The following is a 122,026-nucleotide window of genomic DNA, read 5'->3' as shown; positions in this document are numbered from 1 at the left end:
TGCATTGGAAGTCAGAATTTCAGAGTCAAAGTCAGAGGATAGTCTCTCTCTCTCTCTCTCTCTCTCTCTCTCTCTCTCTCTCTCTCTCTCTCTCTCTCTCTCTCTCTCTCTCTCTCCTCTCTCTCTCTCTCTCTCTCTCTCTCTCTCTCTCCTCTCTCTCTCTCTCTCTCTCTCTCTCTCTCTCTCCTCTCTCTCTCTCTCTCTCTCTCGGAGTGCATGCTGGGAGTGAGTGTGCTGGGTGCGAGTGAATGGTGGAGCTGAGAGCGTTTGGTTTTTGTTTCAGATTTCGTAAGTTTGTGAAAAGCCATTTCCTTTTTCGTCGGTGTGAGTGTGTTTATGAGTTGTTTGTTTGTCTTTTTTGGGTGTAAGGGTTGTTTTGTGTTGTGTGTGAACGTGTGTGTGTAATTGTTTGGAGGGGCAGAGTGCTGCCTGAGGCATAATGCCGGCGCTGAGGCTCTGCCTGCGGACTTTGAGAAGCTTACTCGCAGACATGCGATTAAGCTTTTCCCCGCAGTGCAGTGTTCAGTGGAGGAGGGCTGGACTAGCTGTAGGAGAAGTGGTGGGGTACGACAGTGTTAGGTCTGCCTCACGCATGAACGGGGCCATTGTCCTGTTTTTAGATAGTACGGCTAAGGTTGGCGAGGTGGTGGAAAGGGGAGTGGTTATCAGAGACACCTTCACTCCCGTCTCCCCTCTCGTCAACCCGGCCACAAAAATCATGATTTCAAACGCTCCCCCGTTCATCAAAAATGAATTGTTGGGGAGAGAACTGTCAAAATACGGACAGATAGTCTCACCCATCAGAATGGTGTCGCTGGGATGTAAATCCCTTAAATTAAAACATGTTGTTTGTCACAGGAGACAGGTTTATATGGTTTTAAAAGAAAGAAACACCGATCTGAACCTGTCTTTTTCTTTTAAAATTGATGGTTTTAATTATGTCGTCTTTGTTTCATCGGAAACGATGAAATGTTTTGGTTGTGGGGGCGAGGGGCACTTGGTCCGGTCCTGTCCGAAGGACTGCGGAGCGCAGCGGGCTGCTGCGGGGGGAGGTCCGCCCGGTGCTGCTGCTGCGGCTCCGGCGGGCGGTCCGCCCGGTGCTGCTGCTGCGGCTCCGGCGGGCGGTCCGCCCGGTGCTGCGGCTCCGGGTGGGGGTCCGGCCGTTGCTGCTGCTGCGGCTCCGGTGGAGATCCGCCCGTTGCTGCTGCTGCGGCTCCGGGTGGAGGTCCGCCCGTTGCTGCGGCTGCGGCTCCGGGTGGAGGTCCGCCCGTTGCTGCGGCGGCAGCTCCGGGCGGGGGTCCGCCCGTTGCTGCTGGCTGCGGCTCCGGGTGGAGGACCGCCCGTTGCTGCTGCGGCTGCGGCTCCGAGTGGGGATCCGCCCGTTGCTGCTGCGGCTGCGGCTCCGGGGGGAGATCCACCCGCGGATGTCACCCCTGCCCCGGTTACCGTGTGGGGCACCCCCGTTGTTGTCGCAAGGCCGGTTTTTTCTGCTCCGGTGGGACCGTCCGTCGCGGAGAATCCTCCCGCGGCGCCGGTCCCCGTGGTTGCGACTAACGAATCAATAAACAATACGACAAACGATATGTGTGAAGAAATGATGGAGGAGGATCTGTCAGAAGACGATCTCCTCAAAATGTCTCAGAAAAGAAAGAATATTGAAAGTGGAAAAATAAACAGCAAAGTAAAGAAAACGAGTTCACAGAGGTCCACTGAGTCAGAGAGTGATTTCCTCCTGACTCAGCTGGACCCTCAGTCTCACTACTCTCCGAAAAAATTAAAGCCTTCCTGAGCAAACGAAAGGAGCCAGGCTGACTAATGTAGGTGAGTTCTTTCCCGACCTGCACCTTTTTATTAGTTCAGCCAAGCCGCTCACCAGGAAGAGCTATGGAGAGGAAATTTTAACCGAGCAAGAAATATTTAGATTAAAAAAGTTAATACTGAAGGTGAGAGCTCAAATCGTCAATGATGAAGAGGATTGTTAGATGTTTTTTTCTTTTACTGACTGCTCTTTTTACTGTTGTTCTTTTTTTATCCATGTGTGATTTTAACATCAGCACCTTAAACCCGAACCGTGCCAGGTCTGATTTTAAAAGAGCCACCCTTTTTAAACTGATGGAGACTAAAAGAATTGATGTCATGTTTGTTCAGGAAACTCACAGCACTGTAGACAATGAAAGTGACTGGAAGAGGGCTTTTAAAGGGGAGGTGGTTTTAAGTCACAGGTCCAGTCTGAGTGGAGGAGTGGGATTTTATTGCTCAGAGCTTTTTACCTTTTTCTTTTACTATTGATGAAGTCGTTCCAGGTGTTTTATTGAAAGTAAAAGCTGTCTTTGAAAACGTAAAACTTGTGTTTTTAAATGTCTACACTCCCACTAACGCAGTGGACAGGGTAGCGCTTTTAAACATTTTAAGTGACTGTGTTAAAAACTGTGAGGATGATGGTTTTATGTTTTTAGGGGGGATTTTAATTGCACAGTAAATCCAACCCTGGACAGGAACCATCCTGAGCCACACCCTCCCTCATCTCGCACACTCAAACAACTTATGGAGAACCATGAGCTGAGTGATGTGTGGAGGGCTTTTAACAGTCAGCACAGACAGTACACCTGGAGCCACAGTAGGGAGGGGGTTTTATCTCTAGCCAGACTGGACCGCTTTTATTGTTTAAACACCATTTAAATATTTTTAAGAGGTTCTTTATTCAGCCTGTGGGTTTTAGTGATCATTTTTTAGTCTCCTGTCATGTTTTTATCAAAAACATCCGTTTTAAGAGTGCCTATTGGCATTTTAACACGGCCCTTTTAGATGACCAGGCTTTTAGAACTGCTTTTAAGTTTTTTTTGGGAGTCCCACAGAGAGAGCAGGCCTGCCTTCACTAACATACAACAGTGGTGGGACTTTGGTAAGACCCAGATAAAGCAGCTCTGCCAGCAGTTCACTTGTGGTGTCACTACAGACTTAACCCGGTCCATGAAAGATCTGGAGTCGCAGGTGGTGGAGCTGCAGACCTTAGCAGACTCCACAGCAAACCGAGGGCTTTTAGACTCCCTCAAGTCAAAGAAGTCGGCCATAGCCAACCTGCTGGGCGTCTCAGCACAGGGGGCTCTGGTCAGGTCTAGGTTCATGAACATCACACAGATGGACGCCCCATCTCGCTTCTTCTTTGGGCTGGAGCGGAAAAATGGACAAAGGAAGACCATTCACTCTTTATGGCTGCTTTTGGGTTCAACCCTGGTTTCATAGCCATGGTCCGGGTTCTCTATAGTGACATTGCAAGTGTTCTGAAAATTAACGGCGGACTGGGCACACCCGTTTGAGATCCAGAGAGGGGTGAGGCAGGGCTGCTGTCTCTCTGGGATGTTATATTCTATCGCCATCGAGCCTCTGCTCCACAAACTCAGAGCTAAACTGACAGGTGTGTGTTTCCCCCAGTGTCCTGTGTCTTTTAAATTGTCTGTGTACGCGGATGATCTCGTTGTTTTAGTTAAATCACAACAGATATTGACTTTTTAACTAACACTGTAAAAGACTTTGGTTTTATTTCATCTGCTAGGGTGAACTGGGGGAAAAGCGAGGCTCTGATGGCTGGGGGAGAGCTGGGGGGTCGGCTCAGGCTGCCTGGTGGCCTACAGTGGAAAAAAGGAGGCTTCAGATATCTTGGAGTCTTCCTGGGGGATGAGACCAATAAAAATAAAAACTGGACAATGTCCTGGAGAAGGTGAAAGGTCGGCTGGAGAGTGGAGGTGGCTCCTCCCAAAGATGTCATATAGAGGCCGAACCTTAATAGCCAACAACCTGGTCTCATCCTCCTTGTGGCACCGGCTGGCCTGCGTCGATCCTCCAGTTTCTCTCCTGTCAAAAGTTCAGTCGGTTTTAGTTGATTTATTTGGGACAAGTTACACTGGGTCCCACAGAGTGTCCTTTTTTTACCTAAAGAAGAGGGGGGGCAAGGCCTGGTCCATCTGGCCAGCAGGGGAGCGGCTTTCGGCCTCCAGTTTATTCAAAGACTGCTGACCGGGCCAAAGGACACTCTGTGGAGACCCTGTCCCGCTGCATTCTGCAGGGTTTTAAAGCCTTGGTCATGATTTTAATTTGTTTTTAATGAACATACCAAACATGAGCACATCTCCTTTGCCTGCTTTTTATAAAAGTGTTTTTAGAGTGTGGAGCCTGCTGAAGAAGGAGAGGAGGGATAACGCGGACTCCCTTTACTGGATCCTTCAGGAGCCGGTCCTGTGGGGGACCCGTCTGGACCTTCCCAGCTGGGCAGGTACGAATCTAACTACGAGACTGCAGACTGGGGGGGTTGTTACTCTGGGGCAGGTGGTGGCACTGACTGGGCCCCAGATGGATGACCCCTCCAGACTCGCTGCCCAGCTGGGACTGACATCAGTGAGGGTCACACAGAAACTCCTGCAACACTGGAAAGAGAGACTCACGGACACGACCGCCTGCTTTTAAACTCCTCCTTTAATCCAGCAGTGAAAGATGACGATCCCTTTCCTGCCATTTTCCTGGCACCGGATTTTAAAGACTGCTCTGGGTTTTTAATGGATTACACACACCCCGCACCACTGGATGGTACAACAGGAAAAACATTTTACAGAATACTGGTAAAAAGCAATAAACAAGACAAAACTGGACAGAAGACCTGACACTCCATGGAGGAGTTATCTGCAACTGGCTCCTGCAGCCAGACCAGAGTGGAGGTCCTTCTACAAGCCTCCACTCTCCAAAAGACATGCAGACATTCACTGGCGACTCCTCCATGGAGTAATCGCAGTAAACTCCTTTGTGTCCACCATAAACCCTGCAGTAGAGGACAAGTGTCCCTACTGCGACCAAAGAGAGACTGTGTTTCACTGTTTTTATGAGTGTCTTCGTCTTTTACCCTTGTTTCTGTTTTTACAAACTGTTTTTACCAATGTGGGGAGGTTTTTTACCAAGCAGCTTTTTATCCTAGGTTTTAAATACACACGCCAACACAAGAACAAATGCCAGCTTTTAAACTTTGTTTTAGGGCAGGCCAAGATGGCGGTGTATTTTAGCCGGAGGAGAAAGGTGGAGGATGGTTTTATTGTTGAACCTGTGACTGTGTGTATTAATATGATGAAGTCCAGACTCCTCATTGATTTTAAGTATTTTAACGCAGCAGGAGATCTGGACTCCTTTCAGCAGGTTTGGTGTTTTAATCAGGCGTTGTGTTCTGTGGAAAACCACACACTGCAGTTTGGAGATGTGCTCATGTGAATCAAGTATTTATTTATTTATTTATTTATTCTTTCACTAATTTATTTACTCTAAGAGTAAGAGTGTTAAGATTTGAATATAATATATCGTTATGTTTTGAAAAAATGAACGAAAAATAAAGGTTGATTCAAAAATCAAAAAAATCTCCTCTCTCTCTCTCTCTCTCTCTCTTCTCTCCTCTCTCTCTCTCTCTCCTCTCTCTCTCCTCTCCTCTCTCATCTCTCTCTCTCTCTCTCTCTCTCTCCTCTCTCTCTCTCTCTCTCTCTCTCTCTCTCTCTCTCTCTCTCTCTCTCTCTCCTCTCTCTCTCTCTCTCTCTCTCTCTCTCTCTCTCTCTCTCTCTCTCTCTCTCTCTCTCACACACACACACACACCTAAATCTCAAGTGTCAAACTCCTGACTTTCTGCCATAAAGGACAAACAAGTCCTGGCAGACAGTGTGATAGATGTCAACATTTAATCTCTAAAACCACCTGGAGAAGACAGATGATTGGATGATTTAGTCTCTGTCTATCTTGCGCCTTCATCACATTGTTTATAATTTAACAGTGTGAGCCTCACTGCTCACAGGACAGACGGGAAATGAGGGAGAGACAGCGTTGTCGGTGGTTAACCGTTTATTCCAGGCTTTCCCCAAACGTTCCTCAACATAAAACAAACTACACCAACGAGCAGCCGTCCCTCTGACGGCCGTGGTCAGGTGTCCGCTGCCTCTTTCTGGGTCGTCGCCGCTCGGGTCCTCTCACAGGACCCAGCCTACTGCAAGAGGCAGAACCAGGTTACAAACATGCTTATGTAGCTGACTGATTACCTGATTCTGTCCAGCTGTCTGATCACCGCTGAGCCACTCCTCCCTCTCCTCCAGCAGTCGACACCTTAACCACACCCCACTGCCACATACCCCCACCGCCCGACTTAGGCCGGGATCCCACCGGCCGCAAGCCCACTCCCCCCCCCCCTCCGCGGAGCGGGAGAGAAAGTCAGCCACGACCATGCGGTGGAAAGGCTGTAATGCCAGATACCAGCGAGTGATCCGCGCGTTGGCATCTTTCATGCGGTGGAGCCATTGGAGCGGGGCATGGTCCGACCAGAGGGTGAATGAGCGCCCCAGGAGGTAGTAGCGGGTCAGGTCGGTGAGGGGGCTGGTCAGCTCTGAAAAGGCCGGAATGAACCTCCTATAGTAACCGGCCAGCCCCAGAAACCTCCTGACCTCTTTTTTTGTCTTGGGTGTTGGGCAGGCCGCAACTGCTGCGGTCTTTTGCACCTGTGGCCGCACCTGCCCGCCCCCCAAGTGGTACCCCAAATACCGTACCTCCCTCCGTCCAACCGCACACTTCTTCGGGTTGGCCGTGAGCCCCGCCTTCCTCAGAGACTCGAGCACCGCCCCCACCTGCTGCATATGCTGCTCCCAGGACTCACTATGAATGATTACATCATCCAAGTAGGCCGCAGCATATGCAGAGTGAGGCCGCAGTACCCGGTCCATGAGGCGCTGGAAAGTAGCTGGGGCCCCGAACAGCCCGAACGGAAGTGTGACAAACTGGTACAAACCGTACGGAGTGGAGAAGGCCGTCTTTTCCCTGGACTCCAGCGACAGGGGAATCTGCCAGTAGCCCTTGGTCAAATCCAGTGTCGTGAAAAAGCGAGCCGTGCCCAGCCGATCCAGGAGTTCGTCGACCCGGGGCATTGGATAGGCATCGAATTTGGACACCTCATTGACCCTGCGATAGTCCACACAGAACCGTATTGACCCATCAGACTTGCGAACCAGCACAATGGGGCAACACCAGTCACTGTTGGACTCTTCTATTACCCCCATCTCCAACATGGCCTGAAGCTCCGCCAGAACAATTTTCCTCTTGTGTTCTGGCAGCCGATAGGGTCGTGAACGCACGGTCACCCCTGGGGGTGTTTCTATGTGGTGGTGTATGAGGCCTGTGCGTCCTGGCAGGGGCGAGAACACATCAGCAAAACGCTGCTGCAACGAGGCCACATCTGCTATCTGGCTCGGTGAGAGATGGTCATGATCACCGTAGTAGCCAGAGAAACAGCAGTCACCTCCCTCCAGGCTTTAAGGAGGTTGAGGTGGTAAACCTGTGTTGCTCCGCCCCTGTCTGAATGCACAACCTCATAGTCAACATCCCCCACTCGCCGTGTGACCACAAAGGGCCCTTGCCACTTGGCGAGCAATTTGGAGCTAGATGATGGTAGCAATACAAGCACTTTATCTCCCGGTGAAAACGGTCTAAGTTTTGCCCCTCTGTTGTACAGACGCTGCTGACGTTCCTGGGCCTGGAGCAAATTCTCCCGTGATAACTGACCCAGTGAGTGGAGTTTTGCTCGCAGGTCCAGGACGTGCTGCACCTCGTTCTTGCTGGTGCTTGGACCCGCCTCCCAGTTTTCCTTGACCAGGTCCAAGACACCCCGTGGTTTTCGGCCGAACAGGAGTTCGAAGGGAGAAAATCCCGTGGAGGCCTGGGGAACCTCCCGCACTGCAAACAACAGAGGGTCCAACCATTTATCCCAATTACGGCTATCCTCGTGCACGAACTTAGAATTCATGTTCTTTAGCGTTTTGTTAAACCGCTCCACCAGGCCGTCGGTCTGGGGATGGTACACACTAGTCCGGATTGAACGGATGCCCAGTAATTCGTATAGTTCGCGTAGTGTACGTGACATAAAGTATGTGCCCTGATCGGTCAGGATCTCTTTCGGGATCCCAACTCGGGAGATAACTTGAAACAGTGCCTGTGCAACACTCTTTGCAGAGATATTGCGCAGAGGCACCGCCTCGGGATATCGGGTTGCATAGTCCACTAGGACTAACACAAAGCGATATCCCCGTGCACTCCGGTCTAATGGCCCGATGAGGTCCATGGCAATTCTATCAAATGGGACCTCCATTAGTGGTAGTGGGCGCAACGGCGCTTTTGGGGTGGCCGGCGGATTGACTAACTGACATTCGCGGCATGATGCACACCACCGACTTACATCTGCGCGAATGCCCGGCCAATAAAATCGGGCCATGATCCGGTTCAGTGTTTTGTCATAGCCTAGGTGGCCCGCCATGGGGTTATGATGAGCCGCCTGGAAAATTGTTTCCCGACGGCTTTTGGGCACCAACAACTGGGTGAGTTCTTCGCCTGTCCGAGCGTCACGACTCGCTCTGTATAACCTGTTCCTAATGACAATAAAATATGGGTGAGTGAGTGCTGTGTTAGGGTGGACCTGGCAACCATCAATTTTCATCACTTGGTTAAAGGCATGACGGAGGGTCTCATCCCGAGACTGCTCAAGTGGAAAATCTTCCATGGGGGCTATCTGCAGGGCCCCCGGAGCCAGCCGTGCTGGCCCCGCCGGCCCCACGCCCCCCCCCCCCGATGGCGTCGGGATGCGGCACCCCCGTCTCACCACTAAGCACGGCACACCACCCGCATTTCCCTGACGTACGTGACCGCACCCTCATAGTTTCCCCCGCTAGGCTAGCAAACCCCGGCCAATTCGTGCCCAAGATTAGAGGTAGCGTGAGGCGAGTGCCAGCCCTAACTCTATGCTTTTTCCCTCTAAAAAGAATTTCTAGAGCCACCACCGGATAATCGTGAATATCCCCATGCACACACCTCACCTTCACCCACGATGCCTCTAGCAAAGCCCCCGGTCGAACCAAGCGCTGGTGGATCATGGTCTGTTCACAACCAGAGTCTAGCAGAGCTTGGTGTGTACCCCCCTGTATACATACCGGTATACGGTACGTCCCTTCCGAACCGGGGGAGGGAGCTGGCGGTCCCGCAACCCGCACCACTTGCCCCACCTCCATGAGGGGGCACTCCGCCCGGAGATGGCCGGGCTGCCCACACCGCCAGCACCCCTGCCCTGGCGTCTGAGGAACCCCCCGGGGTGCCGGTCGATCAGACACGTAGGCTGGGCCCTGCGGAACAGAAGGCAGTGTGTTATTAGTGGGCCAGAGCGGACCGGGCTCCGGGTGTGTGTGTGTGTGCGGGGCAGGGTGCGGTGCAGCGGCCGCCGGGAATCTCCTCCTCGGGGCCGGGGTGGGACGGCCCGCGGAGATCGCCGCTGGCCTGGCCTCCTCCCTCATGCTCCGCCGGGGAAGGGAGAGATGGTCCTCCACGAGGACGATCGCTGCCTCGATGGTGGGGGGACGGTGGCACTGGACCCAGTTGGCGGTGGACGAGGGTAAGCCGGCGATAAACTGCTCCAGCGCCACCTGTCCAACGACGTCCTCGGCGGAGTGGGTCCCCGGCTGGAGCCAGCGCCTCGCTGCATCGAGGAGCCGCTGCGCGAAGGCGAAGGGGCGGCCGGCTTCCTCAAAAGAGAGCCCCCTGAACCGCCGCCGGTGTCCCTCTGGCGTACTGCCCAGCCGGTCCAGGATGGCTCTCTTCAGGTGGGTAAAGTCGTGGCGAGAGGCCGCCGGCAGGCTGTGCGCGGCCAGCTGCGCCACGCCGGTAAGCAGGGGGAGAAGCCGGACCGCCCTCTCCTCCTCCGGCCACCCGCACGCCTCCGCCGTGCCCTCGAAGATGTCCAGGAACGCCTCCGGATCATCCTCTGCTGTCATCCGTTGAAGGGCAACAGGCGGAGGCCGGCCGCGACTGGGCTCCGGGTCGGGCTGGGTGGCCGGGCGCTGCAGCAGCTCCTGCAGGAGAGCACGATCTTCCCTCTGGGCCGCCACGATGTCGGCCAGGGCACGGGACTGCTGCTGCTGGAGAGCGGTGGTGCTCTCCTGCATCGCGGCGAGGTGCTGGAGGGCCAGCGACAGCGGACTTTGGGCTTCCGTCATGTCCCTGTTCGGGCGCCAGATGTGAGCCTCACTGCTCACAGGACAGACGGGAAATGAGGGAGAGACAGCGTTGTCGGTGGTTAACCGTTTATTCCAGGCTTTCCCCAAACGTTCCTCAACATAAAACAAACTACACCAACGAGCAGCCGTCCCTCTGACGGCCGTGGTCAGGTGTCCGCTGCCTCTTTCTGGGTCGTCGCCGCTCGGGTCCTCTCACAGGACCCAGCCTACTGCAAGAGGCAGAACCAGGTTACAAACATGCTTATGTAGCTGACTGATTACCTGATTCTGTCCAGCTGTCTGATCACCGGCTGAGCCACTCCTCCCTCGACTCCAGCAGTCGACACCTTAACCACACCCCACTGCCACAAACAGTTTGTCAAATAGGTAGTGTCTGAAAATGGGTATGGTGTGTGTCAGAGTTTGACTGACATAGGTTGTAAAGACCAAATAGCCTGCCAGTGTCTGCTGTTGGTACCAAATATAATAGCGTTACATGTGAGCATATTATCAAATTATTATTAAATAATTTCCCCCTGGGATTATTAAAGTATATTCTGATTCTGATCCCACACTGAGCCAAGAGTATTTTTATTTTTTGTACTTGCAGGCAGCGGCGTGGTAACCTGATTCTCGCCTGATGAATTTCGTTCCGCCTCGCTTCACTCATAGATCTGGGATCTCTCCATAAGAAGGTGATTTCAGGAGGCTGGGCCTTATCAAAAATCCTTGCATATGATTGGATAAACCACTTGTCCATTATCTTGATTGACATGCTACTTCAACCACTCAAATCAAAACCAACCTTTAACGCTGATGAGAGCGACGCAGGGAAAAGCCAAACCCAGTCGGGAGAAGGGCGAAAACATAGTTTCCACCAACAAAAGCCTTCAGAGCTGTTCTCTGGTGTTCTTTTAAAGAAAAAATATTCGCTAGATTGGACAACACGGGTGATATAGCAGCATCGATGTTGACACTTGCTTCCTTGTTGCGAGACGCCATTGTTGTCTGAATCACAACAGTCGCTTCTCCGCTAAGTCACATCTATAAAACCCCGCCCGGCGGTCCTGATCGGCTCGACCTTTTCTTGTGGACCCCGAAGTCCCTCTGCAATGGATCGATCCCAGATGGTTGAGTGGATCTAGGCGGAGTCGAGGCAGAATGAAAGTCATCTGGCGATAGTCAGTTTAGTGTTGTGGCTCCAGTCTGAAAGGATGTTTAGAAGATTTCCATGGAATTTTGATTAATTGATGGTCTTGGTCATATTAAAGCAATGCATAACACAAAGGAATGGAAGGAATATCATAAAAAGATATATATGTTTCTAATAAACGACTGATAGGTTAAAGAAATGTGATCTGTAACTGGCTGATTGGTGTTCGAGCAGGAAGCTATCGCAACTTTTAGTGTTCACAACTGATACCAGCAAATAAATCATTACTTGTTCTACTCAAGATGCTGCGCTACCTAGGAGCACAGATATCCACAGACGTGCAAGATACAGAGCAGCTCCCTGGAGTACAGCTGTACAAATACCAAAGTGCAAACAATCTAGGCAGTAAAGGGTCAGAGTTGCAGTTCATAGACAAACCATCAAACCCTCTTATCTGGAGAAGCTAAAATGATATTGTGAAGGAAGGCTGTTAGAGAAAAGCAGGGCTGAGGATAGAGGTGGAGGTGCCATTTAAGATCCAGAGAAGAGTGCAGCGGAGTGTATTGAGGAGAAAGATTAGTAGAGATGACATGAGCTGGTACTTTAAGCCAGGACATTTTCAGTCTTTCATGCAAAATGGAAAATTCAAGTATAATACAACTAGTATGAGGACGAGAAGATCAATCCTTTAATAGTTACTCTATTGTTCTTCAAACAGTGCTTTTTGTGGTTACAATAGAACAGCATTTAAAGACCTACTTGCCTCCTTCATTAGATAACAAAATAAACACATACAGTTATATAGTAGCAGAAGCAGTTTGCTGTGAAAATGTTTTTTTAACACACCCATGGTACACCCAGGTGTTTTCCCCTAATCAGCTTGATTAGGCCCTGTCTCAGTGTGTGGGCGTGTACAAATTGCTATTTGTCTCTTGTTTGTTCTCATGCACCTGCTGGGTCAGGATGATTCATTCCTCTTTCTTATTAGGAAATAAGAAAGAACTTTTGGTGACCTCAGGTAACTCCTATCCCAGCTCCATCCAACTTCAGATTGGATCTTGAAGCTGTGCACAGCTGTTTCCTGTGAACTTACATGTAGGTGTATATTTTGGAAAATCAGTTTCAATTATTTCATCTTTGCTTCGTTTGGTACAGCAGATGTCTGCAGCAGAGCCTCAGCTGTCTTTGTGATGGAGAGGAAACAAGTCAGAAGCTCAGATCAGAGCTGTAGCAAATTTGAAATGCTCTGCTGTTGTAATCGGAAACAAAACACTGCCGCACAGTTGCCAAATACATTCAGAATGAAGAATCTGGATGCGTATTTAAGTCCAGCAGGTCTTTAGTTTATGTCCAGCATTAGCAGTTCATACAGTGACTTTACTCTTGTGTTATTAGCTATGCCAGTAGCATGACATGTCTTTAAAACTTCCAAGGGAAAAGAAAGGACTGGAGCATACTGATTCATTTGCAGCCTTGAGGCTAAGCTAGTAGTCCTCTGTGCCCCAGTACCGGGGAGCGCCACTGCTCATTAATTGTGCAGACTAACAGACTAATGTTTCAACATTGCTGTGTCTTCGTCAAGACAAAAAGGAAAACACATATTTAGTCAACCTACAACAGGTGAGCAATTGGTTGAACAGGATTTAAAATCTATAGGATAGTGGATCCTGCCCTGCGATAGACTGGCGTCCTGTCCAGGGTGTACCCCGCCTCACGCCCGATGTCAGCTGGGATCGGCTCCAGTCCCCCCACGACCCCGATAGGGACAAGCGGTTGAAGATGGATGGATAGATGGATGGATAGTGGGAGTTGCGTTATTTTAGTGCCGCCTGCATCACATCAGAGACAAAACAACACAGAAGTCTGCATCCATCATGTTGTTTAGACCAAAGTGTGTTGAGAGTATGAATCTATTATGCTCCTCTACAGAGTAGTGAGTTGATAATGTCATCACCTCTAGAAACTGAATGATGCTGCAGAGCCACTTAGCCTGTGCAGAGCAATCTTTTATCAAAGAACCAAATATTTTCTAATGCAGACAGTTGCACATCATCAGCACTTATGAAATATTTCCATTGAGGCCTTTGAACTGCTCTATTTTTACATCCAGGATCATGGATGCCTGAGATAACTCCAACTTTACATATGATACAATCTAATCTTCAATGAAACAGGCAAACAGATGACCCTTGTGGCTAGAAACAGCCCACGCAGATGCTGCAGAAACCAAACTGCATCAACCAACACTTTCTTATAGCTGCACTTCTGTATTTCCAAGGCAAACTTCTCTTACTTTGACTTGAGCACTGAACTCCAGCCGCACTGTTTACCATCCAAAAAAGATTTCCCACAATTCACTCCCCTGCTCGCTACTGAATAAAGCAGAGGAAAGTGACTCACTCTTTTACATACAATCCTGGATGAAGCTGTCATTATGGGGCAATTATTTTGGAGAAAAGTTAGTGAAGGAATTAATTCTTTTAGCAGCAACTCCCCGCCTCCAGCTGCCACACAGCTGGGCGTCTATCCTTTCCTAAGCAGCTCTTTGATTGCAGCTCTCCACCGCATTGTGAAAAGGGACTGTTGTATTAAAGAAATCATCTTGAATAAGGTGAAATTGAGACTTGTACAGTGGGTAATCACTATGCTGCGTGGCAATCATGTCCAAAAGCTAGAGGTGCTGATTGGTGGCCTGCTGCACACGCTCAGAGCCAGCAGTGTGAATATGGTTGGACTGGGTGGGAAAAGAGTGACTATACAAATGGCCTGTTATCACATAATAATGCACATTCAATGCACAAAACAGAAGGTTTGCAGGCGCATACAGCTTGATTTGGCCCAAGGCACCCCCGTGAGTTCATCCTGCGTTATGGCACAGTCAGACATGCGCAAATGCAGGTGAGTGAGGTGATAGGAGGTTGAACACAGCAACGATCTAACCATCCTCATACCTAAACAACAGAATAGGTCGATTGTCAATGACTCCAAAATATAAGAATGTTCTGTGTAATGCTGTGAAACATCCACACGGTGATGTGATGGTAGTGATCATGCAACTGTTTAATGTAATGTGAAACTGAACTATTTAAGTCTAGGCAACACAACCAAGGTGTCAGATTTAGTCAACAACACCCAAACCTGTCTCCTCCGGAGTTTGGGAGGTGTTCGAGGCACGTCCAGCTGGGAGGAGGCCTCAGGGAAAACCCAGGACTAGGTGGAGAGATTATATCTCCACACTGGCCTGGGAACGCCTCGGGATCCCCCAGTAAGAGCTGGTTAATGTGGCCCGGGAAAGGGAAGTTTGGGGTCCCCTGCTAAAGCTGCTGCCCCCGCGACCCGACCCCAGATAAGCGGTTGAAGATGAGTGAGTGTGATTGATAATTATGTCACCTTAGGGGCCATACACATGCTGCTCTTTTACCACCTAGGCACACTGGTTCGGCAGAACGGCATTTTTAAAATTAGATCTTTGTTTAACTGACAGGCTTATGCGTGCGGCAACAGCTTAACTGTTAGCGTGAGCACACGTTAGCACGCCTTCCATGCGTTTACATTAACGATGGATTTGTACTTCCTCGTTGCTCCTGCAATAATAACTACAGCCACTTGAGGCTTTCACCTGACAGCAAGCGTAATGTTAAACTATAAACTGCTTGCACAATTTACCTTTAAAGTTGTTTTTTTGGATATGGATGTAAAGTGGCCCTATGTCAGTATCGGCACACACTGCTTCCACTGGGTCGTAACAATGTGTAGTGTCACACGAGTCAATGTCCAAACATTTACCTTTTCGTTTGCTTTATTTTATATCGTCGAGGCACACTAATCTTCTTTACTTCATTCACAATGAACTCACAATGAACTCGCCTGTTACACGCCGCTGAATAACACACATAACTTTATAGAAAACCTGAGGCCCTAACAAACACCGCCATCCATAAGCATAAGTGTGCACAACATATAAACTAAACAGAAAATGAACAATATGGCTCCTACACGATGGTCTGAGCAAGCAACATCTTCCCCATCTTGGATCACTCAGAAAACTACAGCCAATGACAGCCAAACAGGGTCAACGACACATACCGCTTTGCTATTGGTTGACGCCGCAACTTTGCAAGTTAAAGTTAACCAAAGTTTAACTCCTCTCAAATTTGCTACAACATTAAAAGAACCACTTTTGCAGAATGGTGTATTTCATAATAATGACTTCTTGAATTCATCACTTTCATATTGCAGTTGTTAAAGCGGATGCTATATAACCTGCTGGGTACTTTGTGAATTCGCCCCTGGGGATCGATAAAGTCTTATTACCTCCGCCGAGGGGTTACTTTCTGCAAGTATGACATGCGGTGCTGCTGACTTCTTTATCGACAGTCACAACGTTTTTTACCCATGCTTGAATATTTTTAAACATTTTTCTCATTTTCCCAGCAGATTCTTTCCCATTCCCAATGTCATTTGTTCTGTGTGAATAATTCTTTTTTATTTTTATTTTATTACCATCTGTAAACAGGATTTAATTCCTCCACCCTCTCCTTCCGCTGCTCTTCTTCATCTACTTCACCTTTCTTCTGCATCGTCTCCACATTAGAATAATCGTGTTTCCTCTCCTCTTGATGTGATGATTCGTATCAGAAGAAAGAGGGGAACCCAAAGCTCTGTGGGATTTTTAAATGTGCTGTCAATCAATAGACATCATCTTGGAGAAATCTCCTTAATTCGTTTTTCGTCTGATTGTCTTCATCGTGGAACTCAGAGCTCATCAGAGGCACAAACACATAATTCATGTTGAAATAATTCACAGGCCGTGTTTTATAAAATGATGCAGCTCATCGTGCTAACAAACTCAGTTTAAAAAGCAACAAAGATGGTTCAATTTTGATAAACTAACCTAATCAAATCTAACCAATAATATCAATAGAGTGAAGAGTAAAGTAAATGCTGCAAATGCCATAGAGATACGTGTGTGTGAGTGTGTGTGTGTGTGTGTGTGTGTGTGTGTGTGTGTGTGTGTGTGTGTGTGTGTGCGCGTGTGTGTGTGTGTGTGTGTGTGTGTGTTTGTGTAACTGATTGTATCATGCAGCAGTGTTTTAGTGGAACAGGAGATGATGTTCTGTGTTGTTTAACAGGAAATTAGAATGAGTAGCCGAGGATAAAATTAATGAAGATGGAGAAGGAGGAGAAAATGAGCAGAGGCAGAAGGGCAGAAGAGAGAAGGAGGATATTTCCTCGGTTGTGTTTTTGAACTATTTTATTATTTTCTTGTCTGGTTTATTATATTGTATCCACGAGTTCCAAAAGATTGACATATTTTAAAGGTTGAATATGGCGAATGAGCAGAACACCGCCATCTATTGTCTCAAGATCGTAGTAAAATAATTAAAAGCACTCAGGTTGCCAGGTTGGTCAGACCCGGCCCAATAGCCTACAGGAGACCGGAGTCTGTTTGAGCCTGTTTGAACCCGTCCCCTCCGGCAAATCACAAAAACCAGTATTGCAGAGGAGTTTGACTGACAGTTACTGTTAGCATTAGCCGTTGCAGCTAAGAAAAAATGAAAGTTAGCTTACCGAACAAGGAGAAACGTAGCCATTTGGGCGTGCGTTTCAATGCCGTTGAACTCCTTTATCTCAGTCCATGGAGTGAATGCTTTGCCTATATTGACTCTCATTCTTGCCCATCTCCGGTCACTCAGCTCCTGGGACAATAAGCAGCTGCAGGATTGGCAAACTTCAATTCACCCAGCGCCAGCCTATAGTAGCTGCACCCAACAACAGACAACCCTGGCAACCAGCAATGCCGGTCGCTATTGGCTGGTACAATGTAAACAAAATATGATAGAAAGTCATTGTCAAACCCGTCAAAAAAAATTGTAAAATATTAATTTAGACTTAATATTTTTTTATGGAAAAGCAATACTTTAATTCTGTATACCTTTAAAACGTCCCTTGGGTGTATTAAGTTTTTGAAAATATAGCTTTTAATAAATATTCTACATATTCAACCTTTTAATGTCATTAATTAAAAAATAGATATTTTTATATTTTCAAACAAGCTTTTAATTAGGAGCATGCTCTATTATATTAATAGTACTACTACTACAACTATTACTACTACTTCTGCTGCTGCTGCTGCTAATAATAATAATAATAATAATAATAATAATAATAATAATAATAATAATAATAATAAAACAAATAATAATATAACAATAATAAGCTAAAAAATTGAATGGGCTAATTAAAAACCCAACTCGGTATTTTCCTATTTTTCAACAGGCGTAGTTCAGAGGCCTCATTGTCCTCTGAAGGACCCCTCATAACACCAACATGGCGGCGACCATACGGATGTGCTGTGCCCTCCGCATCACAGTCGGAGGTGAATTATTCCTCTTTCTTATCCCCTACAGCTGTGTTAAAACAGTTTAGTGTGTATGCTGGAGTTTATTTACTGTATTTATGTTGATAAATGTGACCAGTTGGTTAAAATAAGGTCAGTTTACCACAGACCCGAGACGAGCATGTCGTTACTGCAGAGCTGTCAACATGTCTAGAACATAATTTACTTTTCTGTACACTCAGAAATATGTATCGCATGTAGTTAAAAACAACATTAGGTCCTTAAATGTTAGTACCGATGATTACTAACATTTTCATCGTGTTTGTTAAATAGAAATTATCCCAAAGTAGCCTTAACAATGATGTTTGTATTTGCCCCACCAAACTTCATTCAAAATTGTGCCAATTTAGTGTCTTCGTGCTTATTAGCAAATGTAAAACGCTTCTGACAGAAAAGGTAAAGACTAGTTAAGCTATGGGTGCGTCCATGCTTTTATTCGGCATACTCACACATAGAAGAACAGCACTTTGTTTCAGTGAAATCTCTCCTTTGTAGTCTATTAATGTTTGGATATATTGAGGCAACCAAAGAAATAACCTGAGAGGTTATCTTATTTATTTATTTATTTAATGGAAAATAGATATATGCATGGTGCAGGATGTCTAATCCAGTCTATTCCATTCATTGATCATTTCTCAAGATGAAGTACCACCAGTAATATTGCTGAGCCTGTGTTGCGGGCGGCAGTAGCTCAGTCCATAGGTGACTCGGCTGGGAACCGGAGAGAAAAGAGGTGCCAGTTCATCTCCTGGGCACTGCCGAGGTGCTGTTGAGCAAGGCACCGAACCCCCAAACTGTTCAGGGTGCTGAGCGATTGGCAGCCCCCTCCCTCTGACATCCCTCCATTAATTGCATGTATATAGGTCCTGTTTGTGTGTAACCTGTATAATAACAGAGTGAAAAAATTGAATTTCCCCTTGCGGGATTAATAAAGTAATTCTTATTATTCTAAGCTTTTTGTATTTTAGATCTGCTTGGGCCCGCGCTTAAAGGAGTTTTGATATATCTTCTCTGTCCCTTTGGTGGATGTTGCTCTCTCTCAGGTGCAGCACAGCTCCGTACCGTAGCGGGAGCAGTTCATGTATCCCAGTTGGCGAGCCGAGCCTCAGCTGCCTCTCTCCAAAGAAACCCTGCACTTCCTCTGTTCCCTGCAACAGCGTGGCAGCAAACCAGACATGGCAGCTTCTTTAACAAGTGTAAGTATTTGAAACACTTATTTCCAAAATCCCTTGTCCCCATGGAGCAACAGTATCATAATGTGTCAATTACAGCCCAAAGTGAGGTGTTATCCTTTAATTGTATTATTTGTCATGTATTTATTAATTGAATTTAAAAAGGCATCTATAAGCTTTGTGCAAAGCTTATTTGGAAATATATTGTTTAGTGCTTCAAGTATCAGTTGCTACAAAATGTTTGTTGGGTGACTGTGGCTCAGTAGTAGAGTGGATCGTCCTCCACTTGAGAGATTGGCTGTTCGATCCCCACCTCCCCCGGTTCACATGTTCAAGTGTCCTTGGGCAGGACACTGAACCCCGAATTGCTCCGCGTGCTGCGCATGGCTGTGTAAATGTGGTGTGAATGGTTAGATTACATGGTATGTAGATGTCCACTGCCATCAGTGTGAATGTCTGTGTGAATGGTTGAATGTGACAAACACTGTGGAAGCACCTTGAGTAGTCAGAAGATTAGAAAGGAGCTGTATAAGTACAAGTCCATTTACCATTTGTTTGATGTTACTTGGATTTTGCTTGCGTAGCGTGGTTGATACCACCAAATGAAGTTGCTCCTCAGCTGAAATACCTTCACTTTGCTTCATAAAGCGGATGCTTTTTAAAGTGATTCTACTGGATGTACTGTCAGAAGTACATAGAATTTAAAAACATGCCGTTCAGCTGTGCAAATTTATAAATGTACACTATGGATGAGTACAACCTCACTTCAGAATAGCTGAGCTATCACTTTAATGCCAGGGTTCCCCTCCCATTCTGCAAATGGTCCTCCTCCAAAAACTAGTCTCCTCTAGAGATTATTGTGCAGAGGCACCACTGCCGTATCCAGAGCTTAGCGTCACCCAAGACGATTGTGATTGGTTCCAAGACATGCAAACTGACCCAAGAGTTTTTTTACCCTTTATCCCAGAATGCCTGTCATGGGTTACTGCTCTACTCCAGCGCTGGAGGAGGGTGTGGCAAAGCGAGACTACTTCCCATTAACTCTGTCTCTGGGCTCATATTTCTTCATGACTGTCTTTAAATATTTACTCTCAGCAGACTTTCGGTTGTGTTAATGAACTTTTACTGTCCGTGGGTCTTAATATAAACTATGGGTTACTTTACTGAACCTGTAATGTGCCTCCACCAGGAGTTTACTGTATTTTAATTACAGTCCCAAGGCTATCTCATATGTCACCTGTTGGACATCTTTATAGCCGACACTTACAGCCGCCAGAGTCCATACGTCCTCAGGACAGCTGGCTTTTATTAAGTTCAGCTGTATTATACCTATGAAATTATTCTCAGAGACTACTCCAGTTGTAGAGTGAGTTGAGGTTAACAGTAGTGTAGCAGCTGAGAAACTGGATCCGTTGGCATCATTTAGGCTCTTCAGTCAGACTCAGGGAAGAAAGAAAGGCACATCAATAGTGTCACAACCGTGCAAGATGCGGTTACGAAACAGTACAGGTGTGTAGTTGAGATCACTACTTTACATCTGATTTGGGGGCACAGCGGATGTGATCCGATCGGTCTGCTCAATTATTCACTTTACAGGAATTTACCAAAATACAGACAGCATATATGCTGCTCTCATGGCATTGATCTCATTTGATTGAAGTTGCGACTCACAACATTTTCCTTAATGAGTTTATCAGGCTATGGTGAACAGATAAAAATGCCAGTTCCGATATTTTAGAGGAGGAAAAAGGATACAGTTAAACACTTCCGCATGACTAAATCTGGTTGTGATCGGGTGCAGGTGGACTTCATAAATCATTATTTTCTGTAGTTTGTGGGTACCTTAATATGTTTTGATTGAATTTTCGAGCGTTTTTTTGAGGGCTCAGCAAAGTTCGGCTCGTCAGATGATTCACCCTAGTTCCCTTTCCTCTTTTCTTTTCTTATACAAATGAAATGGTTAAACAATAGCATTTTTACAGATCTTTAAAGTTGTTGTGATTATGGTTGTCTTTTGTGTGTTTGTGTTTGCAGTGACGGCTGATGAGTTGTGGAAAGGTGTGCTGGCGGAGTCGGGTGCTGGAGCCAAGAAGGGCCGAGGGAAGAGAGCCAAGCGCAAAATGAAGAGAGACCTGAACCGCGGACAGATGATCGGAGAAGGTGATGATGCATAATCTGTCTGTCTCTGTCATCAGCCATCTGCAGGTCTGTCTTTCTTTCTCTGCAGATGTTTTGTCTCGAATTCCCCAGGTGCAGTTAAAAGTTAGAAACTTGCAAAATCTAATTTCTTTTAATCTCTTATGCAGAACAAAGTGTAACTTTTCCTGGATGTCTGCTTCAAGCCTTCCAAACATGAAAAACTGCACTGTTGTCAGTATTTCCTTTGTTCGGAAGGGTTAAAATGTCTCCTCCTTTGTTGATAAGTTGTGTGCTGCTTCTGCTGCTGCTGATGGGCACGACACACTAGAATATTAATAAGTTAAAGTTTATTAATTTATTATACCGCTGTACTGGGGAGAGGAGTTCGCCTTCATCCACTCTGCCTCTCCTCTTTCTCCTGTTTTCACTTTTCTTAAATCAATTCTTTATCAGTCTTCATTTGGCCTCTGTGTCAGTCTACTCGGCATGTCTTATCTTTTCTTCCCTTTCACTTCACTCAATGTCTTGAGTTTATCGCTCCTTTGCAATCTCTACGCATCCGTCTGTCTTGGCGGAAAAGTCTTAAAAAGAAGTTTTCTTTTCAGATGAATTTCCTGAAACCCTCAGACACCATAAACTGAAATATATCTGCGGTAGATTATGTGCTAATTTCTTTATGTACTCAGTTCTCCATTACATGTACAATGATAACAAATACAGACTTGGAAAATGATTGGTACTATATATTTTATGCTGTTGTGTTCTCCCTAACCCTGATGGTTTTTTTTTTCACTTTTTCCCTCATTCATGTGTCTTTAACTGACAGGTCGTGGTGGTTTTCTGTGGCCTGGTCTGAACGCGCCACTGCTGAAGGACAGGACGGTGCAGAGCATGAGTCGAAGAGGCGAGAGTGAGCAGCAGGAGGTGATGGCTGAACTAGGTACAGGGACAGAACGCAGTGAATACATACACCACATACAATACATACACACTTAATAAAAAAATTACACACATCAGAACTTGCCTACCAATGCATTTACTGCTACTGTAACACTACAAACCTTTATGCATTTACTCATTTGACTTTACCCAAGAATGATATCAATGATGTCATGACAGTCATCTCTTTAATGGTAAAACAAGAAGAGGCTGCTGTTTTTTCAGAGAAATGTACCAAATATCTGAACTTTCAATAATGGTAAATGGTTAAAAGACTGGCAGGCAAATGGACAATTACCTACAACATTTTTGTTCTGTTTAGCTAAGCCAAAGAGCAATTATTTTACAGAAAAATAGGCTTCTCAATCACTGCAAGGGAGGAACAGCATGGAAAATTAGGTTTTGAAGGGGCTCTGTGGTTCCTTCTTCAAAACACATTTGCAAAGTATTCTATCGTTTGCAAAGCAAAGTATTTTAAATCCTGCATTTCTTACAGTCTTCTCCTTCAGTACCTTTGCTGGTACATTGCAGCATATCTTGGCTTTTACCGCCACCTGTTGATCAGTGGAATAGTGTGAAACCATTGGCAGGAGTGTGTACCGCACCACTCTTGTGCATGTGCTTCTTCTTGCACGAGACAAACAAAACTGTGACCCACTCGTAGAAAAACAGCTCCATAGCGCTACTAGAGATCTAAAACTCCACAGGGAACCATTAACTCTGAAAAACTGAAGCCCCAGCAGCACCACTGGTGTGAGATAATAGCTGCCAATTTGTCTCCACTGTGATCTCATTCGTTAAAAAGTAATTACACTGTTGATTTGACATCGTTAAATAGCACCTTTTGATGTTTATGGTGTCGTGCTCCATGAAGTCAGCGGTGGCCTCTGTGAGCTCTCGGGGCTTCGGTGCTAAATGTGTCGGTTGTGTCTTTCTGCAGTGCGTCAGAGGGATGAGTTTGACAAGAAGAGGAGGATGAAGGTGAAGAGGGAAAGAGGATGGACGGGAAGATCCTGGGGGGGCACCAGCCTGGGCCCCCCTGACCCTGGACCCAACGGAGGTAAACTAACACGCAAACACTCCCACAGTTTAGAAATATGTAAACGTTGTGTTTGTGCATTTGCAAGACTTAACACACACATATATATATATATATATATATATATACGGCACAGCTGTAGATGACTGTAGTGATGAAAAAAAAAAAGATGGATGAAGCAATAGAGGAATAATAAACCTTCAGTGTGTGTGTGTGTGTGTGTGTGTGTGTGTGTGTGTGTGTGTGTGTGAAAGAGAGAGAGATCAAGATCAAGAGAGTGACAGGCAAGTATGTAGGCCCATTAGTACTGACAAAGATGTGAACAAAGTGTCAAGTGGGACAATTTCCTAATTAGAAAGACATCTCTCTCTCCCTATTTAATTGAATTTCCTTGTTGTCATTTCGGAGTGCCTGCAGATACAAAAAGTAAATAGATGGTGTACTTTATCAAGAGCCAGTCAACCAATCTCTATTTACTTTTAATATACTGTATTTATTGCCTAGTGATTGGGTAAAAGTAGGCTAATCTAACAGTTCAGATTAACTTTAAATTGCAGACAGTGACTAAAAACAGCTGTCTGATGTGGTTTCAGAAGAAAAAACAAGTAGACCTTTCCCACTGTGGACAATTTGACTCATGATAATAGTAGAATATATATAAACCCAGGTGTCATGTGGTGGAAATTTGATGGTACTGAAAGGAAGTGTATCAACACTGTAGACCCAACATCATCAGTTTTCAGAATTGCATCCCGTAACAGGAGGTTTATATCAGGACTTGGGGTGGGAGGTTGATAGTAATATAGTATTATAAAGTCATAAATCCCATAAAGGCGCATCTGCAGCCTAATCAAGTCTTCATTACAAATCCTGAGGAACCCCTGGTCGAGTCCTGATTCACTGACAGAGCTGCTAACCTCCTGCTCCCAGCCTTATTAAATGTTTAAATCTTGGTCTTTGCTGTCGTAAATTGAGTTTAGCCCGTTTACCTCAAAGGGACAGGTGTGCAAAGCATATTTTCTTGCTTCTTGCTCCATTTTCTTAAATTGAGTTTCTCTCTCTCTCTCAGTTGCTTGTTCTTTTGCATCCTCTTCAGTATTCTCCTTCTCTCATTTCATCTTGATGTTTCCTCTCTCTTGTCACCATGCTACCAAGCTCTCACACCGTCATATACCCACTACACACCACTCACTGTCTCGCTCTCCCCTAAAAGTACAAGCCCTTTCTTTTACAGACACACAGACACACACACACACACACACACACACACACACACACACACACACACACACACACACACACACACACACACACACACACACACACTCTGTCACTCTCACTCAAACACAAATACACACGGGGCTTAGTGAATGAGATGTGCAGAGAGCTGTAACTAGGTTGCTTGTCTCTGATCAGGTTTAGCTTCTTAGAGATGGTGGGCTGAGAGGGACGTGCGTCCGTATGCGCGTGCGTGTTTTCTCCTCGGAGCCCTCGAGTCAGCTCTCCTTTGTATTTCGTTAATTGGTTAGAAGTGAACAAGCTGCCGCCGTTGAGAGAGTGACATCCTTCAGAGGTCACTGACAATGAAAAGTGTCAACTCATTTTGCTGCTGCAAGGGCTTCTGGGTATTTGTCACGCTAGCAGGAGCCTGGTTTAATCTGTTTATAGTAGCGTATAGTGAGTGTGTGTGCCTGTGCCAAAATGTGTTTGTATATAAAACCGTTTTTCTCTTTTCCCCCCTCTCCACAGAAACCTATGAGGACTTTGATTCACGTGTCATTGAGGTGAGTGTCTTGATAATTATCTCATCTCATTTCATCTCATCTTCATCCGCTTATCCGAGGTCGGGTCACGGGGGCAGCAGCTTTAGCAGGGGACCCCAAACTTCCCTTTCCCGGGCCACATTAACCAGCTCTAACTGGGGGATCCAGAGGCGTTCTCAGGCCAGTGTGGAGATATAATCTCTCCACCTGGTCCTGGGTCTTCCTCGAGGCCTCCTCCCAGCTGGACGTGCCTGGAACACCTCCCTAATTATACCACACATAAAACTAGACTTGAAAGTTGTTTAGAATATTAAGAAAACCGCACTGAATCTTGAATAAGTACACTATTATGCTGCACAAAATGCCATAAACGATCATAAAATTGTCACATTAGCTCACTTTTAATTGAGATAACTCGTTTTATAGAATCCTTTCCCTTCACTTTGACAGAAATTATATTTAAACCTGCAATAACCGACTATTTTGGCGACTTGAACTGAGCTCTTTCAGCGTTGACATATCATCTATAGCAGCTACACAAGTGCAGTGGATGGATGATCGTTCCTGGTCAGATAACTTCTTTGCGGTAGCCAACACTGTGCAGACCTCTACCAGTTCACAGCCCGGTCACGGAGAATCACTGCTCTGACTAAATGAAACTGTACAGAATAATGACGCAGAGAAAGCCTCGGGGCCGTTTTCAGGGAACTCAAAATGGTGGAAAATCCAGTGTGGCGTGTACACATGGACGGTGTTGGAGGCACATTTGCTGAGCAAGCATAGCTGCAGTTGAGCACTACATTTCATGTCATTTTGCAGCTGTTCGGAGACAAGATGGTCATTAAAATATTCAGTTTTGACCTGGTTTTAGTGCTTCAAGAGGCCGAACAGCTTAATTCCTATTAAGCAAATTAAAAGGTTCATCATCCCTGAAGCTGTGTCGTTCACTCAAGGTGTGGACAGCATTTTGAGTAGGAAGACACGGCACCTCGTTGCTGTTTTACTAATTTAAAAAAATATATTTTTCTACAGTAAGCTGCTCATCCAACTTGTTGAGATCAGAAGAGAAATGGTGCATAATGAGCTTCACATGATAGAAAAGAGACGCTTCACTTTGAGAATCTTGTTTTCGCGGCAGAGAACTCACCTCATTAGATTTTACTCCAATAAAGTAGCGCAGAAAAAAAGTGTCCATGTTTCTCACCGAAGACTTAATCTACAAATGAAACCACTTGTGGCTGAGTACTTGAACCAGCAACTGTCCACATCCCTGAACACACTCAAACCCTCGAGCTGCTGCCCCTAAATGAAGAAGGTTAAATCCTGAGCGGCCGTGTGATAAGATCAGCTGTATGGACGGGCCGTTCATTTAGATTCTCCCTGTGTCCTGCTGTATTTTACCTTAATTCAATTAGCGCTAATGGACCGTCCGTACTAAACTAATGGGGATAATGCCACGAGGTCACACGCACTCGCGCACACACTCAAATAGACATCCTCACACGCACGCACACACACACACACACACACACACACACACACACACACACACACACAGAAACGCTTGTAGGGAATCAATACATTTAAGTATCAACTTTCTTATTTATACCTTTATATTAGAAGATTGTTTTTCAATCAACAGTTTGCATCGTGTGTGCGTGTGTGTCTTTTTCTCTGTTTTTCTGTGTTTCTTTGTCATTTCAGAGGGTGCTTGCTTTAATGTGTGTGTATTGCATGGTTGTGTGCGTCTTTCATCATCCTATTTACATCAGTTCGTTCCATATGTACACAGACTCGGATAGTGCGTCACATTGATAGTCTTCCCCATCCCTCCTGCTTGCAAAATTAAGATTGGTGTCACAGACATTAGGCTTCCCTCTTGAAACTGAATGAAGCTTTTATGGTGCCATCTCCCTCTATAAAGTGTGTGTGTGTGTGTGTGTGTGTGTGTGTGTGTGTGTGTGTGTGTGTGTGTGTGTGTGTGTGTGTGTGTGTGTGTGTGTGTGTGTGTGTGTGTGTGTGTGTGTGTGTGTGTGTGTGTGTGTGTGTGTGTGTGTGTGTGTGTGTGTGTGTGTGTGTGTGTGTGTGTGTGTGTGTGTGTGTGTGTGTGTGTGTGTGTGTGTGAGTGAGAGGGGGGCATTATAAATTCAGCCCTAATGAAATGAAAAAGGCTTACTGGAATAAAAGGCTCGTCTTCCAAGGACGATGATGCGGGCATGCCATTACTGAACAGATCCAACAGCAGGACGAGAAGAAGAGGGAGGGAGGGAAAGGGAGAGAGAGAGTGTTGTTGGGAGGTGAGGGAGAGGAACAGAAAGCGACGCAGTAAAGAGAGACTGAAATAAGTTGTTGTGAGTCATTAACAGTAATTCATTCACAGAGATAAATCCGTCATTATACCTACTTTAATATATAGTCTAGATCAATGGCATGCATTAGATAATAGTATAAATACAGACTCAAAATGTAAGTATTTTAACTGCCCAGACATTTGATGGCATCTTCTCTTACTTGACAGTTTTCTATACTCAGGGGTATGGACACATCTCAGTCGGTCTCACAAAAACATATTGAGAGAATTGTATTATTATTATTATTATTATTAAAGAAGCTAATGATACATGATGATACAAATAAGTAAAGATAGAATGGGAAAGATAATACTTTTATGTTTTGTAGGGGAATATACATTGGCAAGAAATACTAACATTGCTTTATGGCAGTCAAAAATGCAGGTTTATGTAGAGGCGTGTGAAGACCATGGCCTGTATAAAATATGAGCGTAATTTCCATGACGTCACCCAGGTTTTTGAAGAGCCATCGTGAAGCTCCGTGTGGGCGGCTCTGGCTGTCGCCGCCGCCTGCTCCCAGCTACAAGGTGGAGCGTGGATAGAGTTGAGGTGGGCCGGATAAAGCCTACAGTCTCTCCAGGGACGCAGAGATTATTTGAAAAAATGCAGAGACTAGAATCCTGATTAAGTGCGGGTTTGCAGAAGTTCTGATCTCACTGCTTATCAGATTTCGTGTTGTTTTTCTAGTATTCAGTGCGGATGCAGAGTCAAGATAGCAACTAGAAATCCAAGTCAAAGAAATCATTTGTAGCCGTACAACAGCAAGTCATAAAAGTGGTAAGCGTTGGCGGAGGTTTGTGCTCTCAGGGCGCCTTCTGGGTCCATGTAGCCAATACTCCTCCCCGGCACTGCATCATATAGACGGATACAAATAGAGAGACATGCATCAACCTTAATTATGCATAACTTTTGGCCTTAATATGATTTATCTGGTTGAGTTATCATGAGCAGGGAAATAAGCTATAGAGACCAAAACCGATTTTTTGGCTGTAAACATGTTTATTTCTGCTGTAAAGTTGGGCGTTTTAACATGGGGCTCTATGGGGACTTACTCGCTTTTGGAGTCATGGTGAGGACATGATGAGTCTCTGCGTCCCTGGCACAGAGTTCAGTGAAAGTTGAACCTTAGAAAAATGAAAAAGAGAGCAAGTGATTATTGGAGAGCAGAGGTAACGGTAAAAAAAAAAAAAAAAGAGTGGGAGGAGAGTCAGAGCGACGGAGAGAAAAGTGATGTTCATGGCCTCTCTCCAAATACAACAGCCACTTGGACAGGACTCAGTGATTTAATTAACAGAGATGGGATATCGTCAGTGTCAGAACAGGGTTTCTGTCTCTTTTTCTTTTTTTTTTTTTTCATTTGTCTCCCTCTGAAGGCAACAACCTTCAAAGTCCTGCAGAAAGTAAGCAGAGGGGCGGCGGCAACTTTGCGAGAACTTTCAATTGGATTAAATGTTTAAAGTGGAGCTCAACGAGGCACGTCCAAAAGTTAATATCTAAAGTGAAATTCACATAAAGGGCATTGATACAGCATGGCTGTTAATTTGTTAAAAGCTTTACCTGCATCTGTGATACAGACTGTTGAACGTTCACATCCTCTCTCATCTATAAATGTGATTTGAAGCAGCTCAGCTTTGTAATAACGGCACATTACTGTAGCAGGAATCACATTTGGACCACATTGAAGTCAGCGCCGCTTTTTTTGCGGTTATTGAAACAACATCAAAGATTTACCACTTTAATGATGGTACTTAAGATAATATTTCATATATGTTTCATTCATTCATTTGAAGATACACATCGCATATAACTTGAAATGATCTTAGTGACATGTAGGCAAATTGGACAGAACACAAATGCAACGTTATCTGTTAGCTCATGACGGTGGTTTGTAGTGTCAACGCATTGGCCGCGATGCTCCGACAATGAACGTGTTTTTAATTAAAGCGATGTCGAGTCGTTGAAATTACAAGAAGAGCTCATTAGTCACAAAGCCTGAAAAAACTCAATTTATATTGTCTCTAAATTGCTAAGTTTCAATTAACTGAGAAATCTCATCTGTTTTTGTGTGCGAGCTCCGTCGCAAGATGCTCATTTAACGTTCCCCGTATAGCTTAAACGATACGTGGGAGAAGTTAAAGGATACATCAACATCGGTTAGATGTGTTTTGTCTCATTTTCTCTTGTTTACTCATTCAATGACAACCATGCCCTTCTGAGTCATTTGCATGATTTGTACACGGTTTCCTGAGCCAACAAGACGATTGTTGTTCTGCTCATTGGCCATAACGAGCTTTCATTAGACAACAGTTTATGTTATTTGAACCAGCACATTTTCACTCTTTGAATTCCAGACACCATATTGTGACTAATTTACCATGGAACCAAACAGATTATGCATTGAACAATTTTTGTGTCCGGATTTTACAATGTATCAGTGAGCAAGCTTTCTCCAAAACTACTAAACAGACTTTTACAGTGATCTGAGATTTGAGCCATTAGGTCAGGGGTGTCAAACTGATCCAGTAAAGGGTCGTGTGGCTGCAGGTTTTCATTCCAACCAAGCAAGAACACTCCTGACTCGACTTACTCAACCACCTGAACTGTCTTCACACAGTTGATTTGTTGGACCAGGTGTGTTTTTGATTGGTTGGACTGAAAACCTGCAGCCACACGGCCCTTTACTGGATCAGTTTGACACCCTTGCATTAGATGATTTGAAAAAACGCAGAGACTTGAATCCTGATCGACTGCGGGTTTGCAGAAGTTCAGATCTCACTGCTCATCAGATTTCTTGTTGTTTTTCTAGTATTCAGTGCGGATGCAGAGTCAAGATAGCAACTTGAAATCCAAGTCAAAGAAATCATTTGTAGCCGTACAACAGCAAGTCATAAAAAGTGGTAAGCGTTGGCGGAGGTTTGTGCTCTCAGGGCGCCTTCTGGGTCCATGCAGCCAATACTCCTCCCCCGGCACTGCATCATATAGACGGATACAGATAGTGAGACATGCATCAACAGATTGAGAAAATAAGTGATGAAACAGAAGTGAGAGCGAGCTAGAAGCATCCTCCCACCTACATGCTGTCGCTTGTCCGGCGGAGGGAAAAAAAACTCGGCCCCATCTGCTCTGCTGCTAACGCGATGCCAGAACTGCTGCATCTTCACCTAAAATAAGGAATATAGAGCCAAGAGCGCAACATCACTGGAGGCCTTTACACACACTTCTCACAGAAACTGGCTGTGAGGAGTTACCAGTCGCATTGAAACATGAGAATTAATAACTTGTTGGATCTTGATTTAGGAAAACAGTGTTTAAAATCCCATCTGGTCGGGAGGAGAGTTTCCCAGACAGCAGGATATGTTGCTGCCCTCCTTTACAGGCCTGTAGTGTCTGTCTAAATATTTCATTTAAGCTATGAAAGCGCCTAGTAATTACTGCATGTGCTTCAGTAACAGCACTCGTGTGTGTGCATGTTTGTTTAAGGGAGAGTAAGGTAAGAAGATGTTTGGAAGTATTGTGATAGGTCCCTGCAGGGTTGTGTTTTCAGTGTTTGGGTGTTTGTTGCTACCCTGACCCCAATCCTTCTGCTGCGGCCCCTGCAGTCAAATTATAAACCCTTTGCTGAAATGTGCATTACATAACTAGTGAAGCTGAAGGCAGATCTTGACTTTGAAGTTCTCTCAGCGGAAATTCAACACTGTTCTGTGCCTCGCGCTCTCTCTGGCGGGGATGAAAGCGTCAACATGAACAGTTTTTTTTTCTTGTCCCAGATAAAGTCCCCAAAAGGCTGCTGGGGGTCAGTGCACAAGCTGTGGCCCCTACAAACAGACACGTAACACATCCAATTCAGTGGGGTGGGTTGTCCTTTTTGTTCACAACATGAGACATTAGCAAGGATGTGCATGTCGGGGTACACAGCCTGTCTCAGTTTGGACAACCAGAATGAGAAAGGTTCCTGTGTAAGGACTGGTAAGTGTGGACGTGAAGGAGATGTTCAGCTGTAAATTGGCTCTGGCAGGGGTTTTGTGCGTAGTGGGGTTCTGGGGGGTTTGTTTCATTGGTGGTTTTATCATCAGTGTGTAATAGGGATGTTGGGATTCACCGATTTTGCTGTAGAAGCCTTGATATCTGTGATGTCCAGATTCCTTCCCTGTGAAAACGAGTAGGAGTAACGTTATTTGTGTGGGTGTGATTAAATCTCCTCTTCCGAGTCACGCGTGTGTGTGTGCACCAGTTTTTTGTGTGTGAGAGTTTTGTATTAGGTGCCACTCACCAGAAGCATTGAGAAGAAGAGCTGGAACTGACATTGCAGCCTTATATCCGCCAAAAAAGTGCTTTAAATTGGCAGCGTGGGAGCATTTTGGATATCTGCAAATGACCAGGGAGTTGGACCAGGGAAGATGGATGTCCAATTTGCAAAGTGTGTTGTCGAAAAGTGAATACAATGGATCCAACACGTCAAATACGTTCCAAAATCTTTGGATAATCATCCATCCCTTTATGCTCAAGTCAAGGTGAAAAACACCAAAAACTTTGTTCTTCTCTTTTTCATTTTTCCTTCCAAGTAATAGGTAACTATTTATTGGCAAGACAAGAGATTTGCAGATGCTACCTTGGACATTTTTCACCATTTTATAAACCAAACGGCTAATCAATTAATCCAGAAAGTGATTTACGGATTTATTGATAATGGAAATAAGCTGCAGCCCTATTTCAGCCCTTATTATTTCTTCACAATTCTCTGTTTCTTTGTTGTCCTTCTCCCTCTCTGTTTGACACACATTCACACATTATGAGCAGTGGAAGCTTTAATACCTCCAAAGTCGTGTTTGCTTTGATAGCTTGATATCTTTTCCACAGAATTAATAAATATTGAACGCTGGATATTGAATGTATTATCACTTCTCTTCCCAGCTCACTGTTTGATGTAAATACACACTAGATTTTCCTGTGTTTCTATAGAATTACACATGCACTGTTATCACAACACCTTACAACTGAGCTGAATTCAATACACCGCCACCAAGCTGCGGCCTCAGAAACAACCGCAGTATTTTAGGTTTTCTGACTTGATCGACAAAAAAACAAATGCCAGAACCAACTCTAAAACAAAACCAACACAGCCGCAGCAAAGAAATACCAGCTCAGCTCCAACAGGCACAACAAAGATGGCAACGCTTCTTTATGGAATCACATGAGATTATACAGGTCTGGTCTGTCACTGCAGATAATAAAACAAACCGCAGATATATTTCTGTGATAGGCCAGTACGTAACTATAATCCATAATAATGCAGCTTTCAATAATGATAAAGTAGTTATTTAATGCAAAAACAACTATAGAGTTAGTTTTTTATCAACAATGTATTATGTGTAGAAACGTAAGTCATTCAAATATGTTCTAATCAGCGCTCTAATTATCTTAATTACCTCGGCTTAATTAGCTCATTAGTATAACAGCCTAGATTTATGTATCCAGACATTCAGCAGCTACGCTAACTGGCTGTTTAGACTTTGTGATCAATTTGTATTTAGCAACAGAAACTTTCTACTCTTCTCACTGTGTGCGCGTGTGTGTGTGTGTGTGTGTGTGTGCGTGCGCGTGTGCGCTCAATCAAACACACGCGTTGTTTGTGATTCACGGCAGACCGAGACCTTTCACTGTCTGCTGCTCTGCTGTGCCACCCTGCCTCCTCCTCTCCCTTTTCCCTTCCATTGTTTTCTCTTAATTCCTCCGCGACAGCCGTGACCTTGAGGCATTCTGTGATACTTGTGAACGCGATATCCCAGGAACGCCTTTGGGGGAAAGTCTTCAGATTTGGCACAAAAGGTCACTTGGACTCACTTGATTTTGGAGGTCAAATGTCACTGTGATCGTACAAAACCCATCCCATAACTCAATAAATCCTACACTAATTATGACACCATTTCATACAAATGTCCAATAGGATGAAATGATGAAGTGATGACATTTTGTATCCAAAAAGTTAAAGGTCAACTTCACTGTGACATCATGTGAAGGTCGCTGCTTTGCCTCTGATTACCTCATCTAAATCATGTTGCGTCTAAAGAGGCCTTAAATCCAGTTTTCCCTTTCACTCATCCCCCTCTCCCTCCTCCCCCACCTATATCCTCACTTTCTCTGCCCTTCTTGCCTGCTTTCTTCCCTCCATCTTTCTTCTAAATCCCTTCTTCTTCCCCCCCTCTTATCCTCCACCACATTTGTCTCATGTCCTCTCATGTTATTTCATTTCCTTTTCTTCCCCACTTCTTTTTGACCTTTTGTATCTCCTCCTTCCCTCTTCTCTCTGGTCTACTCCAACCTCATCTTTCCTCCTCTTTCCAATCACTTACCCTCCCTCCGCTCTTGTCCGCTACTCCTCCTTCCTCTCTGTGGTGTATCAACGCTGCCCCCTGGTGTTTTCACAGCCACGGAGGACAGGGCGCTGTGTGTGAGATGGATGACTATTTGTTGTGTTTACCAACGGGTCGATGAAATTCACTTAAATCTGGACAGGCGTTCTGGTCCAGACAACACACAGTGAAAGGCCTCGAGAACCTGTTGTAGTGATATAACTGTAGAAGTATCACTTCTTGTTGCCGGTTCAGTCACTTTGTTGGCCTGACTAGAGCAGAAAATACAACGTGCACATTCAAAGACAATGTGAAAGCACGGGGACAAGTCTAAAAAGAAGCGCTGTGCGAGAATACATAATGAAGATTGCACGTCATCTACAGTTTGAGACAAAACAAGCTGGTTTTCCTTTGTTTTTTAGTGTCGTTTTCATTTGTTCATGTCGAAAAGTCAAGTAAAATAATGCATCACAGATGGATGACACTGATTGGCTCTGTCTACAATCACAAGAGCACCTCATGAATAATATAATAGTTTTAACATGACAGTGGTATTTCAACGTGTTCTTATGCAACACGCACCCCCTTTTAATGTTTTAATGTTTATACCATGAGTGTGTTTAGTGCGACGATTACCAGAACTTGATCTATGTCAGGTGGTTAAAGCAGTGTTTGCTTGTTTGTTCTTTTGTAGGTGAAGAATGTGTTCAACATGACGGCCAAGGAGGGCAGGAAGAGGTCCGTCAGCTGTCTGGTCGCCGTGGGAAACGGCAAAGGGGCCGCAGGTGCGACACTCTGAAAATGAAACCTTCGATCCCGACTGTAGGAAATAAATCTAAAATAAAAGATTATGAGGTTGTTTTAATACAAAGAATAAGTTTGGAACATCGAACACATCAGTTCTGAATACGCGGATTCGATTTTGACAGATTCAGAGAGTTTGCAAAAGTTGCAAAGATAACTTTAGTGAGTAGACGCGGGGAAGTGCAGGAAAGTTTGACAGTTTTTAAGCTCTTCAGAAGTGAGCGAAAAAATTCGTTTTGAAAAATGCTGAGAAAACTTTTAACTGACTCCTGAGATTCACCTGTCTTTCACCTCTCATTACAGAGTCTGTGAGGGCGGCTTTATTTCAAATGCCATCATAGTTACAGTTTCCGTGGAGGCTCGTAATCAGTAGCCCTGTTATAACAACATTTGGAAACAATAAAATCTATATGTAATCGGCAGCATTCCTAACTACCGGTAATAACCCCATGAACTGTTCTCCTGCCTCCACCAGGGTTTGCGTTGGGGAAAGCAGCAGACAGAATGACAGCTCTGAGGAAGGTAATACCACAAAGTTACTTTTATTCCAACTAAAATGATCATTAACTAAGTTCTTGTGTTAATATCCCCAACAATTGTGCTTCCTTATTAGGATTATTAGAACATCATTGGAAACAGCATTTAGCCGTGGACAACGTAAGGTCTCAACGAAGGTTTATTTTGTATATCTTGGTGCTTTTATGGCATTTTATCTCCATTGAAGTTTTCTATAATGCACATGGATTGCAGTTTATTACATCACATTACAATGAATTGGTCCACATTCATCTTTTTATGCACATCACCCAAAGACCAACACAAATATTATTCAATTTCTATGTAGATTAATTAACCTGTATTTGTTCCCTGCGGAGTTCTGTAATTCAAAACATATATTACATCCATAACATATTTGGACTCTTATGCCACAGCTAAAATATTCATCTGTATCTAATTCAGCCCCGGTACGTTGGAGAAACCACACAAAGAACCGTACCGAGGGCACTCTTCCGTGTAATTCCCACAAGGCAAATGTAGAGTGCCCTGTGTTGTGCTAATGATGATATTGTACCGAATAATTAATGCTAATGCAATTTGTCTACAGCTGCAGCAACTGTCCAACTGAGATGCTGATGATAAAAATAACAATAACAAATGTTTGATCTGCAGGCCAAAAACAGAGCTATCCACTACTTGTACTACATAGAACGATACAACGACCACACCAGTAAGTGATTTTCTTTAAACATATGCTCATAATGCCTTTACACAGACACGTGTTGGAGGGCAGTCAGAGGGGTGAATCAGAACAGCAGCAAGTTCAAAACTCTTCTAGGAACAATTGATCCCCAATGAATCCAAAAGAGACCCCGAATCCAATAGTGAGTTGATTTTAGCTGCAGGCTGTATTATGTATTATGCTGTATTATCCATTTTCTCAACAATATAATCTTTATCTTTGACTGGTTGTCAGAGGCGTATATTACATTTTTTTTAGTGCTCAACGACTGAATGCTTTTTACCCAAATGCACCAGGGGAGTCATAGCTAACTCCTCATTTCTCATTTTTATGTGAGTCTTTCACCTTCGGCTTTTTATCGAAGAACCATATTTTCTTTTTACGCGGCGAGCGCTCCAACTGTGAGTCCCATTAACATCGTCCATGAAATAAAATGAACGGGGCTTCACTTCCAGAGCCAGAGGCGCCCGCGGAGCTTCTCCCACTTCACAACTCCCCCTTCTACCTTTCTCCATCTCTTTCACTCCACCTGCTACTCTTTTCTCTAACTTCCCTCCTCCTTTCCATCGCCTCCACTCCTCGTCCTCTGTTCTCCCTTCGCAAATCACACGCTTGCACTCGTACAAGCGACTTAATGTAAAAATTGGATTTGTAAAGAAAGGTATGAGGGTTAAAATGCACCACTTGTACTTTCATATTGTAAAACGCCATTTGGCTACTTGTGCTGCTGTTGGAGAGCGGAGCCAAGATGAATGTGTGTGAGTCATCATCCTCCACCGCGCACACCGAAGGAGAAAGTTTCCTGCTTTGGCCTGACACCAGAGAAGAAGTGTGTGCGTGCGTGTGTGCGTGTGCGTGTGCATGTGCATGTGTGTGTGTGTGTGTGTGTGTGTGGTTTTGTATTTCCACACAAAGCTCAACACTGTGGCATATTTAATTTTTGCTCAGTTCATAGAAGAAAAAAAAACAGTTGAACCCTTCCACATGCCAGCTCTCACTGTTCGACCATCTGCAACCTGTCTGGACACTCGCGTGTTTACTTCTTTGTTCTGTCGTCATGACACTCTTTCACGGAGGACATTTGACATTTGACAGATCAGACAGCTACCAAACCATTATTGTCATCTTTTCTGCTCACTCACTGAAGCCATTGTAACCTTTACTGGCAAGGTTGTAGGATTTTTCAACCCATCTGTTTGTTGAGGGTTGTTAAGATAACGTAGTGCAGTGGCGAGGTTGCCTGCAGGTCCGTGCCACTTGGGTTTTTGGTGGCGGTCCAGATCTTGGGATTTCTTCCACCAGATGATGAACAGGTTTTTCTTCATGGTCGTTAAGCTGTTGGTGTGTTTATTGGGAATTCCAACATCTGGACGCCCCGACTTGGCCACTAAAAGTGTTGTTTTTGGTGGAAAAACAAACCGCTCCGCTGACCTTCCAATTCTTGTTGTTGGCACCGGTATTCTCACTTCTCCCAGCACTAGGGATGCTTTGTGAATATGCATGTGGCTTTAGTGGTGTTCAGCAGAAATGAATAAACAAAACAAAGCCAAAAGGAATTAGAATAAATCTGAATGCGGCAGCGTGTTTGGTTCTTTCTCCTCAGAGCATTTCACCACCTTTTGACCGACGGACAACCAAACAAGTGTTGGAGTTAGAGATCGAAACACAGTGAAAACTCTGGAATATAAAAGAGTGTGTGTCAAGGGGGAATTTGCTTTCTTTCTACCTGCTTTGACTTCCTGACGTCCTGCTGACACAGCAAATATTAAGCTCAGTGCTTCCGCTTCTTTACTTCCACACATTACTCCTTCTCTTTTTGCAGCATCTAAGTACAAAACCTATTTCGTCACGCGTGCTAAATTCCAACTGAACGTCTCGAGGATGCAGGAACAGCAGTCAGAGTGATGTGACACCAGAACCACGTTTTCACCTCAAGCCGTGGAGCTTTTCTCAGGCTTGGTTCAGAAGCACACAGCTCCCACTCAGGGACTGTGTGTGTCTGAATAACTAATAAGCCACAGCTGCTGCAGCCAACAGGAGACGCTGGCATGCGGAAGGACATCTGGTGGGCAGGTAGAGAAACACAAGACCTGAGGGAGAACCGGAGAAAAGATGCATAACAAAACACAAGCGCCTTCACTTGGAAACGACACAAAACACATGAAGATCATTAGACTGATAGACTGTCGCTGTTGGAATAAGTTTGTGTCAGTTTTGGTTTGTTTCTCTCTCTCTTTCTCTCTCTCTGTACCTAGTTTACATCCAGTGATCGTAATTCATTTGTTGTTTTTCCACTCTAACAGTTTATCATGACATTCAATCGAGGTTCAAGAGGACGACGCTCCGCATGAAGAAACAAAACGAAGGTACGTCTCAGATCACCTCGTATTTAGTTGTTAAGATAAGGGTTAACATTTTGTCTTTTTTTCTACATGTTTGGTATTTAACAGTTCTTAACGTTACAGTTCTTTCCATGTAACGTATTAAAAAATATTATCCCTAAATAACAGACTCTTAAAAGACCGTTTATACTGAGGTACTGTGGCTATTTCTCTGATAGAGGACTCTATATTGACCACCCCTAGTGCTCAGTCATGGTGATATCAATGTGTGCATATTCATTCTGCCTCTGTCACCTCAGGTTACGGTCTGCATTGCCACCGCGCAGTCATCACTATGTGCAAGCTGATCGGCATCCAGGACATGTACTGCAAAGTGGAAGGATCTGTGAATCTCCTCAACATCACCACGGCCCTCTTTACTGGATTAGCCAATCAGGTGAAGTCATGTTGGCACAGTGGGAGTATTTCCAGAAATTAAAACTAAAACAATCATCTACCATGCAATAAAATGAGGTCTTAAATATGTTTGAAAATCAGAAAAAGGTAGGGAGAATCTAATCAGGAAGACACCATCTTCTCTGATATTGAATTTAACTTTTAACATTTTGTTGTAGAGGAAATGAAGGTTGTATTCACCTCCAAAATCCATATAATTAGGATTTATATCATGCACGTCCTGCTGAACGGGCGACACGGTGCTGTGGTGGTTAGCACTGTTGCCTCATAGCGAGAGGGTTTCTGGTTCGAATCCCGGCTGGGGCCCTTCTGTGTGGAGTTTGCATGTTCTCCCCGCGTCTGCATGGGTTTTCTCCGGGTTCTCCGGTTTCCTCCCACAAACCAAAGACATGCTCGTGTTAGGTAAATAGATGACTCTTAAAATTGCCCGTAGGTGTGAATGGTTGTCTGTCTCTGTTCGTCTCTATGTGCCCTGCGATAGACTGCCGTCCTGTCCAGGGTGTACCCCGATGTAAGCTGGGATCAGCTCCAGCCCCCCGCGACCCCGACAGGGACAAGCGGTTGAAGATGAATGAATGAATGAACCTGCTGAGCTTGAACCCCTTAGTGCTCAGTCCCATCTCTCTTCTTCCCCACCTCTTTTCGCTGACATCTACCTTGTTTTCTTCTTCTTCCACCCTGCAGGAAATCCACCAGAGGCTGGCTGACAAAAAGCAGCTCCACGTCGTCGAGTTTCAACCGAACCGAGGCCTGCTGCCCATGGTGGTGGCGAGTCCGAAAGACGGGGCGCAACCCATCCCAGAGCCCGAAGGCGAAATCCCCAACACCCGGCTGCACTGGGACGACGTACGGTCCGCACAGGGAATGAAAAGATCGGCCTGGGCAAGTGTCAAACGCACCATCTGGTAGCGTGGGAATATGCCGATGACTCAATGGGACCACAACACAGATGATTGGACTGATAGAAGCCAGGATCTTAAGATGGGAGGGTCTGATTTCTGGCTTTGCCAAGAAAGGCTGTACATATGTGAGGAATAAGAACATTTCCCCTCAAGCTGAATATAATTTTTTGTTAATCTCAGAATCTTTTGGATTGTGATTGTTTTGTCATCGGGGGATTAAAGTAACATGTTTCTCCAAGTGAAGACATCTCATTTGAAAACGTAATACTCCAGATTCACACAGCAAAGGCCCAAAATGACACACACACACAAATATTAAAGTCCTAGATATCAATGTTTCCTTAATAGCTGTAAAAAATAAAATTATCTACTTCTTCATTCAAGTGGAATAGTTGCAACATGTACTAATGTAATAAAGTGCAGGTCTGTAAAAATGTGTGTGATGTCCCTTTCTGTCTCTGGAGCACTAAATAATTCACGTGGTGTCTGTACACTAATGAACTCAAACAGCAGTGCAGCCTGGTTTTTCCTTTGTAACAGAAATGTTACAGTTTGACCGTCAGAATAATGCAGCTGTAAGTGCTTTTCACTGAGCTACTGATTATCTGGACGAACAATTAATTAAATGTTTTTATTAATTAAAATGTTCTTGGGGATGTAAAGAAATTCGGAAAACTAGAAACCAGACTATTAACCTCCTGAAGAAAAGCATTTGCAACCCAGAAAAAAAAACATTTTCACCAACCATGGAGCAAGAGTCAATTTCCTTAGCACCAAACAAATGTAAAAAAAAAGAAATCGATATAAATAGTTACACCCAAAGGTTGTTTACTTTGATCTTGGTTTTCAATGTCAATATGCTCAGTGGCACTGAATGTTGCAACGGTGTTATGACACACCCTGCCTGTGTGCAGAGAGTGAGCTGAAAGGTCAATATGCTGAAAGTGTTTCACCTTTTGACTGAACTCAAGGAAACTTTACTGATATTTACATTGTATTGTCCACTGTATTGAACTGCTCCAGGTGAGGCTCGAACTCACAACCTCGGCATCACTCTGCAGTGTACTGTCTTATAAGTACCGCGCGCTGACCGATTGCGCCACTGGAGCTCATTGACCGGTCAGATTATGCATCAAAATGAAAATTAAAAAAATGCACAGTTGCTGAGCACATACTAAATTGTCAATCAATGGAATTGAATTTAAGCTCCAGTGGCGCAATCGGTCAGCGCGCGGTACTTATAAGACAGTACACTGCAGAGTGATGCCGAGGTTGTGAGTTCGAGCCTCACCTGGAGCATCTAATATACTACTTTATACAATTCAGTGTTGGTATCAGGCCACTGGGGTGTAAAGCATGGTGCTGTAGTGTCCTTGAGCCAGGTATGATGTGAGTTTACTATGAGTCCAGTCAGAAGGTAAAACACTTCTGGCATCTATTTGTTGACCTTTCAGCTCACGCTCTGCACACAGACTGGACTCAATGTCATAATATATTTACAACATTCAGTGCCCTTGAGCATATTCACAGTAAAAACCAAGGTTAAAGTAAACATAAATCTTTGGGTGTAAAACATATCTGTATTAATTTATTTGGTGCTAAGCTAATTGACTCCTGCTCCATTATTAGTGCACAAACACGAGTGTTATCAACATTTTCATCTTATCATGTCAAACTGTTATTTAGGTAACTTGTTGTTAGGGTCAATGTCACATATGAAGGGTAGTGCTTTAATGTCCGACCATGAGAACTCCTACTTAATTCATTTTTTTATTGAAACGTTTACATTTCATCAAATATATGGACATTGATATATTGGTACATTGTTTTCAGTGCATTAGTAGCTACATTGAATCCACAACATGTAAGAGTTGTTTTGAGCTCCAGTGGCGCAATCGGTCAGCGCGCGGTACTTATAAGACAGTACACTGCAGAGTGATGCCGAGGTTGTGAGTTCGAGCCTCACTTGGAGCATTTCCATTTTCCATAACGCTATAGGGGTGTGCATGACGCACACAAAACACTGCTGTGGTTTTCCAAAAAGGTACCTCTGCTTCTGAATGTAGCTATTGCAACAGTTGCAGGACTCTTATCCTGCTTATCAACTCTAAATATTGAAAAAAATACACAGCACTGTAGGAACAACTGAGCTAAAACTTCACTTTTGAATGAAAACTACAAATAAGTCAAAATATGGAATGAATTTATTTCAATGTTTCAGGGACGAAGTGGAAGAAATAAAACAAGGACTCAGTCATGTTAACATCTATATCTTGTTTTCATCTTGACAATACAAAAATGGCAAAACTATACAAATTTCAGCCTTTTAGCTAAAAAATACACTTTACCAGCCTTTTAGTACCTATGATTGGTTGACAGGGATTATATATGTTAAAGAAAAAACAGAAAGAGAATATCTAAAAATCAGATATTTTGCTTGAAAACTTTTACAGCAGTGTCAGAAAAGGAAAAGAGAGATGGCTCGGATGGCAGAAAGAGGCAAATGTGTGGATTTAAGAACATATCACGTAATAAAGGTAACAAAAAGGGTTTGAAATGTCATTTATTTAAGAAAGGATCAAGGGGAAACTGCACAAAACTCCACCTGCAGTCACAACAATAACATTACACCATAATCCAGGCTTCTGTAAAAAAAACAACCTAATATGTTACCTTCTTCTTGTGTAACATCAGTGGCTCAAAAGTTTCTTATATTGGGCTCATGCATAACATAATTACAGCACTTTTACCAATTTGATCAATAAATCATTCATTTCATGTAGCCTAATAATGTTTCCATACAAACATATAACATTTCAAGGGTACAGTTCTTCATTTGCTTTAATTTTTCCTGCAGGTTTTGATGTTTTATGCTTCACATCATCATTTATGTCCAAAAAAGGAGCTGGAAACCTTTATTATGAATCCGACCAGGTTGACGTCACTTGTGGATAATTCCACCACGCACGCACGCACACACACACACACACACACACACACACACACACACACACACACACACACACACACACACACACACACACACACACACACACACACACACACACACACACACACACACACACACACACACACACACATGCGGATGCACAGTACTTCTTGGACACAGGGGTCTGTGATTCAACGTTGCTCCTCAGAAGTTTTTCCATCGGATTGAAGAGAGGATGGTGTGGATGAAGTAGAGGAGTGTGGCCACAAAGGCGAACACCTGAGACACACACACACACACACACACACACACACACACACACACACACACACACACACACACACACACACACACACACACACACACACACATACACACACACACACACACACACATACAGTAAACAGAGAGTACATCCTTGAACCTACATTTTAAAGGGTCAGCCTGTGATGTGAGCAGGTATTTCATGATGATTTACTGTCTTTCTTGCTGTCAGTGTTTTGCTTTCATCCCAGTCACCAGAAGAATTGTTGGCATTGTACATTTGTCGATACATTTTGGCATTTGGCTTCCGTATGTAATGTATCAGGCTTTCAACTGACACCAATGTAAAAAAAATAGACGTTAATATTACACGTCTAGAGCAAGTGTCACCATCACGTCAGGTGACGTACAACAAGCCTCAAACTCTGCTTAGGGAGGAGGTCGCGGTGGATGTTTGGGTCAAACAATATAAGAAATACGTGAGCTGTAGAGATGTTGGTGGGTGGATTTGTTACAGTTAAGAGAGCCGGGTGAGCTGTTTCCTTCTGTTGCATAGCTTTATAGTTACCGGACAGACATGAGAGTGGTATCAGATCTTCTATGACTCTTTGCAAGAAGGCAAGTTAGCGTACTTACCAAAATGTTGAACTATTCTGTGAACAGTTTTTCAATGAAATGAGAAGAAGCTAATCAACACCTAATAGCTGTTATGTCAATTCTCACCACAGCGGCGATGTCAATCTGGTAGATTCTTAATTCGCCTCCTTTCTTCAGGAAGGTGATGAAAGCCAGATCCACCCCTGCACTGAGGTAGAAGAACGCTGCCAGGCCGTGGTAAGCAAAATCCTGGACACACACAGGTGAAATAACATTAAAACATCACTCCTTTTGTACAGCTTTATTCTTTTGTTTCATCCTATCTTTCTCTCATTCTGATCTGTTTCTCTCCGGTCTTACAGCAGCAGCCCAGCCGGGGTTGTTTTTATGACCTCCGGCAACGAAGATGATTATCCAGAGGAAGGTCATGACGAAGCAGAAGACGGAGACAAACATTACCCAGCCCAGAGGGTTCGGCGGGTCCACGTGGGTCGACGCCACCAGGATCCATACCAAACCACCAAACACCTGCAAAGATGGAGGGAACAAATGGAAAGTTGGTGTTTTTTTTTTTTAGATAAACTGAAAGTTGTAAATCAAACTAAATCCTAGCTGTCTGGTTCACCAAATATTAAAAATAAACAGTCTGGAATTAGACTTTTACACAGATATGACTTTTTAGAAACTATTTACTAGTTAATGCTCTTTTCTGCATAACATATGTTGAACTCCTCTGTAGGTTGTTTGCAGATGATGTCCCAAATGTGTACGTTTTTCAAGTGGAGGGCAGGAAGTGCTGAACCAAGGTAAGGAAGCTGCAAAGATGCCTATGTTTTGCTTGGTGTATGGAAACTCAAACTGATCCAACACAGGGAGAAAAAACAAAGGTATTTTCACATCCCCAAAGTTGTGAACCATAAAGGTGATAATACAAGAAAACTCACAAAGAAGCGCTGCCAGGCATGGATAAAAAACCTTTGCCTTAAGTCCAGTAGAGTGGAGTCTGGCAATGATTGTGCGTGCGGTGATCACTTTGTGAAAGGTAAGTAACATTTTGCTTGCAAACCTTAGATAAAACCATCAAAAATACAGAACATAGGGGTGATATCACCGAATTGATATTACATGGAATAAAGCCATCAAGCTACATCTGTGATATAATGCCAGTATGTTAGTTAATGTGTAGCTGCAGCAGATAATGTCTCCAATGTGCCATTAGCTAGCTAAAGTTAGCTTCATACGATATTATCATCACCCACCTTGTTCTGTATGGTTTGTCCATGGTTTGTCTTCTGTTTATGCCAGATGTAGCTTGTGCTAGCTAGTTAACTACCAGGAGTTTTTTTTTTAGCTATCGCTTTACACTTAATATAATATCGTTAGAACAAGCAGGCTAGGCTAATGGTGCTGGTAAGCTAACCCTCTGTACGTTCACTGGGTGTTTGTTCTGTTACAGTCTTACAGTATGGATTTACAAGCAACTACTTTGATATTTGTTTTACTCTACTACTACCTGAGTGCTGTCAAGGATGCAGCGTCCTACAGTCAAGCTTGGCTATGACAAAGCCCAAAGGTAAACCAGTGACTGATGTCCATCTTTAATCTCTAAATTGTGTTGTCCCACAGTGACAGTAACTGCAGCAAGTCAGTCTGAAATGACTGCTAAGAAGACCATTTTTGCAGTAAAGTAGTTCCCTGAAGACATGAAATCAGCTGAAATGCGTTTTTGATGCTCTTGTTTGGCTTCTTTAGACAGTTAATTTCCCCCTAAATGACCTGTGACCCACATGCATATTTTCTTTCAGTCTAATTGGGCGAAGCTGACATTTTTCTGTCATGATAACTGATCCGAGTGTCTGCTCATTTTGCATTCAGGCGTCCTTCGCTATGATTATTTTGACTCTGGCAGTGCTTGATAGGCCACCTGTGTTGTTTAAACATTAACTGGATGCAGGCAGTTTACACAGCTACACATGCATCAGATATTTTAAAAATCACTGGATTTGTTTAAGCTTTTGACGTCACATTAAAGTTATGAGTTCTTCCTCAAGCTACAGTAGGATATGGGCGGCTGCAGCAAAATCAGCAGGAGAAGCAGCCATATCTCTAAATATTGACTTAACAAACACCTCATATGTTTAATTTGCCTTGTTTCTTTAGATAGGGTTCTCCACATCCGTGCAGTCGAACGTTCTGGACTTCAAAGTGTTTACGATGTGTCATACACAGCCTCGCTGATGAGTGAACACGTATAATTTGACCACAGCTTCATCTTTAAAAGGCTAAGCATCAATTTATACACAAGTAATGCCTGATTTAATGACAATTGACCAAACGCTGGATCAGAACCACCTGTTGTAAACAACAAGAAGCACTGATGTCAAGCTCAAAGACATTTTATATTTTTGCCAATTCTGAGCTTATTCTTTCAGTCAGTGTTGTACATCTTATGATTCAGGGGAAACCCTTTATTTCCAGTGTAGTGTAAAGTCACCATCATGCATTACCTTTGTGTGATCATAGCCTATTGGACCTTATTTAACGCCCAGTGAAGAAACTGTGTTTTGTTAAATAACTCCATAGTCAACCATGGCATTTTAGTTTTTTCAGTGTGAAAAGTCGTAGTTAGGTCTTTTGATAATGTGACATTAATACATTTTAGTGCTGGAATATCACCTCTGAGAGTGAATATCAAAGTGTTAAATATCACTGGAAAATATGCGACCCAATCTGCAGATATATGGAAGACTGCAGTCGTTTAATGCCTCAGAATCACTCACAGTCACAGAACAGACGTTTTACTGACGCACACAACAAAATAACCAGAATATCTGCAGAGGGTGATCAACCACTGACTCGCTGATGATGTTTACTGAATCAAGTAATGGATCAGTTTATATACCTTTACGCAGGGAAAATGAAAAGCCCTCTGATCGGCTAAAATAAGAGGGCAACATCATGTTTTGAGTGCAGTTTCTCAAAACATTATTGATAAACTGCACTAGTGTACAGTTCAGGTCACCATGAGCTGTACAAAAATGTACATATATACTGTATATATGCTGCTCACAGACAAAAACTAACTTACTACTTTATTCTCCATTGGGCCGCATGTGTGATGATCAAAGTACAGGAAAATACTGCACACCTGTCCTATTCAGCATCAAATCAATTCACACAGTTTGTAGTTGAATTTAACATTCACATCTCGATGTTCTTGAAACATTCTGTCATAAAGTGAGATGATTTCACTTTTTCCCCATTCATTTTCTCCAGAAAATCACATTTGATGTAAGAAAATGTATCAAATTAGAACTAGATGACTTGTAACTTTATCACTTTTTTCTCCTTTTTACTTAATAAATTGCGAGTTTTAGACGACGACCAACACCGACAGTTTCTCATCACATTTCCATACAGTCAGCTCCAACTGAAGGAACTGAACTGTCAAAGGAGATTATGGGTAAAATAGAAACAGTCACGGTGCTTAAGTCATTCAATCAGCAGCCAACAGAAGACAGGCAAGACATCTGTACACATGTTGATATCCAAAAGACTAAATAGATGCAGAAACCACACATTTGGCCATTGCAGTGTGTGCAGAAGTCTTGCATGTCTTCCTGCAGCTTTGAATGGAAGCATGACTGTCTGCATGGATAGAGCGGGGCGCCATGGAACCTGCATCCTCATCACAACCCTTTCATTAATAAATAAAAGCTTAAAGAAACAACCTCAAATACATTCAGGGCGACTTGTTACACAATTAAACCGAAACACCTTCCCCCGGTGCAGTTCACAGCGGCCATGTGAGAAGTTTCTATCTTTTGTCATCGTTCAGGGGGAGAAGAAGAGTTGGCCGCATTCTTTCTTAGATTAGTGGCACAAATACAATATGAGTGAAATGTGAGAAGTGGAAAGACGAAGGTGCTCCTCCCGTATGAGAAATGTTTCATCATCTCCTATTTCACCAAAATACACATTTTTTTGCACAAAGAGCTCGCTGAATTTATTTGGAGAATGAAAATTAAAACAAAAGCTGGTATTTCTTTAGGGGCTAGCATCTTCCATAGGTCATCGAAGAAGTTATCAAACCATGCTGACATGAGCTGCAGCAGAGGGATTTATATGTATTATATGAGTTTATATGTGCACTCTTTCTCATCTGTTAGTTTTGTAGTGTTCAGCTGAGGTTCCAAACAGCAACAGTATGAATACTGTGTCTACCAGCTACCCTGTGTGCCTTTGTATTATCATTTGCATTAACTTTGAGATATATAAGTTCATTGTTGTTGTGAAATGAATTCATGGCAGTTTTTTGCAATGTTTATTTAGTTTAAATTACTCTAATCAAATCAGTTTGAGTCAGAAAAGTCAGGAAGAAGAAAAAAAAGGTCCAAAATGGGAAGAATCCCTTCATAACTGACTTCAAGGTCAGCTGATCTGTCCTCTGTCACTGTCCACTCACCAGTTCAGGCAGGTAAAATATATCCGGGGCTGTGGTGCATATCTCCAGTCCGCTGGGCAGGCTCCCCATCGGCTGAGCAGTGGTTGCAGCCATCTCTGCCTGTTCCTTCACCCAGTGCCGAATCAACAGCGAGCGTCCTGCCCTCTCCTCTGAACTAACGCAGCAGCTGCAGGTGTCACTGACCCTTATAGGAAAGCTAAGTTAGCAGTCAAACCCGTTCTGCTGCCGTCCCACAACAGCTCCTCACACTGGCACAAACCAGACACACCCTTCATCTCACAGCACCCAAGGCTACCTGGTGTTTAATGTGAGCTGGTGAACTGTGAAGGGGGGGGGGGGTTTGAAATAAGAGGAATTTTGTGTCCTGGGGCTACTGTGATACCTGTGCAGCTGAAATATCTTCATTGTTGCTGTTGTGTAAAGAAACAGCTCACTGAGTTTTAAGGTCCTACTGACTTTATGACCCTTTCATTGTGTTAGCTGAGTGCCCACAGCCTCTATTTGTATTGCACACAGGGGTTTATAACAGGAGGTACTTTTCAAAATATAGATGTTCATGATTGTCTTAACGGGTGAAGGCATTTCATTTCAGCCACTTCAACCTTGTGATTTAGCACACACTGACTTACTTTGAAGCTGCATTGATCAATATTTCAAATGGCTATGTGCAATGTGAAAGGGGTCACTTGCGGTCACAAACCCCAGGCTGTTCCCATTCACTGTTTGTACAAATAACAACGAGAAGTAATGCACTGTAATTTCTATGTAATTGACATATTTGTTACTGTAGAAAAGCAAATAAATCAGATGACAGAGTTAGGGCGCTTAATTCTGCGTAGGGAGGAGGGCATGGGTTTTGATGCTCACCCTAGATTTGCAAAAACTTGCAATAGTGACATTTTTTCCCCCTTATAATACATCATCAGCTTCAGAGTTAGTGCTTATCCCATGACAGTTTACATGGGGATGTGTTGATTGACTTGATTTGGTCTGAATAAACACAAAAGCCACAGTGTTTGAAATGTACAATCATTTATGTCGTATCGCGGATTCCAAAAGTGAAATCATCTAAACATTTAGATCTTGAAATTCTTTTTGGAAGTTCTCATCAAAACGCAAACAATAAATCAAGTGGAAAAATCTGCACCGTACATCAACTGAGTCTTTAAAAAAAGGACAACACAGGTATCAAAACTGGGGGGGAAAAGACTTATGATCAAGAGGGAGAGGCCATTTAAATGTATCCGTTCATTTTTTGTTCGTAAACTTGGAGAAAACATGCAGGAAAAAAAGGCAGTTCCTTTGTCCAATCAAATCTGTGAAATATTCGACTGACATATTGTTATATGTTATATAGGTCTAGAATAACCCTGATGATGTCACTAGGGGTTATCTCAGCTCGGGCTTGGATACTTTTGGAGACTGTGTTACAAACTGTGGGCGTGGAGTTTGCCAGAGAGGGTGTGCAAGATGCATTATGGGAAATGCAGTACCCATTATTATTGGCTCAGCTCACTGTAGGGACTAATGGGGCCTCCCAGTTGAAATTTGAACTATAACACCTGATGAAGCTGGATTTCTAACTCAAAGAACAACTTGTATCAAAAGCAGCACTCCTGTCTTATTTGAGTCATTAAATTGATTTGGTGTTTGTACGTGCAAAATACGGCTTAATGCATTATCACGTGGTTTAACCCACAATGGCTATCCTGGTTAAAGTCCTCTGACTTCCGAAAGAGTAAATGGAAAGCATCATAAGAGTTGAGATATTTGTGCCTCTGCTGCTTCAATTTTGAAAAAGGTTTTGTTATGTCTCCCAACTTTATAGCATTGCATTCAACGAGTTCTCACGCGTAGCTCCGTACGAAATTCTACGAAAAGCTGGTACAGAAATTTGCACAAAAAAACGTGAGCAATTGGATTGCGTTGTAGCAGACAAAGGTGACTGTAAGGGTTAGGCATGAACAACACTTGGTAAGGATTTGAAAAATGCCGTAACGGACAGGAAAACAGCCCTGAAAAATCGGCAAACCAGATGTGCAACAACGTACAAAAAACAACGATTTTAGCCAACGAAAGGTGACGGTTAGGATTAGGCATGAAAAACACTTAGATTAGGATTCGAAAAACAGCCGTGGATTGGTCATCGGACAGGAATTGAACCCCGCTCCCCTGGTTTTAAGTCCTGTGTTTCACTCACCCACTGAGCTTTTAAGCTTTACCCATTCAAACTAATACGCTAGAGGTAAATCAAATTGAATTTGTGGTGCCCACAGCATTGGAAACTTAACATCCTAGTTCCTGTGGTTATTCTTCTTTTATTGGAGCTTCCTTCTACCTCAATAATGACTGTTGACAGCGTGTTTTATAGGTGAATAAGAAAATATTTTTTAGTAATTTGGGTAAATTGACTTTCTCTTATTTAGTGAAAAGATCCAGTGCAAGTAAAAATAAAAAAGTGGATGTCCTCATTAACCTGTGTTCAAATATAATGATGTAGTACCAGCTTTGTTCAGTTATTCTGTGGTTAAATTAGTTATTTACACTCATTAGTTTCTCTATACTACATGTTGCTATATTCCTGATACATGTATCTCTTTATAAAACTAATTTTAACTTGAATAGGATCATTTCACTTCTGCCCAAACTTCTGCCTTTCTCATTAAGAAAAGAGTCAAATGCGTTGAAATAATATCCAGGCGTCCCTCGCTAACCACACAACTTTGGTTCAAAAGCAAAAGCAAGTTGCTGACATGGAAATAAAAATAACAAAAGCACAAAATGTAATTTTCTGTTAAGTCCGATGACGGGTCAGCTGGGTATTTGGCTTCTTCTTTAGGTCTTCTTGTTCTTGGTTTGTGTTTTGTTTCATTGGGACCTCTTCCATCGAATCGCAGAGAAAATTGCATGGACAAAGTAGAGAAGAGTGGTCAGATGGGACATCACCTGGAAAACACACACACAGAAACACAGACGCAGGACGCAGGCGTCAACACACTGACATGCATTTTGATTTTAATACCCTCGTGTGATTGAATTAGAGCTGCAAGATAAGATTATATCTTTAGCCCCGTTGCTCCAAATCCAAAGAACTTTATTTCAGATTCTAGTGGAAGCTTCAATTTTCCAAAGATGTCGAGAAATATCGAGAAATATGCATTAAATGACACAAGATGAAATGATGGCTGTAGATTATTTTGCATGTGATTGAATAATGAAGAGCAATGACAAACGTACAGATCAAAGGCTGTTTACACGACCGTTTCCCAGAATGCGGTCTTAATTAGTATATCAGAGTATTGTAGTATGTTAATAGTAACATCTAGGATCTGTGTGTGTGTGTGTGTGTGTGTGTGTGTGTGTGTGTGTGTGTGTGTGTGTGTGTGTGTGTGTGTGTGTGTGTGTGTGTGTGTGTGTGTGTGTGTGTGAGAGAGAGAGTGAAAGTGAGACGTACCACTGCAGCGATGTCCAGCCTGAAGATTTTGAGATTTTCAAATATAAGTAAAGGCGTCAGAAACAGGTTACCCGCCGAAATTGTAATACCCCAGCCTTTCAGAACGGTGACGTAAGCCAGACTCACGGACGCACTGAGGTAGAAAACTGCCGCCACAAAATGATACGCCACATCCTAAAAAGACAGGGAAAAGGAAGAGTCGGCATTAAAGTGAGAAACTGTTCAAGGAGGAAGGCAACAGAAGATCAATCAATCTATCTATCTATCTATCTATCTATCTATCTATCTATCTATCTATCTATCTATCTATCTATCTATCTATCTATCTATCTATCTAGCTATCTATATATGTATCTATCTATCTATCTATCTATCTATATATGTATCTATCTATCTATCTATCTATCTATCTATCTATCTATCTATCTATCTATCTATCTATATATGTATCTATCTATCTATCTATCTATCTATCTATATATGTATCTATCTATCTATCTATCTATCTATCTATCTATCTATCTATCTATCTATCTATCTATCTATCTATCTATCTACACTACATGCTAAAAATATGTGGACACCCCTGCAAGCTATAGCATTTTTACAGCATACAATGATCTGCTAAAGACTGGCAAATCCATATATCTACGTATCTATACATCCACTGTTAACCATGTATCCAAAACAACTTAGCAGCACGTGATGGGCGTGTCTAACCAGGGAGGGCCAAATGCTGCCCTGATTGGCTCCACAGAGGAAGATGAGGAACCAGAGTGTCGTCAGTACGAAGCAGAAGACGGATACGAACATCACCCAGCCCAGAGGATTGTCTGGAAAGACACGAGTCGATGCCACCAGCGTCCACACCAAACCGCCGAACACCTGCAGGGTCACATAGGTGAGGTATTCACTATCAAGTGCAATAGACAGTAGAACAGAAGAATATAACTTTCCCTGTTCTTTTAGAAAGTGCCAGTTCCTCTGTGGCTCATTTTAATTGTGGGGTTCCTCAAGGCTCGATTCTTGGCCCACTATTGTTGTTGACGCTCAGCTATACCGCTCCTGTCGAGTAACTACAGCAGGCTAGATAAATGATAAAATGCTGGATGTCGCAATTTTTAAAATTTCTTTTATTTGACAAAAATAAAAATTGAGATCACAGCCATTGGTCCAACATGTTATGTTCACCAGCTAGTCTCTAAATTTGTCTGAATGCGGTTTGGTCATTGTCATGCGTCAGATAATTACTTTAACAATAAATGACTTTATTGTACAATCAGCTTTGCATAAGGTCGAGGACTTGCAAGAGGTATATTTTTTTAATTTAGATCCTACGGTTCCCATAATGCAGCTTGACTGTCTGTTATGAATGTGTAACCTTTGAGCTTATCATTTTTCAGACTTCCAGAGTGCTCATTTAAAATAAGGGTTGGGCCTTCAAACACACACACACACACACACACACACACACACACACACACACACACACACACACACACACACACAAACATAATGTGGTAATGTTGGGTGTATTTTCTTTCTCTCTCCTCCTTTGACAAACATTCTGCTCGTTTGAGATAGAGCATGAACCTTCACCATTTGTTTTGTGATAAGAGGCACTTTGAAATGCTTTACTCTACATTGGATACAGGAAAAAACTTTAATTTGTGTTGTGCAATAAGACTTTCTCCTTGTGTTGGAATACTGAGACGCTTAAATAGAACAGAGCCATTGTAAATGATGCCAAGTGGAAATGTCTGTTGTAAAAAAATGCCCATTGTGTTATCAGTGTTTTGAATTTCTCCAGTTGGGCAGTTACTAAGGTCTACACACACAGACCCCGCGGGTCCCTGCAGCTCAGTCAATCAGCATTAAGCCCCATTAAGTATCAGGTGTAAATGAGCAGAGCTGGAGCAAGCACTTGCAGGGGCACATTTGGACCCATAAAAGCAGATTTGCGTTGTAGGAAGGACATTTCCCACAATTACAGCTCAAATGAACCTGCTTCTCAGGTGAGGGATTAACACATGGCAGCACAACAGTCCTCACGGCTTTCTGGGAGAAGGAAATCCACACAATTACTCTGTGAAACAAAACAAAAGGCTTTTACCCTTTCACATATCTTGCTACACAGTGGCTCTGGGCTGCAATTTCAACAAGGATGACCAGGTTTATATTAACAGCTCTTTAGCATTTTTTGAAGGCTTACATAGTTGTTTTATGTTCAATTTAAAATGGTGGTATAGTTTTAAGGTTAGTTATATATATATATATATACATATATTATATGGAATACATGTCTATGAGCGAATGAAGCATATACATGTCTGTTCTTTTATATGAAACAAATTTTAAAAATGAACAAAAAAACATAAAAACAATAAAACAAAATGAACGATAAACCTATTTACAAACTTATAAATATATTTCTCATAAAAAACACAAATCATATCTTACATCTTTGAAAAGAGGCAGGGGGAAGTGTTAATGTATTCATTCCTACCTCTTCTCCGCTACTCATAAATTATTGTATAAATGAATTATATAATTATAAATGAAGTAAACAGAATAATGTTTATGCCACCAGTTCCTTGAGTGTTGTATCTTGGTCATTAAAAAAACGGCATAAGTGAATTTACAACTTAACTGAAGTGAAACTAAGATTAGAGTGAATAATTCGCCATACTTTGCTTAATTTTAAATATCACCACTTTATTAAGCTGATATCCAAACACCATTTAGGAAATTGAACTGCACTATTAAACTCTAGCTGTAAGTGAAGGTGAAATGAAAGATAATGTTGTTTAATTCCTTGGTAAATTGTCTCACAGATGCAGTGAAACCACTTTTCACTCAGCTGTGTAAACACAGTGAGTTCAAAGCCAGGACGGTCTATTCATAATCTATAGCTGCTGTGCATTTTGTTGAGCTCGGCAACCAAAGTTCAATCTGACCACATGTAAAGATCGTGCCACACCCTGAATTAAACAATACACCTGCAGGTGTTTCTGTGATAGAGCCATTTAACCCGACAAACTCCGATCTTTACCTTGAATGTCCCCTCTCAGTAACTTGGAAGTTACAAGACATTGTTCCTGTTTGTATGACAAAGATTCTTTGGTTCTTGTTTCAACACCTCATTTAAACGTTGCTCACACTGACGTAAAAGAAAATGTCATGTTTTTTATGCACCATCATCTAAGAGAATGTTTATCGATGTCTGTCATATTTTATTTAGAAAACTTTGCAGCCTTGATTAGAATTAAAAATGACTTTCTGTGAGTTTAAAACAACAGTTTGTCAACTCAACATAAAGGGTAAAATGGTTGACTCACTGGTTACCTTTCCATATGATAATTTATTATTTTATGTAGCACTGTTGTAAATAGAGTTGGCTGAATCACAAAATCACAATTTTCAAGCTATCTAAGGATATATGAAGCTTTTCATAATGTTTATAACTGAACAAAATATGCTTTCAGCTAAACTAACTATTACATTATCTGCTCAGGTTTACAAAGAGTTTTAAAGGTTTTATCCAGAAATCACCCTGATTTTGTACTTCAGTGTGTCATTTTTTCTATCTTACTGTAAAATATGTGTTTCAAAATGATATTTGTAAGGCCAAACAAGTCCCCTCATGTCCTCGACTCTCACATTAAATTCAAACCTTTGATGGGAGAAAGCTGCATTAGTCAAATACCCGATAGTGCTCGATGTTGACAAAGCGGTTGCGAGCAAACACAGTTCATTACTGTGAAAACATAACATTACTTCACACTAACATTAAGCTATCACATATAGACTAGTGGTATCAGAAAATATTGCATAACTCTATTATCTCTACATATCAGTCTTATCCATTCCCATACCAGAGGAACATTATATATGTATTAACATTTCATTCCAGGTCAAAGGGAATTGGCCTGTAGCCAAAAACAAATCCATAAAAGATATAATTCTCTCCACCAGGTCTCTGAAATATTTGATTTGTTGATTCATTGTTGTTAACATATTACATGGTATAATATGTTGCTGCTGGAATGAGTTGCAGAGCCTCTTTAATGCTTCAAGGTGTGCATTTTAAAGTCAAAAGATAGATTTTCAGTGAAGTATTCCTTTAAAGGTCCTAAATTGTATTGAATATTGTTATTATGGTGCAGTCTTAGAATAAATACCGTTAAAGTATAAAAACGCTCAATTCACTGAAAAATGCACGTAGCCCATATTCAAAAATTGTGTTAAATTAAGCGTCAGGACTTCTGTACAGTTGTGAAGTCACAACCACGATCTGCAATGATGGTGCAGAGAGGCCGAGAGTGCAGATGCAGAAGAAGAAACACTGACCAATCAGAGCAGACTGGGCTTTTTCAGGAGGGGGGCTCAAAGAGACAGGCGCTAAAATAGATCGTTTCATACGGAGGATGCATAGAGGTATGTTCAGACGGACAATATGAGAAATATAATGTGTTTTTAAAACATTAAAGCATGTAAACATGTTCTGGTATAATTCCAAAACGTATGCACCTGAAAATATAGCTTGGCTTATTTTTAAATGTTTGATCGAAGTTATTGCCAACACTCATTTATTGTGTCGTTGTTTGCACCACACACACACACGTTCACACAAACAAACACACACACACTTACCACAGACACACCACAACACTTCCCAGTCACATATAAAAGCCACAGCTTGTCTGGACAAATAAGGAAGAATTAATGGAAATAAATGCAACCAATTGTTTTAATTGCAAATATGACTTGGACTTTCATTGTTCAAAAAAGGTATAAAGAGCGTCAGTTATTCTACCTGTGGAACTGCACCTCAGGGGCTTAAAGCTTGGGCTCAGTCTCTACAAAGACATAAATAAGATGAGTTTCCAAATGTTGACCTCGACTTGTCACAAAATTGTGAAAGTTTGGGGTTTTTGTGTTCAGTGGGTTTTCATTTCTCTCCCTCCCCTCTGTGTTCTCTTTCCTGCAGTGTGTGTGTGTGTGTGTGTGTGTGTGTGTGTGTGTGCGCGCGTGGAAGGAGGCGTGGCTGGTTTTCCCTCCTTCACTTTCTGAGCTGCAGCGAGGCACACCTGGCGCCAATCATCCACAATCACCTTCTCCATACAACCCTGCTCATGACTCCACTAAGGTGCCAGATAACGCTGTGTCGTGCGGTGGTGCTTCTGCGTAGTTCACTCTCTACTGATTAACAGCTTTAGTGATTTTCTACTTTTGCCCTGTTATACTTTTTTTTCAGTCACTCTCATCCTTGTCCTGTATTTTTTCCAGTGTGTGCTTCATGCCAGCCTGCATGCTGCTCTGTTTTTTGGTTCCTTTTTTGCCGTTTTTTTCTTTTTGCAATTGTTTTTCAAAACTGTTCAAGAGAAACTAAGAAAGCTAAGTCCGACTCCACCTTTGTTGGTCCAGAACGCAAAAAGCTCAACCCTCACGCAAATGTCCCTGTTTGTGTCGTGTGATTTGCTAAAGGCAGAGGGGTCGGAATAACAATGCGCCATCTTTGTCGATATCTTTTTGCCGTTTTCTCGTCTCAACCAAAAAAAGTTTCTGAACACGTCCTCTGACAGTTATCTCCTAAACAACTACCAGTACATTTCCATACCTGGCCAGCAGCCAGACAAAAAACACAAGCCAGCAAATAAACCATGTGAGTTGATGGTTGGTTTAGATTTACACCTCTCTCTGCAACTAAAGCTGTTTTTCCACCTGTTTCACAAAGATCTAATCTTCAGTTGCTTGTGCAGAAACTGCAGTGGTCTATGATCCTTAATGACTCATTCAAACGGGAGCTGTATGTCTTATATTCATCCAATAAACTATTGACTTTTAATTAACTTAATTATGATGGTGTCATATTCCACCTCCACAGATGCACCTCAGGACAGATTTAAGGGATAAGAAAGAAATGGGAGGTTGCAGCCGTTTCCAAGCGACTCTGAGTCGACAGTTTTCCGTGGAAGAAGGAGGAAGTCTGTACGATTGTAACGTCCCTAGGTCTCTTTGGTATTTACGGCAATGACTGAATTAACTTGATAATAAATGGACTTCCTTAAAAAGTGAATTGTGAAAAGCCGATGACCATTGCAACATTGTTGAAACCTTGAAATGTAAACCTTATGGTACTTTAGTTTAGTAGGATAATAGACAATTAGATAATTTGTAATACTCTTCCAAACTGATGTAAATAGCTGAAAATAAAAATATTATTCAGTAAAAAGTTCCCATCAGGGAAGAATTACAGTGATATATCATGAGTCAAACACTTGTCAGCTGACTGGTAAATGCTTGTCTTGGAAATTATCATATGCATCAGTTTTGGAAACTCATCTTAATTTGTTTTTGTGGATTTTTTTTTAATTGATGCAGAAAATAGTTCTTTAAGGTGCTCTCCTCAAAATACAGCACTCACCAACCTTTCCCCAACTCGTCATATACCAACGTTTTGAGACGGTCCTCGTTGCGTGATACTGACACACGGGCACTCACATGACTATAAAACAGAAAAGCTCGAAAGACAACACTCACAGATGGTGAGTGACTTCATCCTCTGCTCAGGACGCCATTACTCCACTATATCTTTACACAGCAAATATTTGTTTGCTGCTATATTAATTAATTTAGCATGTTCTCTTTGAGAGTCATTGCTTTGTTGTGACCTGCGGTGTTTGCAGCTTTGCGGTGATCTTTTTTAAAGGAGTTGTAGGCTACTCGACACTCAGAGTATTAATATATAACTAATATTTTCTAGCTGAAGCAGGGTTCAACACAAACTGGTGAAAGTGGTTACCGTGGTGGTAAACGGGCATCAGGTTTTGGTTGCCGGCCACACGTGCATGTGAGGGCCTTGTGCATTGGTATCCTACGCAGAGGGCCTTCCATTAGAGACATGTGGACGCAATCCCAGCCCACTTTTTTTAGTATTTCGAGCAAATCACCTTTAAGTTTGTAAAGTCTGGAGACACGTGTTGTTTATGTATGTACAGCATTGCTACAAATAGTTCCTTCTTAAATAGCAAACATCGAAACATTGACAGTCTTAAGTAGAACAATGGTTGAAATTGAAAAAAGCTTGTTAACATTGACCCTCGCACACAGGGGTTGCACATGTTTGACCTGTATGCATGGCATCTATTTTATATTGTATATGCAACAATGTACAATGTATTTGTCCCTGCTCCATAAACTTGTGAACAAACTGAAAACATTTGCATTATTGCAGTAAAGCTACTGCATCACATATAATAGACTAATGGAATAATTTCAACCTACTAATGTTTGCTTTTTGTTGCTAAAGCACGTCGAAGTTTCTGTTTTTCTGTTGCCATAGTAACCTGTGTTTTTCACCGAAAATTATTTTTCCTACAGGGAACAACTGCTAGTATACACACAACTGGTTGCCAAGTTCCCTGATGACTCATAATTATGTGCAAACAATCATGAATAGAAAAGACTAGATAGGCTCTTATTTATCTCCTCTTTGACCAATTTCATTGTCTTTTCCTTGTATCTTTTTTGGACCAGCCAAATCCAACTCTTTAAATCTTCAATGTTGGCTGGCTGGTCACTCTGCTCCACTGATCAAACACTGATGCCTGCTGACCAAACATAACAAGACAAGATTCCTATCTGAAACCGAGACTCACTTCAATGGAGCAATGATGAGGAGGCAGTCAGTGAGTCGGGGAAACAAGATCACAATCTAAATGGTGCTGACCAGAGTGAATTACCAATGATAGAGGAGCATGTGCAAGAAGGACACAGGCAGATGAAAGAGAGAGGAATAAGTCCTTAGTTTACAACTCACTTGGGTAAGCCGAGTACAGATAAAGAGGCTAAAAGGGTTAATGTTTCACGCAGTAAAAGGAACCCCCCAAAATATGCCAATGAACAGATGAGAAACTCACAAACTCAGGGAGGAAGAACACGTCAGGAATGGAAGTTAAGATCCTGCCGCCTGTGGGCAGAAAATCCACAGAGGTGGTGGAAGCCATAGTCCAAAAACACTGTGTATGTGTGTTTGCGTTTTCCTCTTGAATGAGATGTGTAGCCTGTGTTAATCTGCTTTTTAAAGGCTGTCCTCCCCTCTACGTTTCCTCCACTCCACCTCCCCATCCATCCCTCTGGTCGAAACTATACCAGTTTGACAGGTGCTTTTTGGCTTTGTTTGTGCAGCAGGAGGATGTCTCTGGTTCTGTGTGTTTGTGTGTGTGTGTGTGTGTGTGTGTGTGTGTGTGTGTGTGTGTGTGTGTGTGTGTGTGTGTGTGTGTGTGTGTGTGTGTGTGTGTGTGTGTGTGTGTGTGTGTGTGTGTGTGTGTGTGTGTGTGTGTGTGTGTGTGTGTGTGTGTGTGCGTGTGTGTCTATGTGTCTGCCCTCATATGTTTATAGTGTCTGTGTGTATCTGTAAATGGCAACCACCACCGTTTACATGCACACAAAAAAGTGATTGTGAGGCAACTAATGAAGCATTCATGTGGGATACAGAAGGAGTTGCGGGCAAACGCCATTTGTTAAGGCTACCGTGAACAAATTAAAGTGTAACTTGCTCAAATTTTTGTTTGCCACAATTTTTATTTAAATGTGCCTTATTTTAGTTTCTTCAAATGTTATTATTCCCAATAATCAGTTTGGTAGTTTAGTTTTTATGTATCTCTCTTATTTTATTGTAATGTTCATTCTTGTTTGACGTTAGTGTAATTTACCCCTCTGCATGAGTTTGGTACTTAAATTTCTATTTGATGATTGTTTTATAGTGCAGCACCACACCGCTCAACACTACACTGAGGGGTGCAAGAGCAGCAACAGTGTTTGGGACGTTAGCAACGGTCAAAGGACGTCTTTCAAAGTGCCAGTTTCCCCCTACCTTACTAGTCCCATTACCAACAAGCTAGCGTGACTGATGTGACTGATGTGACTGATGTGACCTGCGATTAGCCAATATCTCGTGTCACAGGCTAGATTTTCTTCAGGGCCACGAGGTGCAGAAGTCTAGTTTTCTCTCAGAACACTTGAAGTACAATATGACGAAAGATGATTATGGTTTTTGTGCCAAACAACGGCAAAAAAAAACTGCCTACCACAGGTTTAAGTTGTCTAGTTTTATATGATACCAATATCTCCACTATAGTTTTACACTGAGCTCGCTACAGCCCATTAAAGACAGCTTAGTTAGGAGGGTCAGACTTAATATTACTGGGGCATGGCGCCCTCGAACTGCCATTGTTTCAATCAATTACTTAACAACTTAAAATCGGTTAATTCATAATGTTTTATTGTTCATTAAACTGATATTTTGTTTGAGAATAACAGATGATACGTCATAGATCTATTGCATTGATCTCACTGTAATAAGGGAAACAATATTTCATTTCTCTCCGAGTCTGGAGGCTTGAACTCCTGCCGCCTTTAAATGAATCCACATTTATGTAAGGAGGTGCATGTCTGATAAAGGCTTTGAAGTGCCATGTTTGATCATCCATGCCCCGCAGGATATCACCATCCAGCAGCCAAATTAGATATTTTGTATTTTCATGTGAACACATGACCACATGGACTAAAAAAAAGGTATTTTATGGCATTTAACACCGAGCTGTACGTCCAACCTTTGAACTCCTGAATCAGCTCATTTTGACCCTGACTTTATGTTTATTTTTGAGTCTGCACGTGTTTGTATGGGAACCCACTGAACTGCATTCCTAAGTTCACTTCATGGCAAAGATGAAAGGATGGAGAGAGGGAAGGTGGGTTTGGTTTGTTAGGGTTGAGTGTGTAGGAGGATGGGGAAGGGCAAACAGGTACATACATGCAGATGAAGGTGTTTCCGGAGTAACAAGAGAGCAAGCAAAGAGTAAAGAGAGAGGTTGGGAGTGGCTGCAATTTCATTTTATCACCTGTTTCACTGTAGTTTTCCACTTGATGCCAGAAAATAACTATCCAACCAGAAAGTTAGACATACTCCAGCACACATCCCCCTGTCCTCAGTCTTCTCGTATAAATCTCAGTACAAAAGCAATTAAATGTAATTTCCCCACAATGTCTCACTCGTGTTTATTGTTTGTCAGAGATGATGCCGAATGAAACAGCTGTGAGTCACACAAAGTGAGTGGCGTGTTATGAGTGGGATCGTGCTTTCGTCTCTTAGTGTGTCACCAAGTCAAACTGCCAAACACAGCGTGACGGTTTCCAGGCCGAGGGATTAAAACCATCATAAAAAATGCAAACCCTATTGTGTGGGCCGACCCTAAGTTGTTTATTGTGTTTGTTTCAATTCAATATCGATCGGTCTGCTGCATCGTCACAACACATGCAAGTTTCAGTTCGCATCTCTGTTTTGTAAACGCTGGTCTGGAAAAAAAAACTTGTGGTTTCGAGGATGTGAGTGAGAAATTAGAGGTTACTGGAAACACCGTAGTCTCAAGCTCAAATTTCAAATAGTCTTAAAGGTAAAGAATGTCTCATTCACTCCAATATCATGTATCATGTATCACTACTTTACCTCAAATGAGGGCTGGTTTCTCGTGATTTGTGCTAATGACACGCTGAGCTAACTTGTCTTTTTAAAGGTACCACAGAATTTTAATGTTGTGCAGTGAGTCATGCTGCAAGAGTAGCTTTCATGTTGTCTAAATGGGGGATGTTGCTTTGTTCTGCAGATGCTGACACACCCTTTGTCAACCTGTCCATGTTTGAATCTGCAAAGGTCACTGAAGTGTGTTTGTAGACCCTCGTCTGTTGCTACAACGCTAAAGGTCATGACACCAAGACGTTTAATTGGAGTGAGATGTTAATTGGTTTGCTTCTGATTCCCAGAACCCGCGTCTCATTTTAGCTCTTACATTTGCTTGAACACAAAGGACCGGGTGTCTGCAGATCCTGCAGCAGCAGTTGCTTGATCGGAGTACAGAGAAGTTTGTTCAGGGCCCAGGGGTGAAGTTATTTTATTCTATTTTATTTGGAAGGATAACCGAGCAGTCACTGCCGCTTACCTCAAGGGCCTTTTGAATATGGTTTAGTTTTATGATGCAGCATTTATATCTGAAATGACATCATCTTCACAAATGAATCATCATTTTTTTTACTTATAAAGGGCACAAATACACAGGAAATGTATCTTGTATTGAACTACAGCAGATGTCACGTTTTCATCCACTATCATCATTTGAAGATTCTTTAGCCTAATGCTTAACTACATTAAAAAAAACAACAACTGTACATTTCATGGAGGCTACATCCATATTTCTATGATTTAAGCTTGTCCCCAAATGGCCAAATAATCTATTAATGCAGCTATAAAAGTAATTATATACATATAATAACATATTATCTACGAAATGCATGTATTGTTCATTTGGAGATGTGTTTGTTTCCACCTGGTGAATGTTGATATACTGCCAATACAGCTCTGATTTGGTCTCCAATTAAATGTATCTCTATTGTATAATATAATAATATTTTCTAGTTATTTCATCAGAAAATTGCTAACTTGTCTGTGTGCAATGTGATCATGTGGTGTAAAGTGGGATTGTCTCAGAACAGTAAAGTTGTAGGCCATAAAAAAATAAACAATGAGCTGAAAGATGTTCATAAATGTGTCTGGAACTTCTCAGTTCAATTTAGATTTCAAAGGTGCATTGTCAACAGCTCAGACCAAAACGCAATTACATAGACCTACAACCCATCAGAGCAACAAAACGACTCAGCACTGAGCGACACATGCATGCTTAGGCGGTGTTTGGTCCATTCTGACGCAGGAGATCAACCTTTGTTAAATCAAAGCTAAACAGTACACTTAAATGTGTTTCTGAAAACATTTCAGGTGAGGAATATCCAATAGGATGGCAGTTGTAGCTTCAGTAGCTTCTGTCTGAGTGTGAAGGCCGTACCTGCAGAGCGAATGAAACATGAGCTTGGCAGATTCAACTGGTTCCCAGGCTGGTTAAATACTGCAGAGTCTGAGAATAATTATCTGTGGTTTCGGCACTTTGAGCAACATTAGTCTTTTGATCCATAAATATAAACAAACTGATGCCGAAGAGCAGCTTTGATTTCAAAACTTCTTGCGCAGTGATATCGTACGGACATTTTCTACGCCTTGAACACAAAGATGTTTTTGATCACAACCTGTTCAAATCCTTCCTATTTTTCAGAAATCTGAACTTCCTAAATTTTATGTCAGTATTTTACGAAAGTTCTATGTACAATTTCAAATGAATTCAAATATCCGCTCCTATTAACCAGACAGTCATCCGATCTTCGTCTTACAAACAATTTACTTTAAAAAAGCTTGTAAATGAATCCATGGGATGGGTAATGGTTTAGTTTATCTTCTCATATAAAGGAATGTAAATCTATCTTATCTTGTCTTCATCACTAGACACACACACACACACACACACACACACACACACACACACACACACACACACACGCACACGCACACGCACACGCACACGCACACGCACACGCACACACACACTCACACACAAACACAGTAAGCGGGGTTCACTGCCAGGCAGCCAAAAGTTGTGTTTGGCCAGTTTTAAGAGAGACACGCCTTAGACTAGCTCCTCCACTATGGATCTGGTTACGGCCATCACACACACACACACACACACACACACACACACACACACACACACACACACACACACACACACACACACACACACACACACACACACACACACACACACATACACACACACAAACAAACACTTCCATGGGAACCCCTGCCAGCTCAAAAAACAATGGCTGTTTGTCTGTGACAAGTGCAGTTACACACTGTAACACACATGCACAAGCAACGATAAAGACTGCATTGTGTTTTATATTTTATATCCAATAAATAAAGAAAAATGTCAAAGACCTGCTCTGTCGCTGAACCTGACCCCTGACCTCTGACCTCTAGGAGGATCACAGACACAAACGCTTTATTAATATGAAACATCCTACATGTCTGAAAACATCATCCTCACTTACACACATCAATTGGGGGAAGAAAAAAAAAACATCCCATACTTCTTGGACCATTTTTCCAGCTCCAGTCTATAACTTTTCACCGGAAACTCCCGCTTTCCTGCTCGACCTGCTCTTGCTCCCCCTCCTCTTCATCCTCGTCTTCTTCTTCCTCCTCCTCCTCTGAAATATGCAGATTGCAGATGCATCACCTTTCAAGTTACTGTACCGTCCTCACCTGCATATTGATGTAACTCACTTAGTGCTGGCTACAGATATTACGTTTCCCGTACATTCTTCAGACTTTAAAGGACATAAAGTCCATCATAGTTCCCAGTAACATTGATCTGTAGGACTTGCAGCAGAGACAGACAGGTCCTTCACTCCGCTCACAGCACAACTCCATGTCCCTTCAGGAAAATTAGAAGTGTAAAGCACTTGACTGGTTTAGTTAATGAAGTTAGGGCAAGTTCATCAATAATACTCAATTATTCATTTTAGTTATTTAAAAGAAAATACCCAACATCTGCTGATTACAGATTCTTAAAGGTTGTTTCCCCTTGTCCTTTTTTTTTTTTTTTACGGTCAACATAAAAAGAATAAGTCACTTTAAGCTTTAACACTATCCGCTATGTAATTACATATTGATTCATTTAAAAAAACTAATCAATCAATGATGAAAGTAATTGTTGTAGTAAACATGTAACTTGTGAGAGGGCTTCAGGGCTCTGCAGACTGAGCTGAGTCGAGTATCTCATGAGCAGGGGGTTAGTGAAAACAAGAGACCAATACACCTGGAAATCAAAAGCCTGAATATGGAGAATGAGCAGAACACCGCCATCTAGTGTCTCAAGATCGTAGTCGCAACAACAAAAAAATAATTCCAGCACTCAGGTTGCCATGTTTGTCAGACCGGCCCAGTAGCCTACAGGAGACCAGCCTGTTTGAGCCTGTTTGAACCCGTCCCCTCCGGCAAATCCCACCATAAAAACAAGTATTGCAGAGGAGTTTGACTGACAGTTACCGTTAGCCTTACAGCTAAGAAAACATGAAAGCTAGCTTACCGATCAAGGAGAAACGTAGCCATTTTGTTGTGTGTTTTAATTCCATTGAACTCCTTTATCTCAGTCCATGGAGTGAATGCTCGGCCTATCTTGACTCTGGTTTTTGCCCGTCTCCGGTCACTCAGCTGCTGGGACAAATAACAAAGCAGCTGCAGGATTGGCAAACTCCATTTCACCCAGTGCCAGCCTACAGTAGCTGCACCCAACAACAAACAACCCTGGCATCCAGCAATGCCGGCCGCTATTGACTGTTACAATGTAAAGAGGGACAGAAAGTCATTGTCAAACCCTTAAAAGAAAATTTAAATATAAGTCAGACTAAATCGTTTTTTTTTAATGGAAAGTCAATACTTTCATTCTGTACCCCTCGAAACATCCTGTGGGTGTATTATTTAAATATATATATAAAGCTTTTAATGAAGATTCTACATATTCAACCTTTAATACCTCAACTCTGACGGCTTTTTCTGGGAAATTTAACAAGGAGTGTTGTTATTAGCAGTAGTCGAAGAAATACTGAAAACTTTTTAAAAAACAAAGTAAAACTATCAAACTATTTATACTTAACAGTAAAAGTCCTGCATTAAAATTTTTACTAAACATGAAGAGTGAAACCACACAATGCCCTCAAGTTTACCTAAATGTGTGGGTGCTGTCTAGCTCAACTGGTAGAGCTAAAGACTGATCCCTTGCCACAGCTGCCTGTGTTCGACTCTGGTTTCATATATTAGTATATAGTTCAGTTGCATATTAGAACAGATACATAATTCAATATCTTTTGTCTCTAAACAGCATGAGAAAGCTTTAATAAAGCCCCTTTTATTTGGGGCCCGAAGGTAGTCTCCTACCTTGCCTAATGGCCTGCTTTAGGTGTTATTTCCCTGTGAACCAGAGTGTATTTCAGCGGTGTTTCTGACTTTGGGGTAGCCGCGATTCAGGTGTGTGATGCAACTATGTCATGGCAGGTGTATTGCTCAGAACTTGTAGGTCGATCTTGACCGTGAAGTTGTTTGAATGAGCGGTTCTCAAGAAACTACCAAGCAGCAAAGCCACAGGCCAAGTTTTCACAGAACTAAATAATATTTTAGGTGTTTTACAGACAAAGCTGAGGAGCAGTGAGAAGCAAAAGAGAAATTGCAAGAGTAATTTATTGTGTAATGCACGGTAGGTTGACAATCAATCAGTTTCTATGTTTAAAGCGAATACTACCGCCTGTGTTCGTCAAAGAGTCATCATCACCTCGTTTTTTTATTGCTGCCTTTAGATATTCAGTTACCCTGATGGTAACCCAGTTTTTTACCAACACCAAACAATGCATCGGTCGCCACAGGTACCATCACCATGGTCATAGCGCTGGAATGTGGAAATACAGGATATGCAATAATATAATCCACCAGCAAACACACCAAAGAAAGGCTCAATGTGTTTGTGTTTGTGCACAGAAGAGGACTTGAGTTCAGGACGTCTTGAGGTCTTTTCAGAAGCGTGAGGACCTTTTGGCCAAGTCAATTATTATTCATAAAGAGATCATAAATAGACTTTAACATTTTTAGTCTGTCATTCCAATTATTATGAAGGATTAAGTAACCTGAATGCCTTTTAAAAATGTCGGCTGTTGATGCTAATTACACATTTATGTAACGCTAACAGTTTAGATGTGATGATGGGTCTCAAATGTGGTTACCTGTTGAGCTGTCGTATCACTGTTATGATTCATACTAATAGTAAATGAAACTTCAGATGTGAAACCACAAACTGATGGATAATCTGAACCTGTCCGTGCACAGACTGATCCAACCTCTCACTGCTCTTGTTCTTTTATACCAGGCTATAAACAGACGTCAGCACACCAATTATTAACTCTGAACAATGTTCTTATACCCTGTAACTCAACACTACACACACACAGACACACACACACACAAACTCACACTAATGTTGAACTAAGGGGTGGAGATGAATGGAGCAGCTCAGTGACCAGTCAAATGACAGAGTTGGAAAAAACTGCTGCTTCACAAATACAGTAAAAGACCAATTTTAATAGAATGTTTATTAAGAAATAGAAAATAAATGGTAATAAATAGCAGTATCAAAACATGCTTATAATGTCACTATTGGTTCTATGATTGTATAAATACGTTTGGCCAGTAAAAAGTTCCTCTCCATTATTACTGTAAACTGTTTTAGTGTTTACTTTAAGAGGAGCAGAGTGAACTAAAGAAGGATCTTTAGTGATAATGCTGGCATCGTCCACGTTTGCTTTTATTTCATATCTATTCAAAACTGAGACCACTTTGTTTATGTTGCAGAGTAGAGGCAACAAATCCCAATGGAAGACCAAAAACCAACAATGAATTGATCCTATTAACAAGTATTGTTTGTGTATCCAAAGGCTGATATCATTGGTTCCTCCGTGCCGTAGAGCTCCATTGTTGTACAAACACATCAATGAGCCACACTGTTGCATTGGGTTACATGTTTCTTTAGCACAATGAACGTGAACACTGTAGTTTATTTTGAGTTGATCCCAAATACACGGCCCTGCTGCTGCTATGAACCACAGCGCCTCCAACCGTGTATTAAGCCACAGCTGAAAATAGTCCACATTTTTTATATAACGCATTTATTGAGTAACAAAATATACAATATTACCAGCTTTATCCTTTTAAGTTACACATTTTAAAAAATGTTCCAAAATGAATTTATGGCATATTTAAGGGTTATTAATCTTTTTAATCAACCAAATGAATCAGTTCATTTGACACTGAACATAATCAGCTTCTAACTCTACCATCCCTCTAAGTGATGTGATGTGACTGTTACCGCGCCACACGGAGGAGGTCAAAGGTCAACTCTGTGACATCGAAGGCGAGATGCTGATGCATGGGGTCGACAAAAACCTCTGGGCCTCCTGATTGGCCGCTGGTGTGCTGTGTGTGTTTGAGAGCGTCGAGGGTGGCATAGGTGACTCTGGCCCGCTGCTCCTCTGAGGGCGGGTCCGCCCACCGATGACAGGGCAGCAAGGGTGAGTGGAGGAGGAAATAGACGGTTGACATGTAGACTTTAACAAACTCTTGCTTCAAACAGGACATGTCTCTCTGCAAACACACAGAGAAGATGTTTATTCGTAAACCTGGTCAGCAGCCTGCTGAGACATTATGCACTATATGCACAAACACATTTAAACTTCCTGGGAGAGAAAAGTCACCAAGTTACACGTACTGTCAGCACACTCTACAGGCCTGTACTGGTATTACACACACACACACACACACACACACACACACACACACACACACACACACACACACACACACACACACACACACACACACACACACACACACACACACACACACACACACACACACACACACACACACACACACACACACACACACACACACACACACACACACACACACACTAACCTTCTGCGCTCTACTCATGTTGGTCTCAGCATCCAGCCAGGCACTCTGAAAGAAAACATTTGTTACATTTATTTTAAATGATGCACAATTATTATGTAATGTTGTTTAAGAAGCTCTTAAACCTGAAAGATTTTCATCACTGTCTCACTTTGACAAGGATGAGTTTCTGGAGGAAACGCAAAGTACTTTTTGGAATCAATAATGGAGTTTGAAGCTCTCCCTACTGACCCTGAGAGCATCCAGCAGGTCTGGTTGGTCCAACAGCACAGGAAAGGTAGAAAGTATAGGACTGCATATCGGATCTGAAACAGAGAGACAATATGAGTTCTTCCTGAGAATCATGAATATCTGTTATTTGCATAAGAGGCACTGAAGCCGTATATTACCTGCATTCTGCATGGTGGGCCTGTCCATCAGTAGTGCGTCAGCGAGCAGCTGCCTGTGCAGAGCGAGCAGGTCGACGCAGCTCAGACAGTGCAGCAGAGTGTCTGGAAGGAGACTGAAGAGAAAAACGTACTTGTCACTAACAAATACAATATATTAAATATGCACCCACATGCCTATGGCTGAGGTGAGCCACGAATGTCTCCAAATAAATCTAGTACACAGCTATTGTTATAGAATTAGATCAGATATTTCACTACATGCGTTCAAGCTCTGTGGTCATTTGTTCTTGCTGATCAACCCACCTGAGCTGCGTTCTGGTCCGGCTGTTAGGTGATTTCAATTTTATAATAAGTTTGGGCTGTCGCCTTGCCTGAAGCATCTGCTGGAAAACACTACCTGGAGCTGAGGGGGAAAGAGAGAAAACATGCTGTTTTTATTATGTACGCTTTATTTACTTAGCAAATCTGATTATCTAATTCCAACAAATCATGAGGTTTCATTTAAGCACTTTGTCACACGAGTGTTGAGCTCTGCTGTATCTTCTTACATCCTCTGGTGACTGATGCCTCCACTACAACATCCTTCTCATAGGGAGTGCCACCGTTCACTGGCAGCTCATAGGTCCTACACACAGGTTAGATTAGATTAGATGTTAAAGTATTATCATCTCTCGTACAGTAGGTTGGTTTGGTGGGTTTCATTTTTACAGCTGTGGATATACTGGTGATATATTTGCACGTCTGTGTACCTGTTGGGGAGTGGATTTCCAGTGTCATCCGTCAGTTTCAGGAAGGCCCAGCCACAGCTCAGGTCCCCTCTCTCACCTGTGGACTAAAACACACACAGAAGATCATCGCAGCTATTTCCCCATCACTCATCTGCTTTGTTAGTAACTGGCCACTTGTAGAAGCGGTTACTGAGTTGTTTTTGTCTTTTATGACAACAAAAGACATCTCAATAGTTTCACATTTCCTTTGTGATTCCAAGACTTCATCTCACCACTATCACGCTTGTATTTGCATGCGTTTCTTTGTTCTCACATTGCGTATAAAGGTGACCCCCAGTTCAAAGAGGATACCAAGGTCAGGGGATGCAGAGTTGCAGCGCAGGAAGGATTCTCCATCTAGGAGAGCGGGTAGGATACCTGCCACCTGGAGCAAACGGATTTAAATTCAGCCTTAAGCACAGGAATAAATTAAATGTTAAAGTTTAGTTTTGAGCTCTTCTGTTGTCAATACTTTTTTCAACAGTGACAACAGAGAAAACCAACAGCAGAGTGATATTCCAAGTTCGTAATGCTGTAAACGTACCCTCGGAGAGAAGCTCCAGGTTTTGGGGCTCTTGGAGTTGTAGGTTGCCCTCACTGTGTGAATGTTACTCAAGACCTGAAATACACGTACACCTCATTTTAAAACATCTGGGAGAACAAGTGAGTGAGTGAGTGAGTGAGTGTGTACCTAGTTAATATGAGTTGTCTTGGATGTGGTAAAGGTTGAGTAAGCTAACAAAGCAAAAGGGACTGATACAAGACTCTTCCTAATAAATAAAAGGAGACGGATGGCTTAATGTAACACAGCGACAGAGAGAAATTCACATGCAGCTATACATCTAGTGAAAGTGGTCTGAAAATGGATTTTATCTGCTAAGTATTTATGTAATAGCTTCCACACTTCAGAAAAGTGCCCCACAGAAATACCACACCTGAGTTCCATCAAAGGCACAGAGGCGGATGTGTCTGCTGAGGACCTGAACTCCGACCCCAGGTGTAGGAATCATCCTGCAGCTCCATAAACTGAAACAAACACAAGTCCTGACCTGCCGAGCACGAACCTACGAGACACAACGGGAGACTGACAAGTTAATAAAAATATAGAGGGTTTTGGTCAAGGAAGCATGTTCATAACAGGGTGCCTTAGGAAACACACACGCACGTACACACACGCACGCACTCATGCACACAGTCTTACCCTGCCAGTGTCTGCATCCAGGAAGAGGTCACTAAAGGAGAGCTGAGATTGGCTGAGCTCAGGCTGAATATAGTGACTTCCTCTGTATGTTATACCTAGATAAAGACACAAATGGTTACTGCTTTGACATTTCATCAAATGTTATTCATTAGCTACAGAAGTATTGGTACTAATAGTGGCAGCACTGATAGTTGAAGTGGTTGTGGTATAAATGCGTGATGGAATTCAGCTACAATCAGTACCTGCAGCCCTGTCACTTTGTTTGTGCTTCTTAAACTACACAACCCTTGGCATACCTTATTTAGTGTGGATTTAATAGTGTGTGTGCTTGTTATGAGAGTGTTAAATGACCTTCCTCCACCAGCAGTTTATTGAGTGATGATGGTCTGAATCCTGAAGGTATAGCCCCCATGGCAGAGAGCACATCTGTGGCATCAATCTGTTACACAAACACACACACACACACACACAGTGGAAACCATACACAGTATACTTTAACTATATTGTACACAATTCACGTATTGTGGATTTAGTATTTGTCGAAGATTAACAGTAGCATCTGTTCCAGTAGCAGTAATTGTAGATATTTACCTCAGTCAAAGCCTTTCGGACAGTACTCCAGTTGGAATGTGAAGACCTTCTGTTGAAGAACATGGGAACTCAAATTGAACTGATTTAAAATGAATGTGTGTTCGTCATGCAGAAAAGTCTCTCATCCACTTCAGTAGCCAGAACCACTGACAAGTTTACATCTGGCCACCACACTCAATCTACTACATCTACAAAGAGTAGGTTAATATGTAGAACCTCTTCTTCTCTCGGCCATCTTCCAGTTCTTCACCATCTCGATCTTCATCCTCCTCTGACTCTTCCTCATTGTCTTCATCATCATCATCATTTTCATCATCTTCTTCATCATCAGCAACGCCAGAGCCAATCTGAAAAGTGAGTGGTTTGAAGTACCATGGATCAAAAATGTCATCCGTTTGCAGTAACACACTACAGCTACTTACGTTTAAAATGCACACCGCAAAAATGTTTAATGTGATGCAGATGTTTTTCACAGCTTGTGTACCTTCAGGTAGGTTTTTGGAACCACTCCTCTGTTGCCTTTGGCATTCTGAGCCAGCCACCATCCATCTGCTGTCATCTTGATAACCCTCAATATCTCCCCCCTCTGAAAACAGCAGGGAAACAAGTCATGTAACTTCACATTACTCATGCATCACTTACTAACGAGCAGTCTTTCTCTGCTTAAAATGGAAGAAGCGCACAGTTGATAAGCATGTTGGGAATACTTTCATACTGTTACTCTCAGTCGGCCTTTCTGTCGCACTTTATGTACCTACAGGGCTGTGTACATATGATTTAGGAGGCAAGAGCACCCTCCTCTATTAGTAACTGATATAGCCTCAGATCCTCCCTTTGAATTTTCTACTGAGCCTTAGTATTCAAGTACATGCAGCATGTAAAAAAAAAAATAGGTCACTTTAAGAGCCTGAGTTTAGGTGGAGGGTTCAAAACTCAAAATACCTGACCTGAAAGAGTCATTTTTCACCTGGGTAAATTTTTAAAAATGCAAGAAAGCTGCACGAGGAGTGGTATAATGCTGGAATCCATAGCGTCAGTTATTTTAAACAGTTAAATAGACACCTGCATGTTGCTGATATGGAGGCTGAAACAGGTAGTCTCTTACCTGAACAGACAGATCTCCTTCCTGTTCTCCTTTGAAATCACTGAGGGCTGTGTAGATGGGGTGAGGGTCTGACTGGGAGAGCGGTTTCACAGCTTGCATCTCATCGCCATCAGCATCATCATCATCATCATCATCATCATCAGAACTGCCTTCCTCATCATCTTCATCGTCATCTTCCTCCATGCTATCTGCCTTTGTGCTATCACTGTGGATCAAAACATGAAAAGATACTTTAAAATGTTTTTCTTTTCCTTCTATAACCTAAAGAAACCCCTCTGCTTCAAAGTTAAATTGCACTGTATCACGTTTGTCACTGACCCTGCAGCAGTACTGGGTCCTGGTGGTGAAAGCTCCAGGGAGAGTGTGTTAACACGCTCTAAGATGTTCTGCAGTCGTCTCTCCTCTTCCTGCTTCCTCTCATCATAGTTCCCCACTGGAGCCAGCTCATCCGCCTGGAAAATTAAGCAACAGATTACCATGAAAACTAGACAAATCTACTTTAAAAGAACAGAATATTACACAAGGCTTTTATTTTGGCAAGTCAATATTCAGCGATGCAGCAATAATTGACTATATTTGAAAAATGTATTTTATCTATATTGAATCAATGACGTACGGTGCTGTATTTTGTTATATTCCTGTCATTGAACAGATCACCTACCTGCCAGCACTAACACAAAATCATCAGTCAGGCTTTAAATGGTGTCCCATGATGATTGGAATGATCTCTCAGAGATATTTCCATTCAGAAAACATGAGTATATTATTTTGAGAACATAAATAATGTCAATTTTCAGGATATAAAACAAGTGATATAGATCAAGCTGATTGGTTGCTTGCAATTTGGAGGAATAATTGCATTGCACGTTCTCATTACAAAGAAGATATTAAACAATAAAATAATAATTTGCACATGTACAGACAGAACCTCACTACTAACCTTCGTCAGTTTTCTCAGTGTCCTTTGTGTCTTCTCTGCAGACATCTGCAGTTCTTGACATCTGTTTGTAAATGGACATTTAGACCATAAGTAAACCTCAAAGCATTACTTGAAAAAGACAAATCAACAAATCATAATGGGGTGATGGGGAAAAAGTAGGGAAAACGCAGAGTAACAGCATGTCCATGCAATAGTTTCAGTGCTAGTCTAGATTTTGGTCCCAGTCTTAACTGGAGCTACAGTGAGTAAACGTAGTTCAGGATCACTGCTGTGGCTCTATCAAAACTGTTACCTCCGAAATGCCTCTTCAGTGGATCCATCCCCACTCTGCACATCCTTTACCAGACTGTCAACCTGGAATAGAATAAGTAGATTAATCGCGAGTGAATACAGAGGGGCTGACATCAATGTGTTGAGGCTGAATTGCATCTGTATATGTTACTTGCTGTTATACCTGCTGTCAACAACATAGCTCAGATCTGTTAAATGTTCTGGATGGTAACAAAACAATGGAGTGTTTTGTGTGAATCAAATATCCTATGCTCCTAGCCAATCTTGATTTTTTCTTCTTGACATTTAACGCTCCATTAAACAAATAATAATAATTCATCTAAGTGTATTATAGAAAATTCACCACACACTTCATTAACCATATAGCTCTTACTTCAACTTTTACCTTTAGATCGCCTACTGAAATAAACGTATGGGAATAAGAGGCATTAAGCAGATGAAAAAATGAGACTTTGATGTGGTTAATTACACAACTGTGCAATGCCACATACAAAACTGTTATTGCGAAAGGACTTCATGTGTAAAGCGGTCTGTCAGTGCTAACGTTACTGCAGCAACAACCGTCTGCTGTCTATTCATTGTGGAGTTTAAACACGCAAACAAGCGCCATTCTGTAACACACCTGTTTTTCTACTTCGTCCACTTCTCTCTGGATAAGCTGCAAAGGTCCTTTCCGTTTTGGTGGCATTTAGAAAGGTGTGTTTGTTATGGGGCATACTCTTCCATGTGTTAGCAGATCCCTAGCTAACTTAGCTGACGGTACACTTCCACTGGTTACTAGGCAACCGGGTTACGTACTGGCGGTTGTTAAAAGCTACCACCCCCTACTGGACTGGGGGGAGTGGTGTTTTAACCGCTTTTGTGTTAAATTTCGAGTCATTTCAATGATAAACGCCATCTATTTTTTCATTATAAGCGAATATGTGATGTGAAAGTTTGGAAAAATAAAATATGTATGTATGAACTACTCCACAACTGGCCAAAGCACATAAGCAGAGTTGTGTAAGTGTCTTCTTAATGACCTACAGAGGGCGTACTCTGCTTGTTGTGAAACGTGCTGCGTTCAGGTTCTCTTCGTTAGCTTAACTTTTTCCAATTTTTTAAAAACAAAATTGAAATGAAACTTCAATGTCAAAGCACATTTCCAGCACTGCACTAAACAGACAATATAAATGTTGCTTAAAAGCATTTTAAAAGCTACTTGTCATCACAATCATTTACTATCTTTATTGAAGTTTCGAAATTACGACGTTTTGGGTAGACGTGAAGGCATTACTACTACATCCACGCTCTCCGGCTTCCAGTGTTGTTATGTCACTTGACTGTCATGGCTTCCCCCGTGGCGCTCATTCAAGGGGCCAGCAGAGGACTGGGGCTTGAATTCTGTAAATATATCTTGAAAAGTAAAACTCCCGCAGCCGTTATAGCGACATGTCGAAACCCGGATGGAGCGGCCGAGCTGCGGGGCCTGGCCGGCCAACACCCGGGCAAACTGACGGTCCTCAGGCTGGACGTGAACCGGGAGGAGGACATCCGTGGAGCCGCGGATCGGGTTAAGGAGAGTTTCGGTCGGCTGGATCTGATCGTCAACTCCTCGGCCATGCTTCACCCCTCCGGAAAAGGGGAGACCAGCCTGAGAGAGGTTTCTGCTCAGGTACAGTTTGAGCTGATCTTATTATGAAAACTATAATAACACTGATGTATGAGTCTGTCCCATGTCTACCTAATGTGCTGCACAGTTAGTTTAGATTATCACATTCAAGTGAGTCAGGTAAACTGTCAGGTTTTGTAACCACTGAGGATCCTCAACAATTATTTCCAAAGGGGCCATTGTTGTGTCACTTAACCCCTGTTCCTAATCTTGTTATCAAAGTCTTTCATTTATAATGGAGCTTACTTATTAGTGAATGTACAGTTACTTGGTGGCACATCCTTTTCGTTGACGAACACCTATGAACTGACTTTAAAGTTGGTATAAATACAATGAATGTACACAAAGACATAGTTTCCAAGGTCATTTAAACTTTTCTGTTAAATTTGCCTGCTATTAGTTGCTTGCTTCACTCACAATACACCCCAGAGGACGGCAGGAGGCAGTGTCAATCAGCCCAGTGGTTCTCCAACTTTGTACATAACATACCAACTCGGTGGAATCAGGCTCTCTGTAGTCCCACCACTAAGACCAACATTAAAATACAGCAGCATAGGCCTGCACTATTCAGCTATGGTCAGGGAGGTTTATTCTAATCAGAAGATTATTTATTATTGACTGTCTTCAGCCACAGCCACGCCATATGAAGGGGTAGTAGCATTAGAACTGACGTGTCAGTGTTTTCAAACCAATCATTTTACCTCTGATGACCATCTATCAATCACAGTTAAGCTTGTATTTTGGCTCTATTTATATGACTGAACTATTTGATCAAACGTATTAAGAGGTGTCATTGATGTCCTACCTTCCAGTTACCTAAAGCATTCTTCAAATGTAGCTGAGACACTGTAGGTTACCTATCACAGCTTGGGTTGCAGAGGGGCGATTTTCGGTAAATTGCTGGAAACTTCAGAAACAAAAACATGACAGGGAACAATGAACTTATTTTAAATTACATTTCAAGGATCCTAAAAGTGTAAGTATTAGTAATTAATGTTTCCTTCCTTCCTTCTTCAAGTGCCACCAGAGATAGCTTGAGTACCACCAGTGGAACTAGTACCACGGTTTGAGAACCAGTTAGGTAGCCTACCTCGTGAGAAGTTAAATTAGATTAGATTTCTTTTTGCACTTAATTTCTGCACTTTTACATTTATTTTCCAATAGGTTTGCATGTTTTTTAAATGGAAGTCTACTTCCAAATTGCTCTGAGTTTGGTGTCATCTCTGTATTGAATTAAGGAGATCATCTCCTCTCAATCTACTCATACTATCCTGCACCCTGTGCCCCAACCCGTTCACACACATTCATTCAGCTCAACCAAATACCCACCACATCTTTAATTCGATTAAACCACCTATCTGTATCGATTGACTTATTTTCCTTTTCAGGGCATCCTTTCCACCTTGACGACCAACACAGTGGGTCCCCTGGTCATGGCCAAGTATTTTGCCCCCCTCCTTCAGAAAGGTGGAGGTAGTTTCGGTCAACAGCCTGCAGAGAAAGCGAAGCAGCACAGCGGCATCATCGTCAACATCACCGCCAAAGTGGGATCCATTGGCGACAATGGTAGGTATTGTGTTACTGGTGGTTACTCTATGGTGATGAATGCGTGCTAATGTAGTATGGTATGATTCATTTGTGTTCCACCTCCTTATCTCAGGTCTAGGTGGTTGGTACAGCTACAGAATGTCTAAAGCAGCTCTCAACATGGCAACCAGGAATCTGTCCATAGAGCTGGGTCGCGGTCGACCAAAGGTAAGTTTGAGTGTCTTTATAGTCGCTTTAACATTTTTATTTCAAAGATACCATAAACAAATAAGAATAAACCCATGGCCTGTATTTTTTTCTATGTGTGTGGTTTTCCAGGTGGTGTGCGTGTCCATGCATCCAGGAACAGTCAACACGGACCTCTCCCGGCCGTATCACAGGAACGTACCAAAAGACAAGTTGTTCAGTGCCGAACACTCTGTAAACTGTCTGATGAGCATCATAGACACACTGAATATCGAAAAGACCGGCAAGGCGTACAACTGGGACGGGTCTGAACTTCCTTGGTAGAAACACTAAATGGACAGAAGGAGAGATTCAATAAATTGAATCCACTCTATTCTGAATACTAAATCTCTCGGCACTGTATACTGTGCAGTAAGCTGGACTTAACACTGAAAAAGAGGTTTCTGGTGGAGTCACAGTCTAAAAAGTGAAAGACAAACATATTCTATTACGTCACAATCGGCCAAAGTTTGTTGTTAATAACGCTGTGACTTCAAGGCTTTGTGGATTTGACGCCATGTAAACTGTATAAACTTATGATCTAATGTTGCATTAAGGGGTTTACATCTGCTCCCAGTCTTTGTGGTAACAATACATATGGGAGTGTTACTGATCATCTCATCCATATGTCTGCCACAAAGCAAATAAATGCATAGCTATACCTTTAAGGGTGAAGCCTAAAACCAATTTCACATATTCTTTGTTGTTTTTCACGGGTTATTGTTGAATAAAATCTGTTTTTGACAGCTAAATTATGTATCAAATCATTACAGTGTGGTCTCACTTAGAGGTACTAAACAATTACATTAATCAGACATTAAAACATTCAAATTAGATGGAGTTGTATAAGTTTCATTTATTTCTGTTTGTGTTAGAGGTACAGTGCAATGATGTGCCCAACATTTTTGATCAGCTACAGTAGAGATAACATAGTTAGTTCTTTTAAACCAGAAGATGGCAGCATTTTGAGCCTCCAATAGTGCTATTTGGTATCCACAGTCTTCACATTTACGTTTTTTGTCTTAAGTGAATTTGTTAAATCATGTAAATTATGGCAGTTGTTTATTTATTGTAGTATGATGGTCATCTTTTATTTATGCAGAGCTCCACTTATGACTTTAAAATGAAAAGGTAAAGTGTTAAATTAATCATTATGGTGCATTTTTTTACACCTAATGGAGCTTCTTAATATTACCGCTATTCCTTTTGGTATTACTTCACAATCTGATAAAAGCAAGTGTGTCTGCGGTACTTAGTCAGATATATATTAACTAGGCTATATATATTATTTTTTTATTATCACTTTATATTTAGTTAATCACTTTAGGCGACTGCATCCTATTTCTGAATATAAAAAGAAATCTTTATGTTGTATGAGGATAGTTTTCAACTATGGCATCTGTATTCTTTTAAGTGTTTCTTTATCATTTATGCTCTCTGATCAATGCTGTAATATAGACTGTGTATATATAGTTTAACCTAAAACATCTACCTTTAGACACGTACAGCATTCAAAAAACTGAGACATAGGCTTACATCGGGGTTGGATTGTCAAGAGAGAGAAATGCCATGTCTTCTGAATGCTCACATTTTTGTTTCCTCTTATCAAGCTAAAGATTGTTGTTTGAACTTTGTATCTTGACTGACCTGTGCTGCACATACAATGCTCTGTGTGATAGCAGGCCTCTCATAATTAAGTCTCTCTATCACACGCCTCTTTTTTTAAATGTCTTAAACTCAATCTGAATGTATCCTAACGGTCCCGGCCTCATAGAAGATCATATATTTGCTATAGTAGGCTGTTACATTTGTATTTCTAAAGGCAGCTGTGGTTTTGCATGCATGAGTTACAGCGGCTCATTTTCCTGACTCATATATGGACTGGCAGCTTTGTAAGCACATCACACGTGCAGAGGACTGCAGGGAATGAGGGGTGACAGCGAACAGAGACTTTTATAAATAAAGCGCCCACAGCTGCACAGACTGGTACTGTGTTGCAGCGGGGAGCACCCAGCTACTGAGCTTGACTGCTGCACTGTAGCTAAGGCAAGCGGCTTTAACATTTAATAGACTACTTTATGTATTGCAGATACCTGTAAATCAATTCTTCCTGGTAAAAAAAGAACATTTCAGATATCTACAACGTCTTTCTTACTAGTAGGCTACTAATGACGTCACTTCTGTCTTTCATGTGTATTGGGCTTTCGATTCAAGATATACACAATTACATTTTAGATATCTAGAATGAACATTCTGGATAAAAATACCCTCAATTATTCAAAATTGAACAAATGTGTTTTATATTTTCCGACTTCACATTCTTCAATGATTGCAATGGTGGAAAAAATGACAAATATATATCCGACTCCACATTCCTTCTCTGGTTTCCTGCACTACAATGGGAATGAATGGGTAGTTTCTCACACAGACGCTGGTGCTCTCAGCTGGCTTTTAAAAAAAGGGCTTTGTATTTTGATATTCATTCATATAAATTAATCATGCATAAAGTAGTCCCATACACTGGGAGAAAGGGTAGCTGGAGAGAAGTAGGGATCGACCGATGTGGATTTTTTTAGGGCAGATGCCGATACCAACTTTTTTTCATCAGCCTTAGCCATGACCGATATGGACTGCTGTTTTTCGTGAGCCGATATTTGGAGCAGATACAAAATTGCACAATGATGAAACAAAATGTTACGAGTCTCAATTTTTTTTAAAAAGGAACATTTATAAAACTTAAAAAAGGCGTCTCCAGTAACAGAGCTGCCTGTGGAGCCTGTCTAAAAATAATGCCGGGGAAAAAACTAGCGGCGAATGCAGCAGTCCGCATCAGCTGATACCGATACACCTAAAAAACGCAAATATCGGCCGCTGTATATATGACATTACATGCCCGAGACCCTTAAAATGATGATTTATTAATATCACAGTTAAGTAAGCAGTGATATAAGTCACTGTCACTTACTTCAGTAAGAAAGGCTGCTACTCTTCACTGTCACTTTATATCACCACTACATCACTTTATTTAGTGGTACTGTAACTTACTGCTGCTACACTTCACTGTGCTTTACTGTAACTTAGTTCAGTATGAAATGCTGCTACATTTTTAACACTTATCGCTTTTCACCACTTATTTAGTTTGTTTGTTGTTTTAGTTTACTTTATTTCAATCTGCTGCTAAACTGCATGCTGCGTATTGTTGTATATTGTATAAACCTACGCTTAACCACAATGTCTGTTGCACTCTGTCACACTTAGTTATTGTTTGATTTATTTTATGTTAGCTTTATTTTGATTTGATTTATGTTTTTATGCTTATTGTCACTTGGATCCTTTCCCATCTTTGTATTGAAACTGTTACACAATAATTTCCCTCGGGATAAATAAATAAAGCTTCTTGAATCTTGAATCTTGAACATGACATCAGATCTGCACCCCTGGCTACAACTGCCAATTTTCCTAGTAAGAATTTCACTGATATCTAAAATGTAATTGTTGTGGATATCCAGAATTGAAGCCCAATGCTCATAAATGGCAAAAGAAGGAAGAATTACATTATACATATCTTATATTATTATTCTGACTAGTAATAATCCAATGGGGACTAGGATAAATGGTATACTGGGTGTATAAAATGTGATAACGGAGAGGAATTTGCTTTGCTTAGATGTTAACACGGCTGAAGTGTAATCATGTCGCTGGGAGGAGGACAGAAAACCGGTCGGAGAAGGTAAACGGGTTCGGGCCTCGGCTGGAGGTGTGACGTAGCACTCCACCAAAACACACACACACACACACACATACACATACACACAAACCGGCTGCTGCTGCGCGAGCCAGAATCTCAATGTGGGGGAAATGACCGCGAGTGACCTCAAAGGAAACACTGTATTTTAGCGACTGCTCGCATTTTACACTTTGTGCTTCACTAGAGCAGCAATGTACGTCAAATTTTAGCGTGATATTTAAGGACACGTTACGGAAACGGACACGGTTAACGTTAGCTGCTCGCGCGACTGTCTACACTAGCTTTGCAAAGCAGCGGGGGCTAACAGAAGCTAAGGCTAGGCTAGCTGCTGTCATGGATAAAGCCAAGTCAATGATGGACAAGAAAGGAGCGTCGGGACCCTTTCACGTCAACAACGGGCAGAGTCAACGGGGGTTTCACGCTAACGGCGGTTGCTGCAGTAGCACCGCGTTCGGCTCGAGCACCGGCGGACCCAACGGCAGCGGCGGCGGCGGCAGCGGCACGTTAGAGAACATGCACCATCATCATCTGCACCACCGCGGGGACGAGGCGGAGTGCAACGGCTCCCCGGCCAAGAGGTGCAGGCTGCGGAGGAGGACGGAGTCGGTGAGACGGAACAGACCCCGTAAGTGTCAATCAGCTTGGGGGAGGAAAAACACATTTTGATGTCGTTAAAATGCGCAATGGCGTTTGGGACTTTGTTTTCTGCTGGTGGTGCTGGTGGTGGTGTGTTTTTATGATAAGATAAGAGATAAGATAATCTTTTATGAGTCCCACAGAGGGGACATTTTCGGTGTTACAGCAGCAAAGGAGGATAGTGCAAATGACATAAGCATCAATAATAGATGCAAAATACTAATTATGTAATAGCCTATAAAAAAACAATTAAAAGTAACAAAAAATAGCTTTAAAAATCGTAAAAAGGTCTTGACAGTAAAACACTAGAAGTGATACAAACAGCCTGGGTAATATCGATGCAACAACCTCAAGCACCCAGCGTGTATTCTCCCCTCCACTGCCTTTTTAATAACTGCTTTTATATAATTTTATGGTTTGTGTAAACAACAACAATATTGTCCCTTCAAGCGTCCTCTTTTTCACCAGATTATAGCGTTAGGTGGTGAGAGTCTCCGGCTGTCGTCAGGGAGACCCCCTTTTGTTATTATGGACCCTCGGGTTGCATTTAGTGCGCTGTGATTGGTCAGTTCCTCGGTGGTGAAAAAGCTCCTGATAAGTGGGCCTGGCTTGTCTCAGCCAATCAGCACCCGACTCTTGTCTTCAGGAGGCTCAGGGACCCGCCCCCTTTATTTATCCAGCGTCTCTGATGTTGGCAGCGAAGATCACATCAGGACAACTTTGCAGTTTTTGGGCGCAGAATGTAGAAAAGTGTCGTTTCCTTCAGTGTGTGTGAAGTCTCTTTAAAAACCCAAGACTGACGCCTTATGAGTTTTCTCCAACAAGCTTCTAATATCTTTTATTTTTAACTTTTTTCATACACTTGTCAGCTGATATTTGCCTCACTATGAAGCTTATAAGTGAAAAGAAACCTGGTAAGTGTGAGTTGGTTTGTGTTTCATTGTATTGAGGAAGCATATCTATTCAAACAAGTGAGAATAATCTAAAACTTGGTGTTAGACTATCAAAACAAATCATTCAAGTCTCATTTAAGTTATATATATGTGATTTTTTCAGTCAGATTGCTTAACGAGAATGTATCACATCTAAACCATTATTAATAGCCAGAGATTATACTCTTTAATACATAAGAATGCGTGCTGTTTAAAGTTAGGCTTTTGCAGGCTTCTCGCAGCTCATTTGTTGTCGCTGAGTGTGGCTGTCATGGGAGAACTTGTTCAATTGTTGAATTGTTTGCAGCGAGACCAGCTGCAAGTTTAGAGGCCATGTTGCTATCTCATCAGCATTCATTACATCTATCTGTAATTGTGTTCGGGAGAGAGAGAGATAACCAAGACATGCTTTTTAGTTTCTAGAATAACAAATTAAGTTTCTTCCTAAATCTGTCACATAATGGGACCCTAGACAAATGAGAGTAGATGTGTTTGGTCAAATGAGAAATCATTTGACCAAACATCAATTAAATTTTCAATTTCCGTATTTGTATATATATATATATATATATATATATGTGTGTATATATATATTTTTTTACAGGTGTGGTTTATTTTAAATGCTGCCACACAAATGATTGCATTGCACTTGCACTACTAATATTGCAAGACAACTTTTCACCTTGAGAAGAAATGTCTCAAAGTTTTAATATTGTGGGAAAAGATCTCGTCACACCTCTAATGTCTTGTGTTTCTCCTCTTCAGGATGCACATTTTTCTTATTTAAGGATGTTTACCAAAAGCACATCCTTGAGCAAGACAGGTTATACCTTTTATAAGACTATTTGACCACAGCCTTTGCTTGTTTTTCAGCTATAACAGCGAGTGAAAAGAAGCTCACTAGCAAACAAGTTCCCTTTTCCGATAATGTATTGCTAAATATAATTTTACAGATGCTCTTGTTTAAGCGCCATTCAGTACCCAATTTGTTCTTGTTAGGGGAGTGGACAATATCCCTTTTTCCTACTTTCTACCCCACTACCTCCAGCTCCCTTGCTTGGAGCACACCAATTTCAGACCTCAACCGTTATTGTGATATCAGCTAATACACCTGTATTGTATTGTGACTGTATCATGCAAAATTAACAGGCCAGGGGCATAAAATGAGGGGGCCCAGACCCCTGGCTCAGATCACACCCATTTTGGAATGTGCATGTCTTTAAAGAAAGGTGGGAAGAGACAGTGGACTATTGCACACGATGTTTCTGTAAATGATTAATAACTTAGGGCAGTCTAAACACTGCTTTGTCACTTTCTGACGCTCCTGTGGGTCAACTCGCACATCACTACTATGTGCCCTGCCGGTTTTCCCATTCACACAGATGTCAGCTCCGTGCTGTTGTGGCTGTTGTGACCACCTCCGTTGCCGCCTTATTCCATCTCTGTGCCTCTAACACAGACGCCCCGACATCTGTGAAAAGCCCAACAACCCTGCAACAAACATGTTGTTAAATGGGGCTATAGACGCACAAGGTGAAAACTCCAGCAATGCTGTTGCTGCTGGTAATTAAGCACAGGCTATCACTCCTTAAATATGAAAGATACAGATGAGTAGTTTTGCTATCAGTGATTTATTCTTGGAAAAAAGATCTCAAACACAACAATATAAAAGAGAATCACTGCATGCAAAAATGTACAAGAACTTCTTTTGGTGCTAAAGACACGTTGATAGTTTATTAAACACACTGCTGTAGATATACAGTATGTTCCTCGACGTCTGTATGCGTGAGTAAGGTGTGATACTTCATGTGTAAATGGCACTGAACTGATTAAAATGTAAGAAAACCAGTCTGATAGGAAACAGGAAAATCATCATGAGAGGCTCCACCCATCTATATTCTTTTCCTCTAGCATAATATGTTCTGTACTGTTGTCAATGTAGATGGGCAAGTAACTGGAGAAGTGTGATGTTGCAATGAACACGCAGCTGATAATGCCTTGGTTCTTTGCTGTAGTTTGCTGTGATGCCTGATAAAGAAAGGCCTCACAGATTACATAATTAAGAGGGACATCTCAACAGTAAACTTTGATATGTCCAGTCAGAGCTCCTCTGCTTTATGGCTTTATGCTTTATGGTTCTCCTTGGATGAAGGCCAGCCGTCCTGATAAACCCTGATAACCCTCTAAGCTTTTCCCCACTGCTGCCAAATCTGGAATGTATTCCCCCTCGGGGATGTGATTTTTTACTTTTGTCCTCAGATTTTTTTCTAATCAGGGTTTGAGGTGGTGTAGGACTGGGTCACATTTGGGTAACACTACCTGCAGTGTCCGTTGTTTACACCCGGATTCTTGGCAGCAATTTTCAATGACTCCTGGAAAATAAACTTTATTTAACCAACAGGCTTTTTTCTCAGGTTTCTTTTTATACTTCATATCTTCTAATTTAAACTCCCTGGTGAGCTTGTGCCACCTGCTTTCATACCAATATGCCTCCAGTAGTCTGTGAATTAGGTCTTTTGGGTGAATATGCAGTATTTCAGTCCAACGCAAAGTTGAAAATGGGAAGAACGAAGACTGCAAATGTGCAAACATACATACATACATACAGTGATGGTTGTGTACTAAGGGAAGCTCAATGATCTAGTTGTTAGCACTGTCACCTGCTAGTGAGGAGGTTCCGGGTTTTCTCCGGGTTCTTCGGCTTCCTCAATAACACATGCAGGTGTTGGTGAGTCTAAATTGCTCGTAGGTGTGAATAAGCGCTTGATGGTTGTCCATCTAAGTGTCAGCCCTATGATAGACTGGCGTCCTGTTAAGGGTGTACCCGCCCCATGCCCAATGTAAGCTGGAAAACGAGGAAACCTTCTCTTTTACACAATCAACTTCATATAAAGAATAGCTGTTGTTTTTTGTGGTGGTGATAGACCCCTGCATGAGCATCCATGTGTCAGAGAGACACATGGCTTTGAAGGAGGTGTGTTGCACCATCACATCTGTTGTGTGGGGGTCACCTTAAAATAAAAACAGCAACCTCAGCAGTATGTGTATGCTATATTATGATCATTAGGATTTAATGAGGTTGTAGTAACAGAGCTGCACTTATTTGATAAAGACACAGAAACACAATTGCAAAGAAGGAGTATGCCATGTTATTATTGTTACACTGCTACTGTACTGTTATGTGTCATTTTGATTTGTACAGATATGTTGAATACAGTATACTCAGTACAACACTCAAATGTTTTTATTTGCAAGGCCAACAGATGTTTTTGCCCAACTTTTCCAAGAAGTTTGAATAGTCAGATTTATGCAATGTTTGGTCTTAGTTTTTGATTTTGACTTGAACAAAAGTGTTTTGACTTTAACTCACACTGAGTTTCAGATACCGGGGTCTTGTGTTGTAGGAAGACTGGTTAAAACATACTTTACTTGGATTCACTATCGGGAGGAAATACTGTACGTTTCTTTGTTAAATCAGATGGTGGCGTGTCAATTTTAAAGAGAAGAACCTTTAGTTCAGGGCAATGTTCACACAGTTACTTACTGGTTACAGCCTGAGTGTAAGTTAATTTAGTAACAGAATAACTCCCATTAAAATATATTGGTTTGTCAAAAAGGTCTGCCGCAGGTTGAGTCAATGTTCAACACTTCCTATTGCAGGTGGAACAGAATTTCCGAAAAAGGGTGTGCAAGTTTCAGTGTAGGTGATATGTAGGGGAGGGCGAAACTCCTTTTGTCGGAAACTGTGCACAACTGTCTAGTGTTTCCAAAAAACAAGAAGGACTTCATGTTCTGTCTTTCTCTTTCTTCTTATATGTTACTGAACACAGTGGGAAAGATAGCAGCCAAGTTGTCTGTTTGCTTTAGTAATCTCATTCTCTAAAGCTCCTTGATCTGCATGTTAACCTGCCTGTGTGGAGATTCATTCAGAAAAACACTGAAAATACCAAACAAAATAATATGTATTTTAAATATAACAATTATTTGATGCATTTTTACTATTTTCTGACAATTTCTTACAATTAATGGATGAATTGTGAATTCTGACGTAAGACAAAGAAAAACCTGGAGAAACTCTGACTGTACCAACCATAGTGCAAGACAATATAAGGTTGTTGTTAGGTCATAGACCTTTCACCTACATAGACTCAAATCACTCCTCACACTGCCCATACCTTGGTCCTTGCCAAACTGACCTTTGGCTATACACAGTGCACGTGCATGATATGTGTGCTTTTTAAATAGAAACCCTGGAAACCGTAGGATATTTATTTTCACTTCGTTTTTAGTGAGATGTTTGAGGGTTGAGCTGCAGAATGCGGAGGGACGACTCAGTTATAGTTCATGGGTTTTTGTGGAAGATGTATATGCAAATTTAGCCCCAGGGCATCGGTGAATGACAGAAAGCAAGGATGTAGGCCAGAACATTGTATTCCAGTCAGTGTGTGCAATGTTTCTTTCTTCTTGTTTCACTGACAGCCAGGTGACAGTGGTGTAATGTTTCCCCTGGCATCCATTTTGATTATTTTCGATTATTTCTTTGTTTTTTTCCCCAATGCACAAGCCGGGGAATGATCATGGGAGTCGTACAGTCAATACATGTCAAGTAGACCAGTGACAAGGTAGAGACAGACATTTGAGGGATTGTCAAAGGTTGGCAGGTTGCACAATAATGATGCTGTCAAAACAAAACTGCAATCTTCAAATGGATATTCCCTTAAGATATTTCACATCAGATTTTCTGAGAAATCAAAATTTGAATGAGCTTTTTGTTATCATTTAAGACGCCTTAATTGTGTATCATAATATTGCAATATAGTAGCTATTCCAATTAAAAGACAATAAATTATCACATTGATTTAAAAAACAAACAAACAAAACCCGTTCCTCGTGATTTAACTGACAGGTGCCAATAAGAAGATACCCAAATAAAGAAAAAACAATCACACAACAGTCTACCTCCTTTTTATTTCATTTTATCTTTATTTAACCAGATAAATACATTGAGAACCAATAAATATTTACAATGATGAAGTTGAGTTTACACTTGTTTGTTATCTGTGGGCGACTGTGGCTCAGAGGAAGAGTGGGTTGTCCTCCATTCGAGAGATTGGTGGTTCGATCCTCACCTCCCCCGGTCCACATGTCGAAGTGTCCTTGGGCAAGACACTGAACCCCGAATTGCTCCCCGTGCTGCGCATGGGTGTGTAAATGTGGTGTGAATGGTTAGATAAGATTGGATGGTATGTAGATCTCCATCAGTGTGAATGTCTGTGTGAAAGGGTGAATGTGACAAACACTGAAAGCGCCTTGAGTAGTCAAAAGAATAGAAAGGCGCTATATAAGTACAAGTCCATTTACCATCTAAAACCACAAGCACTCATTCATCGCTTTCCACACCGAAGTGTTGAAAATTAGTGACACGTGGCCTAAATATAATTTGAGTAATCTCATGACAGTATTTCATCTTAAGAAGGGAAACCGAAAGTTTCCCGGGAATTACTTGCACGAAAAGTTCAATTTGAGGACACAGCATTAGTACAAAATACTGTCTCCTAGCAACCCAAAACATCAGTATGATATGTGTCTGTCTGTGGTGCCAACACAGAGACATTTCTATGTTGTTTTTTTATTTAAATGATTATATGTGCTGGGTGTGAGTGTGTTTTTGGCTCAGGCTGTGGAGGAAAATGTGAGTGTCACTTGAGGTAGACACCGTCATACCTTGGCTGGCCTCCGTCACTGTTGCTTTATATTATATCAGAGAACGAGATCATATTTCTCTCCCCGGCCTTTGCTTTGGTGCTTGTTATAAATCTTCATTTCTTAGGGTTCAAGGGCGAACCAGGTGACCTCAGTGAATAAATATGTTTTGGAAAATAAATGTATATTGCGAAAAAGGTTTCCCATCATGTAAATGCATCGTGATATAATATTAAGAAGACATAAAAAGAAACTCCCCAATTTTTCAGTAGTTGTTGTGCAAAATATAATAAAGTAGTTTAGTTCAACATCAGTCTGTTAATTTGTTGTCTAAGGAAATCTATTTTCAAAGCTAAGAACAAAAAAAACAAATAATTCAGAGCAGTTTATTTGGCCTGTTCTCTGTTTTGTTTTTTTAATCAGACGAATGAATTTCCCAGAGCGGACACTGCAAAATCTATAGCTCATGTTTACAGACATCACAGCAGCAGGTCAGTAGGTGAGAGGGGAGGATAACAAAAAGTCAGCCAAAGAATAAAGGAGGTGATAGGTGACCCCTTCTAAAAAAGTAACCAAACACCAACACCTGTAGTGGAGCGGCAACAGGTTTAGACCTATGGTTTTAGGCGTAACAGTAGCAGTGGTGGTGGTGGTGGTGCTAGCAGTCATGCAGCTGGTTTCAGTTACCGAGGTACCACAGGTTTCAATGACCAAGCCCGAGCAGTTAGACTCATGTTGGTGTTGCTATATACAGTATGAAGAATATGTCACATACAGGAAAGTATCATTATATTTATATATATAACTCAATTTGAGCCCATTTCTGACTCCCAACCGTCTGCTCCCAACCGGCCATCGGACTTCCAGATTCATTTCTTACTGCATCTGCGCAAAGAGGCAGAGAGTCTGAAAGTACCATGGCAACATGCCAGCAAGAGGGACAGGAAGTTAAAGTTAAAATAAAGTTGCTAAAAGCCGACACTGGTTTTGTCTGTTAGATCTTTACGGTGCAGTAATGTATCATGTACGTGGTGTCAGAGGTTATGGTCACTGTGAAATACTGGTAATGTTACAGACCTCTGCCCCCTGCACTAGCAAACCTCTACCTGCCTTAGAGCTTTCAAACAAATCTTTATTGACATTTTGCAATAGCTAGAACGGTCCACAGAACCATTTTACACATAAAGTGTGAGCACTCAGGTTGTGGCTTGATGATCAGACCGTACAATGTATATCGTGAGGTTTCCCTTTACGTCCCAGACGATATACCCGTACAGTGCGAGTTAGGAATCAAACAGCGTTTCCAAAATATTACAGTGTATGCCCATCTTAAAACAAATATAAATTGCATTTTTAATGAAATTAAATGAAACACGCTTATTTATGGCCAAAGGAAATCTCCTGCATCAGAAATTCTGTCTGTGTGGACACCACACGTGCGAGGTTCAGTTCAGAACAGTTTGGCTTGGGAGTTAGTCACTACGAACGGTATCATATCACACGTGCTACAATAAACACTAGATTAATAGTTGTTCCAGTTCATTCAAGCACTGCTCATACAGTACATGCCATCATTGTCTATCAATGCCAGATATCTAATGCTACCTTACTCTATTTGGAGAGCGAGGACACCATGCGTAATATTTTGTTTGCACCATTGGAAGCTAACAAAACTTGACCTGAAATCCCATGTTTAAATTTGGTGGCTCTAACCTGAAAGTGGACTTTGGCTCAATAAGCCAGAAAGAATCACCCAGCTCCCCCCGGCAGCCTGTTGTGAAATAGTCACATCTCCTGATTGTCATGCGAGGACAAAGCTGAGGACACATAGAACCAGGATAGGTTAAGAGGTTATTACGTCACTAGTCATATGCAAACCTTTAGGGCCCAGAGTTAAGTGTCTCACTCGTGTTTAACCTGTCAGGAAGACTCATGCAAACGTATGCATCTTCAAAAACCTCAGATTGGTGTTTATCTGTCTAACTTAATTAAAGCAGATACAATTCATAGATTAGTCAGCCGACAGGAGTGTGTATTTCCATTGTTCAAGCAAATGCCAGCTCCAGCTTCTTCCTTTGTCTTATGTGACAATAAACTTAACATTTATGGGTTTTTCTTTGTGAATCGGTCAAAACAAGACATTTAAAGACATTTTAAGGCTTAAGAAAACTGTGATGGTTATTTTCAGTATTTTTGGGGGTGTTTTTGTTAATAATAATAATAAATAATAATACATTTGTATTGCACTTTACATTCGATAATCTCAAAGTGCTACAGAGTCTGTTTTTGTTATTCATTTATTATCCATAGGAGCAGTTTTTTTTTGTTGAACACTGCTGTTTTCCATAACAACTTATGGTATGTCTAACTGTGCTTGTGTTGTCTTGAACAGTTGCACAGGGTTTCTATTGTTCCAAGCCACAGACACACTGATTGGACAATGATTGGATGCTTGTCATTCTTTTCTCATCTCTGTACTGTGCACGTAACACGTAGAACATTTGTGTATCAAGGACTAAAAGAACGCTCAGCGGTAACCTCATTATCTTACCGACCTTGACTCTTGTATGTACAAAGCACAATGTCTTCAAATATTTGCCCCACCCTCTCAGCCAGAACAGCAATACATTTGATAAACTGCCAATGTAGAGAGGTGGATCAATGCAGGCACCTTCTAAAAATAGCAACATTTGATTAAATAGAATAGAAAACATCCTTTAGGCAAAAGAAAATGCATTTGATGTGGAAACTGTTTGTACCGATGTGATTTAATGTGTTAAATGTAAGTTACATTTTTAGTGTCCATCTTTTAACATTTACTTATTATCTATGGGATACAATGTGTTTTTAAATAAACCAGAATCCAGTCTTTTATTTTGAAAAAATCAAGATGACACCACTGTTGCAGTACATGATCACATTTTTAAAGGCAAACAAAATGACATATTTATTTTAAGCATCCCCATTTGTTATTACCACAATAACAAATACATTGAACACATCACATGGACAGTCTACAATTAAGTCCAAAGACGTGCCCGTGTGAGGTTAATTGATGACTCTAAATTGCCCGTAGGCGTTAATGGTTGTATGTGCCCTGTGTCAGACTGGCGTCCTGTCCAGGGTGTACCCCGCCTCACGCCCGTAGTAAGCTGGGATCGGCTCAAGCGGTTGAAGATGAATGACGATGATGATATTAAAAAATGAGAGAAAGTAGTTCTCTCACATTCATGTTCTACTTAAATTGTTAATTTCCAATCAACTTAGTGTGATTGCATTATAAGAACTGCAATTAAGGATTGTAAAACAGAAAAGCAGCAAATTATCACAATAGAAGAGCAGGAATCTTTAACAGTTTTCCTTGAAAAATGTTGCAGATTCGTGATATAAACCATCGATTAATAATAACTAATCACTTCAGCTCTAATTATCACACAAATGAAGCCCACTGAATTGAACTGAAGAGATAAGAAAGGCTGATGCACTTCTAAGTTAAATATAGGAGTTGCTTAGCGGTGCATTAAAAACATCTTGCAGTATCCGTTCTCTTCCATCCCTGCCAGTAAATCTTCCTTGCATTGAATTAGATCGGGAGACAAGTAGCAGGCGGAAGATGGGAAGAGGAGCGGGGGAGAATGAGAAAGGGAAATGTAAATAAAAAACCGAGGGAGGTAGAAGGGAGGATGAGTAGTGAAAGGGGAAGAAATGGAGAGAGACGGTGAAAGAAATATTGTGTGTATGAGAGCGTGATAGAGGCTGAGAGATGGAGCTAAGTGAAAGAGAAAATAGGAGGCTGAAGAGACAGGCAGTAGAGGAGATGCTGGAGGAGGGGGTTTGACTGTTTCCATGGCGACCATGGCTCTTGTTAAGTTGCGGTGATGCATCTTCTTTTTTCTTGCCAGTTGTGCTGGATTTTTTTTTGTGTGTGTGCTGAACTCAATGTTCTAACCGACTAACTAGCCACACAAGACCGTTTCCTCCCTCCATTCCTCTCCTGCCTTCTCTGTGCAGGAGTGTTTTAATACAGCAGGTACATGTTGGAGGCAGGACGGACAGGTGTCACAGGTTGATCTCTGGTTGTCTTTCTTAGAAGAGACTCCAGTCTAAGGCTGCAATTAACTGGGATTTTCATAATTAATCTATCTTCAGATTGTTTTCTCGATTAGAAGAAAGAAGAAGAATTACTTTATTTATCCCGCAACGGGGACATTGAATTTTTTCACTCTTATTATTAATCATGTTACACACACAGGCCCGAAATACACACATGCACAGACAGGACCTGTATACATGTAATTAAGGAGAGATGTCAGAGCGAGGGGGCTGCCAGTGATCGGCGCCCCGAGCAGTTGGGGGTTCGGTGCCTTACTCAACAGCACCTCGGCAGTGCCCAGGAGATGAACTGGCACCTCTCCAGCCACCAGTCCACGCTCCATACATGGTCCACACAGGGACTTGAACCAGCGACCTTACGGTTTCCAGCCAAGTCACCTATGGACTGAGCTACTGTCGCCCTTAAAGTAGTTGTTTTTATTTGTTTTTTTTTTCAATAAAATGTAATTTCTCATAGTCTAAGATGATGAATTCAAATAGCTCGTCGTGTCCGACCATTAGTCAAAATCCAGTCAAAAGATATTCAGTTGAATGTCACATATGGTAACAACAAAAAGCTGAAAATCATCACATTTGAGAAGCTTATACAATTTTTTTGCGTGATAAAAGACAAACGATAATCAGTAATTGAAATATTTGCAGTTAGTTTTCTCTCGTTCGATTAACCACCTAATTGTTTAAGAAGAAGAAGAAGAATTCCTTTTATTTATCCCGCAAGGAAAATACATTTTTTCACTCTGTTATTATTATTATTCATGTTACACACACACAGGCCCGAAATACACACATGCACAAACAGGACCTATCTACATGCAATCAGCTCCCGTCTGCAGTGTAGTTCCACACTCCACTGCTAAACCATACAACTACAGAATTACACTGACTTCTATTGAACAATTTAAAACAGGTACCTTTTCTATATTTTTCTCTCTATCATCATCAAATCCATTTTGTTTTCTCACCCATGTTCAACCCTGGATGGGAAAAGAGTTGCCATTGACGGTTGAACTATGTGCATTGACATAATCAGATACATTGTAGCTGACTAATTGAGTTATGGTCATGATCCTGGGTATTGTATTGTCATTTTTATCTGTATTATGTGTGGTTTTTGAAAGTAAAAAGGTTAAACAATTCTCTCATTCTCCTCACCAGCATTCCCCTGGTTTGGTATGGACATCGGTGGCACCTTGGTCAAGTTGGTGTACTTTGAGCCAGTCGATATAACTGCAGAGGAAGAACAGGAAGAAGTGGAAAACCTCAAGTCCATCCGCCGCTACCTCACCTCAAACGTGGCCTATGGTATGTCTAACCAAACAACACACCTGCGGTCCCAGCCACATTCATGTCATGTCATCATCGCATGTGTATTTAAGTAAGGTCAAGGACACCTCCCAGGCAGATAGCAGGATATACTTTACTATATAGCTACAGCTGTGTTTGTATAAGATTGAATTTAATAAGGTGTTTTCTTCTTGACTACAGGTCAAGTCATTATAGAAATGTTTATACAGAAATTACAGAATGTGCTCAGATGAACTTTTTGACAATTCCTCCGTCACTCAGGTAAAACAGGCGTCCGTGACGTCCACCTGGAGCTGAGGAACCTGACCATGTGTGGCAGGACGGGGAACCTGCACTTCATTCGTTTCCCGACGCAGGCCATGCCCCGTTTCATCCAGATGGGTCGCGACAAGAACTTCTCCAGCCTGCACACAACGCTCTGCGCCACTGGAGGCGGGGCGTACAAGTTCGAGAACGACTTCAGAACGGTGAGGCCGTAGAAAATGTCCGATTACTCTGGAAAAAGGTCCAAACTAGAATCTTTCTCACTGTGATCATTTGGTTACTGATAAAGCTGCAATTAATAATCAAACGGCAGCAAATTAATCTGACAGTCAGCTTCTCAAATGGGAGAATTTATTGCTTTTCCCTGTCTTTCGATTTTTCAAATTCAATGTCAATAAAAAAAACAAGACATTTTAATCACATTTAGCTTTAGAAAAGTACAACAAGCGGTTTTTACATTATACAGAATCTAAGTTCTTAGCTGTTATAATCTGATTTGAGCAGATATTCGCTCTGCCTCAGCTGATTGAGGGTTGTTTTTTTACATAATTTTTAGAAGTGAGTGCTTTTTATATCCGTCTGTCTCAGTGCCTGTTTACCTCAGTTCATTGACCCTTTCCGCGGTGCAGTGGGATCAATGAACTCCCACTCTAGCATTAATTGAGCTGATCCTCAACTTTGCACGCATTGTTAAAGTGCTGTAAACTGTAAACATCATTTTGGCTTTATAAATCTGACAACTAAGGGCTTTCAATGAACATTTAACTTTAAATCATCTCAAAAGGTTAAAACCCCTTTGATCATGTTGAGCTAAAATAGTGCCCTTGCTTGTTTATGCTGCAGATGGCCGACCTTGAGCTGCTGAAGCTTGATGAGCTGGACTGCCTGATCCGTGGGCTGCTGTTCGTGGACCGAGTGAGCTTCAACGGGCACCCAGAGGGCTACTACTTCCAGAACCCATCAGACACCCAGAGCTGCGTAAAGAAGACCTGCACCCTGGACAACCCTTTCCCCATGCTGCTGGTCAACATCGGCTCCGGAGTCTCCATACTGGCCGTGTACTCGGAGAACAACTACAAACGGGTGACTGGGACCAGGTGAGGAGCATAGACACATAGGTACTTGAAGGTTTAGCACGGAGAAAATGCAACCGTCAGCTAAAACTTGCAACCTACTCTCCTACTATTACAGACAGAAACAATAGGAAGACCTAACTTGTTTTTTACACTAAAATCAACCTGGAGCTTTGAACTTGAAGTTGTTTTGCATGAATGTGCAAAAGGTAAAGGCTTAGTAGATCCACCAGATAAACCAGAACTACCTGTAGGAATTCCAGCTGTTCTTTTTCTGGGGTAATCTCGTGTACCTTTTGTACTTATGTAATAGCTGAAAGGATTAGATTGTGATTAGATAGTATGCTGTTGAAAAGAGTCGGCAAAAGGCACGTTGATGTGGAAATTATGTTACGTTTATATTGTAGCCCTCTCTGTCACAACATTGTTCAACCATGAAACTAGTCATAGTTTAGTCAACTAGCCATACTCAGTTCAGTTATCTATCTAAAGCACAGGCTAAACCAGTGTTATATTAATACTGGATGATTTTCTCTTCCTCCCCGCAGTCTGGGAGGTGGTACATTCCTGGGCCTTTGTTGTCTGCTGACGGGCTGCGAGACGTTCGAGGAGGCGTTGGAAATGGCCAGCAAGGGCGATTCTACCAACGTGGACAAACTGGTGAAAGATATCTACGGAGGAGACTACGAGCGCTTCGGGCTGCAGGGCTCCGCTGTTGCATCTAGGTGAGTGTGATGAGGGCTTTGTCAGCTGAAGGCCCACAGTGTTTCCACAGTTCACTTCAACAAGACACTTAATCCTCTGACCATATCATGGGCCAATAATAAAACAGCTGTGATTGTACTGGAAACTCCTGCGTTAGGATGGGAATTAATAAGATTTTATTGATGCTTAATTAGGCCTACACAGGTTTTCAGCATCTGAAAGAGTTTTACTAGCCGGGTCTGAACACAGTAGATGAAATGAGTGTGTAGCTTTCTTTTTCTTACTTAGGCTTTCAGGTTTCTCATAGAAAAAATCTGCAGTATTTCAGCAGTGTAAGAGTTTAATACTATCAGAAAAAATAGCAAGGATTGAGCAAAGGAACTGATCAGCTCAAGAGGCGTGCGATTCCAATTCCACATTGTTACCGGTTCCCAACTGGAAGGTTCCCATCCCTACTTCTGGGCTTGTAGTATGTGATGATGAATTTCAATTCAATTCAATTCAATTCAATTTTATTTATAGTGCCAAATCATAACAAAAGTTATCTCAGGACACTTTACACTTTATGAGAAATTAACTTTCATTTAGCGTCCTTGTCACTGTGTCTTCCTAACAAGTTGGTCAAAGAAACTGAAACGGCAGTCTTGTAATTAATGTAGATGTTATAGGAGATGTTATGAGTTTGGCCGCACTCCTGAGGCGCTGGACTTGACTGTAAATAAGCACTGGCAGTGGATAAGGTATTTCTCATAATTGTGGGTGACATATTATTCTAATATTCTGCCTTAATTAGTGACTCATAGTGACTTTGAAAATTCTGATTTGGGTACACCCTCTAAGTCAATCTTAAAATAGATTAATTGTTTATTAAACTTACACTGATCTTTATAAAATATAAGACTAATTAAGTAATTTTATGGACATTCTTAAACTAATTATGAGAAGTGGATGAAATCAGCTTGGACTTTACCGAATCAGCTCACAGTGCTGATTTATTGGTTCACACTAATTAGGAAATTGCTCACACACATCAACAGTAACATCATGAATTCAGGATTTAATGTGTGTGGATGCAGTGTCGTTTGAGACTCTGTATGAATGTATGGATGCACAAAGAGCACAGTCATAACAGGAATACACAGCAAAGGGTGTATGAAATAACAGCTGAGCAGCTCTGTGTGCAAAGGTTAATCCATAAAGCAAGGTGAGAAAAAAAAGATTTTATCAGTCATCAGATTATAATCACTGGTTCTTCGTATTGTGTTCCACCTGGTCATTTATTGAGCAAAAACACACACACACACACACACACACACACACACACACACACACACACACACACACACACATTGACATAGTACACTGTTGTTCTGAAGGTTATTGTGACATTCACAGAGGCTCATGTTCTGTGCCTATTTGCTTTTCTCTCAAAGTTGAATTGTGTGGAATATTGTATCATTCAAAAAGATGCACTTAAAAACCGGGTTTTGTATCTGTAACTGTACTTTCGTAAACTCGTGAATTTTGTTTTGTGTCTTTCTCTTCCTTGCAATTTCAAAGACACTGATTAGCCACCATGTTGTAAACCTGTTAATAGTCTGTGAGCGTGCGTGTGTGCACATGCACATAAGTGTTTCGCACAGATTGTGAAACCCATTTTGTAAACACCGGTTGGCAGCTGTCTGAATTGATAGACTTCCAAAATGTGTTTTTCAGTCTACAAAACTACAGATACAAAATCCAGTTTTCAAGTACACCTTTTTGAATGATATAGTCCATAGTACCCATGAGTTGCATGACAGATTTTTTTTGTTTTTACATGTTGTGATTCTTATGGTCTATTTCTACAGTTTTGGTCACATGATGAGCAAAGAGAAGCGAGACAGCATCAGTAAGGAAGACCTAGCCAGAGCCACACTGGTCACCATCACTAACAACATAGGATCCATTGCACGGATGTGTGCTGTCAACGAGGTACAAACACAAACAGGAGTGATTACACTTTCTCTTACCAGTAGTAGTAAAAACAGGACTTTAAACATAAAGTAAGTCCTGTATGTGCATTATTTCTACTGCTGCTACTTTTATTGAAATGTTTTCAGTGGCAGCAGCCAAACTTAACCTTGTTATTTTCTGGAGTGAGCGATCAGCATGGAGTCTTTCTGTGTGCTGTGAGCTTCTTTACAGTGTTGCCTTGTGGCATGGGGATCAAGCAGCATTGTACAGGGCTATCACTGCACACAGAGCTGCAGCAGGACGCACACACACAGGTCCATCAACCTCAGCGTTCAGGGTTGATACTGATATATTTGTATGGAATTTACAAATAAGTCTAGGTCTTTCCCTTAAATCATAGGTGTCAAACTGATCCAGTAAAGGGCCGTGTGGCTGCAGGTTTTCATTCCAACCAATCAAAAACACACCTGGTCCGACAAATCAACTGTGTGAAGACAGTTCAGGTGATGGAGTAAGTGAAGTCAGGTGTGTTCTTGCTTGGTTGGAATGAAAACCTGCAGCCACACGGCCCTTGACTGGATCAGTTTGACACCCATGCCTTAAATTGTTTTAGGGATAAAATGTAGGAACTGAAATTCTCTTCTGAGAATCTTCAAGACCAAGTGACCAATAATACCTGCTCTTTGGTAAAGAATCTCAGGTAGTTTTGGCCTTTAAATAACTAATTTGTTTTCAAAAGAGCTGTCAAACAAACAAGTACATAGGAAAGAAATGGAGATCATCGTCTTGATTATACTGGTCACACTGGTTTGTTTTTGCAGTTCCCTAAAATTCAACAATCACTGTGGCCGCATGTTATTTTGCAGGACTTTACACCAGATATTAGATGAACATAATTCATTATGAAACATGCAGAGTCTACCCTTATATTATGATGGTGTTTAAGTCAAATTAGATGTGAAAGATAATAATTATTTTGCCTTTCTAGCACATCTGCTTAATTTACATACTCGTGTCAATGCATCCTGTCACGCCATTTTCCTAAAATATATTTAAGCAAATTATACGTACATTTCTGTGACACACAAGAAACATTTGAGCAGCATTTAGCAGTTTTTTTCTGACTTCATTGTGATTTTGAAAGCTTTTCAGTCTGATTTGTTAGTGCTCCTGAGGCTAAACCACTAAAAGTAAAGACTATAAAGCCTTTTCCACAGTAGAGCAAGAGATTAACCAGTAACCAGCTTTCCATCTCTCAAGCACCACCATGTGGTGAAGAAGAGGTGTTGCATTTTGCCCACAGATCTGTTTCATATTTTGTTCTCTTGTTTATTTTATGACCTTTTATCCATGGAATTGACTTGATTTTCTTTTTTTCCATGTCTGTCAGAAAATTGAGCGTGTCGTGTTTGTTGGGAACTTCCTCCGCATCAACACAGTTTCCACAAAGCTGCTAGCCTATGCCATGGACTTCTGGTCTAAAGGACAACTAAGAGCCCTCTTCCTGGAACACGAGGTGAGCACATGACTAATGAACTATAGGATGAATTTAACTGAGCTGTGGATTTCTTGTCAGACCTTAATTGGTTCCTGGAACCTTTAGGGACTCAGTAAAACTCACATCAGAGAGTGTGTGTGTGTGTGTGTGTGTGTGTGTGTGTGTGTGTGTGTGTGTGTGTGTGTGTGTGTGTGTGTGTGTGTGTGTGTGTGTGTGTGTGTGTGTGTGTGTGTGTGTGTGTGTGTGTGTGTGTGTGTGTGTGTGTGTGTGTGTGTGTGTGTGTGTGTGTGTGTGTGTGTGTGTGTGTGTGTGTGTGTGTGTGTGTGTGTGTGTGTGTGTGTGTGTGTGTGTGTGTGTGTGTGTGTGTGTGTACCAGGGTTACTTTGGAGCTGTCGGTGCGCTGATGGAGCTGCTCAAGACAACAGAGGACCCGTGAAGGAAATTACGTCATGACATCATCAACCCTCGACGAGACGATGCCATCCACCCCTGAATGCTGTGATGTCATCAACTCTCGATGCTGTGAAGTCATCAACTTTCCATGCTGCTGAAAGGTCCCTTTCACAGAGGCCGCTAAAGGAACACTAAGAGAGAGGCAAAGAAACTGAGAAAAGCCATTTTAATAATTTAACTAGTGTAAATAATGATAACCTCTAACATTCATCTCCTTAACCTTCCCAAACAGAGTCCCCCTATCATAGAGGTTGTAATATTGTAATCTTTAATTTATGGTTTCCTGTAATCCGCCCTGTGTCGGGAAGCACAGCGAGTGTTTTAGGGTTTTTTGTCACTGTGTATTTGTGTGAATAGCTACTGTAGCATTATGTCCTGAAGGCTGTGGTTCCACGGATGACTACTTGTGCAACAATTCTGTCAACAAATACCGTCTGCGTAGAAATGAAGTTCTTCTTGAATGAGTAATCAGGCATTTTTACCACTAGGGACTCAAGGAAACTCCTTTACAGAAACATCATTTGACCACCAGTGCTTTCAGCTGTAAATGAACCTTTTGGTGAAGTTACTGATGCTGTAACACCATCAAGACCACAGCGAGTGGTCACCCAGCTCCAAACTGCAGCTGGACAGCAGTCGTGACAGCAGCTAAGGGTTGGGAGGCATTTTGTAGATTTCTGTTTGTTGCACAAAAAGTTACCCACAATGCTACGGTCTTCTAAGGAGTGCACTGAAGCCAAATCCTGCTGAGATTTGTACGATATCTGCCTCCTTCAGCCACGATGGGAAGCAGAAAAACACACTTTATTTGTTTCTGTTGCTCCACTGCACATGGCCTTTGCTTTTTGTTTGTTTGTTTGTCCTCCGTCTGCCTACATGTAACCAACATTAACAACACCATATTGCCACACATGCGTAACTAACCTGCGGCGTTTAGTGTAAGCTGACGGGACCAAGACATTGTTTTTCAATAGATGGCGCTAGAGCTATGTCGGTGTAGTTCATTTCTGCTGACTAGCATCCCCTTAACCACAGTTCAGAACCTGCCTCAGCCACCTGTGTTTGTTATTTGTCAAATACTATGGGTTTTTTTTCCCTCCTGTAGGGAATCATACCTTATTTATTTTTCTTACCCTTCCCTGTCTGTCAGAGTCACTTCAGGAGGGTAGTCTCCTGTTCCCCCCACCCTCTAGCTTCTCTGCCCTCCTGCTGCCTTGCGTGGATGTGCAGTGGGATTTAATGAGGCGTTCAGGCTGAAGTTTGTACCAAGTGAATCCTGGCATAAAAAAGGTCCAGCACCCATGTACTGTGGATGCAGATGCAGCACAATGGTGTCACCTTTTGGGAGACAATGGGTAGCACGATGCTTTTAGCCAAGAGTTGCCCTTCATCAAAATGCAGTAATGCACATTTGCAGTATCAGTTCATCTACATTAGATTAGACTGTGTTCAAAAGATATTGTGCACAACTAATGATGATTTATTCTGAAAGTGCTGCTAGGCAGGTGAAGTTAGAAACAGCCGTTACTACACTTTCAGAAAGGTGTGTTGTAGTAGTAGAAGAAGCCGTGGCCTCTGGCTTTGCCCAAATTGCCTGTAATAATGTCCTGAGTGGAGAATCTCCTTCTGCCACTTTTTAACTGCTCTGTAATCATTTGGGAAAGCTGGAATTGCAAATGTCATGCACACACCATGCTGTAGGCAGGGTTTGCTTGTAGTTTATTATGCATGACAATGACCACTGTAAAGAGACTTTCGGCATCTATAACCGTCAATGGATTATAGAATTATGACATTCTGTTTTAAAGAGACGTGGTGTAGTTTCCTGTAGTGTTTCCTGTCTCTTGGTCTGGACCTTTACAGCCTTTCATCTCTGTTTAATGTCCGAGCTGTTAAACTTTGAAGCTGAGCGGTTTAGCTTCCACTGTCTACATGCCTTTACTCTCCAGCAGAGAAACTGTGCTCTTTCCCTTTTTGGAATCACTCCTTTTGTAATTCACCTCCATCTTCACCTCGTTTTTCTTCACCACACTAATTTATTGTTGAAATACTTCCGAATCATCACTTCCAACACTCTAGGCTCAGTTCATTTTTTATGTTTCTGAGCCTGATAAATACAAGTGTGCAAGGATTTTCCTTACACGACCTTTCTTAAATTCCACCTACAATAATAGAAACAAAGGTAAAATCCTTATCAGCTAATTGAATGTTATGCAATTATACTGAACGTCTTATTGACAAAATTGAGTGATTGCCGTTATCTTCTCTTCACCGTGTAACGTACCCATGGACTACACTTTGACCCTGACAAATAACATGTTTGCTGCTATGCAGTTCTTTTTTTCTTTTTTAATGTAGAAAAAAAAACAAGACAAAGGGCAGTTTGATTATAGGCCACAGTTTGTTGGAAGTTGTTATTGTAAGCTGATGCTTATATTCACAGACATTTACAATACACTAACTTTAAAGTTTGTAAACTATACATTAACAATCACCTATTGGCTTCAATAATCCAAATACCCTCACTTATGCAAGTGTTACAGGAAGAACTGTGGTGAAATACTATTGAAGTAGTAGTGTTGTTGTTGTTGGGGGGGATCTGGGAGTTTTGCAACCATTTCCTCTACTGTGATGACACTGCAAATGTTCTTTTCAGGTGCTTTTTGGTCTGTTTGTTTTCTTCTTTGCCTTGTTCCAACCCATGTTTGGATGATAATAGTGGCCTCGACCCGTCAGGTGCCACTCCGCTTTTAAAATCAGGCTGGTGTTGGTTGTCTTGTGCCACTCCCTCTCATCTGAAAACCCCTAATTGGTTGCCTTCACTGTTCGTTAGCCTGGTTACACCGTGTCTGTGCCCTTCAATTTCCTGTGCGATTGAATTTCAATTTCTTAACCTGTTGAACTTCTTCTCATTGTTGTTGTAATGTTAAACGTGCGAACATCCGTGTTCAGGTTTCACTCTTGCTTTCTGTGCTTTTATTCTGTTTAGTTTTTTTGCTTGTCATGGTACTATAGCAGAAGATCCACTGCAGTTAACACACATTTACAGTTTAAATATCAGCGTGTGGCATTCACAACTAACTTGCTGATCCCAAGTTAGTACAAAAGCAACATTAACTTCCATTAGCATAGCAATGGTTTTGATAAGAAAATCTGCAAAGCCACAACATTCTTTAGGTATTACATATCATCAATAAGAAGAACTGGAAATTTTAGATGTTTTCCATCTTTTTTTTATTATTATTATTTTGGGCAACTGTTTGGTTTGGGAACATTTTTCAAAAAGTATGTCCTATTACTGTTTTTATTCTGCTTGTTTGGTGGCCAGTAGTAGGTAACAATGTCAGTTAACGTGTTTTTCCCATGCAAGTTGAATACCCTGTTGTACATAATTTCTTTTCATGGTTTGATTGTTTTTGGTTGGCACAAAGAACCAGTGTGATTGTTTTCAGAGATGTAAATCCCTGCTCCCATGCTCTATCGGGCCGAAGACACTTCTAGAAGTGATCAGGCTACGAGTAATACCTTTTTTAAACACACATCATCACTGTACTGCAGAGCCTTTTATCTCGAAACAGGTGAACACCCAAGTAGAAGGAGCAGTTGTTTAACATTTTACAATCTGCTGTTCAGCACGTGGCCCAGTCCTGGTGTCTGTTTTAAGAGGATGCATGGTCTCTGCATAGCATAGAAGACATGTGTAGTTAGTTTTAAAGTATATCTGTATGCTCTTCCCAGTGATGTTCTAATTGTACGTTAAAATGTCCATACTCCTCTAAAACTGTTCCAAGCCAGAGTTAGTCTGTCGTGGCAATATCATGAGTTCAAATACTTGTAGTATATTTGTAACTAACTATCATACTAATGTACTGCTGCAGCTTCAGTGTTTGGACTACACAAATAACAGTATGTCTTCAGCAACATTGGTCATAAAACCCATCATTCAGCAGTGTGGCATCTTGCACCGCAGTTGACAGCCGACGTTTTGACCTTTCAAAAGTGTTTCTCGCACATTTTAAACCCATTTTACAGACTTTTAAGCATATATTTGTCTGTTCTCACGAGTCAACGGTGTGGTCGTCTGAGTTGTGATTTTAGTGTTTGGGCTTCGAACCTCACCAACACTCTTTCTCGGGTTTCATTTCCCAACGGGACCATCTGTACTCGGATCAGTATTTATTTCTCGGTACTGTAAGGAGCTTTGGCTTAAAGCGTCCGCGGAACAGCAAATGTATTCGTGTAATTCATCGGGAAAACCTAACCAACAGGCTATGCAGTAACTCATCCATCAATCTGTTTGTCCCTTCCAACAAACTCACCTCTTCTCTAGAGCTACCACAGTGGATTTGACCCGTTTGTAAATGTTTTTTAAATATATATATATATATATATATATATATATATATGCAACCCTGTTAGTTTTCCCCTGTTAGAAATCCTGTTTTAATCTTGACGGAGAGTTTCTCTTCCTGACGTTTCTGTCCTGCTGATACGGTTAACACTATTTAAGGTGGATGCTCGCAACAGGACGTTCACAGCTGATTAATACATCAAAATGAGCGCACCAAGCATGTTTTTTTCAGTGTGATGTGTGTGACCTTATCACGCTAAACATGTGTGCAACGTGGCAATGTACAGCTAGTAGCATAACAACAGCTACTTTTGAATCTCATCCAACCTGTACATCTTGTTGCCGATTGTTGTTTAGGATAGAACTGTAAACACCTTGTTGCTGTCTAACCTGTTGCACACTAGTCACGGTGACAGAATGGTCCTTGTGACCTTCTGACCTTTAGCCTGTGTAATGTCTTTTCGCCCCACTCTGCTAAACTCTTTTAGGATTTCCTCAGAGGTTTTTAATCTGCTCAAACATCCTGTTGCGTGAACACATCCAGCCTTTTGAAACTGTCTTCTGGAGTGCTTGACTGGCGGGACTGACCTTTTCACCCTTGTGTATTTGATTGTACAGAGATTTTGTAAATAATAATATTATTATTATTATTATTATATATTCTACACCAGCAATCTGTCTGTTGATTAAGTTGTTTCAACTGTTCAGGGCCTGGCTTCCCAAACATGGCTTCATTTACGATCCAAGCGCAGACGAAAGACTCACCAAGACAAACCACTTTTCTCTGCACCTTTCCCAGAGCTGTGAGAAGTATAACTTTAGCAAATATTTTTAGGAGTCTCTTTTACTTGTGCTATGGTATATTATCGATGAGATTGTCCTCATAATGACACGTCTAACTGTTTATTAGTGATGGTCTAAAATCTTTGGGATTCTTTGTACATATGTTAAAACCACTAATGGGATTTATTTTTTTTTAGATTTATTGTAACTTTAATATATTTTCCCCTCTTTCCTTGACTTTGATTAAAAGTAACCATGCTAAATAAGTCATACTTACTCTGAGTGAGAACTGAAGAGGACATGCGATGTGTTAAATATGTTTAACGGGCATCAATGATCTCGGTGTCCACAGTCTGGGTGATTGTGTTTTGTCTGCTGGGTGTCGGTGTTGGTTGTTTCACATCAGCTCCTCTGTGATCTGGATCTGTGTGTGAATGTTTTGGGAAGTCCGGTGCTGGTTGTTTGCGTCAGTTCTGCTGCTGCTTTTAACTCCGGTTTGAGAAAAAAAAGGGTTAAAAAGGGGGAAAAAAGACAAAAAAAATAAATGAATAGCTCCCTGCCTTGTGCAATGCGTATGTACTGAAGTGAAGAGATTTCTTTTTTTTTTCTAAAAAGGAATTAAACTAAAACTGGATGAGAAAAACGTGTTCTGGATGTTTGTTTACTGACTCACTATGTGTATGAATTATATCATATGAAAACAGACAGTTGGACAGAAATAAACGAAGGAAAAGACAAATGGAAACAAAAACTGATAAAGAAAGAAAACAAACAAATGACAAAAGTGATAAAAGTCACTAACTTAGGTGACATTTGTAAGTTTGTGGGTGTTAAAAGTTAAAGGAGCTGCTGTCTCAACAGTTGTACATTGGTTTACACTACACTTAACAAGGGGTTGAAAGTGGATCTTTGTTAAAGCGGTGAATTAATTTGGGGCATGAGGTCAAATTCGTCCCAAGCAGCAACTAATGACAATACAAGATTAGATATAGCAAAACATTGATCTCAAGAGAATATATAGAAAGACTAGAAAGCCATGGCCTCTATAACTACTGTATATACAAAAAAGTACCAACACCACATCATATCACTTTTCAGAAGTAACTTAAGGCAGTGATGGAGTATTCAAATCCTCTGTGTGTAGCAATGCAACACTGTAAAAGTGGGGCCTACTCAACGCATAAAAATGGCCGTTATACTAATAAATGATATACAATCATGTTTGAAGGATTTGATTGTAGTTGGTTGAGGTGGAAAAAAATATTAAGGCTATATCATGCACTGTTGGGTCCTATAATAATGCATATTTCCACGTTTGGCATGTTTTGTACGTCTGCCTAAAATCTTTATTTGTAAAACAATTTTATTTCACAACAAGGCAGGCAAATCAAAGCCCTGCACCGTTACGTAAGACATAACAGACATGAAGAAAAGATATTGTTCAGTCATTTGCAACTACAGCTGTCAAATAAATGTGGTGGAGAGTAAGGTACAATATAACTGTTAAACATAGTCGGGGGGTGGGAAATGTAAGCCTAAACACTCAAAGTACAAGTACTAAAGCACAATACTGGATTTAAAGTATGATATGAAGACACAAAAGGCAGAACAAGGTTAACAAAATAACTGAATACATTGTTTACACAAAGCTACCAGCCACTTTTGCTAGATACCTGCTAGCTAAAGCTAATTTTCATCTGCTAACTAACGTTCACGTATTAGCATAAGCTTGTGGGCAAAAGTTCTTGAGCCATTTAGCTAGCTACTGCAACATGATGTCGTTTTAAAGGGGCCCTATCGTGCGTTTCCTTAGTTTCTGTCATATATATCTTGCTGTAATGTCGCTTGCTCAAGCTAGACAGGACTAAAGTCTCAAATAATGAGGTGACATCAAGCCTTCTCGTATTTTCAAATAAAGTCATCCGCTCCAGGAAAAGCATGCTGGACATGCTCACCAAGTACAGCTACGCACAGCACCAAAAGGAATGTGCTGCTGTCTACTACATGTGGCTACATTCTAACCGCAGAGAAAATGTGTTGTTTGCAATGTTCATTACTCTCTAAATGGAGAGCACACACCTGCTGCATGTCCAGTTGGGTTGGGTTTGGTTTATAAAGCATCATTTGGGATTTCTGAGGGTTGAAATTGCTGCTGTATTGCCCAACAGTCTATTGTTTCTTACATGCTAGAGGTAGTAGTGGTATAGGAACAGTGGGGAGGAGACCAGGAAGTGCTGACCAATCAGAGCAGACTGGGCTCATCGGGAAGGGGCTTGCGCTGAGAGTCTCAGACAGAGGGAGGGTACAGCAGCCATGAGAAGTAAATAAAGTGTTTTTTGAACATTAAAGCATCTAATATGTTCTAGTAGATACACAAAATAAAAATATGAAGCTGAAAAAGAGGGTAATAGTAGTAAGTTAGTAGTAGTAGTAGTTAGGTAGTAAGTTAGCTCCAGCGCAGTAGCTAGCTTTATGTTAGCATCAGTTCGGTAGCTCCTTAGGAAAAGAAAAGGAAGGGGAAACAAATGGAGCTGAAAACCAAAATGAGCTACTGAATGTCCAATTTATTTTAATTTTCTTTTTAAAAACTAAAAATCTCTGTTTTACCTACTGGAGTAATTTGTTTTTACACTCCATTTAATTTAATATGTGTCTTTTTAAAGTACAAAAACAAATCCAAACACCTAAGTCTTTACCGTTAACATTGTCTTTACGACAAGAGACACAGAAATAAAATAAATTGATAAAGTTTGACTCAGGTTCCTTTAGTACCTGTGCAGGGTGTCCCCATAAAAAACACCATAAAGTAAAAAGTAAGGGGACTATTAAAAAAAAAGACACTCCCTCCCTCCCTCCCCCTGCATATCTACAGTGTGTGTGTGCTCAGTGGTGCTGCAGAACACCTTCAGGGTGTTTGCAGGAGGGGCAGCAGCAGGAAACCGTCTCTGCTGAACAGTGGGACCATGAAGCAGAGACCAACCAGGAGCTAATGTAAGTCACTTTAATTTTCACCTATTATTGTTGGACTTTTATGCATTATCTATTTCCATTTGCTCTGGACTCTTTATAAGGATTTTTGTTTTTCTGGTAGCCTAACAGAGTAACTCCCCCTTTTTACCTTGTGAATAGTTTTTTTTTCTAAAAAATCAACTTCCTGCAACAAAACAGATACTCTACATATACTGTACATGTTGAATCGCAAAATAAATGGTTAAATTATACCAAGAAAATGTGCATATGGGTGACATTCATTGTAAATGCTGTATTTTACAGACAAAATAATTGTCCTTCATTTTTAGACTTCCAATGCACAGTACACATTGTAAGTGTTTGTCACATGGAAATGTGTTTATGATCATTGTTTGTGGCATTTACTTAACCCACTCTGAATGAATGCAAACTGGATCACTGTGTGAACTCCGTTGTTTTTGTGGCTCACTGCCAGTTTACTTTGCAGCAGCAGGGACATTCTCTGTACCTCACGTTCACATGCTGTCAGTCAACACACACACACACACACACACACACACACACACACATACACACGTGCAACCTTTACAAGCTGTTAGTCCAGATGACAAAGCAAATGAAGCAACACAGGAACCTTTGGACGGAAGCACGAGAGCAGTTTCGACATGAATGCTCTTTTAATGTTTGAAAAGGGTTATTTTATGGTTTTATTTCCTATTTAAAAGTCTGCTCTCCTGTTGCTGAGGTCTCTGCCTTACACACCCCCACCCCCATCCCCACCCCTCCCCTACATACGCAGCCTGTTTGTCAAGATACCTTGAGTCGAGTAACTGAAATGCAAAAAGGGCACAGCTGGTGTGAAGGCCTCAGCTTTTCAAATGGAAACACAGGCTGCATCACTGCTATTGGTTTGCACTAACAAGACACTTTAAGGGGATGACTCAAGAGTGAGCTCAGCCTCGGGCTGTTACAATCAAATGCAAACATCCAGGATCCTCCTATTTACATGTCAGGTCATGTGTTGGATTTGGGCTGCAGATGGAACTTTCTCTATTACCTTTTGTAGGCTTTAATCGACAGGCCTTTAGCTTACAGCTGTTACAGTAATTGTTGGTTTCCTGTTTCAAGATAAAAAACACTAAAAAATTGATTTTTTTCTCATTAGCGAGGAGTGTGTTGCAGTTTGAGATGGAAATAAGTGGGTGGGGTCAAAGAAGCTGTCAGGCTGACTGGGATCTATCGTTTTGGCTATAGCTCGATGTCAGTATATTGTTTTTCTGCGCAATGATTTAAACAGCTGCAATTAAAATGAATTATTTCCCATTGTTCTGACAGCAGATGGGTGAGCGTTTCTTCCCTGATGTTCAGGCTCATGTCTGGCCTGTGATGCCTAACTTTTATCATGCAGCAAGAAGTATATGGAAAATGTGACCTTCCTTATTAAGCAGGGGAAATCTGAAAATGAGTTCAATTTCTGTAGGTGGTGCTTTCGCCCTTTCGCCCTTTTCTACTCACTACTTCTTCTTCTACTACTGTCTCTTCTGTGTGTGTGTCCCACCTTCACATTCATTTACTCTAAATTACAAATGAGTCTGAAGGACAATATGCGTATCTCATTGTACAGGACCGTTAAAGATCAGACATGTTCCAGTAGTCTGTTGCTGATTATTTTCTCAATGATGATATCGGTAAAAATCCAAGATATAATAAATATATAAAGAGTAAAAATGCGAGTGAGTAACCCTTTAAAAGTGAAGTATAAGTAAACTGATTGGAAGGGTGAATACTCAGCTTTCATATTGGTGTTGCATAGTTAAGTTTACATATAATATTAGTGTGTTTAGTAGCTGGCAGTGCTCATTTAATCTTCAACTCAACAGAAACATATAATAAATGTATATTTATACAGCACAATATAAAGTAGATGAATGAACAAGAAAAGACATTGGACTCTGTATGGTGCTGATATTAATGGTTTCTGCCTGTTGTGGCTTCTGTGTTTTCCCAGTGACCGCAGAAGAGAAAGAGCAGACAGAAAGGGAGGAAGAAGGCCCTTTAAGTGCCCTGAAGATCTTTAAGGGAGCGAAAGAACAAACCCGGCCAATGAAAACGTGCTGTACATTCAGAGACAGAAGGAGAACATCGAGCAGTGGAGTGGTGACCTCCAGTGCCCCTTGCAACAGAGGGAGGGGACACTGATGTCAGTCGGCCTCGCGATTGGCTGAAGAAATGGCAGTCACCAAGGAGGAGAAGTTGGAGGAGGGCAAGCGGGCGTCCGGGGTCACGACCCTGCCGGAAGGTGGCTGGGGTTGGATGATCGTCTTTGGCTGTTTCCTCGCCACCATCTGCATCCGGGCGGTGACCAGGTGAATGTGAAGCCCAGACAGTGAGATTGCATTTCTTTGGTGCACAGCTGAATGCTTGTGTTCCTGCTGATACACAACACGACATGACCTGTGAACAGAGAGATTTGTAGCTTCTGGATGTGGCTTTGTGTTCTCAGCTTTGGTCATTAACACCTCTACGTTATTACCTGGCAACACTGCATTCCCACTCAGCCAACAGTGTTTAAGCCACTAACCCGTTTCAGCAGAAATATTTCTTCTCCGCTAAGACTTTGAAATCCTGCTGAGATGTTTCCATCTCAGTTTTGCACAGGCAGCACATTTCCTCCACAACTCACTCAGCTGTAAGCCGACATTTGATTTTGACTACCTTTTAAATATGTGTATATTGAAAACATGAGTAGTTCAGGGCTATTGCACCATAATATCATGCAGGTTTGCATATGATAAAAAAGGGATACTAAGTAAAAAGATGACTAGTCATTTTTACAATTTAATGTGGGAAGCTAGCGGTAACTGGATTTATTTGCCTCCTGACTCAGCTTTCACAACCGTCTGGTCTGATGTGAGGCCATGACCAGACCTGTGAGCTCCGTCTGAGGTTACATGACAGACAATGAGAGTCATAAACATGGGTTCAGTGAGGACATAGTCTTTAGATCGTTGGATATGAATGACAGCCATAAACTGATAAACAACTTACTTCACTCTAGTTTATCAGCTTTGACATTTTGCTGACGGACACTTAGTAAGACCTAAATGATATGTTCTCACTGTCTGTACCCTTTAAAAATGTTCTGAATAAAAGGAAACCGTTCTCCATACTCTAATAAAATCTACCGTAGTGTCCCTAGTTTATCGCCTTATCTGAAGCGCTATTGTCTTTTGTTTTCTCTTCAGCTGCTCATACTAACTAACTCTACCTGTCCCAAACAAAATGGCAGCCACAGAGAAACATAAAATCCACATTTATCAATAGGCCATTTTTGCAAACTGTGACGTAAAAACAAATGCACTAAATCCGACCCACCCCTGTCTCTGTATCCAGGTGTGTTTCCATGTTCTTTGTGGAGTTCCAGCTGCACTTTGAGAAGGATTATTCCAACACCGCCTGGATCCACAGTCTGATTGACTCCATCACCATGCTCTGTGGTAAGAACACCAGCACATGTATATGATGGAAGATCAATGCTGCAGTCAAAGCTGCAGTTATCTGTCAAAGCAAAGTGTACTTGTTTCTTACCTGTTTGGTTCAGGAAGTGTTTGTTTTATAGATAGTAAATGTGTAAAAAGCGGAATTCAAGTAATAATGTATTTATAATTCCAACTATTAAAAATGAAAATATTTTGCCAGGAGCAGAGTAAAGAAAACACAACATTAGGACAAAAACATAAAGGGTATGGGTACATCAAAACTGGATCACAATAAAAGATCTTTGCAATATGATGCATCGGGAGGCCTCGGGGAAGACCCAGGACCAGGTGGAGAGATTAGATCTCCACACTGGCCTGGGAACGCCCCGGGATCCCCCAGTTAGAGCTGGTTAATGTGGCCCGGGAGAGGGAAGTTTGGGGTCCCCTGCTAGAACTGCTGCCCCGCGAGCCGACCCCGGATAAGCGGTTGAAGATGAAACGAGATGAGATCCACTCTGTAAAGTTTACACATTTGTACCCCACGTTCACGACATATGAATGGCAGCAGGTAAATGCTTAACCATCAGTCAGTAACTTAATCCACACACGCTGTGTTTTCAGCTCCTCTGGGTGGTTTCCTGGGGAGCCGACTCTCCTGCAGAGCTACAGTGATCCTGGGAGGTCTGCTGTCTTCTGCTGGTCTCATCATCAGCTCCTTCGCTTCCAGTCTGGAATATCTATACATCACCATGGGCATCCTCACAGGTACGCACGCACATCCCATCCAGTTCTACCTGTGTAGGGTAAACCTGTAGCATGGATTAAGAATTAATGCAAAAAATGATGCATCATAAACACGTGAACGGTACAAACAGTGATGTAGAATGATTGCACTCAACTTTGCCAATGGCAGAATTTAAGATAATAGGTCACCGGCCTCTTTAGAGGAAAATTTGATAGCCAATTAATGAATGCAGTCTCATAATTTGAAGGTGAATTATTGGCCCAGTGTACATTTCATACACACACAAATCACAGGATTGAGTTCTTTATAAATGAAATGTTTATTGAACTACTAACCACATATCTGAACTAGCATGAGCCCTAAACAGAAGAAGACAATGATATAGGGCAGAGGAAAATCTGAGAGGGTGACCGATGAGAAACATGTAACACATCTGACAATATTAATACAATTTAATTAAATTGAATTGAATCTTTCCAGTCTACACTCCAAAACCCCACCTACTGATCAGTCTCTGTGCTGCCCTCTCCTGGCACAGATTTGCAGTACCTCTGGGAAACACATTTTCATTCCTCTGTACTGCACTGCACTATATGGATGACATTAAAGTCTGTCTTAATGTTGGAGGCAACAAATAAACCTGAACTGAACTGTAACCTATCTTCTAAACTAACACCAATGTTGAGGTAGGGCTGAATAGTAATGTAAAATAATGTAATGTCATGCATGTAGATGTATTGCAATGTGTATCGGGGTGTCATATCCTTTGACATCCTAACAACGTCTGTTGAGATTTGGCTACATATCCGTCCTCTACAGGTCTTGGCTTTGCTCTCAGCTACACACCATCTGTAGCGATGGTTGGGAGTTACTTCAGTGAGAGGAAAGCTCTGGCCTATGGCATCGCCTTGTCTGGTAGTGACATCTTTGCTTACCTGTTTCTTTGTTCTCTTGTTCACCTTACGTCCCCATCTCCTCTCTTCTACTCCTTCATTCTTCTTTTTTCACTTTTCTACGTACCTTCAGTTTCCTCTGTGCTTTTCTCTAGTCACTTTTTAAGTTCCTCTACACGTGTGTTTCTCCTCATCTCATCCCATCAAATCTAATTTCACCTCATCTTCAGGGAGTGGCATTGGGACCTTCATCCTGGCTCCCGCAGTCCAACTGCTCATAGAGCATTACTCCTGGAGAGGAGCTCTGCTCGTCCTGGGAGGATTTGTTTCCAACCTGTGTGTGTGTGGTGCTCTGATGAGGCCGCTCAAACCAAGAAGAAATGAAAGGTAAGTCCTCCGCTCTGTCGCTGCTGTACTTTATCAGACGTTTTTTCAACGACTGATTAAGCACTAAAGCCAGGTAAATTAACACATTATATAATGTTTGTTTAATCCATACAAGCGAAAATCAAAAATGACATTTTGGGATTTTTCTGGGAGTGGTGTATTCCTGAAGTCCTTTCCAACAGCCAGCAAAGACCCCATGAAGTCAATGCCTCTGGGAAGAGAAATGGTTTCAGCACATAACCTCCTATTCTATTCTTTTCCATCTAAAGGACATGGAAGAATATTATGGGAAACCTGGAGGATGACTGCATGACAACAGTGCTGGACTCCAAAGACGCTGCACGAGTACCTGCTGACTGCAGCCAAGTGGAGGCCAAACAGCTGGAAATGAACGGCTTCACGGAAACTCAAAGAATACTCATAGCCAATGGAGCGCTCAAAGAGTTTGAATTTGAAAACAACAAACTAGTTCAGGGAAACATTGCGCTGTTATCAAGCTCGAGCCTCCCCGATCCAAATGTAACAGATATGAAGATAGCTGAATGCATTTTATTTAGCAACAAACTAACAGAGTCACTGCTAGGGGAGAGTCAATTCTCAGATCCTAAACTAACAAACTGTAGCACAATTGAGGGCTTGAGATTGGTGGAAAGCATGAACTTGAACAACAAGGCAGCAAATATAGATGCCAAAATACAAAACTCAGGACTCACTGAACCCAAACCAACAGATGACTATCACTTAGATAAAACCGTTAGCCTTCCTTCAGATCCTTTAGTGAGCACAAGAGCTTCGTCCAGATGTCACTGTCTTGAGTCCAGGGAGGAGTTTGGATTTCTCGTCATCCCCGACTTCCTGGTTCTGTCTGTGTCCTTCCTGTTTCTGGCTTATGGCTGCAGCGCTCCAGTAGTTTACCTGGTCCCTTACGCCCTTAGCGTGGGGTTGGAGCACCAGCAGGCTGCCTTCCTCATGTCCATATTTGGAGTCAGCGGCATTGTCGGTAACATCACCTTCGGATGGATCACGGACAGGAAGTAAGTAACTGGACTGGAGGTGTGTTTTTGTGTGTGAAATGAATGGCAGGTGTTTAATGAAAGCCCAACACTGATAGCTGTGCTTCCCTCTAGGTGTCTGAAGAGGTATCGCATGCTGAGCTACATGTTGGCGATAGGCATGGAGGGCCTCTGCTGTATGTTCATCCACCTCCTTCACTCCTTCTCCCTCCTGGTGCCATTTTCCGTAATATACGGGTACTTTGACGGGGCGTATGTGGCGCTCATCCCAGTGGTGATCTCTGATGTCGTGGGCCCCACCCACCTTACCTCAGCTCTGGGTGTGGTCTACTTCCTTCATGCCATCCCCTACCTTATTAGCCCACCAATAGGAGGTAAGTGTTCACAAATGTAACTCTGGCAGTGTTTGTGTGGGAACGGGGTATCTCTGGGGTTTCAAAAGTATTAAAAAAGCATTGAATGTAATAGTCTCAAAATAAGATCTTAAAAAGTACTGCATTTTTAATTTAAGTATTGAATTTTATTTCAATTTTTTTTCTATTTACTTAAAAGATCCAAATGTCCCCAGTGATTATAACATGTCCTTTTACTCCTTGTAGCATATAAATCAGTGAACCGTGTCCATTTCAGTAGTCATTGCATCCCTCATTACAGAAATATTTATTTTTGCACATAAACTGAGGAAAACTATGGACATTTTGAATATATTTTCAACTGATGTATAACACACGTTCCCTGTTTCTGTGTGTCCAGGTTGGTTAGTAGACAGGACAGGAAACTACGCAGCAACCTTCTTCCTCAGCGGGGCTTCCTTCATGTTCAGCTCCGTGGTCCTGGCAGCTGCCATGTTAGTCAAACACTGCCGGAGGTCCAAGTCTAATTCAACCGCATGCTCTAGTCCCAATCACACTGCAATTGAAGCTCAACAGGGAATTATATGACAATGCCAGTCAAGATGCTGCTCCTCCAGCTGTGCAGACGTACACCTCACCAATTCAATTCAATTCATTTTTATTTATAGTGCCAAATCATAACAAAAGTCATCTCAAGACACTTTACATATAGAGTAGGTCTAGACCACACTATAGGACTTATCTTTGATTTACAGAGACCCAACAATCTTTATAATAATAACAATAATTATTATTATTATGATAATATTATGATAATAACACAGAAGCAAGGAAAACGACGACAGACCCAGGGATGCAAACAACCACATAAGTAACATTGACTGAATAATATCTGTAGTAATGTGAATATGACTAAAAAGTTATGGCGGTTAATATACTAGAATGATATGAATAGTAGTAAAAAATGTCAGAAAAGGTTAAATACCATGGCTGTTATGTTCAGGTGCTATTTCCACGTGTGTCTTACTCCACTGATGTGTTTTGGACATAAGAGCTCGAGCTCAGCTCCAAGTGACTCAATAAGAACAATGTCGTCAGATCATCAGCCTTTTTTAAAAAAAGAAAGAAAAAGAAACAATGTTGTAACTTTTAGATGGGTTACATTGTAAATGCACATTGTTTTTTCTGTGAGAGTCTGTTTGTTTTGTAATGTGGGTTTGTAGTGTGGGTTTATTGAGAGAGGACCCTAACTGTACACCCGTCTAACAGTACTAACAGTTATTTATTTAACTTCTGGCTCATTCCGTTTCTGTATTTGTGTTGCAGGCTGTGTTTCCAGCTGTGTTTGTGTCATATCAGAAGAAAAACATGATTCATTTGCATGTATCATGATCTTAATGTTCCCGCACACCCTCACGTCTTAGTGGCAGGTGCACAGGACCAAACCCGTCCGCAGCACATCCAGATTTTCCTTACAGTATTATTTACAAACTAGTTTGTGCAATATCCAATTTTGCTGACCCTTACTCGAAATGGCTACATTGTTGTGCCATAAGTTCCACATGTCCTGCATTCATTGTTGGATGAATATGGTGCTAATGATAACCCAATTGTAATTAAAAAAAACAACCTTTTACATAGTTTCTTATGTGTTAATATGTGAAAACAATCTATTAGGAAATACCAAAAAATCCAATAGCAGGAGTTATCGGTAGGAGGGGATGGGAACAGTTACCTTCTTCCTAGAAAACTGGACCGAATAATAATAAAATGTCTTGACTGGTGCTCATATTTAGCCATTTGTGGTTTCTTACAAATTTGACCATTATCCTCGAGCTAAGACCATGAAAGTCTATGATGGTTATCCCCAAAGCAATTACAGTCAAAAGCAACTGGACTTGGTTATTTGTCTAGACGACGTTTCACCTCTCATCCAAGAGGCTTCATCAGTTCATGTACACATCTGACCAGGCTGGGACTGGTCCAACTATCTGGTGTGGAGATCCAGGTATTTAACCTCTCACAAGGCCGATGATGTCACTGGGACCCTTCGTGCTCCAAGTGCCATTGATGGGAAGTTGGTTTGGACTTCGTTAGTGCTCTATTGAGTCTGAACGACAGTCGTTAGAGTCACAGGAGGCCATTTGTGAACAGTTGTTTCCTGTTGGCTATAGGCCAGATGTAGAGGGCATACTATCTCATCAAGCTAACTCAAGCAACTGTGGTGTGATATTTCCAGAGCAACCATTCAGCATCAACATTCATAAAACAGCCATGCAGCGGAAAGACACATCTGTTTCAGGTCACTGATGAGTATCCACCATCAAAACAACTTCACATCACCATGTCTATAGCTGTCTTTTTACACCATCACAAGTATCCATCAACACTGCATTTACGTCTGTATGTTACAGATCTAACAGTGTGTCTGTAGACGCTGTATGTCCTCTCCCCTCAAAAAAAAGATGTTGACACCATGGTGTTGTCATATCCTCCAGACTGGGTTACACTACAAGCTACAGCTGTGCTGAAGGTACACCAGGGTAACGGGAGTGTTTTCAGCCACTAGGAGGCAGTACGTTCTCGTGCAGCTTCAGGGTGTTCAGCACATCAATCAGCTTTTAGAAGAAAAAGGTCAGGAGTGCTCAGTTCAAACAAAAAATGAAGGTGCTCTTTGAAAGGGTAAAAAGATGTGTACATAAAGAATAGAGCTTGGTAACAACCCACACGTAGCAGTACAAACAGTCTTCTTCAGGGTGTCTGTGGTTTCATAGATAAAAAAGCAACAACAAACAACAAAAGCTGACAGCTACTTGACTGTGTGGAAGTTAAACTGCTGCTAGATGAAACCGAAATAATGATAATAATAAGAGAGTTGGTTTGAAATGAACAGAGAAAGTGACAGAACAAATTCAAAGGTAACATTTTGAAACTGTCTTCTTAAAATACTCTACTCTGTCTAAAGTGCCTTTAAATATATCTAAACTGTAATTGTATTTGGGAGCATCATTAAATAGTGTAATTGCACATTATGATTGAATTTCCGTCAAAAGAATAATACATTTAATAAATATTGTCAACTTTCATTAAATATGTTGATGCAAAAGTGCTGGAAAATACGTTTGAATTTGGATCTTTATGATTAATAATCTCATCTCATCTCATCTTCATCCGCTTATCCGAGGTCGGGTCGCGGGGGCAGCAGCTTTAGCAGGGGACCCCAAACTTCCCTTTCCCGGGCCACATTATCCAGCTCTAACTGGGGGATCCTGAGGCGTTCCCACGCCAGTGTGGAGATATAATCTCTCCACCTGGTCCTGGGTCTTCCCCCAGGCCTCCTCCCAGCTGGACGTGCCTGGAACACCTCCCTAGGGAGGTGCCCAGGGGGCATCCTTACCCGAACCACCTCAACTGGCTCCTTTCAACACAAAGGAGCAGCGGCTCTACTCCGAGTTCCTCACGGATGGCTGAACTTCTCACCCTATCTCTAAGGGAGACTCCAGCCACCCTCCTGAGAAAACACATTTCGGCCGACCTCGTTCTGCAGTTGCTCTACCGCACCGTTGTGACGAAAAGAGAGCTGAGCCGGAAGGCAAAGCTCTCTATCTACCGGTCAATCTTCCTTCCTACCCTCACCCGTGGCCATGAAAGCTGGGTCATGACCAAAAGAACGAGGTTGCGGGTACAAGCGGCCGAGATGATTAATAATGTCAAATACAAATACTCAGTTATAAGGATTTTTGTGTGGTATTCATGTGAATGTAATTGTGTAGTGAGTGTGTTTGTTCATTCATGTATGTACAGTGTTTGTTATATTTACATATGCATGTAAGACATTGAACCGTTTGTGTGTTGTATTGCCTGTTGTGCGCTATTTCAATCAAAGGAGTGTACTGTTTACGTGTGTGTTCACCAAAGAACATCCCGCTCTGAGTGGTTCTGCACCCACACAGGGAGCCCTGCATTGTTCCGCTGCTGCAACCACTGTTGCATGTTCTCTCACATCCTCAAATGTGACCCACATATGTCTGTAACCATCACACAGTGCATGGGTTAAGATTTATTTTATCAGCGTCCTAATACAGTTTCATATTTTGTAAGAGATGTTGTATTTGTGTGAAGTCTTTATTAACTCAGGAATGAACCATTACACACCGGTGTGTGTGCGTGTGCGTGTGCGGGTGCGTGCGCGTGCGTGTGTGTGTCAAGCAGAAGTTAGGTCACTTTCAGTTCTTCAAAGGACTTTTTGTTTAAAATGGGCTCATGCAGGGCAATACAGGTATAAAGAGTTCATATAACATAGGCATGTTTATATTTTAAATCAAAATGAAGTTCATCAGTTATATATATCAGTAATACATGGAGGATGCTATATGTAAAAGTGTTTTTTTTACTGTCTCTTTTGTTGTTATGTCAAAAATGCCTGTGTGTGTCTATCTAATCTAATCTAATCTAATCTAACACCCTCACAGACTTCCAGTGGATCATATGCTGTGAGAAAGGCTTGGTAACAGCCGGTCTAGATAGAGCACTGTTAAAAAAGGTGAAAAAGCTTGTTGTTGTCTGTAGACGCATTCAGTCACTTGTGAAATTAAGAAATCTGATAAAATAGTTGGATAAGATATCCAAAATTGATCTAGACCAGCTATTTGTCTGTGTGTGTGTGTGTGTGTGTGTGTGTGTGTGTGTGTGTGTTTCAGACAGAAGTTTCCACTGTGTAGGTGGATGCGTGGGAGGCAGGCGGAGGAGGGGTTTCCTCTGAGGTTGGCATCCCCGAGCAGAAGAGGACTTCCCCCTGCTTCTGTAATGACACACACACACACACACACACACACACACACACACACACACACACACACACACACACACACAATGCAAAAAACACCTCAGTTTGTCTGTCTGATGTGCAGGTTTAAATTAATTTAAGAGCATACAAAAATTCATTGTAGAATGTGTCGACGCTGGTCTGGAGTCTTGCTTGTAGACGCCATCTTGATCAGATTCCATACAGGTATTCATTAAAATACGAGTTATTCTTCGTAATCATCATCATCATCATCATCCTGTTATTATTTTCATCTTTCTCATTGGTTTCATACCACAGAAGACAAACAGCAACCCTACAGTGGGTACATACAACCTCTGCCTGCATAGCAACCACGCATACGTCAGGTCATAGACTGCTGATCCACATGGGGGAGGCAAAGCCAATGTGATGCTGGAGCAGAGCACATGACCACCATGTGGGACCATGTGCTTTTAAACAGTCTTCAAAGGCACAAAGAGCTTAAGAATGATTTCTGACAGATTTTTCATATGTTCACAGAGGGGAGAACAGTTTGGGCCGCTCATCTCATACAAACAAATCACTTTTCCCTTTTGCATTGTCACATGTGATGCTTGTATGGTACACTTTAACATGAATATGTTGGTTCTAGATGGACAATAATATAACACTGATTGTAACACTGTAACATTGATTTCTTTCAGTTTTTTCAGGAAATCTCTGAAGATGTCCAAACCAATATCTACCTGCTAGTTCAGTCCAATAACGTTTAAGATGATAACTGGCCTTCAGAAATCAACACTAGCTTTTGTCACATTTCTAGGACAGCACATGATTTTCTGTTAATGAACTTGACACCTTAACAACACCATGCTGTACCTTGAAAGCTATATTATGACATATGCTTTAATTTTTTATTTTTAAATCAAATATTTTGAGCTTCTTTAAACACAGAGATTGTTGAACTACGGAAAGGCATTACTGATGTCAGCCAGGAAACGTGATATTTTCTCACTTTCTCTCTCTCTCTCTCACACACACACACACGCACAAACACAAGACACCTGCGTTGTTGGTTTACACTAGATTCTCTTGCTGATAAACTTCTGTCATGCTGCAGCCAGGTGCATAATGCCACTGTATGTGTGTGTTATTGTGTGTGTGTGTGTGTGTGTGTGTGTGTGTGTGTGTGTGTGTGTGTGTGTGTGTGTGTGTGTTTGTGTGTGTGTGTGTGTGTGTGTGTCTGTGTGTGTGAGTATGTGAGTGTGTGTGTGTGTGTGACACCACATCACTCACACACACTTCTCTGTGGGAAGACAAACAACCTACAAAACACAAGGTACTCCTGAGGGTTGCACAGATGAAAAGGACACATGTACGCACTTCCACACAGTCAGATATCGTATGTTCACTCACAAAATCTTTATTTACTGGTCTGACAGCCATTGTTTATCATCCGTCTATATTTCTCTCTCTCACATGTATCTTATTTATCAACAGTTCATAACAGTGCAGGACAATCATATTGTAGCGATGTCTGTGTTTTATATTTTTCAGCGTATGCACCAAGTGAGCAGTTTTCATTGGAATGATTAGGGCACCATTTTCAGTCCGGTACCCTGGTCTAATGACACATCCAGGGACAGCTCTCCAGAAGTGAAGACAAAGCATCTTGATCGCCCCCTGGTGGCTGGCAGGTATAGGTCATAAGTCCAGCCTTTGCAGGCCAAACTAAAAACTCAAAAGTACACTTCAAATAAATTTTTTCCCAAAGATGCTTTCTGTCAATGCAGGTATTATTTCTTCTGATTAATTACTTATTTGTTGCTATGATACAAGGTGAGACATCATGCGTCATCCATCTTTCTATATACAGTGCCCATTGATCTCCGCGCCATTTTCCAATTAAAAATAATGGACAATAACCTTCGAATAAATGACAAGTTTCTTTCTCTTTTTCCATTTTCCTTCAGTTGTTGCAAGTCTGGTACAAGGGACCTGGATGAGGAGATGATAATGGAGCTCCAGATTCATCTGAAACTGAACTTGCTTACCAGGTAAAAGTAAACAAACAAAACCATCTTGCACAACTCCACATTGCACATTTCAAACTGAACATATCAACATGCTTTGTTTCAAACATAAACCCTTTGTTTCATGTAATATTTTGAATGGCATTGGCCATTTATGATAGACTGCTGTCAGAATTGTATTTATTACAATTCACAAAAGCCGGAGGTCTGTCTCCCAGACACTCTCCTTTTTATAGACTCCCAATTTATGTTTGTACTTACTTTGATGGGCTGTATACTCTGAATTTATGTTTGCAGACTTTATGTCTTGTAGACTGAGAGACACCTTCAGGACTGTCTCATCCTAAAAGTGTAGAAAGTAATGTTAGAAGCTCAATCAGGTTCACTTCAGGAGACATTTCTATGCCCCATCTGTCAATTAGATTTGCTATTTTAAACTTCAAATGGTTGTTGTCTTATTTTGAAGTTAAGATCAAAACAGCGCTTTATCCTATTAGGGAAAACTCCCGCTTTATATTTTCTAGTTTAAAGCTTTTCTAAGCAATTCATGTGTGAAGAATCACCTGGACTATTTAAATTGCCTTTAGGTGGATCTGAAGTAGAAGTGATCCAAGTAAACATACAAAGAGCATCATCCAGCGCATCGACACACTGATTTGTCCCTGTTGTTTCCCTCTCAGCAACGTGACTGAGGTTTATGTTAAACATAAAGTAATCATACGATCAAAAATGACAAGATTTAACTGGATTGAATTGTTGTGGCTCTCTCATTCTTTTGAATGCAGTACATTAGGGCTGCGACTAACGATTATGTTCACTTTAATTCATCTGCGTCATTATAATCTTTATTAATTA

At 41.8% G+C, this 122,026-nt stretch overlaps 6 protein-coding genes across 7 annotated transcripts; 4 read left to right on the top strand and 2 right to left on the bottom strand.

Moving 5' to 3' along the window:
• The first annotated feature begins 17,511 nt into the window (after positions 1-17,511).
• On the top strand, positions 17,512-39,527 carry mrps5 (mitochondrial ribosomal protein S5). Its single transcript, XM_083923332.1, has 12 exons — positions 17,512-17,575; positions 18,640-18,792; positions 20,803-20,928; positions 21,734-21,847; positions 22,787-22,906; positions 24,635-24,669; positions 34,044-34,134; positions 34,629-34,675; positions 35,324-35,381; positions 37,697-37,759; positions 38,035-38,171; positions 38,876-39,527. Exons 1-12 carry the CDS (start codon positions 17,527-17,529, stop codon positions 39,098-39,100), a joined length of 1,218 nt encoding a protein of 405 aa, XP_083779458.1. The 5' UTR covers positions 17,512-17,526; the 3' UTR covers positions 39,101-39,527.
• Positions 39,528-42,247: 2,720 nt separating this feature from the next.
• Positions 42,248-58,864, bottom strand: LOC310953433 (uncharacterized protein; the record flags this gene model as incomplete). The annotated part of the gene is made up of 8 exons (XM_083922471.1): positions 58,746-58,864; positions 51,544-51,708; positions 50,824-50,997; positions 50,248-50,315; positions 47,370-47,535; positions 43,265-43,432; positions 43,031-43,153; positions 42,248-42,322 (listed from the first exon to the last, which is right to left on the bottom strand). Exons 1-8 carry the CDS (start codon positions 58,830-58,832, stop codon positions 42,248-42,250), a joined length of 1,026 nt encoding a protein of 341 aa, XP_083778597.1. The 5' UTR covers positions 58,833-58,864.
• An 8,811-nt stretch (positions 58,865-67,675) lies between these two features.
• On the bottom strand, positions 67,676-74,256 carry nphp1 (nephronophthisis 1; the record flags this gene model as incomplete). The annotated part of the gene is made up of 20 exons (XM_083922470.1): positions 67,676-67,954; positions 68,288-68,332; positions 68,516-68,589; positions 68,674-68,786; positions 68,977-69,076; positions 69,222-69,298; positions 69,423-69,505; positions 69,715-69,825; positions 69,985-70,059; positions 70,376-70,504; positions 70,642-70,736; positions 70,993-71,080; positions 71,233-71,281; positions 71,449-71,579; positions 71,717-71,818; positions 72,338-72,542; positions 72,656-72,789; positions 73,278-73,338; positions 73,570-73,631; positions 74,191-74,256. 20 exons carry the CDS (start codon positions 74,254-74,256, stop codon positions 67,676-67,678), a joined length of 2,079 nt encoding a protein of 692 aa, XP_083778596.1.
• Positions 74,257-74,895: 639 nt separating this feature from the next.
• Positions 74,896-77,277, top strand: LOC310954049 (C-signal; the record flags this gene model as incomplete). The annotated part of the gene is made up of 4 exons (XM_083923345.1): positions 74,896-75,222; positions 76,608-76,785; positions 76,880-76,974; positions 77,086-77,277. 4 exons carry the CDS (start codon positions 74,896-74,898, stop codon positions 77,275-77,277), a joined length of 792 nt encoding a protein of 263 aa, XP_083779471.1.
• Positions 77,278-80,859: 3,582 nt separating this feature from the next.
• Positions 80,860-105,119, top strand: pank1a (pantothenate kinase 1a). 2 transcript variants are annotated; one of them, XM_083922714.1, is made up of 8 exons: positions 80,860-81,365; positions 93,280-93,426; positions 93,691-93,896; positions 94,537-94,790; positions 95,315-95,491; positions 97,322-97,445; positions 98,818-98,943; positions 99,302-105,119. In XM_083922714.1, exons 1-8 carry the CDS (start codon positions 81,074-81,076, stop codon positions 99,359-99,361), a joined length of 1,386 nt encoding a protein of 461 aa, XP_083778840.1. In that variant the 5' UTR covers positions 80,860-81,073; the 3' UTR covers positions 99,362-105,119. The 2 variants fall into 2 exon arrangements, with proteins under 2 accessions (XP_083778840.1, XP_083778841.1); XM_083922715.1 differs by lacking the exon at positions 80,860-81,365 and adding an exon at positions 82,116-82,290.
• Positions 105,120-107,415: 2,296 nt separating this feature from the next.
• Positions 107,416-116,243, top strand: LOC310953586 (monocarboxylate transporter 12-B-like). Its single transcript, XM_083922664.1, has 9 exons — positions 107,416-107,503; positions 109,491-109,848; positions 110,876-110,979; positions 111,583-111,726; positions 112,526-112,621; positions 112,830-112,986; positions 113,256-114,020; positions 114,114-114,373; positions 114,753-116,243. The coding sequence occupies exons 2-9, from the start codon at positions 109,712-109,714 to the stop codon at positions 114,938-114,940; spliced, it is 1,851 nt and encodes a 616-aa protein (XP_083778790.1). The 5' UTR covers positions 107,416-107,503; positions 109,491-109,711; the 3' UTR covers positions 114,941-116,243.
• Positions 116,244-122,026: the final 5,783 nt, after the last annotated feature.

Source organism: Echiichthys vipera, assembly GCF_963691815.1.
Source record: "Echiichthys vipera genome assembly, chromosome: 11".
NCBI classification, from domain to species: Eukaryota; Metazoa; Chordata; class Actinopteri; order Perciformes; family Trachinidae; genus Echiichthys; species Echiichthys vipera.
Note: the sequence above shows the minus strand (reverse complement) of the source record. Positions and strands in the feature narration are given on the sequence as shown.

What these genes read in the sequence shown, in the direction of transcription:
- mrps5 (XM_083923332.1), top strand. Translation starts at nt 17,527, where the DNA reads ATGGCGGCGACCATACGGATGTGCTGTGCCCTCCGCATCACAGTCGGA. An exon ending in TTGATTCACGTGTCATTGAG is followed by an intron (nt 24,670 to 34,043) that starts GTGAGTGTCTTG and finishes GTTCTTTTGTAG; the next exon opens with GTGAAGAATGTGTTCAACAT. An exon ending in AAACGGCAAAGGGGCCGCAG is followed by an intron (nt 34,135 to 34,628) that starts GTGCGACACTCT and finishes TGCCTCCACCAG; the next exon opens with GGTTTGCGTTGGGGAAAGCA.
- pank1a (XM_083922714.1), top strand. Translation starts at nt 81,074, where the DNA reads ATGGATAAAGCCAAGTCAATGATGGACAAGAAAGGAGCGTCGGGACCC. An exon ending in GGTGAGACGGAACAGACCCC is followed by an intron (nt 81,366 to 93,279) that starts GTAAGTGTCAAT and finishes TCTCCTCACCAG; the next exon opens with CATTCCCCTGGTTTGGTATG. An exon ending in AAACGGGTGACTGGGACCAG is followed by an intron (nt 94,791 to 95,314) that starts GTGAGGAGCATA and finishes TCCTCCCCGCAG; the next exon opens with TCTGGGAGGTGGTACATTCC.
- LOC310953586 (XM_083922664.1), top strand. Translation starts at nt 109,712, where the DNA reads ATGGCAGTCACCAAGGAGGAGAAGTTGGAGGAGGGCAAGCGGGCGTCC. An exon ending in CACCATGGGCATCCTCACAG is followed by an intron (nt 111,727 to 112,525) that starts GTACGCACGCAC and finishes CGTCCTCTACAG; the next exon opens with GTCTTGGCTTTGCTCTCAGC. An exon ending in GGATGGATCACGGACAGGAA is followed by an intron (nt 114,021 to 114,113) that starts GTAAGTAACTGG and finishes GCTTCCCTCTAG; the next exon opens with GTGTCTGAAGAGGTATCGCA.